The following is a 144,179-nucleotide window of genomic DNA, read 5'->3' on the forward strand; positions in this document are numbered from 1 at the left end:
ACTGTGTTCAGGTGTTTACTAGATGGTGACTGTGTTCAGGTGTTTACTAGTTTACCAGATGGTGACTGTGTTCAGGTGTTTACTAGTTTACCAGATGGTGACTGTGTTCAGGTGTTTACTAGTTTACCAGATGGTGACTGTGTTCAGGTGTTTACTAGTTTACCAGATGGTGACTGTGTTCAGATGTTTACTAGATGGTGACTGTGTTCAGGTGTTTACTAGTTCACTAGATGGTGACTGTGTTCAGGTGTTTACTAGTTTACCAGATGGTGACTGTGTTCAGATGTTTACTAGATGGTGACTGTGTTCAGGTGTTTACTAGTTTACCAGATGGTGACTGTGTTCAGGTGTTTACTAGTTTACCAGATGGTGACTGTGTTCAGGTCTAGTTTACTAGATGGTGACTGTGTTCAGGTGTTTACTAGATGGGGACTGTGTTCAGATGTTTACTAGATGGTGACTGTGTTCAGGTGTTTACTAGTTTACTAGATGGTGACTGTGTTCAGGTGTTTACTAGATGGTGACTGTGTTCAGGTGTTTACTAGATGGGGACTGTGTTCAGATGTTTACTAGATGGTGACTGTGTTCAGGTGTTTACTAGTTTACCAGATGGTGACTGTGTTCAGGTGTTTACTAGTTTACCAGATGGTGACTGTGTTCAGGTGTTTACTAGTTTACCAGATGGTGACTGTGTTCAGATGTTTACTAGATGGTGACTGTGTTCAGGTGTTTACTAGTTCACTAGATGGTGACTGTGTTCAGGTGTTTACTAGTTTACCAGATGGTGACTGTGTTCAGATGTTTACTAGATGGTGACTGTGTTCAGGTGTTTACTAGTTTACCAGATGGTGACTGTGTTCAGGTGTTTACTAGTTTACCAGATGGTGACTGTGTTCAGGTGTTTACTAGTTTACTAGATGGTGACTGTGTTCAGGTGTTTACTAGATGGGGACTGTGTTCAGGTGTTTACTAGATGGTGAATGTGTTCAGGTGTTTACTAGTTTACCAGATGGTGACTGTGTTCAGGTGTTTACTAGTTTACCAGATGGTGACTGTGTTCAGGTGTTTCCTAGTTTACCAGATGGTGACTGTGTTCAGGTGTTTACTAGTTTACTAGATGGTGACTGTGTTCAGGTGTTTACTAGTTTACCAGATGGTGACTGTGTTCAGGTGTTTACTAGATGGGGACTGTGTTCAGGTGTTTACTAGATGGTGACTGTGTTCAGATGTTTACTAGATGGTGACTGTGTTCAGGTGTTTACTAGTTTACTAGATGGTGACTGTGTTCAGGTGTTTACTAGTTTACTAGATGGTGACTGTGTTCAGGTGTTTACTAGATGGGGACTGTGTTCAGGTGTTTACTAGTTTACTAGATGGTGACTGTGTTCAGGTGTTTACTAGTTTACTAGATGGTGACTGTGTTCAGGTGTTTACTAGATGGGGACTGTGTTCAGGTGTTTACTAGATGGTGAATGTGTTCAGGTGTTTACTAGTTTACTAGATGGTGACTGTGTTCAGGTGTTTACTAGATGGGGACTGTGTTCAGGTGTTTACTAGATGGTGACTGTGTTCAGGTGTTTACTAGTTTACTAGATGGTGACTGTGTTCAGGTGTTTACTAGATGGTGACTGTGTTCAGGTGTTTACTAGATGGTGACTGTGTTCAGATGTTTACTAGATGGTGACTGTGTTCAGGTGTTTACTAGTTTACTAGATGGTGACTGTGTTCAGGTGTTTACTAGATGGTGACTGTGTTCAGGTGTTTACTAGTTTACTAGATGGTGACTTTGTTCAGGTGTTTACTAGATGGTGACTGTGTTCAGGTGTTTACTAGATGGTGAATGTGTTCAGGTGTTTACTAGATGGTGACTGTGTTCAGGTGTTTACTAGATGGTGAATGTGTTCAGGTGTTTACTAGATGGTGACTGTGTTCAGGTGTTTACTAGATGGTGACTGTGTTCAGGTGTTTACTAGATGGGGACTGTGTTCAGGTGTTTACGAGATGGGGACTGTGTTCAGGTGTTTACTAGATGGTGACTGTGTTCAGGTGTTTACTAGATGGTGACTGTGTCCAGGTGTTTACTAGTTTACTAGATGGTGACTGTGTTCAGGTGTTTACTAGATGGTGACTGTGTTCAGGTGTTTACTAGTTTACTAGATGGTGACTGTGTTCAGGTGTTTACTAGATGGTGACTGTGTTCAGGTGTTTACTAGATGGTGACTGTGTCCAGGTGTTTACTAGTTTACTAGATGGTGACTGTGTTCAGTTGTTTACTAGATGGTGACTGTGTTCAGGTGTTTACTAGATGGTGACTGTGTTCAGGTGTTTACTAGTTCACTAGATGGTGACTGTGTTCAGGTGTTTACTAGTTTACTAGATGGTGACTGTGTTCAGTTGTTTACTAGATGGTGACTGTGTTCAGGTGTTTACTAGATGGTGACTGTGTTCAGGTGTTTACTAGTTTACTAGATGGTGACTGTGTTCAGGTGTTTACTAGATGGGGACTGTGTTCAAGTGTTTACTAGATGGTGACTGTGTTCAGGTGTTTACTAGTTTACTAGATGGTGACTGTGTTCAGGTGTTTACTAGATGGTGACTGTGTTCAGGTGTTTACTAGATGGTGACTGTGTTCAGGTGTTTACTAGTTTACTAGATGGTGACTGTGTGCAGGTGTTTACTAGATGGTGACTGTGTTCAGGTGTTTACTAGTTTACTAGATGGTGACTGTGTTCAGGTGTTTACTAGATGGTGACTGTGTTCAGGTGTTTACTAGATGGTGAATGTGTTCAGGTGTTTACTAGATGGTGACTGTGTTCAGGTGTTTACTAGATGGTGACTGTGTTCAGGTGTTTACTAGATGGGGACTGTGTTCAGGTGTTTACGAGATGGGGACTGTGTTCAGGTGTTTACTAGATGGTGACTGTGTTCAGGTGTTTACTAGATGGTGACTGTGTCCAGGTGTTTACTAGTTTACTAGATGGTGACTGTGTTCAGGTGTTTACTAGATGGTGACTGTGTTCAGGTGTTTACTAGTTCACTAGATGGTGACTGTGTTCAGGTGTTTACTAGATGGTGACTGTGTTCAGGTGTTTACTAGATGGTGACTGTGTTCAGGTGTTTACTAGATGGTGACTGTGTTCAGGTGTTTACTAGTTCACTAGATGGTGACTGTGTTCAGGTGTTTACTAGTTTACTAGATGGTGACTGTGTTCAGTTGTTTACTAGATGGTGACTGTGTTCAGGTGTTTACTAGATGGTGACTGTGTTCAGGTGTTTACTAGTTCACTAGATGGTGACTGTGTTCAGGTGTTTACTAGATGGTGACTGTGTTCAGGTGTTTACTAGTTTACTACATGGTGACTGTGTTCAGGTGTTTACTAGATGGTGACTGTGTCCAGATGTTTACTAGTTTACTAGATGGTGACTGTGTTCAGGTGTTTACTAGATGGTGACTGTGTACATGTGTTTACTAGTTTACTACATGGTGACTGTGTTCAGGTGTTTACTAGTTTACCAGATGGTGACTGTGTTCAGGTGTTTACTAGTTTACCAGATGGTGACTGTGTTCAGGTGTTTACTAGTTTACCAGATGGTGACTGTGTTCAGATGTTTACTAGATGGTGACTGTGTTCAGGTGTTTACTAGTTCACTAGATGGTGACTGTGTTCAGGTGTTTACTAGTTTACCAGATGGTGACTGTGTTCAGATGTTTACTAGATGGTGACTGTGTTCAGGTGTTTACTAGTTTACCAGATGGTGACTGTGTTCAGGTGTTTACTAGTTTACCAGATGGTGACTGTGTTCAGGTGTTTACTAGTTTACTAGATGGTGACTGTGTTCAGGTGTTTACTAGATGGGGACTGTGTTCAGATGTTTACTAGATGGTGACTGTGTTCAGGTGTTTACTAGTTTACTAGATGGTGACTGTGTTCAGGTGTTTACTAGATGGTGACTGTGTTCAGGTGTTTACTAGATGGGGACTGTGTTCAGATGTTTACTAGATGGTGACTGTGTTCAGGTGTTTACTAGTTTACCAGATGGTGACTGTGTTCAGGTGTTTACTAGTTTACCAGATGGTGACTGTGTTCAGGTGTTTACTAGTTTACCAGATGGTGACTGTGTTCAGATGTTTACTAGATGGTGACTGTGTTCAGGTGTTTACTAGTTCACTAGATGGTGACTGTGTTCAGGTGTTTACTAGTTTACCAGATGGTGACTGTGTTCAGATGTTTACTAGATGGTGACTGTGTTCAGGTGTTTACTAGTTTACCAGATGGTGACTGTGTTCAGGTGTTTACTAGTTTACCAGATGGTGACTGTGTTCAGGTGTTTACTAGTTTACTAGATGGTGACTGTGTTCAGGTGTTTACTAGATGGGGACTGTGTTCAGGTGTTTACTAGATGGTGAATGTGTTCAGGTGTTTACTAGTTTACCAGATGGTGACTGTGTTCAGGTGTTTACTAGTTTACCAGATGGTGACTGTGTTCAGGTGTTTCCTAGTTTACCAGATGGTGACTGTGTTCAGGTGTTTACTAGTTTACTAGATGGTGACTGTGTTCAGGTGTTTACTAGTTTACCAGATGGTGACTGTGTTCAGGTGTTTACTAGATGGGGACTGTGTTCAGGTGTTTACTAGATGGTGACTGTGTTCAGATGTTTACTAGATGGTGACTGTGTTCAGGTGTTTACTAGTTTACTAGATGGTGACTGTGTTCAGGTGTTTACTAGTTTACTAGATGGTGACTGTGTTCAGGTGTTTACTAGATGGGGACTGTGTTCAGGTGTTTACTAGTTTACTAGATGGTGACTGTGTTCAGGTGTTTACTAGTTTACTAGATGGTGACTGTGTTCAGGTGTTTACTAGATGGGGACTGTGTTCAGGTGTTTACTAGATGGTGAATGTGTTCAGGTGTTTACTAGTTTACTAGATGGTGACTGTGTTCAGGTGTTTACTAGATGGGGACTGTGTTCAGGTGTTTACTAGATGGTGACTGTGTTCAGGTGTTTACTAGTTTACTAGATGGTGACTGTGTTCAGGTGTTTACTAGATGGTGACTGTGTTCAGGTGTTTACTAGATGGTGACTGTGTTCAGATGTTTACTAGATGGTGACTGTGTTCAGGTGTTTACTAGTTTACTAGATGGTGACTGTGTTCAGGTGTTTACTAGATGGTGACTGTGTTCAGGTGTTTACTAGTTTACTAGATGGTGACTTTGTTCAGGTGTTTACTAGATGGTGACTGTGTTCAGGTGTTTACTAGATGGTGAATGTGTTCAGGTGTTTACTAGATGGTGACTGTGTTCAGGTGTTTACTAGATGGTGAATGTGTTCAGGTGTTTACTAGATGGTGACTGTGTTCAGGTGTTTACTAGATGGTGACTGTGTTCAGGTGTTTACTAGATGGGGACTGTGTTCAGGTGTTTACGAGATGGGGACTGTGTTCAGGTGTTTACTAGATGGTGACTGTGTTCAGGTGTTTACTAGATGGTGACTGTGTCCAGGTGTTTACTAGTTTACTAGATGGTGACTGTGTTCAGGTGTTTACTAGATGGTGACTGTGTTCAGGTGTTTACTAGTTTACTAGATGGTGACTGTGTTCAGGTGTTTACTAGATGGTGACTGTGTTCAGGTGTTTACTAGATGGTGACTGTGTCCAGGTGTTTACTAGTTTACTAGATGGTGACTGTGTTCAGTTGTTTACTAGATGGTGACTGTGTTCAGGTGTTTACTAGATGGTGACTGTGTTCAGGTGTTTACTAGTTCACTAGATGGTGACTGTGTTCAGGTGTTTACTAGTTTACTAGATGGTGACTGTGTTCAGTTGTTTACTAGATGGTGACTGTGTTCAGGTGTTTACTAGATGGTGACTGTGTTCAGGTGTTTACTAGTTTACTAGATGGTGACTGTGTTCAGGTGTTTACTAGATGGGGACTGTGTTCAAGTGTTTACTAGATGGTGACTGTGTTCAGGTGTTTACTAGTTTACTAGATGGTGACTGTGTTCAGGTGTTTACTAGATGGTGACTGTGTTCAGGTGTTTACTAGATGGTGACTGTGTTCAGGTGTTTACTAGTTTACTAGATGGTGACTGTGTGCAGGTGTTTACTAGATGGTGACTGTGTTCAGGTGTTTACTAGTTTACTAGATGGTGACTGTGTTCAGGTGTTTACTAGATGGTGACTGTGTTCAGGTGTTTACTAGATGGTGAATGTGTTCAGGTGTTTACTAGATGGTGACTGTGTTCAGGTGTTTACTAGATGGTGACTGTGTTCAGGTGTTTACTAGATGGGGACTGTGTTCAGGTGTTTACGAGATGGGGACTGTGTTCAGGTGTTTACTAGATGGTGACTGTGTTCAGGTGTTTACTAGATGGTGACTGTGTCCAGGTGTATACTAGTTTACTAGATGGTGACTGTGTTCAGGTGTTTACTAGATGGTGACTGTGTTCAGGTGTTTACTAGTTCACTAGATGGTGACTGTGTTCAGGTGTTTACTAGATGGTGACTGTGTTCAGGTGTTTACTAGATGGTGACTGTGTTCAGGTGTTTACTAGATGGTGACTGTGTTCAGGTGTTTACTAGTTCACTAGATGGTGACTGTGTTCAGGTGTTTACTAGTTTACTAGATGGTGACTGTGTTCAGTTGTTTACTAGATGGTGACTGTGTTCAGGTGTTTACTAGATGGTGACTGTGTTCAGGTGTTTACTAGTTCACTAGATGGTGACTGTGTTCAGGTGTTTACTAGATGGTGACTGTGTTCAGGTGTTTACTAGTTTACTACATGGTGACTGTGTTCAGGTGTTTACTAGATGGTGACTGTGTCCAGATGTTTACTAGTTTACTAGATGGTGACTGTGTTCAGGTGTTTACTAGATGGTGACTGTGTACATGTGTTTACTAGTTTACTACATGGTGACTGTGTTCAGGTGTTTACTAGATGGTGACTGTGTTCAGGTGTTTACTAGTTTACTAGATGGTGACTGTGTTCATGTGTTTACTAGTTTACTAGATGGTGACTGTGTTCAGGTGTTTACTAGTTTACTAGATGGTGACTGTGTTCAGGTGTTTACTAGATGGTGACTGTGTCCAGGTGTTTACTAGATGGTGACTGTGTTCAGGTGTTTACTAGATGGTGACTGTGTCCAGGTGTTTACTAGTTTACTAGATGGTGACTGTGTACATGCGTTTATTAGTTTACTACATGGTGACTGTGTTCAGGTGTTTACTAGATGGTGACTGTGTTCAGGTGTTTACTAGTTTACTAGATGGTGACTGTGTTCAGGTGTTTACTAGTTTACTAGATGGTGACTGTGTTCAGGTGTTTACTAGATGGTGACTGTGTTCAGATGTTTACTAGTTTACTAGATGGTGACTGTGTTCAGGTGTTTACTAGATGGTGACTGTGTTCAGGTGTTTACTAGTTTACTACATGGTGACTGTGTTCAGGTGTTTACTAGATGGTGACTGTGTTCAGATGTTTACTAGTTTACCAGATGGTGACTGTGTTCAGGTGTTTACTAGTTTACTAGATGGTGACTGTGTTCAGGTGTTTACTAGATGGTGACTGTGTTCAGGTGTTTACTAGATGGGGACTGTGTTCAGGTGTTTACGAGATGGGGACTGTGTTCAGGTGTTTACTAGATGGTGACTGTGTTCAAGTGTTTACTAGATGGTGACTGTGTCCAGGTGTTTACTAGTTTACTAGATGGTGACTGTGTTCAGGTGTTTACTAGATGGTGACTGTGTTCAGGTGTTTACTAGTTCACTAGATGGTGACTGTGTTCAGGTGTTTACTAGATGGTGACTGTGTTCAGGTGTTTACTAGATGGTGACTGTGTTCAGGTGTTTACTAGATGGTGACTGTGTCCAGGTGTTTACTAGATGGTGACTGTGTTCAGGTGTTTACTAGATGGTGACTGTGTTCAGGTGTTTACTAGATGGTGACTGTGTTCAGGTGTTTACTAGATGGTGACTGTGTTCAGGTGTTTACTAGATGGTGACTGTGTTCAGGTGTTTACTAGATGGTGACTGTGTCCAGGTGTTTACTAGTTTACTAGATGGTGACTGTGTTCAGGTGTTTACTAGATGGTGACTGTGTACATGTGTTTAATAGTTTACTACATGGTGACTGTGTTCAGGTGTTTACTAGATGGTGACTGTGTTCAGGTGTTTACTAGTTTACTAGATGGTGACTGTGTTCATGTGTTTACTAGTTTACTAGATGGTGACTGTGTTCATGTGTTTACTAGATGGTGACTGTGTACATGTGTTTACTAGATGGTGACTGTGTTCAGGTGTTTACTAGATGGGGACTGTGTCCAGGTGTTTACTAGTTTACTAGATGGTGACTGTGTACATGCGTTTATTAGTTTACTACATGGTGACTGTGTTCAGGTGTTTACTAGATGGTGACTGTGTTCAGGTGTTTACTAGTTTACTAGATGGTGACTGTGTTCAGGTGTTTAATAGATGGTGACTGTGTTCAGGTGTTTACTAGATGGTGACTGTGTTCAGGTGTTTACTAGATGGTGACTGTGTTCAGGTGTTTACTAGATGGTGACTGTGTTCAGGTGTTTACTAGATGGGGACTGTGTTCAGGTGTTTACGAGATGGGGACTGTGTTCAGGTGTTTACTAGATGGTGACTGTGTTCAGGTGTTTACTAGATGGTGACTGTGTCCAGGTGTTTACTAGTTTACTAGATGGTGACTGTGTTCAGGTGTTTACTAGATGGTGACTGTGTTCAGGTGATTACTAGTTCACTAGATGGTGACTGTGTTCAGGTGTTTACTAGATGGTGACTGTGTTCAGGTGTTTACTAGATGGTGACTGTGTTCAGGTGTTTACTAGATGGTGACTGTGTCCAGGTGTTTACTAGTTTACTAGATGGTGACTGTGTTCAGGTGTTTACTAGATGGTGACTGTGTTCAGGTGTTTACTAGATGGTGACTGTGTCCAGGTGTTTACTAGTTTACTAGATGGTGACTGTGTTCAGGTGTTTACTAGATGGTGACTGTGTTCAGGTGTTTACTAGTTCACTAGATGGTGACTGTGTTCAGGTGTTTACTAGATGGTGACTGTGTTCAGGTGTTTACTAGATGGTGACTGTGTACATGTGTTTACTAGTTTACTACATGGTGACTGTGTTCAGGTGTTTACTAGATGGTGACTGTGTCCAGATGTTTACTAGTTTACTAGATGGTGACTGTGTTCAGGTGTTTACTAGATGGTGACTGTGTTCAGGTGTTTACTAGATGGTGACTGTGTACATGTGTTTACTAGTTTACTACATGGTGACTGTGTTCAGGTGTTTACTAGATGGTGACTGTGTTCAGGTGTTTACTAGTTTACTAGATGGTGACTGTGTTCAGGTGTTTACTAGATGGTGACTGTGTTCAGGTGTTTACTAGTTTACTAGATGGTGACTGTGTTCAGGTGTTTACTAGATGGTGACTGTGTTCAGGTGTTTACTAGATGGTGACTGTGTTCAGGTGTTTACTAGATGGGGACTGTGTTCAGGTGTTTACGAGATGGGGACTGTGTTCAGGTGTTTACTAGATGGTGACTGTGTCCAGATGTTTACTAGTTTACTAGATGGTGACTGTGTTCAGGTGTTTACTAGATGGTGACTGTTTACATGTGTTTACTAGTTTACTACATGGTGACTGTGTTCAGGTGTTTACTAGATGGTGACTGTGTTCAGGTGTTTACTAGTTTACTAGATGGTGACTGTGTTCAGGTGTTTACTAGATGGTGACTGTGTTCAGGTGTTTACTAGTTTACTAGATGGTGACTGTGTTCAGGTGTTTACTAGATGGTGACTGTGTTCAGGTGTTTACTAGATGGCGACTGTGTCCAGGTGTTTACTAGTTTACTAGATGGTGACTGTGTTCAGGTGTTTACTAGATGGTGACTGTGTTCAGGTGATTACTAGTTCACTAGATGGTGACTGTGTTCAGGTGTTTACTAGATGGTGACTGTGTTCAGGTGTTTACTAGATGGTGACTGTGTTCAGGTGTTTACTAGTTTACAGATGGTGACTGTGTTCAGGTGTTTACTAGTTTACCAGATGGTCACTGTGTTCAGGTGTTTACTAGTTTACCAGATGGTGACTGTGTTCAGGTGTTTACTAGTTTACCAGATGGTGACTGTGTTCAGATGTTTACTAGATGGTGACTGTGTTCAGGTGTTTACTAGTTTACTAGATGGTGACTGTGTTCAGGTGTTTACTAGTTTACTAGATGGTGACTGTGTTCAGGTGTTTACTAGATGGGGACTGTGTTCAGGTGTTTACTAGATGGTGACTGTGTTCAGGTGTTTACTAGTTTACTAGATGGTGACTGTGTTCAGGTGTTTACTAGATGGTGACTGTGTTCAGGTGTTTACTAGATGGTGACTGTGTTCAGGTGTTTACTAGATGGGGACTGTGTTCAGGTGTTTACTAGATGGTGACTGTGTTCAGGTGCTTACTAGATGGTGACTGTGTCCAGGTGTTTACTAGTTTACTAGATGGTGACTGTGTGCAGGTGTTTACTAGTTTACTAGATGGTGACTGTGTTCAGGTGTTTACTAGATGGGGACTGTGTTCAGGTGTTTACTAGATGGTGACTGTGTTCAGGTGTTTACTAGTTTACTAGATGGTGACTGTGTTCAGGTGTTTACTAGATGGTGACTGTGTTCAGGTGTTTACTAGATGGTGACTGTGTTCAGGTGTTTACTAGATGGGGACTGTGTTCAGGTGTTTACGAGATGGTGACTGTGTTCAGGTGTTTACTAGATGGTGACTGTGTCCAGGTGTTTACTAGTTTACTTGATGGTGACTGTGTTCAGGTGTTTACTAGATGGTGACTGTGTTCAGGTGTTTACTAGTTCACTAGATGGTGACTGTGTTCAGGTGTTTACTAGATGGTGACTGTGTTCAGGTGTTTACTAGATGGTGACTGTGTTCAGGTGTTTACTAGATGGTGACTGTGTCCAGGTGTTTACTAGTTTACTAGATGGTGACTGTGTTCAGGTGTTTACTAGATGGTGACTGTGTTCAGGTGTTTACTAGATGGTGACTGTGTCCAGGTGTTTACTAGTTTACTAGATGGTGACTGTGTTCAGGTGTTTACTAGATGGTGACTGTGTACATGTGTTTAATAGTTTACTACATGGTGACTGTGTTCAGGTGTTTACTAGATGGTGACTGTGTTCAGGTGTTTACTAGTTTACTAGATGGTGACTGTGTTCATGTGTTTACTAGTTTACTAGATGGTGACTGTGTTCAGGTGTTTACTAGTTTACTAGATGGTGACTGTGTCCAGGTGTTTACTAGATGGTGACTGTGTTCAGGTGTTTACTAGATGGTGACTGTGTCCAGGTGTTTACTAGTTTACTAGATGGTGACTGTGTACATGCGTTTATTAGTTTACTACATGGTGACTGTGTTCAGGTGTTTACTAGATGGTGACTGTGTTCAGGTGTTTACTAGTTTACTAGATGGTGACTGTGTTCAGGTGTTTAATAGATGGTGACTGTGTTCAGGTGTTTACTAGATGGTGACTGTGTTCAGGTGTTTACTAGATGGGGACTGTGTTCAGGTGTTTACGAGATGGGGACTGTGTTCAGGTGTTTACTAGATGGTGACTGTGTTCAGGTGTTTACTAGATGGTGACTGTGTACAGGTGTTTACTAGTTTACTAGATGGTGACTGTGTTCAGGTGTTTACTAGATGGTGACTGTGTTCAGGTGATTACTGGTTCACTAGATGGTGACTGTGTTCAGGTGTTTACTAGATGGTGACTGTGTTCAGGTGTTTACTAGATGGTGACTGTGTTCAGGTGTTTACTAGATGGTGACTGTGTTCAGGTGTTTACTAGTTTACTAGATGGTGACTGTGTTCAGGTGTTTACTAGATGGTGACTGTGTTCAGGTGTTTACTAGATGGTGACTGTGTCCAGGTGTTTACTAGTTTACTAGATGGTGACTGTGTTCAGGTGTTTACTAGATGGTGACTGTGTTCAGGTGTTTACTAGTTCACTAGATGGTGACTGTGTTCAGGTGTTTACTAGATGGTGACTGTGTTCAGGTGTTTACTAGATGGTGACTGTGTTCAGATGTTTACTAGTTTACTAGATGGTGACTGTGTTCAGGTGTTTACTAGATGGTGACTGTGTACATGTGTTTACTAGTTTACTACATGGTGACTGTGTTCAGGTGTGTACTAGATGGTGACTGTGTCCAGATGTTTACTAGTTTACTAGATGGTGACTGTGTTCAGGTGTTTACTAGATGGTGACTGTGTACATGTGTTTACTAGTTTACTACATGGTGACTGTGTTCAGGTGTTTACTAGATGGTGACTGTGTTCAGGTGTTTACTAGTTTACTAGATGGTGACTGTGTTCAGGTGTTTACTAGATGGTGACTGTGTTCAGGTGTTTACTAGATGGGGACTGTGTTCAGGTGTTTACTAGATGGTGAATGTGTTCAGGTGTTTACTAGATGGGGACTGTGTTCAGGTGTTTACTAGATGGTGACTGTGTTCAGGTGTTTACTAGATGGGGACTGTGTTCAGGTGTTTACTAGATGGTGACTGTGTGCAGGTGTTTACTAGATGGTGACTGTGTTCAGGTGTTTACTAGATGGTGACTGTGTTCAGGTGTTTACTAGTTTACTAGATGGTGACTGTGTTCAGGTGTTTACTAGATGGGGACTGTGTTCAGGTGTTTACTAGATGGTGACTGTGTTCAGGTGTTTACTAGTTTACTAGATGGTGACTGTGTTCAGGTGTTTACTAGATGGGGACTGTGTTCAGGTGTTTACTAGATGGGGACTGTGTTCAGGTGTTTACTAGATGGTGACTGTGTTCAGGTGTTTACTAGATGGGGACTGTGTTCAGGTGTTTACTAGATGGTGACTGTGTTCAGGTGTTTACTAGATGGTGACTGTGTGCAGGTGTTTACTAGATGGGGACTGTGTTCAGGTGTTTACTAGATGGTGACTGTGTTCAGGTGTTTACTAGTTTACTAGATGGTGACTGTGTTCAGGTGTTTACTAGATGGGGACTGTGTTCAGGTGTTTACTAGATGGTGACTGTGTTCAGGTGTTTACTAGTTTACTAGATGGTGACTGTGTTCAGGTGTTTACTAGATGGTGACTGTGCTCAGGTGTTTACTAGATGGTGACTGTGTTCAGGTGTTTACTAGATGGTGACTGTGTTCAGGTGTTTACTAGATGGGGACTGTGTTCAGGTGTTTACTAGTTTACTGGATGGTGACTGTGTTCAGGTGTTTACTAGATGGTGACTGTGTTCAGGTGTTTACTAGATGGTGACTGTGTGCAGGTGTTTACTAGTTTACTAGATGGTGACTGTGTGCAGGTGTTTACTAGTTTACTAGATGGTGACTGTGTGCAGGTGTTTACTAGATGGTGACTGTGTTCAGGTGTTTACTAGATGGTGACTGTGTGCAGGTGTTTACTAGATGGTGACTGTGTTCAGGTGTTTACTAGATGGTGACTGTGTTCAGGTGTTTACTAGATGGTGACTGTGTTCAGGTGTTTACTAGTTTACTAGATGGTGACTGTGTTCAGGTGTTTACTAGATGGTGACTGTGTTCAGGTGTTTACTAGATGGTGACTGTGTTCAGGTGTTTACTAGTTTACTAGATGGTGACTGTGTCCAGGTGTTTACTAGTTTACTAGATGGTGACTGTGTGCAGGTGTTTACTAGATGGTGACTGTGTTCAGGTGTTTACTAGATGGTGACTGTGTGCAGGTGTTTACTAGATGGTGACTGTGTTCAGGTGTTTACTAGATGGTGACTGTGTGCAGGTGTTTACTAGATGGTGACTGTGTTCAGGTGTTTACTAGTTTACCAGATGGTGACTGTGTCCAGGTGTTTACTAGATGGTGACTGTGTTCAGGTGTTTACCAGATGGTGACTGTGAACTATATGTTTTTTCTCTCTTTCTCTTTGACAATAAATGTTTTGTGTTCAGAGCTCCTCAAGCTGCCCAGATCGTGTCGTCATCAGAGATGCTTTCCTCTGTAAACTGTTTGTATTCCAAGAACTAATCCACGTACAGCGCCTGGCTTTCCGCCGACAACAGCAACAGCAAACACAACACACTCTGTTTAGTGGGAGAATAAATGGGACAAGTAAATATTTACAGCCACATTAACGATTGATTCATTATCTGTGGTTTGTTACTTTGCATACATTGCCACGCCACATTAGATCTAGAGATAGAGTTAGTTACTATGGAGAGAGATGGACAGAGAGACGGAGGTATGGAAGAAGGGATGGAGGCAGGGAGGGAGGGAGAGAGGCAGAGAGAGAAAGGTAGAGAGGAAGAGCCAGGAACCGCGTAACATAGTCTTATCCTGAAGTTATTTCGAAATTAAATTGAACGAAAGTATAAATACAACATGTAACAATTTCATTGATATTGGCGAGTTACAGCTCATATGAGGAAATCAGTCAATTGAAATAAATGAATTGAAGCCATAAACTATGGATTTCACATGACTGGGAATACAGAAATACATCTGTTGGTCACAGATACCTTAAAAAAAAAAAGGGCTTCACAATGAGCCCCAGGATCTCGTCAAGGTATTTTTGCGCCATCAAATTGCCAACGATAAAATGAAAACGTTTGGTTGTCCGTAGTTTATGCCTGCCCCATACCGTAACCCCACCTCCACCACGGGGCACTCTGTTTACAACGCTGACAACAGCAAACCGCTCGCCCACACGATGCAGTACACCTGGTCTGCGGTTGTAAGGCCGGTTGGATGTACAGCCAATTTCTCTAAAACAAAGTTTCAAGTGGCTTTTCGTAGAGAAATTATCATTAAATGATCTGGCAAAAGCTCAGGTGGTCATTCCAGCAGTCAGCGAGCCAATTGCAAGCTCCCTCAAAACTTGTGACATCTGTGACAGGTGTTGTGTGACATATTTTAGGGTGGCCTTTCATTGTCCCCAGCACAAGGTGCACTTGTGTATGTTCATGCTGTTTAATCAGGTTCTTGATTTGCACACACCTGTCAGGTGGATGGATTATCTTGGCAAATGAGAAATGCTCACTAACAGGGATGTAAAAAGATTTGTGCACAGCATTTGAGAGAAATACGCTTTTTGTGCGTATAGAAAGATTCTGGGATCTTTTTTTTCAGCTCATGAAACGTGGGACCAACACTGTCACCGACACGTAGATGTCAGTTGGAAAGGTGAGACTGTCACCAACACGTACATGTCGGTTGGAAAGGTGAGACTGTCACCAACACGTACGTGTCGGTTGGAAAGGTGAGACTGTCACCGGCACGTACATGTCGATTGGAAAGGTGAGACTGTCACCAACACGTACATGTCGATTGGAAAGGTGAGACTGTCACCAACACGTACGTGTACCCATCTGTAATATGGGTACTTTTTCTTTTATCTCTCAGATACAGGACCGCCACTTCAGAACAGACTTCCTTTAGAAGTATATTGTGACAATCTGTTTCTCCCTGCATGAATATGTTATTCAATGCGTTTTCTATGGGCGTAAGGCCAAATTCAATGTTTTCTCAAATAATTGTTTAATATATTTGGTTTATACTTACAGGGAATCTAAAACTCAGAATCAAATAACTAAACAATCCAGGGTATAACCGTCTTAAAACAATTCCATATGTTAGCTTGATAGAAACCCAAACCCCGGGCCCTTAGAATGCGAAGCCTTGCTTTTGATTGACATGTTCTGTTGTCGTTGCCATGGGACGGAGCAGCTGGAAGGCGATAGGGAGAGGAGATTCCTCCCCGTGGGAAAACAAAGACAGTGAGTGATGTTTGTCTGAAACCGAGATCTGGCTTCCTAGTGTTTTGATGAGTTGACGTCCTGGCATGAGAGAGGGGGAGGTGCAGGGGAAGGGGGGTGTGGGGGGTGACAACTCTGGTGACAAGTGGTATGTTGACAAATGTGGACTTTAAAATACACTTTTGATCCTCAGTCATTTTGAGCTGTTTTGAAAAAGTACTTTTTCCATTGAGGAACAAAGAGAAGAGCATCATGTTTCTTACTATTACACTCCATCGTCAAATAATGGACAGCGGTCTTCAGAAAATATTCACAACCCCTTGACTTGGTCCACATGTTGTTGTGTTACAACCTGAATTTAAAATGGGTTCGTTTGAAGAAGAAGAACAAATGTCACTGGCACAAAATATCCCATAATGTCAAAGTGGAATTATGTTGTTCTACCTTTTTTATTTTACAAAATAATTAAAAATGAAAAGCTGAAATGTCTTGAGTCAAGTATTCAACCTCTTTGTTATGGGAAGCTTAAATGAAGTCATGAGTAAAAATGTGCTTAACAAGTCACATAATAAGTTGCATGGACTCACTCTCTGTGCAATAATAGTGTTAAACATTATTTCCTTCCTAACTCAGTTACCAGAGAGGAAGGAAAACGCTTGATGATTTCACCATGAGGCCAGTGGTGACTTTAAAACAGTTTTAGAGTTTAAATGGCTGTGATAGGAGAAAACTGAGGATTGATCAACAACATTGTAGTTACTCCACAATACTAACCTTTATGACAGTGACATGAAAGAAGCCTGTACAGAATGAAGACATGCATTCTGTTTGCAACAAGGCACTAAAGTAAAACTGCAAAAATGAGGCATATGCAATTAACTTTAACTGCACTGAAAACAAAGTGTTATATTGGTGGTGGCTGCATCATGTTATGGGTATGCTTGTAATCGTTAAGGACTGGGGAGTTTTTGTGGATAAAAAAAGAAACGGAATGGAGCTAAGCACAGGAAAAATTCTAGAGGAAAACCTGGTTCAATCTGCTTTCCACCAGACACTGGGAGATGGATTCACCTTTCAGCAGGACAATAACCTAAAACACAAGGCCACATCTAAACTGGAGTTGTTTACCAAGAAGACAGTGAATGTTCCTGAGTTACAGTTATGACTTAAATATAATTGAAAATGTATGGCAAAACCTGAAAATGGTTGTCTAGAAATGATTAACAACCAATTTGACAGAACTTGAATAATTTTGAAAATAATAATTGGCAAATGTTGCACGATACAGGTGTGTAGAGCTCTTAGAGACTTACCCAGAAAGACTCACTGCTGTAATCGCTACCAAAAGGGATTCTAACATGTATTGACTCAGGGGTTTGAACATGTTTTTTTATTTGTTTTTGTTTTACAAATGTTTACATTGTTCTTCCACTTTGACATTACAGAGTATTTTTTTGTAGATTGTTGACATAGAAATGATAATTAAATCAGAACATAGAAATTACAATTAAGTCAAGGAGTGTGAATAGACTCTGAAGTGAATAGTCTCTGAAGTGAATAGACTCTGAAGTGAATAGACTCTGAAGTGAATAGTCTCTGAAGTGAATAGTCTCTGAAGTGAATAGACTCTGAAGTGAATAGTCTCTGAAGTGAATAGTCTCTGAAGTGAATAGACTCTGAAGTGAATAGTCTCTGAAGTGAATACACTCTGAAGTGAATAGTCTCTGAAGTGAATAGTCTCTGAAGTGAATAGACTCTGAAGTGAATAATCTCTGAAGTGAATAGTCTCTGAAGTGAATAGACTCTGAAGTGAATAGTCTCTGAAGTGAATAGACTCTGAAGTGAATAGTCTCTGAAGTGAATAGACTCTGAAGTGAATAGTCTCTGAAGTGAATAGTCTCTGAAGTGAATGGACTCTGAAGTGAATAGACTCTGAAGTGAATAGTCTCTGAAGTGAATAGTCTCTGAAGTGAATAGACTCTGAAGTGAATAGTCTCTGAAGTGAATAGACTCTGAAGTGAATCGACTCTGAAGTGAATAGTCTCTGAGGTGAATAGTCTCTGAAGTGAATAGTCTCTGAAGTGAATAGTCTCTGAAGTGAATAGACTCTGAAGTGAATAGACTCTGAAGTGAATAGACTCTGAAGTGAATAGACTCTGAAGTGAATAGACTCTGAAGTGAATAGTCTCTGAAGTGAATAGTCTCTGAAGTGAATAGTCTCTGAAGTGAATAGACTCTGAAGTGAATAGTCTCTGAAGTGAATAGACTCTGAAGTGAATAGACTCTGAAGTGAATAGACTCTGAAGTGAATAGACTCTGAAGTGAATAGTCTCTGAAGTGAATAGACTCTGAAGTGAATAGACTCTGAAGTGAATAGTCTCTGAAGTGAATAGACTCTGAAGTGAATAGACTCTGAAGTGAATAGACTCTGAAGTGAATAGACTCTGAAGTGAATAGACTCTGAAGTGAATAGACTCTGAAGTGAATAGTCTCTGAAGTGAATAGACTCTGAAGTGAATAGACTCTGAAGTGAATAGACTCTGAAGTGAATAGACTCTGAAGTGAATAGTCTCTGAAGTGAATAGACTCTGAAGTGAATAGACTCTGAAGTGAATAGACTCTGAAGTGAATAGACTCTGAAGTGAATAGTCTCTGAAGTGAATAGTCTCTGAAGTGAATAGACTATGAAGTCAATAGACTCTGAGGTGAATAGTCTCTGAAGTGAATAGACTCTGAAGTGAATAGACTCTGAAGTGAATAGACTCTGAAGTGAATAGACTCTGAAGTGAATAGTCTCTGAAGTGAATAGTCTCTGAAGTGAATAGACTCTGAAGTGAATAGACTCTGAAGTGAATAGACTCTGAAGTGAATAGACTCTGAAGTGAATAGTCTCTGAAGTGAATAGTCTCTGAAGTGAATAGACTCTGAAGTGAATAGACTCTGAGGTGAATAGTCTCTGAAGTGAATAGACTCGGAAGTGAATAGACTCTGAAGTGAATAGACTCTGAAGTGAATAGTCTCTGAGGTGAATAGTCTCTGAAGTGAATAGTCTCTGAAGTGAATAGACTCTGAAGTGAATAGTCTCTGAAGTGAATATACTCTGAAGTGAATAGTCTCTGAAGTGAATAGACTCTGAAGTGAATAGACTCTGAAGTGAATAGACTCTGAAGTGAATAGACTCTGAAGGCACATGAGGTGATTGGGGCGGATGAATGGCACAACATGGGTCTCAGGATCTCGTGACGTTATCTCTGTGCATTCAAATAGACATCGATAAAATGCAATTGTGTTTGTTGTCCGTAGCTTATGCATGCCCATATCATAACCCCACCGCCACCATGCACTCTGTTCTCAAACTGCTCGCCCACACGATGCCACACACACAGTCTGCCTTCTGCCCGGTACATCATAAATTGTGATTAATCCGTGAAGAGCACATTTCACCAGCGTGCCAGTGGCCATCAAAGGTGAGCATTTGGATCCTGAGGTTGGTTACGACGCCGAACTGCAATCAGGTCAAGACCCTTTTGAGGATGACGAGCACACAGATGAGCTTCCCTGAGATGGTTTCTGACAGTTTGTGCAGAAATTCTTTGGTTGTGCAAACCCACAGTTTCATCAACAGTCCTGGTGGCTGGTCTCAGACGATCCCGCAGGTGAAGAAGCCGGATGTGGAGGTCCTGGGCTGGCGTGGTTACACCTGGTGTGAGGTTGTGAGGCCAGTTGGACATAGTGCCAAATTCTCTAAAATTACGTTGGAGGCGGCTTATGGTAGAGAAATGTACATTAAATTCTCTGGAAACCACTCTGGTGGACATTCCTGTAGTCAGCATTCCAATTTCACACTCCCTCAAAACTTGAGACATCTGTGGCGTTGTGCTTTGTGACAAAACTGTTCCCATCACAGGGTTCACATGTGTAATGATCATGCTGTTTAATCAACTTCTTGATATGCCACACCTGGCAGGTGGATGGATTATCTTGGCAAAGGAGAAATGCTCACTACCAGGGCTGTGAACACATTTGTGCGAAATAAGCTTTTAGTATGGAATGCGTATGGAACACATCGGAGATCTTTTATTTCAGCTCATGAAACATGGGACACTTTAGTAAGATGTTGCGTTTCTTTTTTTGTACAGTGTAGATTGAAGTGAACAAGTCAAGGAGTGTGAATACTCTCTGAAGACACTGGATGATTTACACTAAAAGTCTATGATCTTCTTCTAAAAATCAGTAAACAAGTCAATCAGTTTAAAGTTCTGGGATCATAAGTCAAAGAAGACACACACACACACACCCACGCCATTAGCGAGATCATTTGGCACGTTGATTCAAAGTGATTCTACCACTTAACAGTCTAAATTTATTAAGATGAAGTCAAGAATGTGCTGTTCTGGCTTCACACCTCGACCACAACTCCCTGCCACAGACACCTCGACCACAACTCCCTGCCACAGACACCTCGACCACAACTCCCTGCCACAGACACCTCTCCCTGCCACAGACACCTCGACCACAACTCCCTGCCACAGACACCTCTCCCTGCCACAGACACCTCGACCACAACTCCCTGCCACAGACACCTTGACCACAACTCCCTGCCACAGACACCTCGACCACAACTCCCTGCCACAGACACCTCGACCACAACTCCCTGCCACAGACACCTCGACCACAACTCCCTGCCACAGACACCTCTCCCTGCCACAGACACCTCGACCACAACTCCCTGCCACAGACACCTCGACCACAACTCCCTGCCACAGACACCTCTCCCTGCCACAGACACCTCGACCACAACTCCCTGCCACAGACACCTCTCCCTGCCACAGACACCTCGACCACAACTCCCTGCCACAGACACCTCTCCCTGCCACAGACACCTCGACCACAACTCCCTGCCACAGACACCTCTCCCTGCCACAGACACCTCAACCACAACTCCCTGCCACAGACACCTCAACCACAACTCCCTGCCACAGACACCTCTCCCTGCCACAGACACCTCGACCACAACTCCCTGCCACAGACACCTCTCCCTGCCACAGACACCTCTCCCTGCCACAGACACCTCTCCCTGCCACAGACACCTCAACCACAACTCGCTGGCTCATGGAATCTCTCCATGATTCATCATCAGTTGGTCCGACATAAAGGGATCCCCTCGAGCAACTCTGTGTGTGTGTGTGTGTGTGTGTGTGTGTGTGTGTGTGTGTGTGTGTGTGTGTGTGTGTGTGTGTGTGTGTGTGTGTGTGTGTGTGTGTGTGTGTGTGTGTGTGTGTGTGTGTGTGTGTGTGTGTGTGTGTGTGTGTGTGTGTGTGTGTGTGTGTGTGTGTGTGTGTGTGTGTGTGTGTGTGTGCGCGTGTGTGTCAGACAACACAGTGCTGGCAGCGATACTGTAAATAAATGATTCATTCTGAATGTTTTGCTTTGAAACAGGAACCACCTAATTCCTCATCCGCCACTGATCTGGTATTTAGGGACTCTCTAAACACTATTTTGTTACGTTTGGCTTCAGATTCTTCCTAAACGGGGGAAGAGCTAGGGATGGATACAGTATCAGGAGTATCAAAACATCAATCTAAAAGTTTTATTTAGCTTAGCTATGTGGAGATGCTATGTGGAGATGCTATGTGGAGATGCTATGTGGAAATTCTATGTGGAAATTCTATGTGGAGATGCTATGTGGAAATGCTATGTGGAAATGCTATGTGGAAATGCTATGTGGAAATGCTATGTGGAAATGCTATGTGGATATGCTATGGAGAAGCTGTGAGGTGATGCTATGTGGAGAAGCTATTTGGAGAAGCTTGTTGAGAAGCTTTGTGGAGAAACCATGTGGAGAAACTGTGTGGAGAAGCTTGTGGAGAAGCTATGTGGAGAAGCTATGTGGAGAAGCTTGTGGAGAAGCTTTGTGGAGAAGCTATGTGGAGAAACTGTTTGGAGAAGCTATGTGGAGAAGCTATGTGGAGAAGCTATGTGGAGAAGCTTGTGGAGAAGGGCTTGGACAATCATTTGGCTAATTATTTTGTCTGTTTACATTTTTCTCAAGCTTTCAACATTGTGTTTGTTTTACAAAGGGGTGTGTATGTGTGTGTGTTTGCGTGGGAAGGTGGTGCTGGGTTTTGACATGCATAGAGAGGAAACTCCTCTGTATTAACCCTGGGTCTCCTCTTGGTTTCCCTGTATATCACCCCGACAACCCGTCACCGAGACAACAACAACAGAACAGCCGTGGCTAATAGCTGTGATATGGTGGTCTGTCGGCCGGCCGGCTGGTGTTTACGTTGTGATGCCTCACCTCAGTGTGTTGGGGCTGGTGTTTGTGGAGAGTCACCTCAGTGTGTTGGGCTGGTGTTTGTGGAGAGTCACCGCAGTGTGTTGGGGCTGGTGTTTGTGGAGAGTCACCTCAGTGTGTTGGGGCTGGTGTTTGTGGAGAGTCACCTCAGTGTGTTGGGGCTGGTGTTTGTGGAGAGTCACCTCAGTGTGTTGGGGCTGGTGTTTGTGATGCCTCACCTCAGTGTGTTGGGGCTGGTGTTTGTGGAGCCTCACCTCAGTGTGTTGGGGCTGGTGTTTGTGGAGAGTCACCTCAGTGTGTTGGGGCTGGTGTTTGTGGAGTGTCACCTCAGTGTGTTGGGGCTGGTGTTTGTGGAGAGTCACCTCAGTGTGTTGGGGCTGGTGTTTGTAAAGCGTCACTAGAGCAGCAGGTTCCACTTGGGGAGCCAGGTCACTCTGTTTGTCTTTAATCCCGTGCATGCCGAAATGACGTCCCCCTGGGACATCAATGCCGGGAAAAGCTCTTTTGTCAGGGCCAGGGAGGGAGAGGAGTCTGTGGGGGGCTGCCTCACACTGAGGGGCTGGGAATTTGTGAATGGGAAGGAGTTAGAGGCAGTAGCCTAGAGAGGAGCCTCCCATGCCCCAGGGCAGATCAGGAAGGACAGTAACCTAAAGTGCACCTTCGACAACCGCTGTGAGTCTTATTATTTGACCCTGCTGGTCATTTATGAACATTTGAACATCTTGGCCATGTTCTGTTATAATCTCCACCCGGCACAGCCAGAAGAGGACTTGCCACCACTCATAGCCTTGTTCCTCTCTAGGTTTCTTCCTAGGTTTTGGCCTTTCTAGGGAGTTTTTCCTAGCCACCGTGCTTCTACACCTGCATTGCTTGCTGTTTGGGGTTTTAGGCTGGGTTTCTGTACAGAACTTTGAGACATCAGCTGATGTAAGAAGGGCTATATAAATACATTTGATTAATTGGAGCATCCCATACCCCAGGGCAGATCAGGAAGGGGTCGCAGGACCACATGGATGTCCAGTGAAATAGGTTTGCAAATGTATTAAACCTTTATCAAAACTTTTTTTTTTTACTTTTCACCCAGCCTGTCAATCAGCCAGAGTCTGTGGTAGGTTGAGGGGTCTGGGTAGGGTGGGGTAGGTTGGGGGTCCAGTGGATCCTGGGTTGTCAGACAGGGAGGGGTCTTCACAGACAGACAGTTGGAAGGCATTAGGCTGGCGTGCAGGACAGAACCGTGTCAGACGCAGCTGTCGCCCACAGTGATTGATAGAGTTTTTATAAATCCCACCCCCACCATGTTGTCTGTCGGACTGCCATCCATGATTCATATTTTGACCCTGGCTAAAGGCTCAAGCTCAAAGTACAACTTTATCTAAAAAGAAAAAGACAGAAAGAAAGAAAGAAAGAAAGAAAGAAAGAGAGAGAGAGAGAAAGAAAGAAAGAAAGAAAGAAAGACAGGAAGAAAGAGAGAAAGAAAGGGCCTCAAAAACATTTTGAGGGCTGGAGGTTTTTGTCATGGCACCTTGTGTGTTTGCAAATTGGGTTGTTCTGACTGACAAGTGTGTACATTTGAGTGTTATGTGTTGATAGATTTGGCAGGGAGATTCCTGTTTAGATGGTCTGTTGATGCATCAGGAAGGGCAGTAGCCTAGAGGAGGCAGAGGCGGTAACCCTCACATGCAAAGACACCACATCAATTAGTTTTCCATGCACGATAATAACTCATCTTCAGAAAATAGCTGAGAAAGCCAAGAGGACCTTCTTTAAACTCAAATCAACTCAAAATAGTTAAAATCCTGAGAGCTTAGCGGCCACAAAGCAACAACCCTCCAAGGCTCCAAAATAAAATTATTTTTCAGATGTCTGGTGAAAACTACTAATAAGGATTGTTGGCGTGGGGCTTTTTGTAACTATTGATTATCAGGATCATATGTTGGCTTTTATATTCACTGTCCGATTGGCATTTCATACGTTGGCAGTTCATGAAGATGGGAGATCGACGACAAGAAACAGCTGTTATGATAAAACACATCAGAGAGGGGGGCGTGTGTGTGTGTGTGTGTGTGTGTGTGTGTGTGTGTGTGTGTGTGTGTGTGTGTGTGTGTGTGTGTGTGTGTGTGTGTGTGTGTGTGTGTGTGTGTGTGTGTGTGTGTGTGTGTGTGTGTGTGTGTGTGTGTGTGTGTGTGTGTGTGTGTGTGTGTGTGTGTGTGTGTGTGTGTGTGTGGTTGGCAGGAAAAAAACACTTGGACTTCCTCTGAACATTATTAGAGGATGTTTTCAACCTGGCAATAATGGTAGTGATTTCTATTAAACCCACTGGAATGTGGTTCTGCTACCTAGATCCCTCATCTGCCCTTACGTACCAAAACAGAATGGTCTTTTGGCTCTTACTTATGTGAGACAATGACCTGCAATAAAACACCTGCCATTGTAACAAAAGATGCACAGTTACGTTATCAGAGAGAAATCGATACTAGATACTAAATCAACAATATTAGAGTATAACTTTATCGGTTTATCTACTGAGGGGAATGTTCCTTGATGGTCCCGTGGTGAGACGAATACAACGTCCCTCAGACGCAATTCAATTAACAAGCAACCGGCACACACCGTGTATCCTCTGATAACTTATAGTTTAGTGTTGACCATGGGACAAACGTGTCAATAGGGCCATTCAAAACATCTCGATCGCTCACAACAATAGATTAATTTAATGCCAAATGACTACTGCCTACATGAATGGGACTTTCTTACAAAATAGATATTTTATTTCAATAAAAATAACTTAAAACTTAAATAAATTAAGGTTATGTAAAATATGATTTGAGAAGTCTTCCACTCTTCCTTCCACTTGTGTATTTTGCAAAACCGCTGCGATATCAAAATGTATCTATTTCAACAAAATATACAAGAGACCTGTCCTGATGAAGGGGTTTTCTCTTCCTCTTCATAATTGACCAGAGGGGTTTGTTTAGCAGCACTTACAGCTGGCTGGCCCGGGGGGCCTGGGTGGAAAGCCGAGCGGACCCAAACACTGGGAACAAATCCGTCTGGGGTAACCTGAGCTGGCCTGGGCCAGTCTCTCCAGACTCCCAGCTCTAATCCCTCTACCAGCTCTGGCTCAGCTCTCTCAGTTCTAACCTCCAGCCCATACCAGCCATGACCCAAGGGATTACGATACATATCATTGTAATTTTATATCAACGATCTACACAAAATACTCTATAATATCAAAATGGAAATACATTGTAAAAACAATAATGAAAATAAAATATGGATATATCTTCATTAGATAAGTGTTTAACCCCCTGAGTCAATACATGTTAGAATCACCTTTGGCTTTTGATTACAGCTGTGATTGTTTCTGGGTAAATCTCTAAGACTAATTACAGCTGTGAGTCTTTCTGGGTAAGTCTCTAAGAGTGATTACAGCTGTGAATCTTTCTGGGTAAATCTCTAAGAGTGATTACAGCTGTGAGTCTTTCTGGGTAAGTCTCTAAGAGCTTTCCACACCTGGATTGTCCAACATTTGTCCATTTTATTATCTTCAAAAGTATTCAAGATCTGTCAAATTGGTTGTTGATCATTGCTGGACAACCATTTGTATGTCTTGCCGTAGATATTTTCAAGCAGATTTGTAACATTCACTGTCTTCTTGGTAAGCATCTCCAGGGTAGATTTAACCTTGTGTTTTAGGTTATTGTCCTGCTGAAAGGTGAATTCATCTCCCAGTGTCTGGTGGAAAGCAGACTGAACCAGGTTTTCCTCTAGGATGTTGCCTGGGCTTCATCTCCCAGTGTCTGGTGGAAAGCAGACTGAACCAGGTTTTCCTCTAGGATGTTGCCTGTGCTTCATGTCACAGTGTCTGGTGGAAAGCAGACTGAACCAGGTTTTCCTCTAGGATGTTGCCTGTCCTTCATCTCCCAGTGTCTGGTGGAAAGCAGACTGAACCAGGTTTTCCTCTAGGATGTTGCCTGTGCTTCATGTCACAGTGTCTGGTGGAAAGCAGACTGAACCAGGTTTTCCTCTAGGATGTTGCCTGTGCTTAGCTCCATTCCTTTCTATTTTATTTTATGAAAAACTCCCGGGTCCTTAACGATTACAAGCATACCCATAACATGCAGCCACCGCTATGCTTGAAAATATGGAGAGTGGTACTCAGTAATGTGTTGTATTGGATTTTCCCCAAACACAATGCTTTGTATGAACTTGGGTCCCGTGTGGCTCAGTTGGTAGAGCATGGCGCTTGCAACGCCAGGGTTGTGGGTTCATTCCCCACGGGGGGACCAGGATGAATATGTATGAACTATCCAATTTGTAAGTCGCTCTGGATAAGAGCGTCTGCTAAATGACTTAAATGTAAATGTAAATGTAACTTCTTATGGCTGGGTGGCAGTATTGAGTAGCTTGGATGAAAAGGTGACCAGAGTAAACTGCCTGCTACTCAGGTTCAGAGGCTAAGATATGCATAGCATTAGTATATTTGGATAGAAAACACTCTGAAGTTTCTAAAACTGTTTGAATGCTGTCTGTGAGTATAACAGAACTCATATGGCAGGCAAAAACCTGAGAAAAAATCCAACCAGGAAGTGGGAAATCTGAGGTTTGTAGGTTTGCCTATCCAATATACAGTGGGATATTGATCATTTTGCACTTCCTAAGGCTTCACTAGATGTCAACAGTCTTTAGAACCTTGTTTGATGCTTCTACAGTGAAGAATGAGGGAAGGAGAGCTCTTTGAGTCAGGTGTCTGGCATGAGCTGAACATGCGCACTGATGTGAGAGGGGCCTGCTTTCCATCGCATTTCTGAAGAAAAAGGAATTCTCCGGTTGAAACATTATTGAAGATGTATGTTAAAAGCATCCTAAAGATTGATTCTATACATCGTTTGACATGTTTCTACGAACTGTAATGGAATTGTTTGACTTTTCGTCTGAACTGCGCGTCATGAATGTGGATTACTGGACTGAACGTGCGAACAAAATGTAGGTATTTAGACATAAATGATGGACTATATCGAACAAAACAAACATTTATTATGGAACTGGGATTCTTGGGAGTGCATTCTGATGAAGATCATCAAAGGTAAGTGAATATTTATAATACTATTTCTGACTTCTGTTGACTCCAAAAATTGGCGGATATCTTTATGGCTTATTTGGGCTCTGAGCGCTGTACTCAGATTATAGCATGGTGTGCTTTTTCCGTAAAGTTTTTTTTATATCTGACACAGCGGTTGCATTAAGGAGAAGTTTATCTAAAGTTCCATGTATAATACTTGTATCTTTTATCAATGTTTATTATGAGTATTTCTGTAAATTGATGTGGCTCTCTGCAAAATCACGGGATGTTTTGGAGGCAAAACATTACTGAATATAACACGCCAATGTAAACTAAGATTTTTGGATATAAATATGAACTTTACCGAACAAAACATACGTGTATTGTGTAACATGAAGTCCTATGAGTGTCATCTGATGAAGATCAACAAAGGTTAGTGATGAATTCTATCTCTATTTATGATTTTTGTGACTCCTCTCTTTGGCTGGAGAAATGGCTGTGTTTTTCTGTGAGTAGGTACTGACCTACAGTGAGGGAAAAAAGTATTTGATCCCCTGCTGATTTTGTACGTTTGCCCACTGACAAAGAAATGATCAGTCTATAATTTTAATGGTAGGTTTATTTGAACAGTGAGAGACAGAATATCAACAAAAAAATCCAGAAAAACGCATGTCAAAAATGTTATGAATTGATTTGCATTTTAATGAGGGAAATAAGTATTTGACCCCTCTGCAAAACATGACTTAGTACTTGGTGGCAAAACCCTTGTTGGCAATCACAGAGGTCAGACGTTTCTTGTAGTTGGCCACCAGGTTTGCGCACATCTCAGGAGGAATTTTGTCCCACTCCTCTTTGCAGATCTTCTTCAAGTCATTAAGGTTTCGAGGCTGACGTTTGGCAACTCGAACCTTCAGCTCCCTCCACAGATTTTCTATGGGATTAAGGTCTGGAGACTGGCTAGGCCACTCCAGGACCTTAATGTGCTTCTTCTTGAGCCACTCCTTTGTTGCCTTGGCCGTGTGTTTTGGGTCATTGTCATGCTGGAATACCCATCCACGACCCATTTTCAATACCCTGGCTGAGGGAAGGAGGTTTTCACCCAAGATTTGACGGTACATGGCCCCGTCCATCGTCCCTTTGATGCGGTGAAGTTGTCCTGTCCCTTTAGCAGAAAAACACCCCCAAAGCATAATGTTTCCACCTCCATGTTTGACGGTGGGGATGGTTTCTTGGGGTCATAGGCAGCATTCCTCCTCCTCCAAACACGGCAAGTTGGGTTGATGCCAAAGAACTCCATTTTGGTCTCATCTGACCACAACACGTTCACCCAGTTGTCCTCTGAATCATTCAGATGTTCATTGGCAAACTTCAGACGGGCATGTATATGTGCTTTCTTGAGCAGGGGGACCTTGCGGGCGCTGCAGGATTTCAGTCCTTCACGGCATAGTGTGTTACCAATTGTTTTCTTGATGACTATGGTCCCAGCTGCCTTGAGATCATTGACAAGATCCTCCTGTGTAGTTCTGGGCTGATTCCTCACCGTTCTCATGATCATTGCAACTCCACAAGGTGAGATCTTGCATGGAGCCCCAGGCTGAGGGAGATTGACAGTTCTTTTGTGTTTCTTCCATTTGCGAATAATCACAGAAACTGTTGTCACCTTCTCACCAAGCTGCTTGGCGATGGTCTTGTAGCCCATTCCAGCCTTGTGTAGGTCTACAATCTTGTCCCTGACATCCTTGGAGAGCTCTTTGGTCTTGGCCATGGTGGAGAGTTTGGAATCTGATTGATTGATTGCTTCTGTGGACAGGTATCTTTTATACAGGTAAGAAACTGAGATTAGGAGCACTCCCTTTAAGAGTGTGCTCCTAATCTCCGTTCGTTACCTGTATGAAAGACACCTGGGAGCCAGAAATCTTTTTGATTGAGAAGGGGTCAAATACTTATTTCCCTCATTAAAATGCAAATCAATTTATAACATTTTTGACATGCATTTTTCTGGATATTTTTGTTGTTATTCTGTCTCTCACTGTTCAAATAAACCTACCATTAAAATTATAGACTGATAATTTCTTTGTCAGTGGGCAAACGTACAAAATCAGCAGGGGATCAAATACTTTTTTCCCTCACTGTAACATAATTGTTTGTGGTGCTTTCGCCGAAAAGCCTATTTGAAATCAGACACTGTGGTGGGATTAACAAGAAGTGTATCTTTAAAATGGTGTAAAATACTTGTATGTCTGAGGAGTTTTAATTATGAGATTTCTGTTGTTTTGAATTTGGCGCCCTGCACTTTCACTGGCTGTTGTCATATTGATCCTGTTATATCCACCCATTATCCAATCACAGCCATTACACTCTGTAACTGTTTTAAATATCCACCCTTTATCCTATCACAGCCATTACACTTTGTAAGTGATTTAAATATCCACCCTTTATCCTATCACAGCCATTACACTTTGTAAGTGATTTAAATATCCACCCTTTATCCTATCACAGCCATTACACTTTGTAACTTATTTAAATATCCACCCTTTATCCTATCACAGCCATTACACTTTGTAACTTATTTAAATATCTACCCTTTATCCTATCACAGCCATTACACTTTGTAACTGCTTTAAAGTCACCTTTGGCCTCAAGGTGAATTACCTGAGCGGTTATCTTCCTCTTCAGCAATGAACGCCTGTATCTTTGTAGTGACTGGGTGTATTGATACACCATCCAAAGTGTAATTAATAACTTCACCCAAATGGATAGTTAACGTCCGCTTTTGACCTTTTCACCCATCTACCAATAGGTGCCCTTCTTTGCAAGGCATTGGAAAACCTCCCTGGTCTCTGTGGTTGAATCTGTGTTTGAAATTCACTGCTCGACTGAGGGACCTAACAGATAATTGTCTGTGTGGGGTACAGAGATGAGGTAGTCATTCAAATTTCATGTTAAACACTTTTATTAAACACAGAGTGAGTCCATGCAGTTTATTACGTGACTTGATTTTTTTTGCTTTTTCGTGATCCAAAAATTGGTAGTTACAGTCTTGTCCCATCGCTGCAACTCCACTGCGGACGCGGGAGATGTGAACGTCGAGAGCCAAGCTAGGCATAGGCGAGACATTTCAAAACCTCATTCCTTATGATTTATTCTTTGAGTGTCTGTTTTGTCAATGTGTTTCTACACGCTATAGCAGTAAAGGCCAAATTCAATATTTAATCAAATCATTTTTAAATAAAACATTTTATACCTAAAGGGGTCCTAAATATCTACATCAAATAGTCAAATGGTCCATGGTGTGACCATCTTAAAACAATTCCAAATGTTAGACTTTTATTTTTGAAATAGAATTAAGCGGAATCATTATGGACCCACCCCCCAGCCATCCTTACATACTTTGTGGCCCCTCAGATTTACGCCCCTGCTTACACACCTAATGTTAAACACACTGTGTGGCCGGTGGAGCAAACCAGTTGAGTTTCAATGAGATTAGATAACCCTCAGGATAAGAACTGCGTGAGCCACTAGGGTTAGACAGACAGTGCAAGGGCTTGTGGGTAAGAGCAGTAGGCAGTAAACCCTACAGTAAGGCTTGGTTACAGTCCAGGAAAGATGGCCACTAGGTCATCCAGTCTAGTGTCTTCTAGGTCATACCTTTAAAGGACCTGGTGCCTTACCGTGGGATTGCTTTAACGTGGCTCGGCGTGGCTTTGACGACGGAAGGGGAGAAAGTGGCTTACTTTGTGCGTTGAACGTCTGTAATGTGAAAAATTGCAGTCAAAAAAATTCTCTGCATCCCGTCTCTCCCCTGTTGGTTTAAGTCCAGGATAGAGAGAAACAAAGTCCAGGTGTAGCTGGTCATCTGGGTAAAATAGAACTACTCGTATGCTTTGGTTTGTGTGTCTGGGTTTGTCCTGGGGTGTTAGAGCGCTTTTTAAATGAAATAATAGTTTAGTGTATCTATAAGTCATGTTTACATGATGTTTTTAGATGTGTAATATAATGTATGAACTGAACATACAGTTGTGTGTTATTATACATTGAAAAGAGAACAATAAAGCTCTAATTGGTCGTGGGGACGGCCACTCTTGCATTGTTACCGGCTTAATGCATGCTTCTTTTAACGTGGCCTTAAGAAATGTCACCTTCTGCAAAGCTGTTCCATAAATAGGTGGCCGAGGAAAAGGATGACGTGACAGGCCACCAACGATGAGAACACAACCACTATGATCTCTGTCTTTCCAAACTTTTTTTAAATACATTTTCTTTTCAACACTTTCCTTTTTAACACCTGTTTGTTTGTTGTCGTACCATCGTCAAGTTGTTAGCGTTTGAAATGCAGCCAATGAAAACCGAGCATGCACTGGAATCCCTGAGCAAACTGCACTCAAGGAAGTATGCTCATGAAAAATAACTGTGTTTTCCAACATTCATTGAAGGGCTTGAAGAAGTCGAGTCCTATAAAACAGAAGCCTTTTACCCGTCAGACCACCATCTAAAAGAACGTTCAGTGGTTCACCTGAACCCTAACAGTAAAGCCGTCCAGACGACAAGAACAGAACAACTTGATGAAACCTTAAGCTGTAAACTCAGTGGCTGTTAGCTGACGACAAGGAGGCAGTGACATAAATAATGGATTACCTTTCCATAAATAATGGTCTCCCCTCCAGACCTCCTCACTGTTAGGTCTCCCCTCCAGACCTCCCCACTGTTAGGTCTCCCCTCCAGACCTCCCCACTGTTAGGTCTCCCCTCCAGACCTCCCCACTGTTAGGTCTCCCCTCCAGACCTCCCTACTGTTAGGTCTCCCCTCCAGACCTCCCCACTGTTAGGTCTCCCCTCCAGACCTCCCCACTGTTAGGTCTCCCCTCCAGACCTCCCTACTGTTAGGTCCCCCTCCAGACCTCCCCACTGTTAGGTCTCACCTCCAGACCTCCCCACTGTTAGGTCTCCCCTCCAGACCTCCCTACTGTTAGGTCTCCCCTCTAGACCTCCCCACTGTTAGCTCTCCCCTCCAGACCTCCCCACTGTTAGGTCTCCCCTCCAGACCTCCCCACTGTTAGGTCTCCCCTCTGGACCTCCCCACTGTTAGCTCTCCCCTCCAGACCTCCCCACTGTTAGGTCTCCCCTCCAGACCTCCCCACTGTTAGGTCTCCCCTCCAGACCTCCCCACTGTTAGCTCTCCCCTCCAGACCTCCCCACTGTTAGGTCTCCCCTCCAGACCTCCCCACTGTTAGGTCTCCCCTCCAGACCTCCCCACTGTTAGGTGTCCCCTCCAGACCTCCACACTGTTAGCTCTCCCCTCCAGACCTCCCTACTGTTAGGTCTCCCCTCCAGACCTCCCCACTGTTAGGTTTCCCCTCCAGACCTCCCCACTGTTAGGTCTCCCCTCCAGACCTCCCCACTGTTAGGTCTCCCCTCCAGATCTCCCTACTGTTAGGTCTCCCCTCCAGACCTCCCCACTGTTAGGCCTCCCCTCTAGACCTCCACACTGTTAGGCCTCCCCTTCAGACCTCCCCACTGTTAGCTCTCCCCTCCAGACCTCCTCACTGTTAGCTCTCCCTTCCAGACCTCCCTACTGTTAGGTCTCCCCTCCAGACCTCCCTACTGTTAGGTCTCCCCTCCAGACCTCCCTACTGTTAGGTCTCCCCTCCAGACCTCCCCACTGTTAGGTCTCCCCTCCAGACCTCCCCACTGTTTAGTGCAAAACATTGATGCAACATCCAACGATCAACTCTTGTATAGGTGTAGGATCATAATTTGACCCGATTCTTCGCAGCAGGAGTGTTTGATTATTATTTTTCAAAGTGATAATTACCCACGGGGAAATGAGTTTTGCTAGACTACCATAGGATATAGTTTAGGTGAGAGATCTAGTGAAAGAGAACTGCAGGTTTTCAGTGTATTGATGTGAATCATGAGTACGTTTGAATTTCCTGCATTCCTATGAGCCTGGAAAGCTGGAGTGGGGGGGGGTTACGTGGAGGACAACCACGTTGGCCCGTTGCCTGAACACTAAGAAGCCGCAGCAGAACCATCAGACCTGGCTGTCTTTAATCGACTCTTCTTCAGCCGCCAGCCGCCAGCCGGCTGAGCTGAGGCTACTAAATGATGTGTGGTACACTTTATTTGGATAGTCCATCAGATAATATACAGATTATTATCTACAGACTATCTACAGACTATATACAGATTATTATCTACAGACTATCTACAGACTATATACAGATTATTATCTACAGACTATCTACAGACTATCCACAGATTATCTACAGATTAGCTACAGACTATATACGGACTATCCACAGACTATCCACAGACTATCCACAGACTATATACAGATTATCTACAGATTAGCTATAGACTATATACAGACTATCCACAGATTATCTACAGATTAGCTACAGACTATATACAGACTATCCACAGATTGTCTACAGACTGTCTACAGACTATCCACAGACTATCTACAGACTATATACAGATTATCTACAGACTATCCACAGACTATATACAGATTAATATCTACAGACTATCTACAGACTATTTTCAGATTATCTACAGACTATATACAGATTATTATCTACAGATTATCTACAGATTATCTACAGACTATCCACAGACTATATACAGATTATCTACAGATTATCTACAGATTGTCTACAGACTATCTGTAAACTTTTCAACTACCCATCTACTAACCCTAACCCCTAGCTCTAACCCTATCCTTAACCCTTATCCTAACCCTAAATTGAACCCTAACACTTATTCTTAATATAACCATAAACATATACAGTGGGGAGAACAAGTATTTGATACACTGACAATTTTGCAGGTTTTCCTACTTACAAAGCATGTAGAGGTCTGTAATTTTTATCATAGGTACACTTCAACTGTGAGAGACGGAATCTAAAACAAAAATCCAGAAAATCACATTGTATGATTTTTAAGTAATTAATTTGCATTTTATTGCATGACATAAGTATTTGATACATCAGAAAAGCAGAACTGAATATTTGGTACAGAAACCTTAGTTTGCAATTACAGAGATCATACGTTTCCTGTAGTTCTTGACCAGGTTTGCACACACTGCAGCAGGGATTTTGGCCCACTCCTCCATACAGACCTTCTCCAGATCCTTCAGGTTTCGGGGCTGTCGCTGGGCAATACGGACTTTCGGCTCCCTCCAAAGATTTTCTATTGGGTTCAGGTCTGGAGACTGGCTAGGCCACTCCAGGACCTTGAGATGCTTCTTACGGAGCCACTCCTTAGTTGCCCTGGCTGTGTGTTTCGGGTCGTTGTCATGCTGGAAGACCCAGCCACGACCCATCTTCAATGCTCTTACTGAGGGAAGGAGGTTGTTGGTCAAGATCTCGCGATACATGGCCCCATCCATCCTCCCCTCAATACGGTGCAGTCGTCCTGTACCCTTTGCAGAAAAGCATCCCCAAAGAATGATGTTTCCACCTCCATGCTTCACGGTTGGGATGGTGTTCTTGGGGTTGTACTCATCCTTCTATTCCTCCAAACACGGCGAGTGGAGTTTAGAGCAAAAAGCTCTATTTTTGTCTCATCAGACCACATGACCTTCTCCCATTCCTCCTCTGGATCATCCAGATGGTCATTGGCAAACTTCAGACGGGCCTGGACATGCGCTGGCTTGAGCAGGGGGACCTTGCGTGCGCTGCAGGATTTTAATCCATGACGGCGTAGTGTGTTACTAATGGTTTTCTTTGAGACTGTGGTCCCAGCTCTCTTCAGGTCATTGACCAGGTCCTGCCGTGTAGTTCTGGGCTGATCCCTCACATTCCTCATGATCATTGATGCCCCACGAGGTGAGATCTTGCATGGAGCCCCAGACCGAGGGTGATTGACCGTCATCTTGAACTTCTTCCATTTTCTAATAATTGCGCCAACAGTTGTTGCCTTCTCACCAAGCTGCTTGGCTATTGTCCTGTAGCCCATCCCAGCCTTGTACAGGTCTACAATTTATCCCTGATGTCCTTACACAGCTCTCTGGTCTTGGCCATTGTGGAGTGGTTGGAGTCTGTTTGATTGAGTGTGTGGACAGGTGTCTTTTATACAGGTAACGAGTTCAAACAGTTGCAGTTAATACAGGTAATGAGTGGAGAACAGGAGGGCTTCTTAAAGAAAAACTAACAGGTCTGTGAGAGCCGGAATTCTTACTGGTTGGTAGGTGATCAAATACTTATGTCATGCAATAAAATGCAAATTAATTACTTAAAAATCATACAATGTGATTTTCTGGATTTTTGTTTTAGATTCCGTCTCTCACAGTTGAAGTGTACCTATGATAAAAATGACAGACCTCTACATGCTTTGTAAGTAGGAAAACCTGCAAAATCGGCAGTGTATCAAATACTTGTTCTCCCCACTGTAGTTAGCAAGCAGTTTCTTATCAACAGCTAGTTTGTTGATAGTATGACCACCTGTAGAGCATCAACAGCCAGTGTGTTGATAGTGATGAGGAGGACCAAGCGGGTGTCAGAGAGTATCATCATGCCTGATGATTCCTGGTTGTCCCCGTCCCCAGTCCACCCGGTCGTGCTGCTGTTTTGCCTATGCAACCCTGACCTGTTCACCAGACGTGCTACTTTGTCCCGGACCTGCTGTTTTCAACCCTCTCTCTCTCTCTCTCTCTCTCTCTCTCTCTCTCTCTCTCTCTCTCTACCGCACCTGCTGTCTTGACCTCTGAATGCTCTGCTATGAAAAGCCAACTGAGGTGCTGCAACTTCTGAGGTACTGACCTGTTACACCCTCCACAACCACTGTGATTATTATTTGAACCTGCTGATGTAAGAAGGCCTATATAAATACATTTGATTTGATTTGATCATTATTTACCCTTTTTCAACAGGGAAGTCATATTAGAGACTAATGTCTCTTTTTGCAAATGAGCCTATTAAATACACAGTATACACATTAAATACACAATATACACATTAAATACAAAATATACACAATATACACATTAAATACACAATATACACATTAACATACATTAAATACACATTAAGATACACAACACAGTCAATTAAAACCAACAGCTGTCTGAATTGCCCTACACAATACAAAAACATACACATCAATATGCAAGTATATAGATAAACATAATATACACAATATACACGTTAAATACACAAGAAAATACACAATATACACATTAAATACACATTAAGATACAAAACACAGTCAATTAAAACCAACAGCTGTCTGAATTGCCCTAGGGACTTCAAAGTATCCAATCGAAAAAACTTATTTTAGAGATTATTCCAAACATAGGACGCAAGGAAGTCAAAGGCTGATTTACTTAACTCTTTAGACACCGAAGGAGTCTCCAGAGTTAACCAACCCTGTGAACGGGTTTGATAACTTGTAATTTTATATCTTAATAGCATAGTTAGGTAAGTTGGAAGCTTGTGGAGTAGGGCTTTGTAAAAAAAAGAGCGTAATAATTAATCTACGTGACTTCAAGGAGAAGGTGTCAGAAGGTGTCAGAAGGTTCTGGGGGGTATCAAAGGAAATGATGAGCATGTCAGATGGTATTGAAGGGCGTTGGAGGGTGTCGAGAGGGTATAGGAGGCTATCCGAGGGTATAGGAGGCTATCCGAGGGTATAGGAGGCTATCCGAGGGTATAGGAGGCTATCCGAGGGTATTGGATGGTGTCAGAGGGTATAGGAGGCTATCCGAGGGTATTGGAGGCTATCCGAGGGTATAGGAGGCTATCCGAGGGTATAGGAGGCTATCCGAGGGTATAGGAGGCTATCCGAGGGTATAGGAGGCTATCCGAGGGTATAGGAGGCTATCCGGGGGTATAGGAGGCTATCCGAGGGTATAGGAGGCTATCCGAGGGTATAGGAGGCTATCCGAGGGTATAGGAGGCTATCCGAGGGTATTGGATGGTGTCAGAGGGTATAGGACGCTATCCGAGGGTATAGGAGGCTATCCGAGGGTATAGGAGGCTATCCGAGGGTATTGGATGGTGTCAGAGGGTATAGGAGGCTATCCGAGGGTATTGGAGGCTATCCGAGGGTATAGGAGGCTATCCGAGGGTATAGGAGGCTATCCGAGGGTATAGGAGGCTATCCGAGGGTATAGGAGGCTATCCGAGGGTATAGGAGGCTATCCGAGGGTATTGGAGGCTATCCGGGGGTATAGGAGGCTATCCGGGGGTATAGGAGGCTATCCGAGGGTATAGGAGGCTATCCGAGGGTATAGGAGGCTATCCGAGGGTATTGGATGGTGTCAGAGGGTATTGGAGGGTATGAGAGAGTGTCAGGGGTGGTCAGAGGGTTTCACAGGGTGTCAAAGGGTGTCAGAGTGTGTCGGAGGGTTTCAGAGAGTGTCAGAGAGTGTCAGAGAGTGTCAGAGAGTGTCAGAAGGTGTCAGAGGGTGTCAGAGAGTGTCAGAAGGTGTCAGAGGGTGTCAGAGAGTGTCGTAGGGGGTCACAGAGTTGAGCTAATTGTTTAGTGAGGCCCCTGTCTCACGGTTTAATGAGCTGAGCAAGGCAGGCCGAGCAGAGGAGAGCAGAGACCTGTGTGTGTGTGTGTGTGTGTGTGTGCGTCAAGGACGGTATAAGGTACTCTAATGGCAGTAGGATATCTACCAAGTTGAAACTTGGAAAATCAGTGTGTCACAGAGAGAAAGAGTCGAAGTGCTCTGAGGCCAAGGAGGTGTATTACAGAGTGTGTCTGCTCAAACCTCTTAACTGAGAGTGTCACAGGGAGAGCCTGTGTGGCATCTCAGCCAAACGAGTGCTCTAAGTGCTCTCTCTCTCTGTGTGTGTGTGTGTGTGTGTGTGTGTGTGTGTGTGTGTGTGTGTGTGTGTGTGTGTGTGTGTGTGTGTGTGTGTGTGTGTGTGTGTGTGTGTGTGTGTGTGTGTGTGTGTGTGTGTGTGTGTGTGTGTGTGTGTGTGTGTGTGTGTGTGTGTGTGTGTGTGTGTGTGTGTGTGTGTGTGTGTGTGTGTGTGTGTGTGTGTGTGTGTGTGTGTGTGTGTGTGTGTGTGTGTGTGTGTGTGTGTGTGTGTGTGTGTGTGTGTGTGTGTGTGTGTGTGTGTGTGTGTGTGTGTGTGTGTGTGTGTGTGTGTGTGTGTGTGTGTGTGTGTGTGTGTGTGTGTGTGTGTGTGTGTGTGTGTGTGTGTGTGTGTGTGTGTGTGTGTGTGTGTGTGTGTGTGTGTGTGTGTGTGTGTGTGTGTGTGTGTGTGTGTGTGTGTGTGTGTGTGTGTGTGTGTGTGTGTGTGTGTGTGTGTGTGTGTGTGTGTGTGTGTGTGTGTGTGTGTGTGTGTGTGTGTGTGTGTGTGTGTGTGTGTGTGTGTGTGTGTGTGTGTGTGTGTGTGTGTGTGTGTGTGTGTGTGTGTGTGTGTGTGTGTGTGTGTGTGTGTGTGTGTGTGTGTGTGTGTGTGTGTGTGTGTGTGTGTGTGTGTGTGTGTGTGTGTGTGTGTGTGTGTGTGTGTGTGTGTGTGTGTGTGTGTGTGTGTGTGTGTGTGTGTGTGTGTGTGTGTGTGTGTGTGTGTGTGTGTGTGTGTGTGTGTGTGTGTGTGTGTGTGTGTGTGTGTGTGTGTGTGTGTGTGTGTGTGTGTGTGTGTGTGTGTGTGTGTGTGTGTGTGTGTGTGTGTGTGTGTGTGTGTGTGTGTGTGTGTGTGTGTGTGTTGTGAATCTGGGCTGGATCCCGACACTGAGATGCACAGATAACAGGCATGCGATGATGATTATGATGAATGTTGATTACATCATTGGAACTTACGAATGTGCTTAACAGATGGCCTCCAGCGAGTTCTTAAAATGGGACTCATTCTACCAGGTCAGCAGTAGAGCCAGATGGGAGAAGACTAGCGTTGCCAAAATCAGATATGTTCCTGTGGCAGATCACTATCCTGCAGAAACAGATTCAGATCATTATCCTACAGTAACAGATTCAGATCATTATCCTACAGTAACAGATTCAGATCATTATCCTACAGAAACAGATTCAGATCATTATCCTACAGAAACAGATTCAGATCATTATCCTACAGAAACAGATTCAGATCACTATCCTACAGAAACAGATTCAGATCACTATCCTACGGAAACAGAATCACATCACTATCCTACGGAAACAGATTCAGATCATTATCCTACAGAGACAGAATCATATCATTATTCTACAGTAACAGATTCAGATCATTATCCTGCAGAAACAGATTCACATCACTATCCTACAGAAACAGATTCAGATCATTATCCTACAGAAACAGGTTCAGATCATTATCCTACAGAAATAAGATTCAGATCATTATCCTACAGTAACAGATTCAGATCATTATCCTACGGTAACAGATTCAGATCATTATCCTACAGAAACAGATTCACATCACTATCCTACAGTAACAGATTCAGATCATTATCCTACAGAAATAAGATTCACATCACTATCCTACAGTAACAGATTCAGATCATTATCCTACAGAGACAGAATCAGATCATTATTCTACGGAAACAGAATCAGATCATTATCCTACAGAAACAGATTCAGATCACTATCCTACAGAAACAGATTCAGATCATTATGCTACAGAGACAGAATCAGATCATTATTCTACGGAAACAGATTCAGATCATTATCCTAAAGAAACAGATTCAATAACCTGAGCTGTCAACTCTCAATGTCTGTAAGAAGGTGCGTCGCTGTCAGGTCTGGCACTTTTAACAGCCTCTGGGTTCAGAGGATCTGAGAAAAACGTCCAGAGTAAAGTCAATAACAGTAAAGGATAATAATCTCTTCCTGCTTTAGCAGTAAGGTCTGCTCCCTACTCCATATGGGCTCTAGTCTATAGTAGTGAACTATATAGGGAATAGGACTCTGATCTATAGTAGTGTACTATATAGGGAATAGGATGACATTTGGGACGAGTCCATGATGTAAAAGTCGTGGAAGGAAACTTGAGAAGATTCTTCCTTTCAGCCATCGGAGACAAATCACATTAAATACACATTACACAAAGAATCAGCAGCTTCAGTCTGCCTCTAATACTAACTAACACACACACACACACACACACACACACACACACACACACACACACACACACACACACACACACACACACACACACACACACACACACACACACACACACACACACACACACACACACAAACACGCATTTACACACACACACACACACACACACAAACACGCATTTACACACATTTACATTTACATTTAAGTCATTTAGCAGACGCTCTTATCCAGAGCGACTTACAAATTGGTGCATTCACCTTATGATATCCAGTGGAACAACCACTTTACAATAGTGCATCTAACTCTTTTAAGGGGGGGGGGGGGGTTAGAAGGATTACTTTCTCCTATCCTAGGTATTCCTTAAAGAGGTGGGGTTTCAGGTGTCTCCGGAAGGTGGTGATTGACTCCGCTGACCTGGCGTCGTGAGGGAGTTTGTTCCACCATTGGGGTGCCAGAGCAGCGAACAGTTTTGACTGGGCTGAGCGGGAACTGTACTTCCTCAGAGGTAGGGAGGCGAGCAGGCCAGAGGTGGATGAACGCAGTGCCCTTGTTTGGGTGTAGGGCCTGATCAGAGCCTGAAGGTACGGAGGTGACGTTCCCCTCACAGCTCCGTAGGCAAGCACCATGGTCTTGTAGCGGATGCGAGCTTCAACTGGAAGCCAGTGGAGAGAGCGGAGGAGCGGGGTGACGTGAGAGAACTTGGGAAGGTTGAACACCAGACGGGTTGCGGCGTTCTGGATGAGTTGTAGGGGTTTAATGGCACAGGCAGGGAGCCCAGCCAACAGCGAGTTGCAGTAATCCAGACGGGAGATGACAAGTGACTGGATTAGGACCTGCGCCGCTTCCTGTGTGAGGCAGGGTCGTACTCTGCGAATGTTGTAGAGCATGAACCTACAGGAACGGGTCACCGCCTTGATGTTAGTTGAGAACGACAGGGTGTTGTCCAGGATCACGCCAAGGTTCTTAGCACTCTGGGAGGAGGACACAATGGAGTTGTCAACCGTGATGGCGAGATCATGGAACGGGCAGTCCTTCCCCGGGAGGAAGAGCAGCTCCGTCTTGCCGAGGTTCAGCTTGAGGTGGTGATCCGTCATCCACACTGATATGTCTGCCAGACATGCAGAGATGCGATTCGCCACCTGGTTATCAGAAGGGGGAAAGGAGGAGATTAATTGTGTGTCGTCTGCATAGCAATGATAGGAGAGACCATGTGAGGATATGACAGAGCCAAGTGACTTGGTGTATAGCGAGAATAGGAGAGGGCCTAGAACAGAGCCCTGGGGGACACCAGTGGTGAGAGCACGTGGTGCGGAGGCAGATTCTCGCCACGCCACCTGGTAGGAGCGACCTGTCAGGTAGGACGCAATCCAAGCGTGGGCCGCGCCGGAGATGCCCAACTCGGAGAGGGTGGAGAGGAGGATCTGATGGTTCACAGTATCAAAGGCAGCCGATAGGTCTAGAAGGATGAGAGCAGAGGAGAGAGAGTTAGCTTTAGCAGTGCGGAGCGCCTCCGTGACACAGAGAAGAGCAGTCTCAGTTGAATGACTAGTCTTGAAACCTGACTGATTTGGATCAAGAAGGTCATTCTGAGAGAGATAGCAGGAGAGCTGGCCAGGGACGGCACGTTCAAGAGTTTTGGAGAGAAAAGAAAGAAGGGATACTGGTCTGTAGTTGTTGACATCGGAGGGATCTACAGACCACACACACACACACACACACACACACACACACACACACACACACACACACACACACACACACACACACACACACACACACACACACACACACACACACACACACACACACACACACACACACACACACACACACACACACACACACACACATTTACACACACACACACTCACACAAACACGCATTTACACACACACACACACACACACACACACACACACGCATTTACACGCACACACACGCATTTACACGCACACACACACACACACACACACACACACACACGCAATTACACAAACACACAAACACACACACACACACACACAATTACACAAACACACACACACACGCATTTACACACACACACACACACACACGCATTTACACACACACACGCATTTAGACACACACACACACACACACATATTTACACACACGGTCATGTGCGTGCACTAGCGTCCTCCTACCTTCAGGTTTAACATTAAACCTATTCCAGAACAGCAATGAATTACCTCATTGATAAAAGGTTCCTCTCTCTACTTGCACTTATTCCTGCACATTACTGTTCAGTGGAATATTTTATCTGTGGAAGAACGATTAGAAAGAAGTCCCCTACTTGCTGTTGAGTCAGTGAAACGAAAGTAACCTGTGACCAACTACGGAGGAACGAGCCACAGGACTCTCTCTCTCTCTCTCTCTCTCTCTCTCTCTCTCTCTCTCTCTCTCTCTCTCTCTCTCTCTCTCTCTCTCTCTCTCTCTCTCTCTCTCTCTCTCTCTCTCTCTCTCTCTCTCTCTCTCTCTCTCTCTCTCTCTCTCTCTCTCTCTCTCTCTCTACCTCTCTCTACCTCTCTCTACCTCTCTCTACCTCTCTCTACCTCTCTACCTCTCTCTACCTCTCTACCTCTCTACCTCTCTACCTCTCTACCTCTCTACCTCTCTCTCTCTCTCACCCACCAAGCCCCAGGTGTAAAGTGGCCCACACCAAGCCCCAGGTGTAAAGTGGCCCACACCAAGCCCCGGGTGTAAAGTGGCCCACACCAAGCCCCGGGTGTAAAGTGGCCCACACATAGATCCATTGATACCTTAGAATTTTCTAGAAAGATAGCAGATAATTTCTGTACATCAAAACAAAGTGACACTGACCACCTCACGTTGCTTGGGCGGGTGGCCTACTGAAGATACTGTAAATAAGGCACGGCTTAGAACACATTGAGTGACGCAATGATGATTATAATATTGTGTATTTTGAAGAGCTTATGCCCCATTTTTCTAGAAAGCTGAAGCCCCAAGCTATCACCTGCAAAAGGATATCACCACCGGCTAAAGGATATCATCACCTGCTAAAGGATATCACCACCTGCTAAAGGATATCACTACCAGCTAAAGGATATCACCACCTGCTAAAGGATATCATCATCTGGTAAAGGATATCATCACCTGCTAAAGGATATCACCACCTGCTAAAGGATATCACCACCTGGTAAAGGATATCATCACCTGGTAAAGGATATCACCACCAGCTAAAGGATATCGCCACCTGGTAAAGGACATCATCACCTGCAAAAGGATATCACCACCTGGTAAAGGATATCGCCACCTGGTAAAGGATATCATCACCTGGTAAAGGATATCACCACCAGCTAAAGGATATCGCCACCTGGTAAAGGATATCGTCACCTGGTAAAGGATATCATCACCTGATAAAGGATATCACCACCAGCTTAAGGATATCACCACCTGCTAAAGGATATCACCACCGGCTAAAGGATATCACCACCTGGTAAAGGATACCACCACCTGCTAAATGATATCACCACCTGCTAAAGGATATCACCGCCTGGTAAAGGATATCATCACCTGCTAAAGGATATCACCACCTAGTAAAGGATATCATTACCTGCTAAAGGATATCACCACCTGCTAAAGGATATCACCACCCGGTAAAGGATATCACCACCAGCTAAATGATATCACCACCTGGTAAATGATATCACCACCTGGTAAAGGACATCACCGCCTGGTAAAGGATATCATCACCTGCTAAAGGATATCACCACCTAGTAAAGGATATCATTACCTGCTAAAGGATATCACCACCTGCTAAAGGATATCACCACCTGGTAAAGGATATCACCACCAGCTAAATGATATCACCACCTGGTAAATGATATCACCACCTGGTAAAGGACATCATAACCTGGTAAATGATATCACCACCTGCTAAAGGATATCGCCACCTGGTAAAGGATATCATCACCTGGTAAAGGATATCACCACCAGCTAAAGGATATCGCCACCTGGTAAAGGATATCGTCACCTGGTAAAGGATATCATCACCTGATAAAGGATATCACCACCAGCTTAAGGATATCACCACCTGCTAAAGGATATCACCACCGGCTAAAGGATATCACCACCTGGTAAAGGATACCACCACCTGCTAAATGATATCACCACCAGCTAAAGGATATCACCACCTGCTAAAGGATATCACCACCTGGTAAAGGATATCACCACCTGCTAAAGGATATCACCGCCTGGTAAAGGATATCATCACCTGCTAAAGGATATCACCACCTAGTAAAGGATATCATTACCTGCTAAAGGATATCACCACCTGCTAAAGGATATCACCACCTGGTAAAGGATATCACCACCAGCTAAATGATATCACCACCTGGTAAATGATATCACCACCTGGTAAAGGACATCATAACCTGGTAAATTATATCACCACCTGCTAAAGGATATCACCACCTGGTAAAGGATATCGCCACCTGGTAAAGGATATCATCACCTGGTAAAGGATATCACCACCAGCTAAAGGATATCGCCACCTGGTAAAGGATATCGTCACCTGGTAAAGGATATCATCACCTGATAAAGGATATCACCACCAGCTTAAGGATATCACCACCTGCTAAAGGATATCACCACCGGCTAAAGTATATCACCACCTGGTAAAGGATACCACCACCTGCTAAATGATATCACCACCAGCTAAAGGATATCACCACCTGCTAAAGGATATCACCACCTGGTAAAGGATATCACCACCTGCTAAAGGATATCACCGCCTGGTAAAGGATATCATCACCTGCTAAAGGATATCACCACCTAGTAAAGGATATCATTACCTGCTAAAGGATATCACCACCTGCTAAAGGATATCACCACCCGGTAAAGGATATCATCACCTGGTAAAGGATATCACCACCAGCTAAAGGATATCATCACCTGGTAAAGGATATCATCACCTGCTAAAGGATATCACCACCTGCTAAAGGATATCACCACCAGCTAAAGGATATCACCACCTGGTAAATGATATCACCACCTGCTAAAGGACATCATCACCTGGTAAAGGATATCACCACCTGGTAAATGATATCACCACCAGCTAAAGGATATCATCACCTGCTAAAGGATATCACCACCTGCTAAAGGATATCACCACCAGCTAAAGGATATCACCACCTGCTAAAGGATATCACCACCTGGTAAAGGATATCACCACCTGCTAAAGGATATCACCACCTGCTAAAGGATATCACCACCTGCTAAAGGATATCACCACCTGCTAAAGGATACCATCACCTGCTAAAGGATATCACCACTTGGTAAAGGATATCACCACCTGCTAAAGGATATCACCACCTGGTAAATGATATCACCACCTGGTAAAGGATATCATCACCTGCTAAAGGATATCATCACCTGCTAAAGGATATCACCACCAGCTAAATGATATCACCACCTGGTAAAGGACATCACCACCAGCTAAAGGATATCACCACCTGCTAAAGGATATCACCACCTGCTAAAGGATACCATCACCTGCTAAAGGATATCACCACCTGGTAAAGGATATCACCACCTGCTAAAGGATATCATCACCTGCTAAAGGATATCACCACCAGCTAAATGATATCACCACCTGGTAAAGGACATCACCACCAGCTAAAGGATATCACCACCTGGTAAGACATAGTATTAGCAGCACAGTCACCGATGTTGCCAGATTATGCCTAAGCCAGGAGATGAGGAGAAGAGAAGAGAAGAGGAGAGGAGAGGAGAGGAGAGGAGAGGAGAGGAGAGGAGAGGAGAGGAGAGGAGAGGAGAGGAGAGGAGAGGAGAGGAGAGGAGATTATGGGAGTGGAGAGGAGAGGACATGAGAGGAGAGGACAGGAGAGGACATGAGAGGAGAGGAGAGGAGAGGAGAGGAGAGGAGAGGAGAGGAGAGGAGAGGAGAGGAGAGGAGAGGAGAGGAGAGGAGATTATGGGAGAGGAGAGGAGAGGACATGAGAGGAGAGGACAGGAGAGGACATGAGAGGAGAGGAGAGGAGAGGAGAGGAGAGGAGAGGAGAGGAGAGGAGAGGAGAGGAGAGGAGAGGAGAGGAGAGGAGAGGAGAGGAGAGGACGTGATGGGAGAGGAGAGGAGAGGACGTGATGGGAGAGGAGAGGACATGATGGGGGAGGAGATGAAAGGAGAGGAGGGTAGGGCCCCAACAGACTGGGTACAGGTGGCGAGAGGGAAAGGGAGAGAACAGAGAAAGAGGAGAAGGAGAGAAGAGAAGCGGGAGAAAGCTAAGGGACAAAATAGGATACAGAGATCCAACGAGAGACGGACAGAGGTCTGGATGGGTCTTGGGATTCAGATCATTATCCTGCAGAAACAGATTCAGATCATTATCCTACGGAAACAGATTCAGATCATTATCCTACGGAAACAGATTCAGATCATTATTCTACGGAAACAGAATAAATCATTATCCTACAGAAACAGATTCAGATCATTATCCTACAGTAACAGATTCAGATCATTATCCTGCAGAAACAGATTCACATCACTATCCTACAGAAACAGATTCAGATCATTATCCTACAGAAACAGGTTCAGATCATTATCCTACAGAAATAAGATTCAGATCATTATCCTACAGTAACAGATTCAGATCATTATCCTACGGTAACAGATTCAGATCATTATCCTACAGAAACAGATTCACATCACTATCCTACAGTAACAGATTCAGATCATTATCCTACAGAAATAAGATTCACATCACTATCCTACAGTAACAGATTCAGATCATTATCCTACAGAGACAGAATCAGATCATTATTCTACGGAAACAGAATCAGATCATTATCCTACAGAAACAGATTCAGATCACTATCCTACAGAAACAGATTCAGATCATTATGCTACAGAGACAGAATCAGATCATTATTCTACGGAAACAGATTCAGATCATTATCCTAAAGAAACAGATTCAATAACCTGAGCTGTCAACTCTCAATGTCTGTAAGAAGGTGCGTCGCTGTCAGGTCTGGCACTTTTAACAGCCTCTGGGTTCAGAGGATCTGAGAAAAACGTCCAGAGTAAAGTCAATAACAGTAAAGGATAATAATCTCTTCCTGCTTTAGCAGTAAGGTCTGCTCCCTACTCCATATGGGCTCTAGTCTATAGTAGTGAACTATATAGGGAATAGGACTCTGATCTATAGTAGTGTACTATATAGGGAATAGGATGACATTTGGGACGAGTCCATGATGTAAAAGTCGTGGAAGGAAACTTGAGAAGATTCTTCCTTTCAGCCATCGGAGACAAATCACATTAAATACACATTACACAAAGAATCAGCAGCTTCAGTCTGCCTCTAATACTAACTAACACACACACACACACACACACACACACACACACACACACACACACACACACACACACACACACACACACACACACACACACACACATACACACACACACACACACACAAACACGCATTTACACACACACACACACACACACACACAAACACGCATTTACACACATTTACATTTACATTTAAGTCATTTAGCAGACGCTCTTATCCAGAGCGACTTACAAATTGGTGCATTCACCTTATGATATCCAGTGGAACAACCACTTTACAATAGTGCATCTAACTCTTTTAAGGGGGGGGGGGGGGGGTTAGAAGGATTACTTTATCCTATCCTAGGTATTCCTTAAAGAGGTGGGGTTTCAGGTGTCTCCGGAAGGTGGTGATTGACTCCGCTGACCTGGCGTCGTGAGGGAGTTTGTTCCACCATTGGGGTGCCAGAGCAGCGAACAGTTTTGACTGGGCTGAGCGGGAACTGTACTTCCTCAGAGGTAGGGAGGCGAGCAGGCCAGAGGTGGATGAACGCAGTGCCCTTGTTTGGGTGTAGGGCCTGATCAGAGCCTGAAGGTACGGAGGTGACGTTCCCCTCACAGCTCCGTAGGCAAGCACCATGGTCTTGTAGCGGATGCGAGCTTCAACTGGAAGCCAGTGGAGAGAGCGGAGGAGCGGGGTGACGTGAGAGAACTTGGGAAGGTTGAACACCAGACGGGTTGCGGCGTTCTGGATGAGTTGTAGGGGTTTAATGGCACAGGCAGGGAGCCCAGCCAACAGCGAGTTGCAGTAATCCAGACGGGAGATGACAAGTGACTGGATTAGGACCTGCGCCGCTTCCTGTGTGAGGCAGGGTCGTACTCTGCGAATGTTGTAGAGCATGAACCTACAGGAACGGGTCACCGCCTTGATGTTAGTTGAGAACGACAGGGTGTTGTCCAGGATCACGCCAAGGTTCTTAGCACTCTGGGAGGAGGACACAATGGAGTTGTCAACCGTGATGGCGAGATCATGGAACGGGCAGTCCTTCCCCGGGAGGAAGAGCAGCTCCGTCTTGCCGAGGTTCAGCTTGAGGTGGTGATCCGTCATCCACACTGATATGTCTGCCAGACATGCAGAGATGCGATTCGCCACCTGGTTATCAGAAGGGGGAAAGGAGGAGATTAATTGTGTGTCGTCTGCATAGCAATGATAGGAGAGACCATGTGAGGATATGACAGAGCCAAGTGACTTGGTGTATAGCGAGAATAGGAGAGGGCCTAGAACAGAGCCCTGGGGGACACCAGTGGTGAGAGCACGTGGTGCGGAGGCAGATTCTCGCCACGCCACCTGGTAGGAGCGACCTGTCAGGTAGGACGCAATCCAAGCGTGGGCCGCGCCGGAGATGCCCAACTCGGAGAGGGTGGAGAGGAGGATCTGATGGTTCACAGTATCAAAGGCAGCCGATAGGTCTAGAAGGATGAGAGCAGAGGAGAGAGAGTTAGCTTTAGCAGTGCGGAGCGCCTCCGTGACACAGAGAAGAGCAGTCTCAGTTGAATGACTAGTCTTGAAACCTGACTGATTTGGATCAAGAAGGTCATTCTGAGAGAGATAGCAGGAGAGCTGGCCAGGGACGGCACGTTCAAGAGTTTTGGAGAGAAAAGAAAGAAGGGATACTGGTCTGTAGTTGTTGACATCGGAGGGATCTACAGACCACATACACACACACACACACACACACACACACACACACACACACACACACACACACGCATACACACACACACACACACACACACACACACACACACACACACACACACACACACACACACACACACACACACACACACACACATTTACACACACACACACTCACACAAACACGCATTTACACACACACACACACACACACACACACACACACACACGCATTTACACGCACACACACGCATTTACACGCACACACACACACACACACACACACACACACACGCAATTACACAAACACACAAACACACACACACACACACACAATTACACAAACACACACACACACGCATTTACACACACACACACACACACACGCATTTACACACACACACGCATTTAGACACACACACACACACACACATATTTACACACACGGTCATGTGCGTGCACTAGCGTCCTCCTACCTTCAGGTTTAACATTAAAACTATTCCAGAACAGCAATGAATTACCTCATTGATAAAAGGTTCCTCTCTCTACTTGCACTTATTCCTGCACATTACTGTTCAGTGGAATATTTTATCTGTGGAAGAACGATTAGAAAGAAGTCCCCTACTTGCTGTTGAGTCAGTGAAACGAAAGTAACCTGTGACCAACTACGGAGGAACGAGCCACAGGACTCTCTCTCTCTCTCTCTCTCTCTCTCTCTCTCTCTCTCTCTCTCTCTCTCTCTCTCTCTCTCTCTCTCTCTCTCTCTCTCTCTCTCTCTCTCTCTCTCTCTCTCTCTCTCTCTACCTCTCTCTACCTCTCTCTACCTCTCTCTACCTCTCTACCTCTCTCTACCTCTCTACCTCTCTACCTCTCTACCTCTCTCTCTCTCTCACCCACCAAGCCCCAGGTGTAAAGTGGCCCACACCAAGCCCCAGGTGTAAAGTGGCCCACACCAAGCCCCGGGTGTAAAGTGGCCCACACCAAGCCCCGGGTGTAAAGTGGCCCACACATAGATCCATTGATACCTTAGAATTTTCTAGAAAGATAGCAGATAATTTCTGTACATCAAAACAAAGTGACACTGACCACCTCACGTTGCTTGGGCGGGTGGCCTACTGAAGATACTGTAAATAAGGCACGGCTTAGAACACATTGAGTGACGCAATGATGATTATAATATTGTGTATTTTGAAGAGCTTATGCCCCATTTTTCTAGAAAGCTGAAGCCCCAAGCTATCACCTGCAAAAGGATATCACCACCGGCTAAAGGATATCATCACCTGCTAAAGGATATCACCACCTGCTAAAGGATATCACTACCAGCTAAAGGATATCACCACCTGCTAAAGGATATCATCATCTGGTAAAGGATATCATCACCTGCTAAAGGATATCACCACCTGCTAAAGGATATCACCACCTGGTAAAGGATATCATCACCTGGTAAAGGATATCACCACCAGCTAAAGGATATCGCCACCTGGTAAAGGACATCATCACCTGCAAAAGGATATCACCACCTGGTAAAGGATATCGCCACCTGGTAAAGGATATCATCACCTGGTAAAGGATATCACCACCAGCTAAAGGATATCGCCACCTGGTAAAGGATATCGTCACCTGGTAAAGGATATCATCACCTGATAAAGGATATCACCACCAGCTTAAGGATATCACCACCTGCTAAAGGATATCACCACCGGCTAAAGGATATCACCACCTGGTAAAGGATACCACCACCTGCTAAATGATATCACCACCTGCTAAAGGATATCACCGCCTGGTAAAGGATATCATCACCTGCTAAAGGATATCACCACCTAGTAAAGGATATCATTACCTGCTAAAGGATATCACCACCTGCTAAAGGATATCACCACCCGGTAAAGGATATCACCACCAGCTAAATGATATCACCACCTGGTAAATGATATCACCACCTGGTAAAGGACATCACCGCCTGGTAAAGGATATCATCACCTGCTAAAGGATATCACCACCTAGTAAAGGATATCATTACCTGCTAAAGGATATCACCACCTGCTAAAGGATATCACCACCTGGTAAAGGATATCACCACCAGCTAAATGATATCACCACCTGGTAAATGATATCACCACCTGGTAAAGGACATCATAACCTGGTAAATGATATCACCACCTGCTAAAGGATATCGCCACCTGGTAAAGGATATCATCACCTGGTAAAGGATATCACCACCAGCTAAAGGATATCGCCACCTGGTAAAGGATATCGTCACCTGGTAAAGGATATCATCACCTGATAAAGGATATCACCACCAGCTTAAGGATATCACCACCTGCTAAAGGATATCACCACCGGCTAAAGGATATCACCACCTGGTAAAGGATACCACCACCTGCTAAATGATATCACCACCAGCTAAAGGATATCACCACCTGCTAAAGGATATTACCACCTGGTAAAGGATATCACCACCTGCTAAAGGATATCACCGCCTGGTAAAGGATATCATCACCTGCTAAAGGATATCACCACCTAGTAAAGGATATCATTACCTGCTAAAGGATATCACCACCTGCTAAAGGATATCACCACCTGGTAAAGGATATCACCACCAGCTAAATGATATCACCACCTGGTAAATGATATCACCACCTGGTAAAGGACATCATAACCTGGTAAATGATATCACCACCTGCTAAAGGATATCACCACCTGGTAAAGGATATCGCCACCTGGTAAAGGATATCATCACCTGGTAAAGGATATCACCACCAGCTAAAGGATATCGCCACCTGGTAAAGGATATCGTCACCTGGTAAAGGATATCATCACCTGATAAAGGATATCACCACCAGCTTAAGGATATCACCACCTGCTAAAGGATATCACCACCGGCTAAAGTATATCACCACCTGGTAAAGGATACCACCACCTGCTAAATGATATCACCACCAGCTAAAGGATATCACCACCTGCTAAAGGATATCACCACCTGGTAAAGGATATCACCACCTGCTAAAGGATATCACCGCCTGGTAAAGGATATCATCACCTGCTAAAGGATATCACCACCTAGTAAAGGATATCACCACCTGCTAAAGGATATCACCACCTGCTAAAGGATATCACCACCCGGTAAAGGATATCATCACCTGGTAAAGGATATCACCACCAGCTAAAGGATATCATCACCTGGTAAAGGATATCATCACCTGCTAAAGGATATCACCACCTGCTAAAGGATATCACCACCAGCTAAAGGATATCACCACCTGGTAAATGATATCACCACCTGCTAAAGGACATCATCACCTGGTAAAGGATATCACCACCTGGTAAATGATATCACCACCAGCTAAAGGATATCATCACCTGCTAAAGGATATCACCACCTGCTAAAGGATATCACCACCAGCTAAAGGATATCACCACCTGCTAAAGGATATCACCACCTGCTAAAGGATATCACCACCTGCTAAAGGATATCACCACCTGCTAAAGGATATCACCACCTGCTAAAGGATATCACCACCTGCTAAAGGATACCATCACCTGCTAAAGGATATCACCACTTGGTAAAGGATATCACCACCTGCTAAAGGATATCACCACCTGGTAAATGATATCACCACCTGGTAAAGGATATCATCACCTGCTAAAGGATATCATCACCTGCTAAAGGATATCACCACCAGCTAAATGATATCACCACCTGGTAAAGGACATCACCACCAGCTAAAGGATATCACCACCTGCTAAAGGATATCACCACCTGCTAAAGGATACCATCACCTGCTAAAGGATATCACCACCTGGTAAAGGATATCACCACCTGCTAAAGGATATCATCACCTGCTAAAGGATATCACCACCAGCTAAATGATATCACCACCTGGTAAAGGACATCACCACCAGCTAAAGGATATCACCACCTGGTAAGACATAGTATTAGCAGCACAGTCACCGATGTTGCCAGATTATGCCTAAGCCAGGAGATGAGGAGAAGAGAAGAGAAGAGGAGAGGAGAGGGGAGGAGAGGAGAGGAGAGGAGAGGAGAGGAGAGGAGAGGAGAGGAGAGGAGAGGAGAGGAGAGGAGAGGAGAGGAGAGGAGAGGAGATTATGGGAGTGGAGAGGAGAGGACATGAGAGGAGAGGACAGGAGAGGACATGAGAGGAGAGGAGAGGAGAGGAGAGGAGAGGAGAGGAGAGGAGAGGAGAGGAGAGGAGATTATGGGAGAGGAGAGGAGAGGACATGAGAGGAGAGGACAGGAGAGGACATGAGAGGAGAGGAGAGGAGAGGAGAGGAGAGGAGAGGAGAGGAGAGGAGAGGACGTGAGAGGAGAGGAGAGGACGTGATGGGAGAGGAGAGGACATGATGGGGGAGGAGATGAAAGGAGAGGAGGGTAGGGCCCCAACAGACTGGGTACAGGTGGCGAGAGGGAAAGGGAGAGAACAGAGAAAGAGGAGAAGGAGAGAAGAGAAGCGGGAGAAAGCTAAGGGACAAAATAGGATACAGAGATCCAACGAGAGACGGACAGAGGTCTGGATGGGTCTTCAGGTGGGTCTCACAGCTCTCTGTTTCTTTTTCTTTTTCCCTCTGTCTCTTTGCCTCACTGCCTCACTGTCTCTCTGTGCGTCGTCCAATATCAATAACCCCTGGAGTCGAGCCAGAGCCAAGGCCGAAGTCCAGCTCCAAGCCGAACCTGGTCCGGCCAACAAATGAAGACTTCAGAGCCACCCTCCTTCCCCGTCCCTCCCTCTGCGCAAACCTCAGACCTCAAACCATCGCCTCTGCCTGTAGACCTGAAATGTAATGCTCAGCTTCAGATGGGAGAAGAGAGTGAGAGGAATGAGAGGGGAACGAGGAGTTCCCCAAGCCCCATGTGGTGCGGCAGTTCAAAGAGTTGTTTGCTCGGTACACTCCACTCTCCTCAACTCCTCAAAGCTAGCCGACAGAGCGCTGGGCAGATCAGAGGCCGGTCTCCACAGTGCCATAAATTGCTAGCAGACGGCACAGGGACACCAGTGCTCAGCGATAGTTCTCCTGCGAAAAGCTTGGAACAATGCTATAGCACTTAAGGCTTCAGGACTTTGTTAATGGACTTTCCATATATGTAAAGGCAGATAGAGGAGAGGGAGGGCGAGAGAGAGAGGGAGAGAGAGAGAGAGAGGGCGAGAGACAGAGAGAGAGACCGAGAGAGACAGAGAGAGAGAGACAGAGAGAGAGGGAGAGAGATGCAGAGAGAGAGAAAGAGATGGAGAAAGAGCTTAGGACAGAAAGAGAGGCAGAGGGAGAGAGACAGAGACAGAAAGAGAGACAGAGGGAGGGAGAGAGAGAAAGAGATGGAGAAAGAGCTTAGGACAGAAAGAGAGGCAGAGGGACAGAAAGAGAGAGAGGGAGAGAGAGGCAGAGCGAGAGAAAGAGAGAGAAAGGGATGGAGAAAGAGCTTAGGACAGAAAGAGAGAGAGGGAGTTTCAGCCCCCCTCGGGTTCTCTGGCAGGCTATTCCAGAGGCTGGGGGCATAGTAACTAAAGGCTGGGGGCATAGTAACTAAAGGCTGGGGGCATAGTAACTAAAGGATTTCTCTCCATGCCTCTTGGTCCCCCTCAGGTTCTCTGGCAGGCTATTCCAGAGGCTGGGGGCATAGTAACTAAAGGCTGGGGGCATAGTAACTAATGGCTGGGGGCATAGTAACTAAAGGCTGGGGGCATAGTAACTAAAGGATTTCTCTCCATGCCTCTTGGTCCCCCTCAGGTTCTCTGGCAGGCTACTCCAGAGGCTGGGGGCATAGTAACTAAAGGCTCTCTCCATGCCTCTTGGTCCTGGGCTTTGGGATAGTTAAAAGGCCAGTGCCAGAGGACCTGAGGGACCTACTGGGTACATAACTTAAAGCACGTCTGACATGTATTGGGGTGCACAATCGTGGAATGATTTAAAAACCAATAGAAGAATCTTTAAATTAATTCTAAAACTGACAGGCAGCCAGTACAGAGACCTTAAAACCGGTGTAATGTGTTCTCTCCGTCTGGTCTTGGTCAGTACCCAGGCTGCAGCATTCTGTAGGGTTTGCAGTTGACCAATGGCTTTCTTGGGTAGACCAGACAGGAGAGCATTACAGTGGTCAAGCCTGCTTGTTATATAAGCATGGATGAGTCTCTCTGTATCATCCTGAGATATAAACGACTGCACCTTGGCAATGTTCCTCACGTAGTAAAAAGCTATTTTGGTCACATTCCTAATGTGTGATTCGAAATTTAGTTCAGAATGTGAAATGACACCTAGGTTTTTTACCTGGTGTTTTATCTTTATTATCCGTGAATTAAAATGTGCAGGCAGATTCTGTCTCTGTGCTTTGGCTCCAACAACAAGTATCTCGGTCTTGTCTTGATTTAACCCGAGAAAGTTGTGAGCCATCCAAGTATTTAAATCACTAATGAGGTCTAATAATTTATCCGTGGAGCTAAAATCCTCTGGTGACACAGAAATGTACAGTTATGCATCATCTGTGTAGGTGTCACGTTCTGACCCTAGTTCTTTTGTTATTTCTTTGTTTTAGTGTGGTCAAGGCGTGAGTTGGGTGGGTTATCTATGTTCGTTTGTCTATGTTTTTTTGTTTTTTTTGGCCTGGTATGATTCTCAATCAGAGGCAGGTGTCGTTAGTTGTCTCTGATTAAGAATCATACTTAGGTAGCCTTTTTCCACCTGGGTTTCGTGGGTGGTTATTTCCTGTTTAGTGTTTTTGTGTTTCACCTCTCAGGACTGTTCGTTTGTCGGTTTATTGGTTTTGTTTCAGTTTTCAGTTTTATTGTTAAAACATTATGGACACTTATCCCGCTGCATCTTGGTCCTCTTCTTCTCCTCCAGACGACGAACGTTACAGTAGGAGCGAAAATCAATGCGGTGCTTTCTGATAATGATGTCAAGGGGTATAATAAATATAAACCAAATGTCACGATCGTTTTTTTGAATAAATGGACCGAGGCGCAGCGTGCGTAGAGTTCCACATGTTTAACCAATGAAAATCAAAAAAAAAGAATAAAGAATAAATTAACGTGAAGTTCAAGCAGTGCTCACAGGCAACTACACAGAAATAAGATCCCACACACAACAGGTGGAAAAAAGGCTGCCTAAATATGATCCCCAATCAGAGACAACGATAGACAGCTGCCTCTGATTTGGAACCATACCAGGACCAACATAGAAATACAAAAAACTAGAGTACCCACCCTAGTCACACCCTGACCTAACCAAAATAGAGAATAAAAAGTCTCTCTAAGGTCAGGGCGTGACACCAAACAGAAACGGAACCAAAATCGAACGTTGTGGAACGCCACATATGATATGTATTTTCTCTGAGTTATGTTCATCAATAGTGACAAAAATCTCTCAAATGGTTAAATAGTTCCTAAACCAATTTAGAACTGGACCAGAGAGGCCAACCCATCTCTCCTGGATCGGAGAGGCCAACCCACCTCTCCTGGACCGGAGAGGCCAACCCATCTCTCCTGGACCAGAGAGGCCAACCCACCTCTCCTGGACCGGAGAGGCCAACCCATCTCTCCTGGATCGGAGAGGCCAACCCAACTCTCCTGGACCGGTGAGGCCAACCCACCTCTCCTGGACCAGAGAGGCCAACCCACCTCTCCTGGATCGGAGAGGCCAACCCATCTCTCCTGGATCGGAGAGGCCAACCCACCTCTCCTGGACCAGAGAGGCCAACCCACCTCTCCTGGACCAGAGAGGCCAACCCACCTCTCCTGGACCAGAGAGGCCAACCCACCTCTCCTGGACCGGAGAGGCCAACCCATCTCTCCTGGACCAGAGAGGCCAACCCACCTCTCCTGGACCAGAGAGGCCAACCCATCTCTCCTGGATCGGAGAGGCCAACCCAACTCTCCTGGACCGGTGAGGCCAACCCACCTCTCCTGGACCGGTGAGGCCAACCCACCTCTCCTGGAACAGAGAGGCCAACCCACCTCTCCTGGACCAGAGAGGCCAACCCACCTCTCCTGGACCAGAGAGGCCAACCCACCACTCCTGGACCAGAGAGGCCAACCCACCTCTCCTGGACCAGAGAGGCCAACCCACCTCCTGGACCAGAGAGGCCAACCCACCTCCTGGATCGGAGAGGCCAACCCACCTCTCCTGGACCTGAGAGGCCAACCCACCTCTCCTGGACCAGAGAGGCCAACCCATCTCTCCTGGACCAGAGAGGCCAACCCACCTCTCCTGGACCAGAGAGGCCAACCCACCTCTCCTGGACCAGAGAGGCCAACCCACCTCTCCTGGACCAGAGAGGCCAACCCACCTCTCCTGGACCAGAGAGGCCAACCCATCTCTCCTGGACCAGAGAGGCCAACCCATCTCTCCTGGACCAGAGAGGCCAACCCACCTCTCCTGGACCGGAGAGGCCAACCCATCTCTCCTGGACCGGAGAGGCCAACCCATCTCTCCTGGATCGGAGAGGCCAACCCACCTCTCCTGGACCAGAGAGGCCAACCCACCTGTCCTGGACCAGAGAGGCCAACCCATCTCTCCTGGACCGGAGAGGCCAACCCACCTCTCCTGGACCAGAGAGGCCAACCCACCTCTCCTGGACCAGAGAGGCCAACCCACCTCTCCTGGACCAGAGAGGCCAACCCACCTCTCCTGGACCAGAGAGGCCAACCCACCTCTCCTGTCTGTCCAGAAGGACATCCTAGTCAACAGTGTCAAATGCAGCACTTAAATCCAAGAGTACAAGGACAGAGAGCTGTTTGGCATCTGTGTTGGCTCTAAGATCATTTACCACTTTAACTAAGACTATGTCTGTGCTGTGGTGGGCACAAAAACTAGAATATATATATTTTTAAATACTGTTGGCACAAAATAATTTCGCTGTTTGAACACCAAATTCTCCAAGACTTTTGCTTAAGAATGGAAGGTTGGAGATTGGTCGAAAATTGATAAGAGCTTATGAATCTATAACTATTTTTCTGAAGGGGTTTCACCATAGCAGTTTGTAGTGCAGTTGGGAAAGTGCCTGTGAACAGGAAGTGATTAACAACAGCTTTCCCTTCTTCAGATATGCAATTAAAAAGTGTTTTGAAGAAGGTGGTGGGGATAGGATCTAGACGTCAGGTACAAGGCTTAAGTTATGATATCACTTTCCTGACACTGTCTGTGTCAACCAGGGTAAATAAATCCATAGTTCCTTTGCGTGGTAGGATTGGGCACCTATCATCAAACTTCTCAGCAGGTCTTACTTGACTGATACCCAGCATAAAGTCGATTATCATTTCTTACCCTGAAGAAAGCACAGTGATGCCGAAACTTTGGTGTTTTACCCAATAAATTACTGAGAGTGACTCTCTTTATTTATTTTCTATAGGCTATCTTATCTCTGAAATATGCCACAAACTCATCACATATAGATGTCGAGTAAATTTTGCGGGGGGTAGGATTAATCAGGCCATCAACGGTCGAGAAGAGCACTATCTAATTATTCTGATTAACAGTAATCAAGTTAGTAAAATGAGCCCGTCTGGCATTTCTAATGGCCTTGTTATATACGCCAAGTTCCTCTCTCAAAATATCACAACGGACCTGTCACTTTGACTTTCTCCACTTCCGCTCTGCCTTTCTGCAATTTCTCTTTAATTGGTCCAGTAGAAAGCCCCTTGGTAATAACCAGGCCCAGTAGAAAGCCCCTTGGTAATAACCAGGTCCAGTAGAAAGCCCCTTGGTAATAACCAGGTCCAGTAGAAAGCCCCTTGGTAATAACCAGGCCCAGTAGAAAGCCCCTTGGTAATAACCAGGTCCAGTAGAAAGCCCCTTGGTAATAACCAGGTCCAGTAGAAAGCCCCTTGGTAATAACCAGGTCCAGTAAAAAGCCCCTTGGTAATAACCAGGTCCAGTAGAAAGCCCCTTGGTAATAACCAAGTCCAGTAGAAAGCCCCTTGGTAATAACCAGGTCCAGTAGAAAGCCCCTTGGTAATAACCAGGTCCAGTAGAAAGCCCCTTGGTAATAACCAGGTCCAGGAGAAAGCCCCTTGGTAATAACCAGGTCCAGTAGAAAGCCCCTTGGTAATAACCAGGTCCAGTAAAAAGCCCCTTGGTAATAACCAGGTCCAGTAGAAAGCCCCTTGGTAATAACCAGGTCCAGTAGAAAGCCCCTTGGTAATAACCAGGTCCAGTAGAAAGCCCCTTGGTAATAACCAGGTCCAGTAAAAAGTCCCTTGGTAATAACCAGGTCCAGTAGAAAGCCCCTTGGTAATAACCAAGTCCAGTAGAAAGCCCCTTGGTAATAACCAGGTCCAGTAGAAAGCCCCTTGGTAATAACCAGGTCCAGTAGAAAGCCCCTTGGTAATAACCAGGTCCAGTAGAAAGCCCCTTGGTAATAACCAGGTCCAGTAGAAAGCCCCTTGGTAATAACCCGGTCCAGTAGAAAGCCCCTTGGTAATAACCAGGTCCAATAGAAAGCCCCTTGGTAATAACCAGGTCCAGTAGAAAGCCACTTGGTAATAACGAGGTCCAACAGAAAGCCCCTTGGTAATAACCAGGTCCAGTAGAAAGCCCCTTGATAATAACCAGGTCCAGTAGAAAGCCCCTTGATAAGAACCAGGTCTAGTAGAAAGCCCCTTGGTAATAACCGGACCCAGAGTATGGCTGTGGTTATGGGTGGGCCCAGTAGAAAGCCCCTTGGTAATAACCAGGTCCAGAGTATGGCTGTGGTTATGGGTGGGCCCAGTAGAAAGCCCCTTGGTAATAACCAGGTCCAGAGTATGGCTGTGGTAATGGGTGGGCCCAGTAGAAAGCCCCTTGGTAATAACCAGGTCCAGAGTATGGCTGTGGTTATGGGTGGGCCCAGTAGAAAGCCCCTTGATAATAACCAGGTCCAGTAGAAAGCCCCTTGGTAATAACCAGACCCAGAGTATGGCTGTGGTTATGGGTGGGCCCAGTAGAAAGCTCCTTGGTAATAACCAGGTCCAGAGTATGGCTGTGGTTATGGGTGGGCCCAGTAGAAAGCCCCTTGGTAATAACCAGACCCAGAGTATGGCTGGGGTTATGGGTGGGCCCAGTAGAAAGCCCCTTGGTAATAACCAGGTCCAGAGTATGGCTGTGGTTATGGGTGGGCCCAGTAGAAAGCCCCTTGATAATAACCAGGTCCAGTAGAAAGCCCCTTGGTAATAACCAGACCCAGAGTATGGCTGTGGTTATGGGTGGGCCCAGTAGAAAGCCCCTTGGTAATAACCAGGTCCAGAGTATGGCTGTGGTTATGGGTGGGCCCAGTAGAAAGCCCCTTGGTAATAACCAGACCCAGAGTATGGCTGTGGTAATGTGTGGGCCCAGTAGAAAGCCCCTTGGTAATAACCAGGTCCAGAGTATGGATGTGGTTATGGGTGGGCCCAGTACAAAGCCCCTTGGTAATAACCAGGTCCAGAGTATGGCTGTGTTTATGGGTGGGCCCAGTAGAAAGCCCCTTGGTAATAACCAGGTCCAGAGTATGGCTGTAGTTATGGGTGGGCCCAGTAGCATGTTGGATAAAGTCCATAGAGCTCAAAAGATTCATAATTCAATGTCCTTGGAGTCAGTCTCTTTGACAACATGAATATTAACATCACCCAACACAATGATTTGATCATAATTCTCAAGGACAATAGACAATAGTTCCGAGAAATCAGTACAGAAAGTGGGGCAGTGCTTTGGTGGCCTATACACGGTTATGGTCAGCACTGTTGGCTGACATTTAAACAGTATAGCATGATGCTCAAAAGACTCAAAGTCTCTAAACTAAATGTCTTTACAGCTGAGAGCATTAGTAAAAAACAGAGGCTGTCCCTCCAACCCTTTCTCCCTTTTCTGATAGAGTATGAACAGCTGTAGTCTGGGGGGGGCTTCAGTAAGAGCGGCACTACAGTCTGAAGGCAGCCATGTTTTAGTGAGAAACATCCAATCAATTTTGCGCTCAGTAACGAGGTCATTCACAAGAAAGGTTTTACTAGTGATTTCTCAAACTTAAAAAAAAAAAAGCACCATATTCAACGAGTGTGGGCCACTCTGCACCTGGGGCATCTGCCTCGAGGTAACCAATGGAATAACAACCAAATTATTAACGTTACAACCACATTTTCTAACTGTCTCTAATCTATCAGAATGGTAGGAGATAACAGTTTTGTTCAAAGAACATAAATTAGGTCACTCACAATAACCACAGTACCATTTCTACAGGAATTGACATGCTTTCCAAGTCATCTCTTGGTTATTCTGACATGTAGGACTACTTAATACAAAGATGTATTTGATTGATGATGGTGATTGAATGTTCCAACAACACCGTCTGCTGTTTGCAGAGAGCGGAGCAGGGTGGCTGGCTCCTCCAGGCTCAGTCAGAGCCATATATTCAGAGAGCGGAGACATTGAGGTTCCTGCAACCCATTGAGGTCACTACAACCTTTAATGGCAGCCATGTTAGATCTCCACCTGGGGAATATTTAAACAATGCTATGTAACAATGTCCAGAATTAGAACGATATTCAAAATTCGAAGAAAGGTAGCCCAACTCTCTAATCGTGTGGCTTGTGAGTTTGTTGGCGACAGCAGATGCAGTGGTTTGTGTGTTTGTAGAAAACATGTTCCAACCACAGGCGACTGGTGGCACCTTAATTGGGGAGGAGGGGCTCACAGTAAATGGCTGGATCCGAATCAATGGAGTGGTATGAAACACATCAATCACACGTTTTCCATTCGTTTTGATAACATTCCATTTCCTCCAATCCAGACGTTATTTTGACCTGTCCTCCCTTCAACAGCCTCCTGTGGTAGCGCCAACCAATCATAACAGAATACCGATAGTCAACCTTGCAGATCTAATAAAGTCCTCCTATACCCTACACCAGGAGTACAGTCCTCCTATACCCTACACCAGGAGTACAGTCCTCCTTTACCCTACATCAGGAGTACAGTCCTCCTATACCCTACACCAGGAGTACAGTCCTCCTATACCCTACAACAGGAGTACAGTCCTCCTATACCCTACACCAGGAGTACAGTCATCCTATACCCTACACCAGGAGTACAGTCCTCCTATACCCTACACCAGGAGTACAGTCCTCCTATACCCTACACCAGGAGTACAGTCCTCCTATACCCTACAACAGGAGTACAGTCCTCCTATACCCTACACCAGGAGTACAGTCCTCCTTTACCCTACACCAGGAGTACAGTCCTCCTTTACCCTACACCAGGAGTACAGTCCTCCTATACCCTACAACAGGAGTACAGTCCTCCTATACCCTACACCAGGAGTACTGTCCTCCTTTACCCTACACCAGGAGTACAGTCCTCCTATACCCTACACCAGGAGTACAGTCCTCCTATACCCTACAACAGGAGTACAGTCCTCCTATACCCTACACCAGGAGTACAGTCCTCCTTTACCCTACAACAGGAGTACAGTCCTCCTATACCCTATACCAGGAGTACAGTCATCCTATACCCTACACCAGGAGTACAGTCCTCCTTTACCCTATACCAGGAGTACAGTCATCCTATACCCTACACCAGGAGTACAGTCCTCCTTTACCCTACACCAGGAGTACTTAAATACTATTTGAGTTACGGTCACTTACATTTCCTAGGTGGAAAACTGAATGGATTTTGTCATTCATCAGCGTCGTAATAAACCCCCACGTCGCTACCCATGTGACCCCAAACTGTTAAAAACACCCCTCATGTTGGCGTGAAGAAAAATGTGCAGTTTTTAAGCTAATTTCCTGTTTTTAAGCTAATTTCCTGTTCTACACATTATGTCATAGAGTGACATTATGACAGTCCGTATTGAGTCGGTTCTGAGTCCGGATCCGGCCCGCGGTCCACCTATTCAATATGGCTACCCTACATAGTACACTACTTATAAATTAAGCCCATGGGACTCTGGTCAAAGGCTCAGGAGGAGGAGGAGGGGCGAGGAGTAGGAGGAGGGCAAGGGGGAGGAGGGTCGAGGAATAGAAGTAGGGGCGAGTAGTGGGAGGAGGAGAGAGGAGTGGGAGGAGGAGAGAGGAGTGGGAGGAGTTGAAGGAGGGAGAGGAAAGATGAGGAGTGGGAGGAGTGGGAGGAGGGATGAGGAGTGGGAGGAGGGGGAGGTGGAGGAGGGTCGAGGAATAGAAGTAGGGGCGAGGAGTGGGAGGAGGAGAGAGGAGTGGGAGGAGGGGCGAGGAGTGGGAGGAGGAGGAGGAGGAGAGGCGAGGAGTAGAAGTAGGGGCGAGGAGTGGGAGGGAGGAGGGAAGACAGACCGCTTTGTAGAATTGAGAATAATTGGCAGGGTCAATGGCTGAGACCGTGACCCCATCACCGAGGGCAACTGAAGATAGGCGACAAGGGCGGGAAAAAGAGGAACAGCTTTATTACACATATACAGCAGTAAGTGCATTTATGAGAGAGAGAGAGAGAGAGAGAGAGAGAGAGAGAGAGAGAGAGAGAGAGAGAGAGAGAGAGAGAGAGAGAGAGAGAGAGAGAGAGAGAGAGAGAGAGAGAGAGAGAGAGAGAGAGAGAGAGAGAGAGAGAGAGAGAGAGAGAGAGAGAGAGAGAGAGAGATTCAGAGTTCATGCAGAGCTCTGTAAGATTCTCCTACATGTCCAGAGGAAAACTGCAAACAATGAATGCAGAGCAGAATTAGGCCAACATCCACTAATAGTAAAAAAGATCAATTATGTTTTGGGAGCATCTAAAATACAGTGACCCACTCTCATATCACTACCAAGCCCTGCAATACCAAGAGCTGAGCAAAGAAAATAGTCTCCTCATCCAGCTGGTCCTGGGGCTGAGTTCACAAACCTGTTCTACTAACACACTGAAGCCTCAGGACCAGAACATCCAATCAATCAGAATAAAAAAGACCTCTCTGATGAGGATAGGCTACCCGTCCTGTTGGGGGAGGACGCAGAGAGCTGTGGGTTGGCAGCGCACTACATTGCTGCCTGCCATAAGTTGAGGGACAGTGTCTGACAGACCAACCAACCTGCACATGTCCTCGACTGTATGCTTATTGTTATTGTTAAATGTATGGTTATTTTGACACTTGGTTATTGTTGTTACTGTAGTCCCCTTGAAAATATTGATGATTATTATTAATTATGTTAATATTGTAAATCTCCACAGTAAGCTTTGGCAATACGTACATTGTTACATCATAAATAAAGTGAAGTGAATTGAATTGAATTGAGTTGAAGTGAGACAGAGAGAGAGAGACAGAGAGAGAGAGAGAGAGAGAGAGAGAGAAAGACAGACAGACAGTGAGAGAGACAGAGAGAGAAAGAGAGAGACACAGAGAGAGAGAGAGAGAGAGAGAGAGAGAGAGAGAGAGAGAGAGAGTACACAGCTGATAATATAATATGTGAAGGTCTATCTTTTTTAAACCAATGTTAACTGTTCATGTCTAATTGTTTCTTCTTTTTTCACTTGTTTTGGCAATATAAGCATGTATACCTGACAGGGAACATCTGTTTCAGTTTGCGGTGCCCTCCCTGATGTTCCTCGATTCACCTTCCCTTAGAGCCCCTTCTCTTGGAGCCCCTTCCCCCTGGAGCCCCTTCTCTTGGAGCCCCTTCCCCTGGAGCCCCTTCCCCCTGGAGCCCCTTCCCCTGGAGCCCCTTCTCTTGGAGCCCCTTCCCCCTGGAGCCCCTTTCCCCTGGAGCCCCTTCTCTTGGAGCCCCTTCCCCCTGGAGCCCCTTCCCCTGGAGCCCCTTTCTCCTGGAGCCCCTTTCTCCTGGAGCCCCTTCCCCTGGAGCCCCTTCCCCCTGGAGCCCCTTCCCCCTGGAGCCCCTTCCCCTGGAGCCCCTTCCCCCTGGAGCCCCTTCCCCTGGAGCCCCTTCCCCTGGAGCCCCTTCCCCTGGAGCCCCTTCTCTTGGAGCCCCTTCCCCCTGGAGCCCCTTCCCCTGGAGCCCCTTCCCTTGGAGCCCCTTCCCTTGGAGCCCTTTCCCTTGGAGCCCTTTCCCTTGAAACCCCTTTCCCTTGGAGCCCTTTCCCTTGGAGCCCCTTCCCCTGGAGCCCCTTCCCCTGGAGCCCCTTCCCCTGGAGCCCCTTCTCTTGGAGCCCCTTCTCTTGGAGCCCCTTCCCCCTGGAGCCCCTTCCCCTGGAGCCCCTTCCCCTGGAGCCCCTTCCCCTGGAGCCCCTTCTCTTGGAGCCCCTTCCCCCTGGAGCCCCTTCCCCCTGGAGCCCCTTCTCTTGGAGCCCCTTCCCCCTTCCCCCTGGAGCCCCTCCCCCTGGAGCCCCTCCCCCTGGAGCCCCTTCCCCCTGGAGCCCCTTCTCTTGGAGCCCCTTCACCCTGGAGCCCCTTCCCCCTGGAGCCCCTTCCCCTGGAGCCCCTTCCCCCTGGAGCCCCTTCCCCTGGAGCCCCTTCTCTTGGAGCCCCTTCCCCCTGGAGCCCCTTCCCCCTGGAGCCCCTTCCCCCTGGAGCCCCTTCCCTTGGAGCCCCTTCTCTTGGAGCCCTTTCCCCTGGAGCCCCTTCTCTTGGAGCCCTTTCCCCTGGAGCCCCTTCCCCTGGAGCCCCTTCCCCTGGAGCCCCTTCTCTTGGAGCCCCTTCCCCCTGGAGCCCCTTCCCCTGGAGCCCCTTCCCCTGGAGCCCCTTCTCTTGGAGCCCCTTCTCTTGGAGCCCCTTCCCCCTGGAGCCCCTTCCCCCTGGAGCCCCTTCCCCCTGGAGCCACTTCCCCCTGGAAACCCTTCCCCCTGGAGCCCCTTCCCCCTGGAGCCCCTTCCCCCTGGAGCCCCTTCCCCCTGGAGCCCCTTCTCTTGGAGCCCCTTCTCTTGGAGCCCCTTCTCTTGGAGCCCCTTCCCCCTGGAGCCCCTTCCCCTGGAGCCCCTTTCCCCTGGAGCCCCTTTCCCCTGGAGCCCCTTTCCCCTGGAGCCCCTTTCCCCTGGAGCCCCTTTCCCCTGGAGCCCCTTCCCCTGGAGCCCCTTCCCCCTGGAGCCCCTTCCCCCTGGAGCCCCTTCCCCCTGGAGCCCCTTCCCCTGGAGCCCCTTCCCCTGGAGCCCCTTCTCTTGGAGCCCCTTCCCCTGTAGCCCCTTCTCCTGGAGCCCCTTCCCCTGGAGCCCCTTTCCCCTGGAGCCCCTTTCCCCTGGAGCCCCCTCCCCTGGAGCCCCTTCCCCTGGAGCCCCTTCCCTTGGAGCCCCTTCCCTTGGAGCCCCTTCCTCTGGAGCCCCTTCCCCCTGGAGCCCCTTCCCCCTGGAGCCCCTTCCCCTGGAGCCCCTTCCCCTGGAGCCCCTTCCCCTGGAGCCCCTTCCCTTGGAGCCCCTTCCCTTGGAGCCCCTTCTACCACCCGAGAGTGTTTCAGCTGTTATGTGACTGTTGTATACAGATAAGACAAATAACACCCTGGCACTTAACCAACTGCACACGGCTATAAACAAGCAAGAAAACAACTTACATTCAGAGGCTGCTTTTCTTGTCGCCCGGAGATATTAATTCTGCATCACTAAGACACATGATGCCCAACTTCCATCAACACGTGTCCAATGCCACCATGGGTGTTAAAGTCTTAAACCACTGTTCTTCTACCCACAAGCAAGCATACAAGGCCCTCCCTCGTCCGTACTTCCTGCTTCCTGTTTACAAGCAGAAACTCAAACAGGAAGTTCACTAGAATCAGAGATGATGCTGCAGGACTGCTTTGCTAACACTGATTGGAATATGTTTAGAGATAATAACATCGATGAGATAACCACCTCCGTCACCGGCTTCATTAGAAAATGTATCAGTGAAGTTATTAAGGCTGCTTCCCCAATCAAAAGCCCTTGGATTAACACAGAGGTTGGTGATAAACTAAAGGACAGAACTACCACATACAGAGCTATCGTAGACAACCCTGAGGCAACGGCTGAGGACAGGAACAAGAAGTCCTGCTACGACCTCAGCAGAGTCATCAAACAAGAAAAAGGACAATGTAGGAATCATGTGGAATTCAATGACACAGGCTCTGACGCCCACCGCATGTGGCAGAGGGTTACAGTCCATTACGGATTACAGAGGAAGACCCAACCGTGATCTGCCCAACGACGCCTCTCTACCAGACCAACTCATTTAATGTACGCTTTGAACAACAACAACATCGTTCTGGGTGTGAGGGGCCGTCACCGACCCAGAGGATTGGGTGATCTCGCTCTCCTAGGCCGACGTGTGAAAGGTGTTTAATCAGGTCAACACCTGACGGTGTTTAATCAGGTCAACACCTGAAGGAGTTTTATCAGGTCAACACCTGAAGGACTTTAATCAGGTCAACACCTGAAGGTGTTTAATCAGGTCAACACCTGACGGTGTTTAATCAGGTCAACACCTGAAGGAGTTTTATCAGGTCAACACCTGAAGGTGTTTAATCAGGTCAACACCTGAAGGAGTTTAATCAGGTCAACACCGGAAGGTGTTTAATCAGGTCAACACCTGAAGGTGTTTAATCAGGTCAACACCTGAAGGAGTTTAATCAGGTCAACACCTGAAGGAGTTTAATCAGGTCAACACCTGAAGGTGTTTAATCAGGTCAACACCTGAAGGAGTTTTATCAGGTCAACACCTGAAGGTGTTTAATCAGGTCAACACCTGAAGGTGTTTAATCAGGTCAACACCTGAAGGTGTTTAATCAGGTCAACACCTGAAGGTGTTTAATCAGGTCAACACCTGAAGGTGTTTAATCAGGTCAACACCTGAAGGTGTTTAATCAGGTCAACACCTGAAGGTGTTTAATCAGGTCAACACCTGAAGGTGTTTAATCAGGTCAACACCTGAAGGTGTTTAATCAGGTCAACACCTGAAGGAGTTTTATCAGGTCAACACCTGAAGGAGTTTAATCAGGTCAACACCTGAAGGAGTTTAATCAGGTCAACACCTGAAGGTGTTTAATCAGGTCAACACCTGAAGGTGTTTAATCAGGTCAACACCTGAAGGAGTTTTATCAGGTCAACACCTGAAGGAGTTTAATCAGGTCAACACCTGAAGGTGTTTAATCAGGTCAACACCTGAAGGTGTTTAATCAGGTCAACACCTGAAGGAGTTTTATCAGGTCAACACCTGAAGGAGTTTAATCAGGTCAACACCTGAATGTGTTTAATCAGGTCAACACCTGAAGGTGTTTAATCAGTCAACACCTGAAGGAGTTTTATCAGGTCAACACCTGAAGGAGTTTAATCAGGTCAACACCTGAAGGAGTTTAATCAGGTCAACACCTGAAGGAGTTTAATCAGGTCAACACCTGAAGGAGTTTAATCAGGTCAACACCTGAAGGAGTTTTATCAGGTCAACACCTGAAGGAGTTTAATCAGGTCAACACCTGAAGGAGTTTAATCAGGTCAACACCTGAAGGAGTTTAATCAGGTAAACACCTGAAGGAGTTTAATCAGGTCAACACCTGAAGGAGTTTTATCAGGTCAACACCTGAAGGAGTTTAATCAGGTCAACACCTGAAGGAGTTTAATCAGGTCAACACCTGAAGGAGTTTAATCAGGTCAACACCTGAAGGTGTTTAAACAGGTCAACACCTGAAGGAGTCCGACGGTATTTCAGGGCGTGTTCTCTGAGATTACGTAGAACAGCTGGCAGCAATATTCCTGGTGATGTTCAACCTCTCCTCTTCCCAGTCTGTAATGTTCATCCTCTCCTTGTCCCAGTCTGTAATGTTCAACCTCTCCTTGTCCCAGTCTGTAATGTTCAACCTCTCCTTGTCCTAGTCTGTAATGTCCAACCTCTCCTTGTCCTAGTCTGTAATGTCCAACCTCTCCTTGTCCCAGTCTGTAATGTCCAACCTCTCCTCGTCCCAGTCTGTAATGTTCAACCTCTCCTTGTCCCAGTCTGTAATGTTCAACCTCTCCTCGTCCCAGTCTGTAATGTTCATCCTCTCCTTGTCCCAGTCTGTAATGTTCAACCTCTCCTTGTCCCAGTCTGTAATGTCCAACCTCTCCTTGTCCCAGTCTGTAATGTTCAACCTCTCCTTGTCCCAGTCTGTAATGTTCAACCTCTCCTCGTCCCAGTCTGTAATGTTCAACCTCTCCTCGTCCCAGTCTGTAATGTTCAACCTCTCCTCGTCCCAGTCTGTAATGTTCAACCTCTCCTTGTCCCAGTCTGTAATGTTCATCCTCTCCTTGTCCCAGTCTGTAATGTTCAACCTCTCCTCGTCCCAGTCTGTAATGTTCAACCTCTCCTCGTCCCAGTCTGTAATGTCCAACCTCTCCTCGTCCCAGTCTGTAATGTTCAACCTCTCCTCGTCCCAGTCTGTAATGTTCATCCTCTCCTCGTCCCAGTCTGTAATGTTCAACCTCTCCTCGTCCCAGACTGTAATGTTCATCCTCTCCTCGTCCCAGTCTGTAATGTTCAACCTCTCCTCGTCCCAGTCTGTAATGTTCATCCTCTCCTCGTCCCAGTCTGTAATGTTCAACCTCCCCTTGTCCCAGTCTGTAATGTTCAACCTCTCCTTGTCCTAGTCCGTAATCCCCTCGTTTTAAACATGACCACCATCATTCCTGTTCCCAAGAACTCTAAGGCTTCATGCCACAATGACTACTACTACTACCTGTAGCACTCACATCTGTAACCATGAAGTGCTTTGAGAGGCTGGTTATGGCAAACATTAACCCCACCATCCCAGCCACTCTGGACTCCAATTTGTGTACCGCCCCAACAGACCCATAGATTACACAATCTCAGTTGCTCTCCACACTGCCCTCACCCACCTAGATAAGAGGAACACCTATGTAAGAATGCTGTTCATTGATTACAGCTCAGCATTCAACACCATTGGCCCCTCCAAGCTTATCACTAAGCTTAGGACGCTGGGTCTGAACACCTCCCTTTGCAACTGGATCCTGGACTTCCTGACGGGGCCGACCCCAGGTGGTGAGGGTAGGCAACATCACCTCTGCCACACTGACCCTCAACACAGAGGTCCCACAGGGGTGTGTGCTTAGTACCCCTGTTCACCCAAGACAGCGTGGCCACGCCCAACTCCAACACCATCATCAAGTTTGCTGACAACACGAGGGTGGTAGGCCTAATCACCGGTGACGATGAGTCAGGATACAGGGAGGAGGTCAGTGACCTGGCAGTGTGGTGCCAAAACAACATCCTCTCCCTCGACGTCAGTAAGTCTAAGGAGCTGATCGTAGCCTACAGGAAATGGGGGGTGGGAGCACGCCCCCATCCACATGCTGCAGTGGAGCAGGTCGAGAGCTTCAAGTTCCTTGGTCTCCAAATCACTAAAGACTATAAATAGCCCAAACACACACGTACAGTCATGAAGAAGGAGTGACAGTGCCTCTTTCCACTCAGGAGGCTGAACAAGTTTGGCATGGATCTTCTAATCCTCCAAAAAGTTCTACAGCTGTCCCACTGAGAGTGTTTTGACTGGCTGCATCACGGCTTGGTATGGCAATATCACTGCCCTGGATCACATGGCACCACAGAGGTTGGTGAGGACTGCCCAGTACATCACTGGGGACCGAGCTCCCTGCCATCCAACACATCTACGTCAGGCGGTTAGTGCCGGGAAAATCGTTAAAGACCACCCAAGCCATAGACTGTTCTCTCTGCTTCCGCACGGCAAGCGGTACCAGTGCATCAAGTCTGACACCAACATGCTCTTGAACAGCTTCGATCCCCAAAGCAACAAGACTGATAAATATCTACACACACTACTACTAAAAACCTCTTAAGCAAACTAGATTGCAAATTGTCTTGGTTTTTTACCTGGCCAGGGGACCAACACTCAGACATCATTTGATTTCATTTAAAAACATTATTTTCTTTATGAATGTAGTGGAGTAAAAGTAAAAGTTGTAAAATATAAATAGTAAAGTACAGATACCCCAAAAAACGACCTAGTAGTACTTTAAAGTATTTTTACTTAAGGACTTTACACTGATCATATTGTATCATAGCCAACATTTGCGTAATATTATACAAATGCAGGTATTTTAATTTTATTTTATTTCACCTTTATTTAACCAGGTAGGCCAGTTGAGAACAAGTTCTCATTTACAACTGCGACCTGGCCAAGATAAAGCAAAGCAGTGCGACAAAAACAACAACACAGAGTTACACATGGAATAAACAAACGTACAGTCAATAACACAATAGAAAAATCTATGAACACTGTGTGCAAATGTAGAAGAGTAGGAAGGTAAGGCAATAAATAGGCCATGGAGGCGAAATAATTATATCTTAGCAATTAAACACTGGAGTGATAAATGTGCAGATGATGATGTGCAAAAGAGCAAGAGTAGAAATAACAATGGGGGGGATGAGGTAGTTGGGTGGGCTATTTACAGATTGGCTGTGTACAGGTACAGTGATCGGTAAGGCAGCAGACAACTGGAAGGGAAGGCGGCCAAAGGAAGTGTTGGCTTTGGGGGTGACATTGAAATATACCTACTGGAGCGCGTGCTACGGGTGGGTGTTACTATGGTGACCAGTGAGCTGAGATAACGCAGGGCTTTACCTAGCAGAGACTTATAGATGCCCTGGAGCCTGTGGGTTTGGCGACAAATACCTAGCAGAGACTTATAGATGAAGGTCCCAGTTTTGAGGATTTCTATATATTTTTTTGTTATTTTCCACTTACCTCTTTCTCTCATCTGAGTTAACAATATATTTATATTTATATTTATATATAACACTTATATTTTTTACTGCCTTTAAATAAGTCAGTTCACGCAGTGTTACAAGAACCTAGTTTGGCTACAAATTATGTCGAATAACAAGTAATATATAATAATATATACAATTTCTCCATACTATGTGATAATGCCAATGTCACATATACGTACAGATGAAGTCGGAAGTTTACAGACACTGAGGTTGGAGTCATTAAAATTCGTTTTTCAACCACTCCACAAATTTCTTGTTAACAAACTATAGTTTTTTCAAGTCGGTTAGGACATCTACTGTGTGCATGACACAAGTCATGTTTCCATCAGGAGTTATTCAGTAAACCAGTCAGTATCATCTCTCCTCAGGAGTTATTCAGTAAACCAGTCAGTATCATCTCTCCTCAGGAGTTATTCAGTAAACCAGTCAGTAAACCAGGTCAGTATCATCTCTCCTCAGGAGTTATTCAGTAAACCAGTCAGTAAACCAGGTCAGTATCATCTCTCCTCAGGAGTTATTCAGTAAACCAGTCAGTAAACCAGTCAGTATCATCTCTCCTCAGGAGTTATTCAGTAAACCAGTCAGTAAACCAGGTCAGTATCATCTCTCCTCAGGAGTTATTCAGTAAACCAGTCAGTAAACCAGTCAGTATCATCTCTCCTCAGGAGTTATTCAGTAAACCAGTCAGTAAACCAGGTCAGTATCATCTCTCCTCAGGAGTTATTCAGTAAACCAGTCAGTATCATCTCTCCTCAGGAGTTATTCAGTAAACCAGTCAGTATCATCTCTCCTCAGGAGTTATTCAGTCAACCAGTCAGTATCATCTCTCCTCAGGAGTTATTCAGTAAACCAGTCAGTATCATCTCTCCTCAGGAGTTATTCAGTAAACCAGTCAGTATCATCTCTCCTCAGGAGTTATTCAGTAAACCAGTCAGTATCATCTCTCCTCAGGAGTTATTCAGTAAACCAGTCAGTATCATCTCTCCTCAGGAGTTATTCAGTAAACCAGTCAGTATCATCTCTCCTCAGGAGTTATTCAGTAAACCAGTCAGTATCATCTCTCCTCAGGAGTTATTCAGTAAACCAGTCAGTATCATCTCTCCTCAGGAGTTATTCAGTAAACCAGTCAGTATCATCTCTCCTCAGGAGTTATTCAGTAAACCAGTCAGTATAATCTCTCCTCAGGAGTTATTCAGTAAACCAGGTCAGTATCATCTCTCCTCTGGAGTTATTCAGTAAACCAGGTCAGTATCATCTCTCCTCAGGAGTTATTCAGTAAACCAGTCAGTATAATCTCTCCTCAGGAGTTATTCAGTAAACCAGTCAGTATCATCTCTCCTCAGGAGTTATTCAGTAAACCAGTCAGTATCATCTCTCCTCAGGAGTTATTCAGTAAACCAGTCAGTATCATCTCTCCTCAGGAGTTATTCAGTAAACCAGTCAGTATCATCTCTCCTCAGGAGTTATTCAGTAAACCAGTCAGTAAACCAGTCAGTATCATCTCTCCTCAGGAGTTATTCAGTAAACCAGTCAGTAAACCAGGTCAGTATCATCTCTCCTCAGGAGTTATTCAGTAAACCAGTCAGTAAACCAGTCAGTATCATCTCTCCTCAGGAGTTATTCAGTAAACCAGTCAGTAAACCAGGTCAGTATCATCTCTCCTCAGGAGTTATTCAGTAAACCAGTCAGTAAACCAGGTCAGTATCATCTCTCCTCAGGAGTTATTCAGTAAACCAGTCAGTATCATCTCTCCTCAGGAGTTATTCAGTAAACCAGTCAGTATCATCTCTCCTCAGGAGTTATTCAGTAAACCAGTCAGTATCATCTCTCCTCAGGAGTTATTCAGTAAACCAGTCAGTATCATCTCTCCTCAGGAGTTATTCAGTAAACCAGTCAGTATAATCTCTCCTCAGGAGTTATTCAGTAAACCAGTCAGTATCATCTCTCCTCAGGAGTTATTCAGTAAACCAGTCAGTATCATTTCTCCTCAGGAGTTATTCAGTAAACCAGTCAGTAAACCAGGTCAGTATCATCTCTCCTCAGGAGTTATTCAGTAAACCAGTCAGTAAACCAGTCAGTATCATCTCTCCTCAGGAGTTATTCAGTAAACCAGTCAGTATCATCTCTCCTCAGGAGTTATTCAGTAAACCAGTCAGTAAACCAGGTCAGTATCATCTCTCCTCAGGAGTTATTCAGTAAACCAGTCAGTAAACCAGGTCAGTATCATCTCTCCTCAGGAGTTATTCAGTAAACCAGTCAGTAAACCAGGTCAGTATCATCTCTCCTCAGGAGTTATTCAGTAAACCAGTCAGTATCATCTCTCCTCAGGAGTTATTCAGTAAACCAGTCAGTATCATCTCTCCTCAGGAGTTATTCAGTAAACCAGTCAGTATCATCTCTCCTCAGGAGTTATTCAGTAAACCAGTCTGTAAACCAGTCAGTATCATCTCTCCTCAGGAGTTATTCAGTAAACCAGTCAGTATCATTTCTCCTCAGGAGTTATTCAGTAAACCAGTCAGTATCATCTCTCCTCAGGAGTTATTCAGTAAACCAGTCAGTAAACCAGGTCAGTATCATCTCTCCTCAGGAGTTATTCAGTAAACCAGTCAGTAAACCAGTCAGTATCATCTCTCCTCAGGAGTTATTCAGTAAACCAGTCAGTATCATCTCTCCTCAGGAGTTATTCAGTAAACCAGTCAGTAAACCAGGTCAGTATCATCTCTCCTCAGGAGTTATTCAGTAAACCAGTCAGTAAACCAGGTCAGTATCATCTCTCCTCAGGAGTTATTCAGTAAACCAGTCAGTAAACCAGGTCAGTATCATCTCTCCTCAGGAGTTATTCAGTAAACCAGTCAGTATCATCTCTCCTCAGGAGTTATTCAGTAAACCAGTCAGTATCATCTCTCCTCAGGAGTTATTCAGTAAACCAGTCAGTATCATCTCTCCTCGGGAGTTATTCAGTAAACCAGTCAGTATCATCTCTCCTCAGGAGTTATTCAGTAAACCAGTCAGTATCATCTCTCCTCAGGAGTTATTCAGTAAACCAGTCAGTATCATCTCTCCTCAGGAGTTATTCAGTAAACCAGTCAGTAAACCAGTCAGTATCATCTCTCCTCAGGAGTTATTCAGTAAACCAGTCAGTAAACCAGTCAGTATCATCTCTCCTCGGGAGTTATTCAGTAAACCAGTCAGTATCATCTCTCCTCAGGAGTTATTCAGTAAACTAGTCAGTATCATCTCTCCTCAGGAGTTATTCAGTAAACCAGTCAGTAAACCAGTCAGTATCATCTCTCCTCAGGAGTTATTCAGTAAACCAGTCAGTATCATCTCTCCTCAGGAGTTATTCAGTAAACCAGTCAGTATCATCTCTCCTCAGGAGTTATTCAGTAAACCAGTCAGTAAACCAGTCAGTATCATCTCTCCTCAGGAGTTATTCAGTAAACCAGTCAGTATCATCTCTCCTCAGGAGTTATTCAGTAAACCAGTCAGTATCATCTCTCCTCAGGAGTTATTCAGTAAACCAGTCAGTATCATCTCTCCTCGGGAGTTATTCAGTAAACCAGTCAGTATCATCTCTCCTCAGGAGTTATTCAGTAAACCAGTCAGTAAACCAGGTCAGTATCATCTCTCCTCAGGAGTTATTCAGTAAACTAGTCAGTATCATCTCTCCTCAGGAGTTATTCAGTAAACCAGGTCAGTATCATCTCTCCTCAGGAGTTATTCAGTAAACCAGTCAGTAAACCAGTCAGTATCATCTCTCCTCAGGAGTTATTCAGTAAACCAGTCAGTATCATCTCTCCTCGGGAGTTATTCAGTAAACCAGTCAGTATCATCTCTCCTCAGGAGTTATTCAGTAAACCAGTCAGTATCATCTCTCCTCGGGAGTTATTCAGTAAACCAGTCTGTAAACCAGTCAGTATCATCTCTCCTCAGGAGTTATTCAGTAAACCAGTCAGTAAACCAGTCAGTATCATCTCTCCTCAGGAGTTATTCAGTAAACCAGTCAGTAAACCAGTCAGTATCATCTCTCCTCAGGAGTTATTCAGTAAACCAGTCAGTATCATCTCTCCTCAGGAGTTATTCAGTAAACCAGTCAGTATCATCTCTCCTCAGGAGTTATTCAGTAAACCAGTCAGTATCATCTCTCCTCAGGAGTTATTCAGTAAACCAGTCAGTATCATCTCTCCTCAGGAGTTATTCAGTAAACCAGTCAGTATCATCTCTCCTCGGGAGTTATTCAGTAAACCAGTCAGTATCATCTCTCCTCAGGAGTTAATCAGTAAACCAGTCAGTATCATCTCTCCTCAGGAGTTATTCAGTAAACCAGTCAGTATCATCTCTCCTCAGGAGTTATTCAGTAAACCAGTCAGTATCATCTCTCCTCAGGAGTTATTCAGTAAACCAGTCAGTATCATCTCTCCTCAGGAGTTATTCAGTAAACCAGTCAGTATCATCTCTCCTCAGGAGTTATTCAGTAAACCAGTCAGTATCATCTCTCCTCAGGAGTTATTCAGTAAACCAGTCAGTATCATCTCTCCTCAGGAGTTATTCAGTAAACCAGTCAGTATCATCTCTCCTCAGGAGTTATTCAGTAAACCAGTCAGTATCATCTCTCCTCAGGAGTTATTCAGTAAACCAGTCAGTATCATCTCTCCTCAGGAGTTATTCAGTAAACCAGTCAGTATCATCTCTCCTCAGGAGTTATTCAGTAACCAGTCAGTATCATCTCTCCTCAGGAGTTATTCAGTAAACCAGTCAGTATCATCTCTCCTCAGGAGTTATTCAGTAAACCAGTCAGTATCATCCCTCCTCAGGAGTTATTCAGTAAACCAGTCAGTAAACCAGTCAGTATCATCTCTCCTCAGGAGTTATTCAGTAAACCAGTCAGTATCATCTCTCCTCAGGAGTTATTCAGTAAACCAGTCAGTAAACCAGTCAGTATCATCTCTCCTCAGGAGTTATTCAGTAAACCAGTCAGTAAACCAGTCAGTATCATCTCTCCTCAGGAGTTATTATCGTTACAGTTGGATTTGAATGGAAGATGGAACCAGGCTTGTGACAGTGGTTGTTTGTTCAGGATCAGTAGGCTTCATTATTATTATTATTATTATTATTATTATTATTATTATTATACCTTTATGTCAACAAGGAACACAGACTGAGACCAAGGTCTCTTTTACAGCTGGGCCCTGCGTATACATGTTTACACATACAGTTTAGGTACAATGATAAAAAGAAACTACACAAGACAAACAAAACAATCACAGATAACACCAAAAAAATATATAAAAAAATATGTTATTATTGACTGATGCTGCTGTGGTGTTTCTTTAAAAAGAATGGTGCCACTTTTGACAATAACAGTTGAGGAAAGATTGTATTTACCTTTGCATTGCTTTTGAATGTGACCTCCATGTCCGTCTTTGCCTTTTTCTCTCGTTACACTAATCACCTTGTGTGTGTCGGGTTCAACGAGCTTCCAGAAAGCCATGAGGTGAAAAGTTGGAACACATTATAAGGAATAAGTTTAGAAATTAGATAACATTGCAACCAGTGAACCATCCCTCTAAATAACACCTACTGTGATTTAACACAGTTATGGAGGGATTGACACAAAATCATTTCAAATAGTATTTGAACCCAGGTCTGCAGCATTGACACGCTTCAACACTGCTGCTGTAAGGAATGAGCTGTTCAGTAAGCTCGCTCTCTCTCTCTCTCTCTCTCTCTCTCTCTCTCTCTCTCTCTCTCTCTCTCTCTCTCTCTCTCTCTCTCTCTCTCTCTCTCTCTCTCTCTCTCTCTCTCTCTCTCTCTCTCTCTCTCTCTCTCTCTCTCTCTCTCTCTCTCTCTCTCTCTCTCTCTCTCTCTCTCTCTCTCTCTCAAGCAAGTGAATCTGTAACGTGTACGCTTGGAGTCAGGAAGAAGGTAAGTTTAATGAAGAGATGGGTAGAATAACAAAAACAGGCGCAGCGTACTGAACGTGACCAAAAACCAATACAACCTGATGACTGAGGATACTGAGGGCTATACGAAGGGAGAGTAATTAAGGTGATGCTGAGGTCCAGGTGTGAGTAACGATCATTTCCAGGATCGGTCATTTCCAGGATCGGTTATTAATAGACCGGTGACGTCGAGCGACGAAGCGGGGGAACGGAGGTTGGCTTGACAGAAATATATCATAAACAGAAGTGAAATAAACAAGTTAAAATGAACAGTAAACTTTACACTCACATTTCAAATGTCAAATTATGGCTATATACAGTGTTGTAATGAAATGCAAATAGTTAAAGTGAAAAAAGTGAAATAAAATAAACATAAATATGGGTTTTATTTACAATGTTTGTTCTTCACTGGTGGCAACAGATCTTGCTGCTGTGATGTCTCTCTCCGTCTCTCTCTGTCTCTCTCTGTCTCTCTCTGTTTCTCTTCTCTCTCTCTCTATCTCTCTCCCTCTCTCTCTCTCTCTCTCTCTCTCTCTCTCTCTCTCTCTCTCTCTCTCTCTCTCTCTCTCTCTCTCTCTCTCTCTCTCTCTCTCTCTCTCCTCTCTCTGTCTCTCTCTCCTCTCTCCTCTCTCTGTCTCTCTTCTCTCTGTCTCCCTCCCCACTCTATCTCTCCCCTCTCTCTCTCTCTCTCTATCTCTCTCCCTCTCTTTTCTCTGTCTACCTCGTCTCTCTCTCTCTCTTCTCTCTGTCTCCCTCCCCACTCTCTCGCTCTCTGTCTCTCTGTCTCTCTCTCTCTCTGTCTCTCTCTCTGTCTCTCTCTCTGTCTCTGTCTCTCTGTGTGTGTGTAATCACGAGTTCAATAATTACCATTGATAGCTAAATCAGACTGAGATATTTCAAGCTGAGGCACAAAGGACACAAAGGATTTATTTTCCCAGTCAAACCTTGAGAAATGCTAAAACTCCTATTGTCCGGTTTCAGGTTGTATAGAAAAAACCACATTTGCAAATGCATTGCAGATCGGCGGCCCGCCCCAACAGCCAACCTTTAAAAGAAAAATAATTTGTCATTCAGATTTTTTTTGGGGGGGTGAATGACCCCCTCTTCTCTATAGAGGTTCCCAGGCAACGTTTGATCTTATGACTCAATGTAGGAGTGGAGTGGGGTGGTCAGACCTCTCGAGGGGGGGGGAGGGGGGGGGGGGTGGAAGTGCGGGGGTCAGAGTGGATGGTGAATAGGCTTTCGGAAGTCCTCAAGTCTCGCCGTGGCCTGTGGAGTCTGACCCTGCTTGACCGCTAGACAATAGGGAGGCCATAGCCTACACCTTCATCTCTCCTCCTATTGGAGATGAGAGAGAGAGATGAGAGAGAGAGAGAGAGAGAGAGAGAGAGAGAGAGAGAGAGAGAGAGAGAGAGAGAGAGAGAGAGATAGAGAGAGCACTGACCACAGCCTACACCTTCATCTCTCCTCCTACTGGAGATGAGAGAGAGATATGAGAGAGAGAGAGAGATGAGAGAGAGATATGAGAGAGAGAGAGAGATGAGAGAGAGAGAGAGATGAGAGAGAGAGAGAGAGAGAGAGAGAGAGAGAGAGAGAGAGAGAGAGAGAGAGAGAGAGAGAGAGAGAGAGAGAGATAGAGAGAGAGACAACCTGACACAACCTGATACAACCACACACAACCTGACACAACCTGACACAACCACACACAACCTGACACAACCTGACACAACCTGACACAACCACACACAACCTGACACAACCTGACACAACCTGACACAACCTGACACAACCTGACACAACCTGACACAACCACACACAAGCTGACACAACCTGACACAACCTGACACAACCACACACAACCTGACACAACCTGATACAACCTGACACAACCTGATACAACCTGAAACAACCTGACACAACCTGATACAACCACACACAACCTGACACAACCACACACAACCTGACACAACCACAGACAACCTGACACAACCTGATACAACCTGACACAACCTGATACAACCTGACACAACCTGACACAACCTGACACAACCTGACACAACCTGACACAACCTGACACAACCACACACAACCTGACACAACCTGACACAACCTGACACAACCACACACAACCTGACACAACCACACACAACCTGACACACCCACACACAACCGGACACAACCGGACACAACCACACACAACCTGACACAACCTGACACAACCTGACACAACCACACACAACCTGACACAACCTGACACAACCTGACACAACCACACACAACCTGACACAACCTGACACAACCTGACACAACCTGACACAACCTGACACAACCTGACACAACCACACACAACCTGACACAACCTGACACAACCTGACACAACCTGACACAACCTGACACAACCTGACACAACCTGATACAACCTGACACAACCTGACACAACCTGACACAACCTGACACAACCACACACAACCTGACACAACCTGACACAACCTGACACAACCTGACACAACCACACACAACCTGACACAACCACACACAACCTGACACAACCTGACACAACCTGACACAACCACACACAACCTGACACAACCTGACACAACCTGACACAACCACACACAACCTGACACAACCTGACACAACCTGACACAACCTGACACAACCTGACACAACCACACACAACCTGACACAACCTGACACAACCTGACACAACCACACACAACCTGACACAACCTGACACAACCACACACAACCTGACACACCCTGACACAACCTGACACAACCTGACACAACCACACACAACCTGACACAACCTGACACAACCTGATACAACCTGACACGACCACACACAACCTGACACGACCACACACAACCTGACACAACCACACACAACCTGACACAACCTGATACAACCTGACACAACCTGACAAGACCACACACAACCTGACACAACCACACACAACCTGACACAACCTGATACAACCTGACACAACCTGACACGACCACACACAACCTCACACAACCACACACAACCTGACACAACCACACACAACCAAACACAACCTGACACAACCTGATACATCCACACACAACCTGACACAACCTGACACAACCACACACAACCTGACACATCCACACACAACCTGACACAACCTGACACAACCTGACACAACCTGACACAACCTGACACAACCTGACACAACCACACACAACCTGACACAACCACACACAACCTGACACAACCTGACACAACCACACACAACCCGACACAACCTGACACAACCTGACACAACCTGACACAACCACACACACGCTGACACAACCTGACACAACCACACACAACCTGACACAACCTGACACAACCTGACACAACCTGACACAACCTGACACAATCACACAGAACCTGACACAACCTGACACAACCTGACACAACCTGACACAACCTGACACAACCTGACACACAACCACACACAACCACACACAACCTGACACAACCTGACACAACCTGACACAACCACACACAACCTGACACAACCTGATACAACCACACACAACCTGACACAACCTGATACAACCTGACACAACCACACACAACCTGACACAACCACACACAACCTGACACAACCTGACACAACCACACACAACATGACACAATCTGACACAACCTGACACAACCACACACAACCTGACACAACCACACACAACCTGACACAACCTGACACAACCTGACACAACCTGACACAACCACACACAACCTGACACAACCACACACAACCTGACACAACCTGACACACAACCACACACAACCACACACAACCTGACACAACCTGACACAACCTGACACAACCACACACAACCTGACACAACCTGATACAACCACACACAACCTGACACAACCTGATACAACCTGACACAACCACACACAACCTGACACAACCACACACAACCTGACACAACCTGACACAACCTGAAACAACCTGACACAACCACACACAACCTGATACAACCACACACAACCTGACACAACCTGACACATCCTGACACAACCTGACACAACCTGACACAACCACACACAACCTGACACAACCACACACAACCTGACACAACCACACACAACCTGACACAACCACACACAACCTGACACAACCACACACAACCTGACACAACCACACACAACCACACACAACCTGACACAACCTGACACAACCTGACACAACCTGACACAACCACACACAACCTGACACAACCTGACACAACCTGACACAACCTGACACAACCACACACAACCTGACACAACCTGACACAACCACACACAACCTGACACAACCACACACAACCACACACAACCTGACACAACCTGACACAACCACACACAACCTGACACAACCTGACACAACCTGACACAACCACACACAACCTGACACAACCTGACACAACCTGACACAACCTGACACACAACCACACACAACCTGACACAACCACACACAACCTGACACAACCTGACACAACCACACACAACCTGACACAACCTGACACAACCTGACACAACCTGACACAACCACACACAACCTGACACAACCTGACACAACCTGACACAACCTGACACAACCTGACACAACCTGACACAACCACACACAACCTGACACAACCTGACACAACCTGACACAACCACACACAACCACACAGAACCTGACACAACCACACACAACCTGACACAACCTGACACAACCACACACAACCACACAGAACCTGACACAACCACACACAACCTGACACAACCTGACACAACCACACAAAACCTGACACAACCTGATACAACCTGACACAACCTGACACAACCTGACACAACCTGACACAACCTGACACAACCTGACACAACCTGATACAACCTGACACAACCACACACAACCTGACACAACCACACACAACCTGACACAACCTGACACAACCTGACACAACCTGACACAACCACACAGAACCTGACACATCCACACACAACCTGACACAATCTGATACAACCACACACAACCTGACACAACCTGATACAACCTGACACAACCTGACAAAACCTGACACAACCTGACACAACCTGACACAACCACACACAACCTGACACAACCTGACACAACCACACACAACCCGACACAACCTGACACAACCTGACACAACCTGACACAACCACACACACGCTGACACAACCTGACACAACCACACACAACCTGACACAACCTGACACAACCTGACACAACCTGACACAACCTGACACAATCACACAGAACCTGACACAACCTGACACAACCTGACACAACCTGACACAACCTGACACACAACCACACACAACCACACACAACCTGACACAACCTGACACAACCTGACACAACCACACACAACCTGACACAACCTGATACAACCACACACAACCTGACACAACCTGATACAACCTGACACAACCACACACAACCTGACACAACCACACACAACCTGACACAACCTGACACAACCACACACAACATGACACAATCTGACACAACCTGACACAACCACACACAACCTGACACAACCACACACAACCTGACACAACCTGACACAACCTGACACAACCTGACACAACCACACACAACCTGACACAACCACACACAACCTGACACAACCTGACACACAACCACACACAACCACACACAACCTGACACAACCTGACACAACCTGACACAACCACACACAACCTGACACAAACCAACACACAACCTGACACAACCTGATACAACCTGACACAACCACACACAACCTGACACAACCTGACACAACCTGAAACAACCTGACACAACCACACACAACCTGATACAACCACACACAACCTGACACAACCTGACACATCCTGACACAACCTGACACAACCTGACACAACCACACACAACCTGACACAACCACACACAACCTGACACAACCACACACAACCTGACACAACCACACACAACCTGACACAACCACACACAACCTGACACAACCACACACAACCACACACAACCTGACACAACCTGACACAACCTGACACAACCTGACACAACCACACACAACCTGACACAACCTGACACAACCTGACACAACCTGACACAACCACACACAACCTGACACAACCTGACACAACCACACACAACCTGACACAACCACACACAACCACACACAACCTGACACAACCTGACACAACCACACACAACCTGACACAACCTGACACAACCTGACACAACCACACACAACCTGACACAACCTGACACAACCTGACACAACCTGACACACAACCACACACAACCTGACACAACCACACACAACCTGACACAACCTGACACAACCACACACAACCTGACACAACCTGACACAACCTGACACAACCTGACACAACCTGACACAACCACACACAACCTGACACAACCACACACAACCTGACACAACCTGACACAACCTGACACAACCTGACACAACCACACACAACCTGACACAACCTGACACAACCTGACACAACCACACACAACCACACAGAACCTGACACAACCACACACAACCTGACACAACCTGACACAACCACACACAACCACACAGAACCTGACACAACCACACACAACCTGACACAACCTGACACAACCACACAAAACCTGACACAACCTGATACAACCTGACACAACCTGACACAACCTGACACAACCTGATACAACCTGACACAACCTGACACAACCTGATACAACCTGACACAACCACACACAACCTGACACAACCACACACAACCTGACACAACCTGACACAACCTGACACAACCTGACACAACCACACAGAACCTGACACATCCACACACAACCTGACACAATCTGATACAACCACACACAACCTGATACAACCTGACACAACCTGACACAACCTGACAAAACCTGACACAACCTGACACAACCACACACAACCTGACACAACCTGACACAACCACACACAACCTGACACAACCTGATACAACCACACACAACCTGACACAACCTGACACACAGCCACACACAACCTGACACAAGCTGACACAACCTGACACACAGCCACACACAACCTGACACAACCTGATACAACCTGACACAACCTGACACAACCTGACACAACCTGACACAACCTGACACAACCTGACACAACCTGACACAACCTGACACAACCTGACACAACCACACACAACCTGACACAACCACACACAACCGGACACAACCGGACACAACCACACACAACCTGACACAACCTGATACAACCTGACACAACCTGATACAACCTGACACAACCTGACACAACCTGATACAATCTGACACAACCTGACACAACCACACACAACCTGACACAACCTGACACAACTGACACAACCTAACACAACCACACACAACCTGACACAACCACACACAACCTGACACAACCTGACACAACCTGACACAACCACACACAACCTGACACAACCTGACACAACCTGACACAACCACACACAACCTGACACAACCTGACACAACCTGACACAACCTGACACAACCTGACACAACCACACACAACCTGACACAACCTGACACAACCTGACAACCACACACAACCTGACACAACCTGACACAACCACACACAACCTGACACACCCTGACACAACCTGACACAACCTGACACAACCACACACAACCTGACACAACCTGACACAACCTGATACAACCTGACACGACCACACACAACCTGACATGACCACACACAACCTGACACAACCACACACAACCTGACACAACCTGATACAACCTGACACAACCTGACAAGACCACACACAACCTGACACAACCACACACAACCTGACACAACCTGATACAACCTGACACAACCTGACACGACCACACACAACCTCACACAACCACACACAACCTGACACAACCACACACAACCAAACACAACCTGACACAACCTGATACATCCACACACAACCTGACACAACCTGACACAACCACACACAACCTGACACATCCACACACAACCTGACACAACCTGACACAACCTGACACAACCTGACACAACCTGACACAACCACACACAACCTGACACAACCACACACAACCTGACACAACCTGACACAACCACACACAACCCGACACAACCTGACACAACCTGACACAACCTGACACAACCACACACACGCTGACACAACCTGACACAACCACACACAACCTGACACAACCTGACACAACCTGACACAACCTGACACAACCTGACACAATCACACAGAACCTGACACAACCTGACACAACCTGACACAACCTGACACAACCTGACACAACCTGACACACAACCACACACAACCACACACAACCTGACACAACCTGACACAACCTGACACAACCACACACAACCTGACACAACCTGATACAACCACACACAACCTGACACAACCTGATACAACCTGACACAACCACACACAACCTGACACAACCACACACAACCTGACACAACCTGACACAACCACACACAACATGACACAATCTGACACAACCTGACACAACCACACACAACCTGACACAACCACACACAACCTGACACAACCTGACACAACCTGACACAACCTGACACAACCACACACAACCTGACACAACCACACACAACCTGACACAACCTGACACACAACCACACACAACCACACACAACCTGACACAACCTGACACAACCTGACACAACCACACACAACCTGACACAACCTGATACAACCACACACAACCTGACACAACCTGATACAACCTGACACAACCACACACAACCTGACACAACCACACACAACCTGACACAACCTGACACAACCTGAAACAACCTGACACAACCACACACAACCTGATACAACCACACACAACCTGACACAACCTGACACATCCTGACACAACCTGACACAACCTGACACAACCACACACAACCTGACACAACCACACACAACCTGACACAACCACACACAACCTGACACAACCACACACAACCTGACACAACCACACACAACCTGACACAACCACACACAACCACACACAACCTGACACAACCTGACACAACCTGACACAACCTGACACAACCACACACAACCTGACACAACCTGACACAACCTGACACAACCTGACACAACCACACACAACCTGACACAACCTGACACAACCACACACAACCTGACACAACCACACACAACCACACACAACCACACACAACCTGACACAACCACACACAACCTGACACAACCTGACACAACCTGATACAACCACACACAACCTGACACAACCTGACACAACCTGACACAACCTGACACAACCACACACAACCTGACACAACCACACACAACCTGACACAACCTGACACAACCACACACAACCTGACACAACCTGACACAACCTGACACAACCTGACACAACCACACACAACCTGACACAACCACACACAACCTGACACAACCTGACACAACCTGACACAACCTGACACAACCACACACAACCTGACACAACCTGACACAACCTGACACAACCACACACAACCACACAGAACCTGACACAACCACACACAACCTGACACAACCTGACACAACCACACACAACCACACAACCTGACACAACCACACACAACCTGACACAACCTGACACAACCACACAAAACCTGACACAACCTGATACAACCTGACACAACCTGACACAACCTGACACAACCTGACACAACCTGATACAACCTGACACAACCTGACACAACCTGATACAATCTGACACAACCTGACACAACCACACACAACCTGACACAACCACACACAACCTGACACAACCTGACACAACCTGACACAACCTGACACAACCACACAGAACCTGACACATCCACACACAACCTGACACAATCTGATACAACCACACACAACCTGACACAACCTGATACAACCTGACACAACCTGACAAAACCTGACACAACCTGACACAACCTGACACAACCACACACAACCTGACACAACCTGACACAACCACACACAACCTGACACAACCTGATACAACCACACACAACCTGACACAACCTGACACACAGCCACACACAACCTGACACAAGCTGACACAACCTGACACACAGCCACACACAACCTGACACAAGCTGACACAACCTGACACAACCTTACACAATGAAGAGCTACCCCCCCCAGATTCCCCTACCTACTCCCCCCCCCCCCCCACAGAGCACCCCCCACAGAGCCTCCCCCCCACACACAGATCCCATACCTAGCCCCCCCCCCACAGAGCCCCCCCACAGAGCCCCCCTCCCCACAGAGCCCCCCCCCCCCCTCCATAGGGACGGATGGACCACCAGCCAGGGAGCAGAGGAGAAGAAGAGGAGGGCTGGGGATAGAGGTGGAGGGAGAAAGGCTGAGGTATGGGAGGGAAGACATACCATCAGCCCAAAATAAAAAGGCAACAAAGGAAAACAAAAGCTTCTAAGTGACTTCACATATTACTCTTGAAGGTCTTACCCCACATCTCGAGGGGGTAATCAATATGTGACGCTAGACTGGTTCTCTGCCCTCTTCTCCTCCCAATCTCCCTCCCTCTCCGACCCACCAAGAATGACAGACCAAGCAACCGAGAGAGCACCAGACAAAGTGTTTCACTCTACCCTCCTCTCCTCTCTCTTGCCCTCCTCTCCTCTCTCTTGCCCTCCTCTCTCCTCTCTTGCCCTCCTCTCCTCTCTCTTGCCCTCCTCTCCTCTCTCTTGCCCTCCTCTCCTCTCTCTTGCCCTCCTCTCCTCTCTCTTGCCCTCCTCTCCTCTCTCTTGCCCTCCTCTCAACTCTCTTGCCCTCCTCTCCTCTCTCTTGCCCTCCTCTCCCCTCTCTTGCCCTCCTCTCCTCTCTCCTCTCCTCTCTCTTGCCCTCCTCTCCTCTCTCTTGCCCTCCTCTCCTCTCTCTTGCCCTCCTCTCCCCTCTCTTGCCCTCCTCTCCCCTCTCTTGCCCTCCTCTCCTCTCTCTTGCCCTCCTCTCAACTCTCTTGCCCTCCTCTCCTCTCTCTTGCCCTCCTCTCCTCTCTCTTGCCCTCCTCTCCTCTCTCTTGCCCTCCTCTCCTCTCTCTTGCCCTCCTCTCCTCTCTCTTGCCCTCCTCTCCTCTCTCTTGCCCTCCTCTACCATCTCTTGTCCTCTTCTCCCCTCTCTTGCCCTCTTCTCCCCTCTATTGCCCTCTTCTCCTCTCTATTGCCCTCTTCTCCCCTCTCTGTCACTCCTCTCCCCTCTCTTCTCTTGCCCTCCCATCTCTTGCTGTGAAAAAAAGTAGCTACTGTATTTTCTGATGACCAAGATCAAGGTGCTACTCAATTCAATTCAATTCAATTCAAGGGGCTTTATTGGCATGGGAAACATGTGTTAACATTGCCAAAGCAAGTGAGGTAGATATTATACAAAAGTGAAATAAACAATACAAATTAACAGTAAACATTACACATACAGAAGTTTCAAAACAATAAAGACATTACAAATGTTATATTATATATATACAGTGTTGTAACAATGTACAAATGGTTAAAGCACACAAGTTAAAATAAATAAGCATAAATATGGGTTGTATTTACAATGGTGTTTGTTCTTCACTGGTTGCCCTTTTCTTGTGGCAACAGGTCACAAATCTTGCTGCTGTGATGGCACACTGTGGAATTTCTCCCAGTAGATATGGGAGTTTATCAAAATTGGATTTGTTTTCAAATTCTTTGTGGATCTGTGTAATCTGAGGGAAATATGTCTCTCTAATATGGTCATACATTGGGCAGGAGGTTAGGAAGTGCAGCTCAGTTTCCACCTCATTTTGTGGGCAGTGTGCACATAGCCTGTCTTCTCTTGAGAGCCATGTCTGCCTACTCCTCCATAGCCAACTACTTTCAGATTATGGCCCTGGTCATAATAGGACCCTGGTCATAATAGGACCCTGGTCATAATAGAGCCCTGGTCATAATAGGGCCCTGGTCATAATAGGACCCTGGTCATAATAGGGCCCTGGTCATAATAGGACCCTGGTCATAATAGGACCCTGGTCATAATAGGGCCCTGGTCATAATAGGACCCTGGTCATAATAGGGCCCTGGTCATAATAGGGCCCTGGTCATAATAGGGCCCTGGTCATAATAGGACCCTGGTCATAATAGGACCCTGGTCATAATAGGGCCCTGGTCATAATAGGACCCTGCTCAAAAAGTAGTACACTGCGAAGGGAATAGGGTGCAATATGGGACGTAGACCACAATATCAATGCTCCATTTCTGGGAGTAACCCCTGCCCTGCAGTGAGGCCCAGTTGAATAGTTCCATGAGTAACCTCTTCCCTGCAGCGAGGCCTAGCCTCCTGTCTCCTTCCTCTCCTCCTCCAACAGCATATCACAGGGGTTCACATTTACAAGTTTCCATTTAGATTCTCACAGATATGCAATGGGTGGATTGAAACTTTAAGGAATTTGGACAATAACTTATTATTCTTTCTCCTCCATGTCTCCTTCCCTTCATCCCTCTTTCTTCTTCTCTCAGTCCTCTCTCTCTCTCCCTTGTTCTCCTTTCCCCTTTCCTTCTTAAGTTATTGGATAGGTAAAAGCATTATGGTGCAACATTTGAGAGAGGAGGGAAGGGGAGGGCAAGATAGGATAGAGGAGGGGAGGGGAGGGCAAGGAGAGGAGATGAGGGCAAGAGAGAGGAGAGGAGGGCAAGAGTGAGGAGAAGAGGGCAAACGAGAGGAGAAGAAGGCAAGGGAGAGGAGAGGAGGGCAAGAGAGGGGAGATGAGGGCAAGAGTGGAGGGCAAGAGAGAGGAGAGGAAGGCAAGAGAAGGGAGTGGAGGGAAAGAGAGGGAAGGGCAAGAGAGTGGAGGGCAAGAGAGGGGAGGGCAAGAGAATGGAGGGGAGCATAGGGTAAGAGAGGGAGGGTAGGGCAAAAGAGGGGAGGGTAGGGCAAGAGGGGAGGGTAGGGCAAGAGAATGGAGGGGAGTTTAGGGTAAGAGAGGGAGGGTAGGGCAAAAGAGGGGAGGGTAGGGCAAGAGGGGGGGGTAGGGCAAGAGAATGGAGGGGAGTTTAGGGCAAAAGAGGGGAGGGGAGGGCAAGAGGGGGGAGGTTGGATTGAAGCACTTTGTCTGGTCCTCTCTCTTGTTCTTGATCCCACTAGGTGGGTCAGAGAGGAGGGAGGGAGATGAGAGGGAGGGAGATGAGAGGGAGGGGAAGAGGGCTAAAAACCAGTCTAGCGTCACATATTGATTACCCCCTCGAGATGTGGGGTAAGACCTTCAAGAGTAATATGTGAAGTCACTTAGAAGCTTTTGTTTTCCTTTGTTGCCTTTTTATTTTGGGCTGATGGTATGTCTTCCCTCCCATACCTCAGCCTTTCCCCCTCCACCTCTATCCCCAGCCCTCCTCTTCTTCTCCTCTGCTCCCTGGCTGGTGGTCCATCCGTCCCTATGGAGGGGGGGGGGGCTCTGTGGGGGGGGGGGGGCTCTGTGGGGAGGGGGGCTCTGTGGGGGGGGCTAGGTGGGGGCGGGGCTCTGTGGGGAGGGGGGGGCAGCTCTTTGTTGTGTCAGGTTGTGTCAGGTTGTGTGTGGTTGTGTCAGGTTGTGTCAGGTTGTGTGTGGTTGTGTCAGGTTGTGTCAGGCTGGGTGTGGTTGTGTCAGGTTGTGTGTGGTTGTGTCAGGTTGTGTCAGGTTGTGTGTGGTTGTGTCAGGTTGTGTGTGGTTGTGTCAGGTTGTGTCGGGTTGTGTCAGGTTGTGTGTCAGGTTGTGTGTCAGGTTGTGTGTCAGGTTGTGTCAGGTTGTGTGTGGTTGTGTGTGGTTGTGTCAGGTTGTGTGTGGTTGTGTCAGGTTGTGTGTGGTTGTGTCAGGTTGTGTGTCAGGTCGTGTGTCAGGTTGTGTGTCAGTTTGTGTGTGGTTGTGTGTCAGTTTGTGTCAGGTCGTGTCAGGTTGTGTCAGGTTGTGTGTGGTTGTGTGTCAGGTTGTGTGTGGTTGTGTCAGGTTGTGTGTGGTTGTGTGTCAGGTTGTGTCAGGTTGTGTGTGGTTGTGTGTGGTTGTGTCAGGTTGTGTGTGGTTGTGTCAGGTTGTGTCAGGTTGTGTGTCAGGTTGTGTGTGGTTGTGTGTGGTTGTGTCAGGTTGTGTCAGGTTGTGTCAGGTCGTGTCAGGTTGTGTGTCAGGTTGTGTGTGGTTGTGTCAGGTTGTGTGTGGTTGTGTCAGGTTGTGTGTGGTTGTGTCAGGTTGTGTGTGGTTGTGTCAGGTTGTGTGTGGTTGTGTCAGGTTGTGTCAGGTTGTGTGTGGTTGTGTGTCAGGTTGTGTGTGGTTGTGTCAGGTTGTGTCAGGTTGTGTCAGGTTGTGTCAGGTTGTGTGTGGTTGTGTCAGGTTGTGTGTGGTTGTGTCAGGTTGTGTGTGGTTGTGTCAGGTTGTGTGTGGTTGTGTCAGGTTGTGTCAGGTTGTGTGTGGTTGTGTCAGATTGTGTCAGGTTGTGTGTGGTTGTGTCAGGTTGTGTGTCAGGTTGTGTGTGGTTGTGTGTCAGGTTGTGTGTGGTTGTGTCAGGTTGTGTGTGGTTGTGTCAGGTTGTGTGTGGTTGTGTCAGGTTGTGTGTGGTTGTGTCAGGTTGTGTCAGGTTGTGTGTGGTTGTGTCAGATTGTGTCAGGTTGTGTGTGGTTGTGTCAGGTTGGGTGTGGTTGTGTCAGGTTGTGTCAGGTTGTGTCAGGTTGTGTCAGGTTGTGTGTAGTTGTGTCAGGTTGTGTGTCAGGTTGTGTGTCAGGTTGTGTGTGGTTGTGTGTCAGGTTGTGTCAGGTTGTGTCAGGTTGTGTCAGGTTGTGTGTAGTTGTGTCAGGTTGTGTGTCAGGTTGTGTGTCAGGTTGTGTCAGGTTGTGTCAGGTTGTGTGTGGTTGTGTGTCAGGTTGTGTGTGGTTGTGTGTCAGGTTGTGTGTGGTTGTGTGTCAGGTTGTGTGTCAGGTTGTGTGTCAGGTTGTGTCAGGTTTTGTCAGGTCGTGTGTGGTTGTGTGTCAGGTTGTGTCAGGTTGTGTGTGGTTGTGTGTGGTTGTGTCAGGTTGTGTGTGGTTGTGTCAGGTTGTGTCAGGTTGTGTGTCAGGTTGTGTGTGGTTGTGTGTCAGGTTGTGTCAGGTTGTGTCAGGTTGTGTCAGGTCGTGTCAGGTTGTGTGTCAGGTTGTGTGTGGTTGTGTGTGGTTGTGTCAGGTTGTGTCAGGTTGTGTCAGGTTGTGTCAGGTTGTGTGTGGTTGTGTCAGGTTGTGTGTGGTTGTGTCAGGTTGTGTGTGGTTGTGTCAGGTTGTGTCAGGTTGTGTGTGGTTGTGTGTCAGGTTGTGTGTGGTTGTGTCAGGTTGTGTCAGGTTGTGTCAGGTTGTGTCAGGTTGTGTGTGGTTGTGTCAGGTTGTGTGTGGTTGTGTCAGGTTGTGTGTGGTTGTGTCAGGTTGTGTGTGGTTGTGTCAGGTTGTGTCAGGTTGTGTGTGGTTGTGTCAGATTGTGTCAGGTTGTGTGTGGTTGTGTCAGGTTGTGTGTCAGGTTGTGTGTGGTTGTGTGTCAGGTTGTGTGTGGTTGTGTGTCAGGTTGTGTGTGGTTGTGTCAGGTTGTGTGTGGTTGTGTCAGGTTGTGTGTGGTTGTGTCAGGTTGTGTGTGGTTGTGTCAGGTTGTGTCAGGTTGTGTGTGGTTGTGTCAGATTGTGTCAGGTTGTGTGTGGTTGTGTCAGGTTGGGTGTGGTTGTGTCAGGTTGTGTCAGGTTGTGTCAGGTTGTGTCAGGTTGTGTGTAGTTGTGTCAGGTTGTGTGTCAGGTTGTGTGTCAGGTTGTGTGTGGTTGTGTGTCAGGTTGTGTCAGGTTGTGTCAGGTTGTGTCAGGTTGTGTGTAGTTGTGTCAGGTTGTGTGTCAGGTTGTGTGTCAGGTTGTGTCAGGTTGTGTCAGGTTGTGTGTGGTTGTGTGTCAGGTTGTGTCAGGTTGTGTGTGGTTGTGTCAGGTCGTGTGTGGTTGTGTGTCAGGTTGTGTGTCAGGTTGTGTCAGGTCGTGTCAGGTTGTGTCAGGTTGTGTCAGGTTGTGTCAGGTTGTGTCAGGTTGTGTCAGGTTGTGTGTGGTTGTGTGTGGTTGTGTCAGGTTGTGTCAGGTTGTGTCAGGTTGTGTCAGGTTGTGTGTGGTTGTGTCAGATTGTGTCAGGTTGTGTCAGGTTGTGTCAGGTTGTGTCAGGTTGTGTGTGGTTGTGTCAGGTTGTGTGTCAGGTTGTATCAGGTTGTGTGTCAGTTTGTGTGTGGTTGTGTGTCAGTTTGTGTCAGGTCGTGTCAGGTTGTGTCAGGTTGTGTGTGGTTGTGTGTCAGGTTGTGTCAGGTCGTGTCAGGTCGTGTCAGGTTGTGTCAGGTTGTGTGTGGTTGTGTGTGGTTGTGTCAGGTTGTGTGTGGTTGTGTCAGGTTGTGTGTGGTTGTGTCAGGTTGTGTCAGGTCGTGTGTGGTTGTGTCAGGTTGTGTCAGGTCGTGTCAGGTTTTGTCAGGTCGTGTGTGGTTGTGTGTCAGGTTGTGTGTCAGGTTGTGTCAGGTTGTGTGTGGTTGTGTGTCAGGTTGTGTGTCAGGTTGTGTGTGGTTGTGTCAGGTTGTGTGTGGTTGTGTGTCAGGTTGTGTGTGGTTGTGTCAGGTTGTGTGTCAGGTTGTGTGTGGTTGTGTCAGGTTGTGTGTGGTTGTGTCAGGTTGTGTCAGGTTGTGTCAGGTTGTGTCAGGTTGTGTGTGGTTGTGTCAGGTTGTGTGTGGTTGTGTGTCAGGTTGTGTGTGGTTGTGTGTCAGGTTGTGTCAGGTCGTGTCAGGTCGTGTCAGGTTGTGTCAGGTTGTGTCAGGTTGTGTGTGGTTGTGTCAGGTTGGGTGTGGTTGTGTCAGGTTGTGTCAGGTTGTGTCAGGTTGTGTCAGGTTGTGTGTGGTTGTGTCAGGTTGTGTGTGGTTGTGTCAGGTTGTGTGTGGTTGTGTCAGGTTGTGTGTGGTTGTGTCAGGTTGTGTCAGGTTGTGTGTGGTTGTGTCAGATTGTGTCAGGTTGTGTGTGGTTGTGTCAGGTTGGGTGTGGTTGTGTCAGGTTGTGTCAGGTTGTGTCAGGTTGTGTCAGGTTGTGTGTGGTTGTGTCAGGTTGTGTCAGGTTGTGTCAGGTTGTGTCAGGTTGTGTGTGGTTGTGTCAGGTTGTGTGTCAGGTTGTGTGTAGTTGTGTCAGGTTGTGTGTCAGGTTGTGTGTCAGGTTGTGTGTGGTTGTGTCAGGTTGTGTGTCAGGTTGTGTGTCAGGTTGTGTCAGGTTGTGTCAGGTTGTGTCAGGTTGTGTGTGGTTGTGTCAGATTGTGTCAGGTTGTGTCAGGTTGTGTGTGGTTGTGTCAGATTGTGTCAGGTTGTGTCAGGTTGTGTGTGGTTGTGTCAGATTGTGTCAGGTTGTGTCAGGTTGTGTGTCAGGTTGTGTGTCAGGTTGTGTCAGGTTGTGTCAGGTTGTGTCAGGTTGTGTCAGGTTGTGTGTGGTTGTGTGTCAGGTTGTGTCAGGTTGTGTCAGGTCGTGTCAGGTCGTGTCTGGTTGTGGCAGGTTGTGTCAGGTTGTGTCAGGTTGTGTCAGGTTGTGTCAGGTTGTGTGTGGTTGTGTCAGGTTGTGTCAGGTTGTGTCAGGTTGTGTGTGGTTGTGTCAGATTGTGTCAGGTTGTGTCAGGTTGTGTCAGGTTGTGTCAGGTTGTGTGTGGTTGTGTGTCAGGTTGTGTCAGGTCGTGTCAGGTCGTGTCTGGTTGTGGCAGGTTGTGTGTCAGGTTGTATCAGGTTGTGTGTCAGGTTGTATCAGGTTGTGTCAGGTCGTGTGTCAGGTTGTGTGTCAGGTTGTGTGTCAGTTTGTGTGTGGTTGTGTGTCAGTTTGTGTCAGGTCGTGTCAGGTTGTGTCAGGTTGTGTGTGGTTGTGTGTCAGGTTGTGTCAGGTCGTGTCAGGTCGTGTCAGGTTGTGTCAGGTTGTGTGTGGTTGTGTGTGGTTGTGTCAGGTTGTGTGTGGTTGTGTCAGGTTGTGTGTGGTTGTGTCAGGTTGTGTCAGGTCGTGTGTGGTTGTGTCAGGTTGTGTCAGGTCGTGTCAGGTTTTGTCAGGTCGTGTGTGGTTGTGTGTCAGGTTGTGTGTCAGGTTGTGTGTGGTTGTGTCAGGTTGTGTGTGGTTGTGTCAGGTTGTGTCAGGTTGTGTGTCAGGTTGTGTGTGGTTGTGTGTCAGGTTGTGTGTGGTTGTGTGTCAGGTTGTGTCAGGTCGTGTCAGGTCGTGTCAGGTTGTGTCAGGTTGTGTGTGGTTGTGTCAGGTTGTGTGTGGTTGTGTCAGGTTGTGTGTGGTTGTGTCAGGTTGTGTCAAGTTGTGTCAGGTTGTGTGTGGTTGTGTCAGGTTGTGTCAGGTTGTGTGTTGTTGTGTCAGGTTGTGTCAGGTTGTGTGTGGTTGTCAGGTTGTGTGTGGTTGTGTCAGGTTGTGTGTGGTTGTGTCAGGTTGTGTGTGGTTGTGTCAGGTTGTGTGTGGTTGTGTCAGGTTGTGTCAGGTTGTGTGTGGTTGTGTCAGATTGTGTCAGGTTGTGTGTGGTTGTGTCAGGTTGGGTGTGGTTGTGTCAGGTTGTGTCAGGTTGTGTCAGGTTGTGTCAGGTTGTGTCAGGTTGTGTCAGGTTGTGTGTCAGGTTGTGTCAGGTTGTGTCAGGTTGTGTCAGGTTGTGTCAGGTTGTGTCAGGCTGTGTCAGGTTGTGTCAGGTTGTGTCAGGTTGTGTCAGGTTGTGTCAGGTTGTGTCAGGTTGTGTCAGGTTGTGTCAGGTTGTGTCAGGTTGTGTCAGGTTGTGTCAGGTTGTGTCAGGTTGTGTCAGGTTGTGTCAGGTTGTGTCAGGTTGTGTCAGGTTGTGTGTGGTTGTGTCAGGTTGTGTCAGGTCGTGTCAGGTCGTGTGTGGTTGTGGCAGGTCGTGTTGGCACTGCGCCTCACCTGTCTTTTCATACAAGGCTGTCAAATGTGACCTTGGACGAGACTCATTTCAGTCTTACCAGACTATCCACCTCCCATCCAACTTCCTTCACTCCCTGCTAGACCCTATCCACCTCCCGTCCTCCTTCCTTCACTCCCTGCTAGACCCTATCCACCTCCCGTCCTCCTTCCTTCACTCCCTGCTAGACCCTATTCACCTCCCGTCCTCCTTCCTTCACTCCCTTCTAGACCCTATCCACCTCCCGTCCTCCTTCCTTCACTCCCTGCTAGACCCTATCCACCTCCCGTCCTCCTTCCTTCACTCCCTGCTAGACCCTATCCACCTCCCGTCCTCCTTCCTTCACTCCCTGCTAGACCCTATCCGTCTCCCGTCCTCCTTCCTTCACTCCCTGCTAGACCCTATCCGTCTCGTGTCCTCCTTCCTTCACTCCCTGCTAGACCCTATCCGTCTCCCGTCCTCCTTCCTTCACTCCCTGCTAGACCCTATCCACCTCCAGTCCTCCTTCCTTCACTCCCTGCTAGACCCTATCCACCTCCCGTCCTCCTTCCTTCACTCCCTGCTAGACCCTATTCACCTCCCGTCCTCCTTCCTTCACTCCATAGTAGACCCTATCCACCTCCCGTCCTCCTTCCTTCACTCCCTGCTAGACCCTATCCACCTCCCGTCCTCCTTCCTTCACTCCCTGCTAGACCCTATCCACCTCCCGTCCTCCTTCCTTCACTCCCTGCTAGACCCTATCCGTCTCCCGTCCTCCTTCCTTCACTCCCTGCTAGACCCTATCCACCTCATGTCCTCCTTCCTTCACACCCTGCTAGACCCTATCCACCTCCCGTCCTCCTTCCTTCACTCCCTGCTAGACCCTATCCACCTCCCGTCCTCCTTCCTTCACTCCCCGCTAGACCCTATCCACCTCCCGTCCAACTTCCTTCACTCCCTGCTAGACCCTATCCACCTCCCGTCCTCCTTCCTTCACTCCCTGCTAGACCCTATCCGTCTCCCGTCTAACTTCCTTCACTCCCTGCTAGACCCTGTCCACCTCCCGTCCTCCTTCCTTTACTCCCTGCTAGACCCTATCTACCTCCCGTCCAACTTCCTTCACTCCCTGCTAGACCCTATCCACCTCCCGTCCAACTTCCTTCACTCCCTGCTAGACCCTATCCACCTCCCGTCCAACTTCCTTCACTCCCTGCTAGACCCTATCCACCTCCCGTCCTCCTTCCTTCTCTCCCTGCTTGACCCTATCCACCTCCCGTCCTCCTTCCTTCACTCCCTGCTAGACCCTATCCACCTCCCGTCCTCCTTCCTTCACTCCCTGCTAGACCCTATCCACCTCCCGTCCTCCTTCCTTCACTCCCTGCTAGACCCTATCCACCTCCCGTCCTCCTTCCTTTACTCCCTGCTAGACCCTATCCACCTCCTGTCCTCCTTCCTTCACTCCCTGCTAGACCCTATCCACCTCTCGTCCTCCTTCCTTCACTCCCTGCTAGACCCTATCCACCTCCCGTCCAACTTCCTTCACTCCCTGCTAGACCCTATCCACCTCCCGTCCTCCTTCCTTCACTCCCTGCTAGACCCTATCCGTCTCCCGTCCTCCTTCCTTCACTCCCTGTTTAGACCCTATCCACCTCCCGTCCTCCTTCCTTCACTCCCTGCTAGACCCTATCCACCTCCCGTCCTCCTTCCTTCACTCCCTGCTAGACCCTATCCACCTCCCGTCCTCCTTCCTTTACTCCCTGCTAGAACTATCAACCTCCCGTCCTCCTTCCTTCACTCCCTGCTAGACCCTATCCACCTCCCGTCCTCCTTCCTTCACTCCCTGCTAGACCCTATCCGTCTCCCGTCCTCCTTCTTTCACTCCCTGCTAGACCCTATCCACCTCCCGTCCTCCTTCCTTCACTCCCTGCTAGACCCTATCCACCTCCCGTCCTCCTTCCTTCACTCCCTGCTAGACCCTATCCACCTCCCGTCCTTCTTCCTTCACTCCCTGCTAGACCCTATCCACCTCCCGTCCTCCTTCCTTCACTCCCTGCTAGACCCTATCCACCTCCCGTCCTCCTTCCTTCACTCCCTGCTAGACCCTATCCACCTCCCGTCCTCCTTCCTTCACTCCCTGCTAGACCCTATCCACCTCCCGTCCTCCTTCCTTCACTCCCCGCTAGACCCTATCCACCTCCCGTCCAACTTCCTTCACTCTCTGCTAGACCCTGTCCACCTCCCGTCCTCCTTCCTTCACTCCCTGCTAGACCCTATCCGTCTCCCGTCCAACTTCCTTCACTCCCAGCTAGACCCTATCCACCTCCCGTCCTCCTTCCTTCACTCCCTGCTAGACCCTATCCACCTCCCGTCCTCCTTCCTTCACTCCCTGCTAGACCCTATCCACCTCCCGTCCAACTTCCTTCACTCCCTGCTAGACCCTATCCACCTCCCGTCCAACTTCCTTCACTCCCTGCTAGACCCTATCCACCTCCCGTCCTCCTTCCTTCACTCCCTGCTAGACCCTATCCACCTCCCGTCCTCCTTCCTTCACTCCCTGCTAGACCCTATCCACCTCCCGTCCTCCTTCCTTCACTCCCTGCTAGACCCTATCCGTCTCCCGTCCAACTTCCTTCACTCCCTGCTAGACCCTATCCACCTCCCGTCCTCCTTCCTTCACTCCCTGCTAGACCCTATCCACCTCCCGTCCTCCTTCCTTTACTCCCTGCTAGACCCTATCCACCTCCCGTCCAACTTCCTTCACTCCCTGCTAGACCCTATCCACCTCCCGTCCAACTTCCTTCACTCCCTGCTAGACCCTATCCACCTCCCGTCCTCCTTCCTTCACTCCCTGCTAGACCCTATCCATCTCGTGTCCTCCTACCCTTATTCCCTTATTCCACTGCAGCCCTGCAGGCAGTGCCTCAGCTTGTCTCATTGGGGGGCCCTGCTCTGGTCTGCTCTGATCTGTCTAGATGGCTCAATACACAGTTGACTTTTCAAACCTTCTTGTCTGGAACCAGACCGGACTTCAGGTAAGAAGCTGGGCGAGACGTGCTCATGGCTCTGCTCTGGTCTAACGAGCTGTTCCCGGCCACTGGCAGGCAGGGCGGGAAGGAGGAAGGGAGAGAGAGAGGAGAAAGAGGGAGGGATGGAGGGAGGGAGGCACTATCCAAGTTGCCATGGCTCCCTTGTCAAAACTCAGGCTTCCTGACTCCTCCTCTTTAAAATGATTGATATCTGTCTCTCTCTTTTCTGTCTCCCTCCCCCTCTATCTATCTCTCTCTCTCTCTCTCTTTTCTGTCTCCCTCCTCTGTCTCTCTATCTCTGTCTCCCTCCCCCATCTCTCTCTCTTCTCTGTCTCCCTCCTCCATCTCTCTCTCTCCCTGTTCTACTAACACACTGAAGCCTCAGTCCCCTCATCCAGCTGGTCCTGGGGCTGAGTTCACTAACCTGTTCTACTAACACACTGAAGCCTCAGTCCCCTCATCCAGCTGGTCCTGGGGCTGAGTTCACTAACCTGTTCTACTAACACACTGAAGCCTCAGTCCCCTCATCCAGCTGGTCCTGGGGCTGAGTTCACTAACCTGTTCTACTAACACACTGAAGCCTCAGTCCCCTCATCCAGCTGGTCCTGGGGCTGAGTTCACTAACCTGTTCTACTAACACACTGAAGCCTCAGTCCCCTCATCCAGCTGGTCCTGGGGCTGAGTTCACACACCTGTTCTACTAACACACTGAAGCATCAGGACCAGAACATCCAATCAATCAGAATAGACCAAATTACAACACAATCAAAACAAAAGTACATTGCTTCTTGGGAAACACAAGCACAAACACAAAGCAACATGCAGTGCTATCTGGCCCTAAATCGACAGTTCATCGTGGCTAACTATTTGACCATGGTAACTGATCAAAACCTTAGAAAAACCTTGACAAAGTACAGGCTCAGTGAGCACAGCCTTGCCATTGAGAAAGGTAGACACATGAAAACCTGGCTCCCTGTAGAGGAAAGGCTGGCAACCACTGCACAACAGCAGAACCTGAGACGGAGCTGCATTTCCTGACAAAACTTTTAAAAATAAATAATAATTAGTGTCTTATTCAAGGTTTCAAAGATGAGAGTAGGCTACCCGTCCTGTTGGGGGAGGACGTAGAGAGCTGTGGGTTGGCAGCGCACTACATTGCTGCCTGCCATAAGATGAGGGACAGTCTCTGACAGACCAACCAACCTGGACATGTCCTCTATTTTGACACTTGGTTATTGAGAGAGAGAGAGAGAGAGACAGAGAGAGACAGAGAGAGACAGAGAGAGAGAGAGAGAGAGAGAGAGAGAGAGAGAGAGAGAGAGAGAGAGAGAGAGAGAGAGAGAGAGAGAGAGAAATTTGTAATGACATGCTCTTTTCTAAAGTGCTGAATCACTCACTTTGTACTTTCATTAGGCACAGAGTGTAGCTACATGATGAAAATTAGTTGGTATTGAACAATGATCTCATTTTCTGTTCGCTGCCAGTGGCCCCCTGGGAGGACAACATTAATTACAACTAGACAGAACAAAACAGAGAGAGAGAGATTGAATTCTCTCTCTCTCTCCCTCTCTCTCCCTCTCTCTCCCTCTCTCTCCCTCTCTCTCTCTCTCTCCCTCTCTCTCCCTCTCTCTCTCTCTCCCTCTCTCTCTCTCTCTCTCTCTCTCTCTCTCTCTCTCTCTCTCTCTCCCTCTCTCTCCCTCTCTCTCCCTCTCTCTCCCTCTCTCTCCCTCTCTCTCCCTCTCTCCCCCTCTCTCCCCCTCTCCCTCTCTCCCCCTCTCTCTCTCCCCTCTCTCTCCCCTCTCTCCCCCTATCCCCCCCCCTCTCTCTCCCCCTCTCTCTCTCTCTCTCTCCCCTATCCCCCCTCTCTCTCTCTCTCCCCCTATCCCCCCCTCTCTCTCCCTATCCCTCTCTCTCTCTCCCTTTCCCTGTCTCTCTCCCCTTCTCTCTTTCTCCCCCTCTCTCTCCCCCCCTCTCTTTCTCCCCCTCTCTTTCTCCCCCCTCTGTCTCTCTCTCTACCTTACGTCATAGTCAATCCACTGAAGGATGCAGACATCTGCTGAATCATTTTGACCAGAATGTGGCTTTGCTGTGCAGACTTGGTGTTCGTTCATCGCCTGTCCAGTGACTTTGTCTTATGGACGATAAATCCTAAACAACATCATCAGTGTTGTACAGATAGACAAACTGAGATCCATTCAAACTGAGACCCCTATTCGTCTGTTCGAGCTCCGTGGGTCAACTACACGGACAAAAAAAATGTGTTGTTGTTTTTTGTTCATGAACAGCCATTGACTCAGCCAGTGACGTATTCGTTATGTTACGCATCTCTGTGACTCTCCAGCTAGGTGCTGTGTTTATGTAGTACCCCACCACCCACCCCCCAGAGCCCCTCTTTGAGTATCACTCAATCACTTTCCTGAAAACCAAAATCACAACCACAGGTTGACTAAAAAGGACTGATCTAGCGGACAAGCCCAGGCCCACCGTGGAGGTGAAGAACAAGCTGATCCAAGAAGGAGATAGAGAGCGTCGGACACGCCAAGCGTTTTAGCCCATCGAACACCTGGTTGTGTAGTGTGAACCAGCTTAGTTGTTGAAATACTGTCTTTCCATCTTAAAGTACCATATCTCTCTTGGTCTTACTGCAGGTAGGTACAATCAACAGACACTTCACTTTCTCCTCCATGCAGCTATGAATCAGACATCTCATGCGCTTTACAATGACGTAAGTAGCACACTGTAGTTGTGTCCACTAAGGGTGCTAATTAATAACAAGTTCACTTGTCACTAGCACCAACAGGAACGAGTACATTTTTCTTTTGGTCATTCGGGTTGCTCACAATCCACCGTTGTCGTCCGTCTGTTGGGCCTGTGACTTGCCCCGACCTGGCTCCTACATCCCCTTGTCACTCAAGCCTCCCCAACCAGCCACGGAGCCACCAGCGTCAACAGACACAGTGACACACGCCATGTGCCAGACAGAACTCTAATGTTCCAGATGAATGACGGAATGATGGAACTCTCAGACACACTTCCAGAACTCTCAGACACTTTTGGAACTCTCAGACATACTTCCAGAAGTCTCAGACACTTCCAGAACTCTCAGACACTTTTGGAACTCTCAGACACACTTCCAGAACTCTGAGACACTTTTGGAACTCTCAGACACACTTCCAGAACTCTCAGACACTTTTGGAACTCTCAGACACACTTCCAGAACTCTCAGACACTTTTGGAACTCTCAGACACACTTCCAGAACTCTCAGACACACTTCCAGAACTCTGAGACACTTTTGGAACTCTCAGACACACTTCCAGAACTCTGAGACACTTTTGGAACTCTCAGACACACTTCCAGAACTCTGAGACACTTTCGGAACTCTCAGACATACTTCCAGAACTCTCAGACACTTCCAGAACTCTCAGACACACTTCCAGAACTCTCAGACTGATACCACGTGTTGACTAATCAAGTTTATAGCACCCCATATGTCTGCTTCCAGCCTTCAAAGTTCACCAAGTGCAGAAGTGACACAGGACATTGGGTTGACTACCCATGTATGAATCAACTAACACGTTTCCTTCTGGTGTTAGCCTCTGTCCCAAACTATGCCATTTTCTGATGCCAACTTCAATTTTCCTACCAAGCGTTACTAAATATCTTCTCCTTTTCAACAAACTGCCAATAAAAGTTATTGTTGGATGTTGTCCCTGCGCTGTCAACCCCCTCAGGTTGAATTGCTGCACAGAAAATCATTGAACCACAGAGTGTTCATGCAACATTTGGGATTTGGATTCCATCTACAATTTCCTCTCAACTTTGAAAAAAAAAAACACATCTTTATTAAAGTGTAATGTGCCATTTCTCTGAGGAATGTTAACTTACAGAAAATCAAGTCCTGTCAGGTTCATGATCAACTTTCACTCATTCAGAACAAAGACTGAGAGGGCATCCCAAAGGGCACATTATTGCCTATATATAGCACTACTCTATGGGCACTGTACTACATAGAAAATAGGGTGATATTTGCACCGCATCTTAATAATTAGAGGAACCTTAATAATTAAAGAAACCCAGTCCTCAGACTGAGTGAGATGTACAATGTCCCAAGAACAGATCCCATGGAAACCCCACACTATCAATTATAATCTTCATATCTCTGTGTGAGAACTAATCTACTAATATTTGAAAACATTTTAACAATTTACCTGTTTTGATCCAGACTGTCAGATAGCATGGCAGTAATTAAGCATGCTATGTATACATCAGTATCACAATAATGTAATGTACTGCACTCAATACCAGACTTGGGCTTTGGACAGATGGGCGGGGTTTGCCACATGGGTGGGGTTTGCACTTTTTCTATTGGTTCTTTTGCAGCAGGCATGCTCAATCAAGCACAGCTCAGGTATTTAAAATCATATTTTTTTACCCAGAACTACTATATGAGCTATAGAGACAGAAGGCAGTAAATTGTACTGTTGAGTATTGAGCAGTGTTTTCAAAATGTTTTCATTCAGTTACAAAAGGTACAGTACCGTCTTAGCCCCATATGCTTGGCAGTTACATTGTAGCCAAGCTGTGTCTGTATGCCCAGATGGAGAAAAAAATGATATTTATACCTCTATAAAACATCTCTGCTTGGTAAGTGCTATCAACCAAATAAGCCATTTCTACCTTCGTGGCATTGGATCAAGTAGCTGGAAGATTAAAATGCATTCCAGGTGACTACCTCATGAAGTTGGTTGAGAGAAATGCCAAGAGTGTGCAAAGCTGTCATCAAGGCAAAATGGTGGCTACTTTAAAGAATCTCAAATATAAAATATATTTAGATTTGTTTAACACTTTTTTGGTTACTACATGATTCTATATGTCTTATTTCATAATTTTGAAAACTTCACTATTATTCAACAATGTAGAAAATAGTAATAATAAAGAAACACCCTTGAATGAGTAGGTGTATCCAAACTTTTGACTGTATATATGAAAGAGAAGGTTGGAGACCCTTGCTCTAGCCCACATGACACATGTTACCGGGGCTACATTTTATGATTGTTATTGCAGTTTTGGGCTGCAATTTATATGTATAGCTGTCCAAAAAAAGCATGAATTAAGACTCATGCAATATTGTTTTTCTATGAACTTAATCTATGACCCAATTTAAATACACAACTCCAGTTTGCATTTTCAAGTTTACTTATCTTGTTCAATGACCTACCAGATAACACTGCCATAGTGGTAGGTTTGGTTTCAAACCTATCAATCAATCACTATGGGTGGGGTTTTCAGAAAAGGGGACAAGTTGTTTCTGAGTCACACGGTTGGTAGGGTTTCAGACCGGTCTATTAAATATTGTGGGTGGGATTTTCAGAGATGGGAGATTAGTAATCTAGTGACAAAATGTTTTTTCAAAATAATTTATTGTGGCAAAATCTAAGAAAATATGGAATAAACAGTGTAGAATTATAGGAAAATGGTTTTATAAAATAAATAAAAATTGCACTAAAATCTTTTGCACTCCCAATTTCAGACAAAGTCAGGCGCCCATGGGTTTGTCACGAATACAATGCTTTTAGTTTTTGAAATATCTAGTACTAGCTTATTACTTGCCACCAATTGTAAAACGGACTGCAGCTCTATGTTAAGTGTTGCAATTAATTAACTTGCTGTGGTAGCTGATGTGTATAATGTTGAGTCATCTTTATCCCATACATCTATCTATCAGTGACTATCATACATAGTCACACAGGCTTTACTCAGTGCCAGTGGCAGGTCATTAGTAAAGATTTTAAAAAGTAAGGGGCCTAGACAACTTCCCTGGGGAATGCCTGACTCTTCCTGGATTATGTTGGAGAGGCTTCCATTAAATAACACCCTCTGTGTTCTGTTAGACAGCTAACTCTTTATCCACAATACAGCAGGGGATGTAAAGCCATAACACAGTGTGTACGTTTTTCCGTATGATCAGTAATGTCAAAAGATGCACTGAAGTGTAACAAAACAGCTCCCAACAAAATGGCGCCGACAGAGATGGTCGCCTCGCTTCGAGTCCTTAGGAAACAGGGAATAACTATTGGATATAAGAGCGACGTCAAATTACCAACATTACGACCAGGAATACGACTTTCCTGAATCAGATCCTCTCTTCGGACCACCACCCAGGAAAATGGATCTAATCCCAGAAGCCGACCCAGAACAACGGCGCCGCAGAAGGGGCAGACGGAGCGGCCTCCTGGTCAGGCTCCGTAGACGTGCATATCGCCCACCACTCCCGAGTATACTACTCGCCAATGTCCAGTCTCTTGACAACAAGGTGGATGAAATTCGAGCAAAGTTTCCCTTCCAGAGAGACATCAGAGATTGTAACATTCTCTGTTTCACGGAAACATGACTCTCTCAGGATATGTTGTCAGAATCGGTTCAGCCACTGGGCTTCTCCATGCATCGCGCCGACAGAGATAAACACTTCTCTTGGAAGAGGAAAGGCGGGGTTGTATGCTTCATGATTAACGTGTATTCATAACAACATACAGGAGCTCAAGTCCTTCTGCTCACCCGACCTAGAATTCCTTACAATCAAATGCCGGCCATATTACCTCCCAAGAGAATTCTCGTCAGTTATCGTCACAGCTGTGTACATTCCCCCTCAAGCAGACACCACGATGGCCCTCAAGGAACTTCAATGGACTCTATGTAAACTGGAAACCATATATCCTAAGGCTGCATTTAATGTAGCTGGGGATTTTAACAAAGCAAATTTGAGAACAAGGCTACCTAAATTATATCAGAATATTGATTGCAGTACTCGCAGGGGTAATACACTCGATCACTGCTACTTTAACTTCCGCGAAGCATACAAAGCCCTCCCCAGCCCTCCCTTCGGCAAATCCGACCACAATGTCATCTTGCTCCTACCGTCTGACAGGCAGAAACTCAAACAGGATGTTCCAGTGACTAGCACCATTCAATGCTGGTCTGGCCAATCAGAATCCATGCAAGATTGTTTTGACCACGCGGACTGGGATATGTTCCGTTCAGTCTCAGAGAACAACATCGATCTATACGTTGACTCAGTGAGTGAGTTTATAAGGAAGTGCATTGGAGATGTTGTACCCACTGTGACTATTAAAACCTACCCTAACCAGAAACTGTGGATAGATGGCAGTATTCACGCAAAACTGAAAGCACGAACCACCGCATTTAACCATGGAAATAGGTCTGGGAAGGCAATCAAACAAGCGAAATGCCGGTACAGGGACAAAGTGGAGACGCAATTCAACGGCTCAGACACAGACGTATGTGGCAGGGTGCGAAGGAATTCACAGATAACAAAAAGAAAACCAGCCACGTCACGGACAACGAGGTCACGCTTCCAGACAAACAAAACACCTTCTTTGTCCGCTTTGAGGATAATACAGTGCCACCGTCAAGGCCCGCTAACAATGACTGCACCCCCCCTCTCCGTCTCCGATCTGAGTAAAACACTTATTAACCCTCGCAAGGCTGCTGGAACAGACGCCATCCCTAGCTGCGTCCTCAGAGCATGTGCAGACCAGCTGGCTGGTTTGTTTACATACATATTCAATCTCTCCCTATCCCAGTCTGCTGTCCCCACATGCTTCAAGATGGCCACCATTGTTTCTGTACCCAAGAAGGCAAAGGTAACTGAACTAAATGACTATCGCCCCGTAGCACCTACTTCTGTCATCATGAAGTGCTTTGAGAGACTAGGATCATATCACCTCCACCCTACCGGCCACCGTAGACCCAGTTCAGTTTGCATACCGCTCCAATAGGTCCACAGACGATGCAATCGCCATCACACTGCACACTGCCCTAAGCCATCTGGACAAGAGGAATACCTATGTAAGAATGCTGTTTATTGACTATAGCTCAACATTCAACACCATAGTACCCTCCAAGCTCATCATTAAGCTGGAGGCCCTGGGTCTTAACCGCTCCCTGTGAAATTGGGTCCTGGACTTTCTGACAGGCTGCCCCCAGGTGGTGAAGGTAGGAAACAACAACTCCACTTTTGCTGACCCTCAACACAGGGGCCCCACAAGGGTGCGTGCTCAGCCCCCTCCTGTACTCCCTGTTCACCCATGACTGCAATGTATCACCGGGGGCAAACTACCTGCCCTCCATGACACCTACACCACCCGATGTCACAGGAAGGCCAAAAACATCATCAAGGACAACAACCACTCGAGCCACTACCTGTTCACCCCGCTATCATCCAGAAGGCGAGGTCAGTACAGGTGCATCAAAGCTGGGACCGAGAGACTGAAAAACAGCTTCCATCTCAAGGCCATACTGACTGCTAAACAGCAATCACTAACTCAGAGAGGCTGCTATCTACATTAGGACCCAATCACTGTCCACTTTAATAAATGAATCACTAGTCACTTTAAACAATGCCACTATAATAATCTTTACATATCTTACATTACTCATATCACATGTATATACTGTGTTTTATACCATCTATTGCATCTTGTCTATGCCGCACAGCCATCGCTCATCCATATATTTACATGTACATATTCTCATTCACCCCTTTAGATTTGTGTGTATTGGGTAGTTGTTGGTGAATTGTTAGATTACTTGTTAGATATTACTGCAATGTTGAAACTAAAAGCACAAGCATTTCGCTACACTCACATTAACATCTGCTAACCATGTGTTTGTGACCAATAACATTTAATTTGATTTATTTGTGAAAGTGTCGTACATTTTGAATGCTCTTCCCTATAAGCATGCTGAAAGCGGCTTGTTAATTTGTTTACTGTAAAATAACATTGTATCTGGTCAAAGACTATTTTTTCCCAAAAATTTTACTAAGGGTTGGTAACAGGCTGATTTGTCAATTGTTTGAGCCGGTAAAGGATGCTTTACTATTCTTGGGTAGCGGAATGAATTCTGCTTCCCTCCAGGCCTGAGGGCACACACTTTCCTGTAGGCTACGAGGCTACGATTGGCCAATAGGAGTGGCAATATCATCTACTATCATCCTCAGTAATCTTCCATCCATGTTGTCAGACCCAAGTGGCTTGTCATTGTTGATAGACAACAGTAATTGTTTCACCTCTTCCACACTGACTTTACGGAATTCAAAATGACAACGCTTGTCTTTCATAATTTGTTCAGTTATGAATGGCTGTGTATGTTCAGAGTTTGCTGTTGGCCGGTCATCCCTAAATTTGCTAATCTTGCCAAAAATAATTAAAGTAATTGACAATATCAGTGGGTTTTGGGATGAATGAGCCATCTGATTCAATTATGGAACTGAGTTTGCTTTTTTGTCCAAAGTTGCATTCAAACGACCCAGTGGCCTCATGGGTGGAATGTTATTAAGATTCTTCATAATTTCATAATTAATCATTATAAATCCGGTGTTTCTATGTCAAACAGTTTTGTTATATTTCAATCTATTGTGATGTATATGAAGTTTAATATTACGATTCAAACTCAAAATGTAATACATTTCAGCTCTATATCTGACATGGTACAGATGTATAATTTGTTTTAAAGTCCATCACCATGTGTGTGAGGTGTATACTTAAGTTTCAAAGTAGATTTGTTTAGGTGTGACCCTTGATTTAACTGCAGCAAAAGGTTAAGGTGCTACAATACTTTATATTATAGAAATTGCCAAACACCATGACTAGTACACAGTGAGAAAGAGCCTATTCAGCCCAGGCTATTTTAATACTATATTAATACCTACTCAGCCCAGGCTATTTTAATACTATATTAATACCTACTCAGCCCAGGCTATTTTAATACTATATTAATACCTACTCAGCCCAGGCTATTTTAATACTATATTAATACCTATTCAGCCCAGGCTATTTTAATACTATATTAATACCTACTCAGCCCAGGCTATTTTAATACTATATTAATACCTACTCAGCCCAGGCTATTTTAATACTATATTAATACCTACTGAGCCCAGGCTATTTTAATACTATATTAATAACTACTCAGCCCAGGCTATTTTAATACTATATTAATACCTACTCAGCCCAGGCTATTTTAATACTATATTAATACCTACTGAGCCCAGGCTATTTTAATACTATATTAATACCTACTCAGCCCAGGCTATTTTAATACTATATTAATACCTACTCAGCCCAGGCTATTTTAATACTATATTAATACCTACTCAGCCCAGGCTATTTTAATACTATATTAATACCTACTCAGCCCAGGCTATTTTAATACTATATTAATACCTACTCAGCCCAGGCTATTTTAATACTATATTAATAACTACTCAGCCCAGGCTATTTTAATACTATATTAATACCTACTCAGCCCAGGCTATTTTAATACTATATTAATACCTACTCAGCCCAGGCTATTTTAATACTATATTAATACCTACTCAGCCCAGGCTATTTTAATACTATATTAATACCTACTCAACCCAGGCTATTTTAATACTATATTAATACCTACTCAGCCCAGGCTATTTTAATACTATATTAATACCTACTCAGCCCAGGCTATTTTAATACTATATTAATACCTACTCAGCCCAGGCTATTTTAATACTATATTAATACCTACTCAGCCCAGGCTATTTTAATACTATATTAATACCTACTCAGCCCAGGCTATTTTAATACTATATTAATACCTACTGAGCCCAGGCTATTTTAATACTATATTAATACCTACTGAGCCCAGGCTATATTAATACTATATTAATACCTACTCAGCCCAGGCTATTTTAATACTATATTAATACCTACTCAGCCCAGGCTATTTTAATACTATATTAAGACCTACTCAGCCCAGGCTATTTTTAATACTATATTTATACCTACTCAGCCCAGGCTATTTTAATACTATATTAATACCTACTGAGCCCAGGCTATTTTAATACTATATTAATACCTACTGAGCCCAGGCTATTTTAATACTATATTAATACCTACTCAGCCCAGGCTATTTTAATACTATATTAACACCTACTCAGCCCAGGCTATTTTAATACTATATTAATACCTACTCAACCCAGGCTATTTTAATACTATATTAAGACCTACTCAGCCAAGGCTATTTTAATACTATATTAAGACCTACTCAGCCCAGGCTATTTTTAATACTATATTAATACCTACTCAGCCCAGGCTATTTTAATACTATATTAATACCTACTCAGCCCAGGCTATTTTTAATACTATATTAATACCTACTCAGCCCAGGCTATTTTTAATACTATATTAATACCTACTCAGCCCAGGCTATTTTAATACTATATTAATACCTACTCAGCCCAGGCTACTTTAATACTATATTAATACCTACTCAGCCCAGGCTATTTTAATACTATATTAATAACTACTCAGCCCAGGCTATTTTAATACTATATTAATACCTACTCAGCCCAGGCTATTTTAATACTATATTAATACCTACTGAGCCCAGGCTATTTTAATACTATATTAATACCTACTCAGCCCAGGCTATTTTAATACTATATTAATACCTACTCAGCCCAGGCTATTTTAATACTATATTAATACCTACTCAGCCCAGGCTATTTTAATACTATATTAATACCTACTCAGCCCAGGCTATTTTAATACTATATTAATACCTACTGAGCCCAGGCTATTTTAATACTATATTAATACCTACTCAGCCCAGGCTATTTTAATACTATATTAATACCTACTCAGCCAGGCTATTTTAATACTATAATAATACCTACTCAGCCCAGGCTATTTTAATACTATATTAATACCTACTCAGCCCAGACTATTTTAATACTATATTAATACTATATTAATACCTACTCAGCCCAGGCTATTTTAATACTATATTAATACCTACTCAGCCCAGGCTATTTTAATACTATATTAATACCTACTCAGCCCAGGCTATTTTAATACTATATTAATACCCACTCAGCCCAGGCTATTTTAATACTATATTAATACCTACTCAGCCCAGGCTATTTTAATACTATATTAATACCTACTCAGCCCAGGCTATTTTAATACTATATTAATACCTACTCAGCCCAGGCTATTTTAATACTATATTAATACCTACTCAGACCAGGCTATTTTAATACTATATTAATACCTACTCAGCCCAGGCTATTTTAATACTATAGTAATACCTACTCAGCCCAGGCTATTTTAATACTATATTAATACCTACTCAGACCAGGCTATTTTAATACTATATTAATACCTACTCAGCCCAGGCTATTTTAATACTATATTAATACCTACTCAGCCCAGGCTATTTTAATACTATATTAATACCTACTCAGCCCAGGCTATTTTAATACTATATTAAGACCTACTCAGCCCAGGCTATTTTAATACTATATTAATACCTACTCAGCCCAGGCTATTTTAATACTATATTAAGACCTACTCAGCCAAGGCTATTTTAATACTATATTAATACCTACTGAGCCCAGGCTATTTTAATACTATATTAATACCTACTGAGCCCAGGCTATTTTAATACTATATTAATACCTATTCAGCCCAGGCTATTTTAATACTATATTAATACCTACTCAGCCCAGGCTATTTTAATACTATATTAATACCTACTCAGCCTAGGCTATTTTTAATACTATATTAATACCTACTCAGCCCAGGCTATTTTAATACTATATTAATACCTACTCAACCCAGGCTACTTTAATACTATATTAATACCTACTCAGCCCAGGCTATTTTAATACTATATTAATAACTACTCAGCCCAGGCTATTTTAATACTATATTAATACCTACTCAGCCCAGGCTATTTTAATACTATATTAATACCTACTGAGCCCAGGCTATTTTAATACTATATTAATACCTACTCAGCCCAGGCTATTTTAATACTATATTAATACCTACTCAGCCCAGGCTATTTTAATACTATATTAATACCTACTGAGCCCAGGCTATTTTAATACTATATTAATACCTACTCAGCCCAGGCTATTTTAATACTATAGTAATACCTACTCAGCCCAGGCTATTTTAATACTATATTAAGACCTACTGAGCCCAGGCTATTTTAATACTATATTAATACCTACTCAGCCCAGGCTATTTTAATACTATATTAATACCTACTGAGCCCAGGCTATTTTAATACTATATTAATACCTACTCAGCCCAGGCTATTTTAATACTATATTAATACCTACTCAGCCAGGCTATTTTAATACTATAATAATACCTACTCAGCCCAGGCTATTTTAATACTATATTAATTCCTACTCAGCCCAGGCTATTTTAATACTATATTAATACCTACTCAGCCCAGGCTATTTTAATACTATATTAATACCTACTCAGCCAGGCTATTTTAATACTATATTAATACCTACTCAGCCCAGGCTATTTTAATACTATATTAATACCTACTCAACCCAGGCTATTTTAATACTATATTAAGACCTACTCAGCCAAGGCTATTTTAATACTATATTAAGACCTACTCAGCCCAGGCTATTTTTAATACTATATTAATACCTACTCAGCCCAGGCTATTTTAATACTATATTAATACCTACTCAGCCCAGGCTATTTTTAATACTATATTAATATCTACTCAGCCCAGGCTATTTTAATACTATATTAATACCTACTCAGCCCAGGCTACTTTAATACTATATTAATACCTACTCAGCCCAGGCTATTTTAATACTATATTAATAACTACTCAGCCCAGGCTATTTTAATACTATATTAATACCTACTCAGCCCAGGCTATTTTAATACTATATTAATACCTACTGAGCCCAGGCTATTTTAATACTATATTAATACCTACTCAGCCCAGGCTATTTTAATACTATATTAATACCTACTCAGCCCAGGCTATTTTAATACTATATTAATACCTACTCAGCCCAGGCTATTTTAATACTATATTAATACCTACTCAGCCCAGGCTATTTTAATACTATATTAATACCTACTCAGCCCAGGCTATTTTAATACTATATTAATACCTACTCAGCCAGGCTATTTTAATACTATAATAATACCTACTCAGCCCAGGCTATTTTAATACTATATTAATACCTACTCAGCCCAGACTATTTTAATACTATATTAATACTATATTAATACCTAATAAGCCCAGGCTATTTTAATACTATATTAATACCTACTCAGCCCAGGCTATTTTAATACTATATTAATACCTACTCAGCCCAGGCTATTTTAATACTATATTAATACCTACTCAGCCCAGGCTATTTTAATACTATATTAATACCTACTCAGCCCAGGCTATTTTAATACTATATTAATACCTACTCAGCCCAGGCTATTTTAATACTATATTAATACCTACTCAGCCCAGGCTATTTTAATACTATATTAATACCTACTCAGACCAGGCTATTTTAATACTATATTAATACCTACTCAGCCCAGGCTATTTTAATACTATATTAAGACCTACTCAGCCTGGCTATTTTAATACTATATTAATACCTACTGAGCCCAGGCTATTTTAATACTATATTAATACCTACTCAGCCCAGGCTATTTTAATACTATAATAATACCTACTCAGCCCAGGCTATTTTAATACTATATTAATACCTACTCAGCCCAGGCTATTTTAATACTATATTAACACCTACTCAGCCCAGGCTATTTTAATACTATATTAATACCTACTCAGCCCAGGCTATTTTAATACTATATTAATACCTACTCAGCCCAGGCTATTTTAATACTATATTAATACCTACTCAGCCCAGGCTATTTTAATACTATATTAAGACCTACTCAGCCCAGGCTATTTTAATACTATATTAATACCTACTCAGCCCAGGCTATTTTAATACTATATTAAGACCTACTCAGCCAAGGCTATTTTAATACTATATTAATACCTACTCAGCCCAGGCTATTTTAATACTATATTAATACCTACTGAGCCCAGGCTATTTTAATACTATATTAATACCTATTCAGCCCAGGCTATTTTAATACTATATTAATACCTACTCAGCCCAGGCTATTTTAATACTATATTAATACCTACTCAGCCTAGGCTATTTTTAATACTATATTAATACCTACTCAGCCCAGGCTATTTTAATACTATATTAATACCTACTCAACCCAGGCTACTTTAATACTATATTAATACCTACTCAGCCCAGGCTATTTTAATACTATATTAATAACTACTCAGCCCAGGCTATTTTAATACTATATTAATACCTACTCAGCCCAGGCTATTTTAATACTATATTAATACCTACTCAGCCCAGGCTATTTTAATACTATATTAATACCTACTCAGACCAGGCTATTTTAATACTATATTAATACCTACTCAGCCCAGGCTATTTTAATACTATAGTAATACCTACTCAGCCCAGGCTATTTTAATACTATATTAAGACCTACTCAGACCAGGCTATTTTAATACTATATTAATACCTACTCAGCCCAGGCTATTTTAATACTATATTAAGACCTACTCAGCCTGGCTATTTTAATACTATATTAATACCTACTGAGCCCAGGCTATTTTAATACTATATTAATACCTACTCAGCCCAGGCTATTTTAATACTATAATAATACCTACTCAGCCCAGGCTATTTTAATACTATATTAATACCTACTCAGCCCAGGCTATTTTAATACTATATTAACACCTACTCAGCCCAGGCTATTTTAATACTATATTAATACCTACTCAGCCCAGGCTATTTTAATACTATATTAATACCTACTCAGCCCAGGCTATTTTAATACTATATTAATACCTACTCAGCCCAGGCTATTTTAATACTATATTAAGACCTACTCAGCCCAGGCTATTTTAATACTATATTAATACCTACTCAGCCCAGGCTATTTTAATACTATATTAAGACCTACTCAGCCAAGGCTATTTTAATACTATATTAATACCTACTCAGCCCAGGCTATTTTAATACTATATTAATACCTACTGAGCCCAGGCTATTTTAATACTATATTAATACCTATTCAGCCCAGGCTATTTTAATACTATATTAATACCTACTCAGCCCAGGCTATTTTAATACTATATTAATACCTACTCAGCCTAGGCTATTTTTAATACTATATTAATACCTACTCAGCCCAGGCTATTTTAATACTATATTAATACCTACTCAACCCAGGCTACTTTAATACTATATTAATACCTACTCAGCCCAGGCTATTTTAATACTATATTAATAACTACTCAGCCCAGGCTATTTTAATACTATATTAATACCTACTCAGCCCAGGCTATTTTAATACTATATTAATACCTACTGAGCCCAGGCTATTTTAATACTATATTAATACCTACTCAGCCCATGCTATTTTAATACTATATTAATACCTACTCAGCCCAGGCTATTTTAATACTATATTAATACCTACTGAGCCCAGGCTATTTTAATACTATATTAATACCTACTCAGCCCAGGCTATTTTAATACTATAGTAATACCTACTCAGCCCAGGCTATTTTAATACTATATTAAGACCTACTGAGCCCAGGCTATTTTAATACTATATTAATACCTACTCAGCCCAGGCTATTTTAATACTATATTAATACCTACTGAGCCCAGGCTATTTTAATACTATATTAATACCTACTCAGCCCAGGCTATTTTAATACTATATTAATACCTACTCAGCCAGGCTATTTTAATACTATAATAATACCTACTCAGCCCAGGCTATTTTAATACTATATTAATACCTACTCAGCCCAGGCTATTTTAATACTATATTAATACCTACTCAGCCCAGGCTATTTTAATACTATATTAATACCTACTCAGCCAGGCTATTTTAATACTATATTAATACCTACTCAGCCCAGGCTATTTTAATACTATATTAATACCTACTCAACCCAGGCTATTTTAATACTATATTAAGACCTACTCAGCCAAGGCTATTTTAATACTATATTAAGACCTACTCAGCCCAGGCTATTTTTAATACTATATTAATACCTACTCAGCCCAGGCTATTTTAATACTATATTAATACCTACTCAGCCCAGGCTATTTTTAATACTATATTAATACCTACTCAGCCCAGGCTATTTTAATACTATATTAATACCTACTCAGCCCAGGCTACTTTAATACTATATTAATACCTACTCAGCCCAGGCTATTTTAATACTATATTAATACCTACTCAGCCCAGGCTATTTTAATACTATATTAAGACCTACTCAGCCCAGGCTATTTTAATACTATATTAAGACCTACTCAGCCCAGGCTATTTTAATACTATATTAATACCTACTCAGCCCAGGCTATTTTAATACTATATTAAGACCTACTCAGCCAAGGCTATTTTAATACTATATTAATACCTACTCAGCCCAGGCTATTTTAATACTATATTAATACCTACTGAGCCCAGGCTATTTTAATACTATATTAATACCTATTCAGCCCAGGCTATTTTAATACTATATTAATACCTACTCAGCCCAGGCTATTTTAATACTATATTAATACCTACTCAGCCTAGGCTATTTTTAATACTATATTAATACCTACTCAGCCCAGGCTATTTTAATACTATATTAATACCTACTCAACCCAGGCTACTTTAATACTATATTAATACCTACTCAGCCCAGGCTATTTTAATACTATATTAATAACTACTCAGCCCAGGCTATTTTAATACTATATTAATACCTACTCAGCCCAGGCTATTTTAATACTATATTAATACCTACTGAGCCCAGGCTATTTTAATACTATATTAATACCTACTCAGCCCAGGCTATTTTAATACTATATTAATACCTACTCAGCCCAGGCTATTTTAATACTATATTAATACCTACTGAGCCCAGGCTATTTTAATACTATATTAATACCTACTCAGCCCAGGCTATTTTAATACTATAGTAATACCTACTCAGCCCAGGCTATTTTAATACTATATTAAGACCTACTGAGCCCAGGCTATTTTAATACTATATTAATACCTACTCAGCCCAGGCTATTTTAATACTATATTAATACCTACTGAGCCCAGGCTATTTTAATACTATATTAATACCTACTCAGCCCAGGCTATTTTAATACTATATTAATACCTACTCAGCCAGGCTATTTTAATACTATAATAATACCTACTCAGCCCAGGCTATTTTAATACTATATTAATACCTACTCAGCCCAGGCTATTTTAATACTATATTAATACCTACTCAGCCCAGGCTATTTTAATACTATATTAATACCTACTCAGCCAGGCTATTTTAATACTATATTAATACCTACTCAGCCCAGGCTATTTTAATACTATATTAATACCTACTCAACCCAGGCTATTTTAATACTATATTAAGACCTACTCAGCCAAGGCTATTTTAATACTATATTAAGACCTACTCAGCCCAGGCTATTTTTAATACTATATTAATACCTACTCAGCCCAGGCTATTTTAATACTATATTAATACCTACTCAGCCCAGGCTATTTTTAATACTATATTAATACCTACTCAGCCCAGGCTATTTTAATACTATATTAATACCTACTCAGCCCAGGCTACTTTAATACTATATTAATACCTACTCAGCCCAGGCTATTTTAATACTATATTAATTATTACTCAGCCCAGGCTATTTTAATACTATATTAATACCTACTCAGCCCAGGCTATTTTAATACTATATTAATACCTACTGAGCCCAGGCTATTTTAATACTATATTAATACCTACTCAGCCCAGGCTATTTTAATACTATATTAATACCTACTCAGCCCAGGCTATTTTAATACTATATTAATACCTACTCAGCCCAGGCTATTTTAATACTATATTAATACCTACTCAGCCCAGGCTATTGTAATACTATATTAATACCTACTGAGCCCAGGCTATTTTAATACTATATTAATACCTACTCAGCCCAGGCTATTTTAATACTATATTAATACCTACTCAGCCAGGCTATTTTAATACTATAATAATACCTACTCAGCCCAGGCTATTTTAATACTATATTAATACCTACTCAGCCCAGACTATTTTAATACTATATTAATACTATATTAATACCTACTCAGCCCAGGCTATTTTAATACTATATTAATACCTACTCAGCCCAGGCTATTTTAATACTATATTAATACCTACTCAGCCCAGGCTATTTTAATACTATATTAATACCTACTCAGCCCAGGCTATTTTAATACTATATTAATACCTACTCAGCCCAGGCTATTTTAATACTATATTAATACCTACTCAGCCCAGGCTATTTTAATACTATATTAATACCTACTCAGCCCAGGCTATTTTAATACTATATTAATACCTACTCAGCCCAGGCTATTTTAATACTATATTAATACCTACTCAGACCAGGCTATTTTAATACTATATTAATACCTACTCAGCCCAGGCTATTTTAATACTATAGTAATACCTACTCAGCCCAGGCTATTTTAATACTATATTAATACCTACTCAGACCAGGCTATTTTAATACTATATTAATACCTACTCAGCCCAGGCTATTTTAATACTATATTAAGACCTACTCAGCCTGGCTATTTTAATACTATATTAATACCTACTGAGCCCAGGCTATTTTAATACTATATTAATACCTACTCAGCCCAGGCTATTTTAATACTATATTAATACCTACTCAGCCCAGGCTATTTTAATACTATATTAATACCTACTCAGCCCAGGCTATTTTAATACTATATTAATACCTACTCAGCCCAGGCTATTTTAATACTATATTAATACCTACTCAGCCCAGGCTATTTTTAATACTATATTAATACCTACTCAGTCCAGGCTATTTTAATACTATATTAATACCTACTCAACCCAGGCTACTTTAATACTATATTAAGACCTACTCAGCCCAGGCTATTTTTAATACTATATTAATACCTACTCAGCCCAGGCTATTTTAATACTATATTAATACCTACTCAGCCCAGGCTATTTTTAATACTATATTAATACCTACTCAGCCCAGGCTATTTTAATACTATATTAATACCTACTCAGCCCAGGCTACTTTAATACTATATTAATACCTACTCAGCCCAGGCTATTTTAATACTATATTAATAACTACTCAGCCCAGGCTATTTTAATACTATATTAATACCTACTCAGCCCAGGCTATTTTAATACTATATTAATACCTACTGAGCCCAGGCTATTTTAATACTATATTAATACCTACTCAGCCCAGGCTATTTTAATACTATATTAATACCTACTCAGCCCAGGCTATTTTAATACTATATTAATACCTACTCAGCCCAGGCTATTTTAATACTATATTAATACCTACTCAGCCCAGGCTATTGTAATACTATATTAATACCTACTGAGCCCAGGCTATTTTAATACTATATTAATACCTACTCAGCCCAGGCTATTTTAATACTATATTAATACCTACTCAGCCAGGCTATTTTAATACTATAATAATACCTACTCAGCCCAGGCTATTTTAATACTATATTAATACCTACTCAGCCCAGACTATTTTAATACTATATTAATACTATATTAATACCTACTCAGCCCAGGCTATTTTAATACTATATTAATACCTACTCAGCCCAGGCTATTTTAATACTATATTAATACCTACTCAGCCCAGGCTATTTTAATACTATATTAATACCTACTCAGCCCAGGCTATTTTAATACTATATTAATACCTACTCAGCCCAGGCTATTTTAATACTATATTAATACCTACTCAGCCCAGGCTATTTTAATACTATATTAATACCTACTCAGCCCAGGCTATTTTAATACTATATTAATACCTACTCAGCCCAGGCTATTTTAATACTATATTAATACCTACTCAGACCAGGCTATTTTAATACTATATTAATACCTACTCAGCCCAGGCTATTTTAATACTATAGTAATACCTACTCAGCCCAGGCTATTTTAATACTTTATTAATACCTACTCAGACCAGGCTATTTTAATACTATATTAATACCTACTCAGCCCAGGCTATTTTAATACTATATTAAGACCTACTCAGCCTGGCTATTTTAATACTATATTAATACCTACTGAGCCCAGGCTATTTTAATACTATATTAATACCTACTCAGCCCAGGCTATTTTAATACTATAATAATACCTACTCAGCCCAGGCTATTTTAATACTATATTAATACCTACTCAGCCCAGGCTATTTTAATACTATATTAATACCTACTCAGCCCAGGCTATTTTAATACTATATTAATACCTACTCAGCCCAGGCTATTTTAATACTATATTAATACCTACTCAGCCCAGGCTATTTTAATACTATATTAATACCTACTCAGCCCAGGCTATTTTTAATACTATATTAATACCTACTCAGCCCAGGCTATTTTAATACTATATTAATACCTACTCAACCCAGGCTACTTTAATACTATATTAATACCTACTCAGCCCAGGCTATTTTAATACTATATTAATAACTACTCAGCCCAGGCTATTTTAATACTATATTAATACCTACTCAGCCCAGGCTATTTTAATACTATATTAATACCTACTGAGCCCAGGCTATTTTAATACTATATTAATACCTACTCAGCCCAGGCTATTTTAATACTATATTAATACCTACTGAGCCCAGGCTATTTTAATACTATATTAATACCTACTGAGCCCAGGCTATTTTAATACTATATTAATACCTACTCAGCCCAGGCTATTTTAATACTATAGTAATACCTACTCAGCCCAGGCTATTTTAATACTATATTAAGACCTACTGAGCCCAGGCTATTTTAATACTATATTAATACCTACTCAGCCCAGGTTATTTTAATACTATATTAATACCTACTGAGCCCAGGCTATTTTAATACTATATTAATACCTACTCAGCCCAGGCTATTTTAATACTATATTAATACCTACTCAGCCAGGCTATTTTAATACTATAATAATACCTACTCAGCCCAGGCTATTTTAATACTATATTAATACCTACTCAGCCCAGGCTATTTTAATACTATATTAATACCTACTCAGCCCAGGCTATTTTAATACTATATTAATACCTACTCAGCCAGGCTATTTTAATACTATATTAATACCTACTCAGCCCAGGCTATTTTAATACTATATTAATACCTACTCAGCCCAGGCTATTTTTAATACTATATTAATACCTACTCAGCCAGGCTATTTTAATACTATATTAATACCTACTCAGCCCAGGCTATTTTAATACTATATTAATACCTACTCAGCCAGGCTATTTTAATACTATATTAATACCTACTCAGCCCAGGCTATTTTAATACTATATTAATACCTACTCAGCCCAGGCTATTTTAATACTATATTAATACCTACTCAGCCCAGGCTATTTTAATACTATATTAATACCTACTCAGCCCAGGCTATTTTAATACTATATTAATACCTACTCAGCCCAGGCTATTTTTAATACTATATTAATACCTACTCAGCCCAGGCTATTTTAATACTATATTAATACCTATTCAGCCCAGGCTATTTTAATACTATATTAATACCTACTCAGCCCAGGCTATTTTAATACTATATTAATACCTACTCAGCCCAGGCTATTTTAATACTATATTAATACCTACTCAGCCCAGGCTATTTTAATACTATATTAATACCTACTCAGCCCAGGCTATTTTAATACTATATTGAAACCTACTCAGCCCAGACTATTTTTAATACTATAATAATTCTCAGACATTACAGGGCTGTGGAAAAGTATTTGGCCCCTTTCAGATTTTTTCTATTTTTTCTATTTTTGATACTGAAAGTTATCAGATCTTCAACCAAAACCTGATATTCGATAAAGGGAACCTACATTTACAAATAACAAAAAAAAATACTGTATATATTTATTTAACAAAGTTATGCAACACACAATTCCCCTGTGTGAAAAAGTAATTATCCCCTTTACACTCAATAACTGGTTGTGTCACCTTTAGCTGTAATGACTGCAACCAAACACTTCCTGTAGTTGTTGATCAGTCTCCCACATCGCTGTGGAGGAATTTCGGCCCACTCTTGCATGCAGAGCTGCTGTAACTCAGTGACATGTGTGGGTTTTCAAGCATGAACTGCTCGTTTCAAGTTCTGCCACAACATCTCAATTGGGATTAGGTCTGGACTTTGACTAGGCCATTCCAAAACTTCAAATGTGTTGCTTCTTAAGCATTTTCATGTAGACTGTGTTTTGGATCTTGCTGCATGACCCAGCTGTGCTTCAGCTTCAGCTCACAGACGGATGAGCCTGATATTCTCCTGTAGAATTCTCTGATACAGAGCAGAATTCATGGTTCCTTCTATTAAGGCAAGTAAATCAAATTACTGTGTAGGTGTGTGTTCCATCGTCTCCAGAGCAACCACCTCAGGTAAACAACAGCTTTATCCCCTCATATCACATTAGGTATTTTGGGGGTAACTTTACTGATAAGGTTGAATGTGAAAAGGATCCCTATGTCTCCAAAAGAGAGAGGGAGAGAGAGAGGGGGAGAGATGGCGAGAGAGGTTGGAAGTGAAAAGGATACCTGTCTCCAAGAGAGTGAAGGAGAAAGAGGGAGAGAGAGAGGGAGAAAGAGGGAGCGGAAGAGAGGCATGAGGAGTCGGATATCAGTGGAGTAAAAATACACATTTGGGAGCGTTTAAACATACAATCAGACAACTCTGGAGAAGAGGAGAGAGAGGCGCGAGGGAAAGAGAGAGAAGTAGATTAACATATATGAACAGAGATGGAGAGAGAGAGCACTCTGAGAATATGAACGAGGAGCAGAGTGATTGGGGATGTCCTAACTGTCTGAAGGGAGGAAATTAGTATATCTTGGCCTGGAGTCAAAAGTGATTGTAAATTACTAAATGAAAATCAAATGAAGCAGGGTGAAGCAGAGTTTACTGACTTGTTGTGTTGGGAGGGGTAGGCCAGGCTGGAGGCTTGGCATGGGCCTGGACTGTTTGTAACAAACTTCAATTTTAAAAGTATTCCCCTCTCACTCTTCCTTTCCTCCATATATCAATCTCTATCACCATACCCTTCTCTCCCTCCCTCTTTCTCCCTCCCTCTTTACCTCTCACCGTCTCTCTCCCTCCCTAACTGTGTCCCTCTCCCTCCCTCCCTACCTCTGTACCTCTCCCTCCCTCTCTCTTTGTCCCTCTCCCTCCCTCCCTACCTCTGTCCCTCTCCCTCCCTCTCTCTCTGTCCCTCTTTCTCCCCTCAATCTTTCATTCTGTCTACATGCTCAGCCCATTTTAATAACAGAAAATTACTATAACAGGGGTATCACATGCCCCGATATAATAATTAACAACACAAAACTATTGGAGGTAACTGCACTGCGTGGGGCTCGATGCAGAGCCATGTGGAACACCCAACTGAGTAAGGGGCTCGATGCAGAGCCATGTGGAACACCCAACTGAGTAAGGGGCTCGATGCAGAGCCATGTGGAACACCCAGCTGAGTAAGGGGCTCGATGCAGAGCCCTGTGGAACACCCAGCTGAGTAAGAGGCTCAATGCAGAGCCATGTGGAACACCCAGCTGAGTAAGGGGCTCAATGCAGAGCCCTGTGGAACACCCAGCTGAGTAAGGGGCTCGATGTAGAGCCATGTGGAACACCCAACTGAGTAAGGGGCTCAATGCAGAGCCATGTGGAACACCCAACTGAGTAAGGGGCTCGATGCAGAGCCATGTGGAACACCCAACTGAGTAAGGGGCTCGATGTAGAGCCATGTGGAACACCCAGCTGAGTAAGGGGCTCGATGCAGAGCCCTGTGGAACACCCAGCTGAGTAAGGGGCTCGATGCAGAGCCATGTGGAACACCCAACTGAGTAAGGGGCTCAACGCAGAGCCCTGTGGAACACCCAGCTGAGTAAGGGGCTCGATGCAGAGCCATGTTGAACACCCAACTGAGTAAGGGGCTCGATGTAGAGCCATGTGGAACACCCAACTGAGTAAGGGGCTCAAAGCAGAGCCATGTGGAACACCCAACTGAGTAAGGGGCTCAATGCAGAGCCATGTGGAACACCCAACTGAGTAAGCAGCAGTCTTTACTAGACGAGAAGTTGGACACACACACACACACACACACACACACACACACACACACACACACACACACACACACACACACACACACACACACACACACACACACACACACACACACACACACACACACACACACACACACACACACACACAAACAGCCCCTGCTATGAGAGAAGTTTGTGAGTCACCAATGGTGTGCATATCAGACCAACACAATGAGATCCCTGTGTACTTCGTCCAAGAGGCCCCCCCCCCCCAATTAAATGATTATTACATATAAATGTTTCCCCTAAACATGCTACTGTCAGGATGTATACTGTTTCACACAGCATTGTGTGAAAGGGGGGGAACAACCTTTCATCTCAACTGTAATGGATTTGGCAGGTATTGTTTCCGCAGCTTCGGTATGGAGACTGTAATTTAAAGTTCTACAGGCTACAGTTACAGAAACATTGAGATGCTTATTGAAGTCACATCGTTTTGATCATTATTAACGCAGAGACATAGACACTTTTGAAGGAAAATGCTGAAACAAAATATGGTTATTGATCCAGAAGAGGCATATTAAATATAGGAGGCTCCTCAGAGGAGGAAGAGGAGGACCATCCTACTCAGTGAATAGTGAAACATTTAAAAAGTTATCCTTTTTTTAGACAAAACTATACAAAATATATTCACGTCACCAAATAACTGATTAAAACACACTGAAGGTCTACAGTAGCCTCAACAGCACTCTGTCGGATAGCACCATGGTGTAGCCGGAGGACAGCTAACTTCTGTCCTCCTCTGGGTACATTGACTTCAATTCAAAACCTAGGAGGCTCGTGGTTCTCACTCCCTTCCATAGACTCCAACTTATCAGAGCTCTAACAGCATGAACTGACATGCTGTCCACCCAATGAAAGGATCAGAGAATTAATATAGTACTGAAAGCATAAACAACAGCTAGCTAGCAATGCCGTGTATAAAATGTGGTGAGTAGTTGACTCAAAGAGAGAGAAAGACAGTAGTTGAACAGTTTTGAACAAATTAATTCCTTAGAAATTTAGGAGAAGCAGCAGAGAGAGAGAGAGAGATATTTAGTTGTATTTTTTCACTTTCACTTACTCAGCTAGCTAATTTAGCCTACTCAAACAGTGACGAATGCTATTTATGTTAGCTAGCTGGCTAAAGCTATCCAATACTGGAACTTTTCCAAGTCAACGTAAGCTTCCGGATTTGTAAATCTTTTGTCCACCGGGGCCTGCCGGTTTACTGTACACTGTACTGCGTGACTGTGGCAGGTTCTAGTAGCTATGTTTACTATGACGTTAGCTAACACGGTGACACCGCTGTGTGTAGCGGTTAGCGGTTACGATATAAAGGTTTGGCTGGAAAGGTTTTATCCGCCTGGTCAAAGACAGCTAGCCGATTTTTTTGAGCATTGAAGTCAACAAGCGAAGGGGAAATGTGAGAGGAGGAGGGAGCGTTGATGTCAACAAGCGAAGGGGAAATGTGAGAGGAGGAGGGTGCGTTGATGTCAACAAGCGAAGGGGAAATGTGAGAGGAGGAGGGTGCGTTGAAGTCAACAAGCGAAGGGGAAATGTGAGAGGAGGAGGGTGCGTTGATGTCAACAAGCGAAGGGGAAATGTGAGAGGAGGAGGGTGCGTTGATGTCAACAAGCGAAGGGGAAATGTGAGAGGAGGAGGGTGCGTTGATGTCAACAAGCGAAGGGGAAATGTGAGAGGAGGAGGGTGCGTTGATGTCAACAAGCGAAGGGGAAATGTGAGAGGAGGAGGGTGCGTTGATGTCAACAAGCGAAGGGGAAATGTGAGAGGAGGAGGGTGCGTTGAAGTCAACAAGCGAAGGGGAAATGTGAGAGGAGGAGGGTGCGTGGAAGTCAACAAGCGAAGGGGAAATGTGAGAGGAGGAGGGTGCGTTGAAGTCAACAAGCGAAGGGGAAATGTGAGAGGAGGAGGGTGCGTTGAAGTCAACAAGCGAAGGGAAAATGTGAGAGGAGGAGGGTGCGTTGATGTCAACAAGCGAAGGGGAAATGTGAGAGGAGGAGGGTGCGTTGAAGTCAACAAGCGAAGGGGAAATGTGAGAGGAGGAGGGTGCGTTGATGTCAACAAGCGAAGGGGAAATGTGAGAGGAGGAGGGTGCGTTGATGTCAACAAGCGAAGGGGAAATGTGAGAGGAGGAGGGTGCGTTGATGTCAACAAGCGAAGGGGAAATGTGAGAGGAGGAGGGTGCGTTGAAGTCAACAAGCGAAGGGGAAATGTGAGAGGAGGAGGGTGCGTTGAAGTCAACAAGCGAAGGGGAAATGTGAGAGGAGGAGGGTGCGTTGATGTCAACAAGCGAAGGGGAAATGTGAGAGGAAGAGGGTGCGTTGATGTCAACAAGCGAAGGGGAAATGTGAGAGGAGGAGGGTGCGTTGATGTCAACAAGCGAAGGGGAAATGTGAGAGGAGGAGGGTGCGTTGAAGTCAACAAGCGAAGGGGAAATGTGAGAGGAGGAGGGTGCGTTGAAGTCAACAAGCGAAGGGGAAATGTGAGAGGAGGAGGGTGCGTTGATGTCAACAAGCGAAGGGGAAATGTGAGAGGAGGAGGGTGCGTTGATGTCAACAAGCGAAGGGGAAATGTGAGAGGAGGAGGGTGCGTTGATGTCAACAAGCGAAGGGGAAATGTGAGAGGAGGAGGGTGCGTTGATGTCAACAAGCGAAGGGGAAATGTGAGAGGAGGAGGGTGCGTTGATGTCAACAAGCGAAGGGGAAATGTGAGAGGAGGAGGGTGCGTTGATGTCAACAAGCGAAGGGGAAATGTGAGAGGAGGAGGGTGCGTTGAAGTCAACAAGCGAAGGGGAAATGTGAGAGGAGGAGGGTGCGTTGAAGTCAACAAGCGAAGGGGAAATGTGAGAGGAGGAGGGTGCGTTGATGTCAACAAGCGAAGGGGAAATGTGAGAGGAGGAGGGTGCGTTGATGTCAACAAGCGAAGAGGAAATGTGAGAGGAGGAGGGTGCGTTGATGTCAACAAGCGAAGGGGAAATGTGAGAGGAGGAGGGTGCGTTGAAGTCAACAAGCGAAGGGGAAATGTGAGAGGAGGAGAGTGCGTTGATGTCAACAAGCGAAGGGGAAATGTGAGAGGAGGAGGGTGCGTTGAAGTCAACAAGCGAAGGGGAAATGTGAGAGGAGGAGGGTGCGTTGAAGTCAACAAGCGAAGGGGAAATGTGAGAGGAGGAGGGTGCGTTGATGTCAACAAGCGAAGGGGAAATGTGAGAGGAGGGTGCGTTGATGTCAACAAGCGAAGGGGAAATGTGAGAGGAGGAGGGTGCGTTGATGTCAACAAGCGAAGGGGAAATGTGAGAGGAGGAGGGTGCGTTGAAGTCAACAAGCGAAGGGGAAATGTGAGAGGAGGAGGGTGCGTTGATGTCAACAAGCGAAGGGGAAATGTGAGAGGAGGGTGCGTTGATGTCAACAAGCGAAGGGGAAATGTGAGAGGAGGAGGGTGCGTTGAAGTCAACAAGCGAAGGGGAAATGTGAGAGGAGGAGGGTGCGTTGAAGTCAACAAGCGAAGGGGAAATGTGAGAGGAGGAGGGTGCGTTGAAGTCAACAAGCGAAGGGGAAATGTGAGAGGAGGAGGGTGCGTTGATGTCAACAAGCGAAGGGGAAATGTGAGAGGAGGAGGGTGCGTTGATGTCAACAAGCGAAGGGGAAATGTGAGAGGAGGAGGGTGCGTTGATGTCAACAAGCGAAGGGGAAATGTGAGAGGAGGAGGGTGCGTTGATGTGAGAAGGAATAATACAATGAGCGCAGGGCTGTTTGTTTGTTTGTGGCTGCTATGCAAGTGATCAGGGGTGTATTCATTCCACACATTCTGTTGAAAAAAAGTTTCTTAAATGGAAGTAAACTGAACATAACGGTGATAAACCTACCTGAATTTGTCCAATAGAAACTCTATTTTGCAACTGTTTGGACTAATGAATACACCCTACATCAGCTAGATGCAGGCAAGAGGTGATACTGTTTGGACTATGAATACACCCTACATCAGCTAGATGCAGGCAAGAGGTGATACTGTTTGGACTAATGAATAAACCCTACATCAGCTAGATGCAGGCAAGAGGTGATACTGTTTGGACTAATGAATACACCCTACATCAGCTAGATGCAGGCAAGAGGTGATACTGTTGGACTAATGAATACACCCTACATCAGCTAGATGCAGGCAAGAGGTGATACTGTTGGACTAATGAATACACCCTACATCAGCTAGATGCAGGCAAGAGTGTGTAAGGCGGTATTGAATATGTCACCGTCTGTCACTTTGATTACACCAATTTAACCCTGTAATCTGATTCAGATAGCTAGTTACTGTACAGCCCTGTAATCTGATTCAGATAGCTAGCTACTGTTCAGCCCTGTAATCTGATTCAGATAGTTAGCTACTGTTCAGCCCTGTAATCTGATTCAGACAGCTAGCTACTGTTCAGCCCTGTAATCTGATTCAGATAGCTAGCTACTGTTCAGCCCTGTAATCTGATTCAGATAGCTAGCTACTGTTCAGCCCTGTAATCTGTTTCAGATAGCTAGCTACTGTTCAGCCATGTAATCTGATTCAGATCGCCTTCATGGTCATAGTGGGGAAGAACAGTCAGGTAATGGCTGAGCTGGTAGAGGACCCCAAACCGCTGTTATGATATATTCATAGGAAACTCTGTTATGGGTATTTGTGAGTGGTTGGCTATGATCACGGTTGTATTCAGAAGGGGCGAACCGTAGAAAAACATTTCACAAACAGAAAACCCCCCAAAATAAGCCTTTCTTATTGGATACATTCAGGTAGTCTGCCTGTTTTTAGTCAGTTTTCTTCAGTTTGTTGCCTAATGAATATGGTCGAGGGCTCAGATCCAATGTCATTCAGATCTTACTTGCGGAAATGTTGGACCAGGATCCTTGGCACCACACCACCCAATGATAGTGGGTAAATTGGCGGTACCCATCGGGGGTTTTTCTCACCGATGTTGGCCGCCACGACCGTGGAAGGAACACACTGTCACAGGGACCAAGAGATTAGGCTAGTATACCGCACCGAAAACTCACCCAACATCTTTTTAATCTCTAGAACAGTAACTTGTGTTTGTTATATACAGTGGGGAGAACAAGTATTTGATACACTGCCGATTTTGCAGGTTTTCCTACTTACAAAGCATGTAGAGGTCTGTAATTTTTATCATAGGTACACTTCAACTGTGAGAGACGGAATCTAAAACAAAAATCCAGAAAATCACATTGTATGATTTTTAAATAATTAATTTGCATTTTATTGCATGACATAAGTATTTGATCACCTACCAACCAGTAAGAATTCCGGCTCTCACAGACCTGTTAGTTTTTCTTTAAGAAGCCCTCCTGTTCTCCACTCATTACCTGTATTAACTGCACCTGTTTGAACTCGTTACCTGTATAAAAGACACCTGTCCACACACAATCAAACAGATTCCAACCTCTCCACAATGGCCAAGACCAGAGAGCTGTGTAAGGACATCAGGGATAAAATTGTAGACCTGCACAAGGCTGGGATGGGCTACAGGACAATAGGCAAGCAGCTTGGTGAGAAGGAAACAACTGTTGGCGCAATTATTAGAAAATGGAAGAAGTTCAAGATGACGGTCAATCACCCTCGGTCTGGGGCTCCATGCAAGATTTCACCTCGTGGGGCATCAATGATCATGAGGAAGGTGAGGGATCAGCCCAGAACTACACGGCAGGACCTGGTCAATGACCTGAAGAGAGCTGGGACCACAGTCTCAAAGAAAACCATTAGTAACACACTACGCCGTCATGGATTAAAATCCTGCAGCGCACGCAAGGTCCCCCTGCTTAAGCCAGTGCATGTCCAGGCCTGTCTGAAGTTTGCCAATGACCATCTGGATGATCCAGAGGAGGAATGGGAGAAGGTCATGTGGTCTGATGAGACAAAAATAGAGCTTTTTGGTCTAACTCTACTCGCCGTGTTTGGAGGAAGAAGAAGTATGAGTACAACCCCAAGAACACCATCCCAACCGTGAAGCATGGAGGTGGAAACATCATTCTTTGGGGATGCTTTTCTGCAAAGGGGACAGGACGACTGCACCGTATTGAGGGGAGGATGGATGGGGCCATGTATCGCGAGATCTTGGCCAACAACCTCCTTCCCTCAGTAAGAGCATTGAAGATGGGTCGTGGCTGGGTCTTCCAGCATGACAACGACACAAAGCACACAGCCATGGCAACTAAGGAGTGGCTCCGTAAGAAGCATCTCAAGGTCCTGGAGTGGCCTAGCCAGTCTCCAGACCTGAACCCAATAGAAAATCTTTGGAGGGAGCTGAAAGTCTGTATTGCCCAGCGACAGCCCCGAAACCTGAAGGATCTGGAGAAGATCTGTAGGGAGGAGTGGGCCAAAATCCCTGCTGCAGTGTGTGCAAACCTAGTCAAGAACTACAGGAAACGTATGATCTCTGTAATTGCAAACAAAGGTTTCTGTACCAAATATTAAGTTCTGCTTTTCTGATGTATCAAATACTTATGTCATGCAATAAAATGCAAATTAATTACTTAAAAATCATACAATGTGATTTTCTGGATTTTTGTTTTAGATTCCGTCTCTCATAGTTGAAGTGTACCTATGATAAAAATTACAGACCTCTACATGCTTTGTAAGTAGGAAAACCTGCAAAATCGGCAGTGTATCAAATACTTGTTCTCCCCACTGTATATTTCTGGGGTTTTGCCGTGTTATGATGAGCTGGGTGTGTCCAGGCACGGCGCCATGCTGTGAAGCAGGCGGTGTCCCCGGTATGATGAGCTGGGTGTGTCCAGGCACGGCGCCATGCTGTGAAGCAGGCGGTGTCCCCGGTATGATGAGCTGGGTGTGTCCAGGCACGGCGCCATGCTGTGAAGCAGGCGGTGTCCCCGGTATGATGAGCTGGGTGTGTCCAGGCACGGCGCCATGCTGTGAAGCAGGCGGTGTCCCCGGTATGATGAGCTGGATGTGTCCAGGCACGGCGCCATGCTGTGAAGCAGGCGGTGTCCCCGGTATGATGAGCTGGGTGTGTCCAGGCACGGCGCCATGCTGTGAAGCAGGCGGTGTCCCCGGTATGATGAGCTGGGTGTGTCCAGGCACGGCGCCATGCTGTGAAGCAGGCGGTGTCCCCGGTATGATGAGCTGGGTGTGTCCAGGCACGGCGCCATGCTGTGAAGCAGGCGGTGTCCCCGGTATGATGAGCTGGGTGTGTCCAGGCACGGCGCCATGCTGTGAAGCAGGCGGTGTCCCCGGTATGATGAGCTGGGTGTGTCCAGGCACGGCGCCATGCTGTGAAGCAGGCGGTGTCCCCGGTATGATGAGCTGGATGTGTCCAGGCACGGCGCCATGCTGTGAAGCAGGCGGTGTCCCCGGTATGATGAGCTGGGTGTGTCCAGGCACGGCGCCATGCTGTGAAGCAGGCGGTGTCCCCGGTATGATGAGCTGGGTGTGTCCAGGCACGGCGCCATGCTGTGAAGCAGGCGGTGTCCCCGGTATGATGAGCTGGATGTGTCCAGGCACGGCGCCATGCTGTGAAGCAGGCGGTGTCCCCGGTATGATGAGCTGGGTGTGTCCAGGCACGGCGCCATGCTGTGAAGCAGGCGGTGTCCCCGGTATGATGAGCTGGATGTGTCCAGGCACGGCGCCATGCTGCGAAGCAGGCGGTGTCCCCGGTATGATGAGCTGGGTGTGTCCAGGCACGGCGCCATGCTGTGAAGCAGGCGGTGTCCCCGGTATGATGAGCTGGATGTGTCCAGGCACGGCGCCATGCTGTGATGCAGGCGGTGTCCCCGGTATGATGAGCTGGATGTGTCCAGGCACGGCGCCATGCTGTGAAGCAGGCGGTGCCCCGGTATGATGAGCTGGATGTGTCCAGGCACGGCGCCATGCTGTGAAGCAGGCGGTGTCCCCGGTATGATGAGCTGGATGTGTCCAGGCACGGCGCCATGCTGTGAAGCAGGCGGTGTCCCCGGTATGATGAGCTGGGTGTGTCCAGGCACGGCGCCATGCTGTGAAGCAGGCGGTGTCCCCGGTATGATGAGCTGGGTGTGTCCAGGCACGGCGCCATGCTGCGAAGCAGGCGGTGTCCCCGGTATGATGAGCTGGGTGTGTCCAGGCACGGTGCCATGCTGCGAAGCAGGCGGTGTCCCCGGTATGATGAGCTGGATGTGTCCAGGCACGGGCATTCACACCTGACTCCATCCAGATTAAGCTCGTTACATGCCTAGGCGCAAAAAGACAACCCAACGTCATCTGATCTTCACCAACTCAATAATGTATGTTTTACAGTACGGAAATAAACTGTCAACCATCAATCAAAAACACAACCACACGAGCCACCCATCTAGCCAGGCTTCCTTCCTGTCATTATGGGCCTGGCATTATGGGCATTATGGGCCTGGCATTATGGGCATTATGGGCCTGGCATTATGGGCATTATGGGCCTGGCATTATGGGCATTATGGGCATTATGGGCCTGGCAGACTATAGAGAAAAAAAGTCTCTACAATCAGGTAGACTGCATGGGGATTGGTCCATCTAACAAGCAGACTGCATGGGGATTGGTCCATCTAACAAGCAGACTGCATGGGGATTGGTCCATCTAACAAGCAGACTGCATGGGGATTGGTCCATCTAACAAGCAGACTGCATGTGGATTGGCTACCCCCAGCCCAACAGAGATCAAAAGGTTGGAATGGGTGATTTAACCCTCTAGCAGTGGAGGAAGGCTGGAACGGGTGATTTAACCCTCTAGCAGTGGAGGAAGGCTGGAACGGGTGATTTAACCCTCTAGCAGTGGAGGAAGGCTGGAACGGGTGATTTAACCCTCTAGCAGTGGAGGAAGGCTGGAACGGGTGATTTAACCCTCTAGCAGTGGAGGAAGGCTGGACCGGGTGATTTAACCCTCTAGCAGTGGAGGAAGGCTGGATCGGGTGATTTAACCCTCTAGCAGTGGAGGAAGGCTGGATCGGGTGATTTAACCCTCTAGCAGTGGAGGAAGGCTGGACCGGGTGATTTAACCCTCTAGCAGTGGAGGAAGGCTGGAACGGGTGATTTAAAACCTCTAACGAGTCACAAACCCGGATCCGGGATCCCCCCCATCAAAAAAGCTGACTAGCATAGCCTAGCCTAAAGCTACAGGGATATCATATAATCAAATGTTCATGAAATCACAAGTCCAAGACACCAAATGAAAGATACAGATTTTGTGAATCCAGCCATCTTTTCCGATTTTTTAAATGTTTTACAGGGAAGACAAAATATGTATTTCTATTAGCTAACCACGATAGCAAAAGACAGAACTTTTTTTTGTCCACCATTTTTTTACTCCATCAGTAGCTATCACTAATTCGACTAAATAAAGATATATATAGCCACTAACCAAGAAACAACTTCATAAGATGACAGTCTGATAACATATTTATGGTATAGCATATGTTTTTTGAGAAAAATGTGCATATTTCAGGTATAAATCACAGTTCTACATTGCAGCTGCAATCTGAAATAGCGTTGGAAGCAGCCGGAATAATTACAGAGACCGACGTCAATTACCAAAATACTCATCCTAAAACATTTCTGAAAAATACACAGCATACAGCAAATGAAAGCCCAACATCTTGTGAATCCAGCCATCATTTCTGATTTTTAAAATGTTTTACAGGGAAGACAAAATATGTATTTCTATTAGCTAACCACCATAGCAAAAGACACAACTTTTTTTTGTCCACCATTTTTTTACTCCATCAGTAGCTATCACTAATTCGACTAAATAAAGATATATATATCCACTAACCAAGAAACAACTTCATAAGATGACAGTCTGATAACATATTTATGGTATAGCATATGTTGTTTTAGAAAAATGTGCATTTTTCAGGTATAAATCACAGTTTACCATTGCAGCCACTGTCACAAAACTCACCCAAAGCGACTAGAATAACTACAGAGAGCAACGTGTATTATCTAATTACTCATCTTAAAACATTTCTGAAAAATACACAGCGTACAGCAAATGAAAGCCCAACATCTTGTGAATCCAGACAATATTTCAGATTTTCTAAGTGTTTTACAGCGAAAACACAATATATCGTTATATTAGCATACCACATGAGCTAACATCACCCCAGCATTGATTCGAGGCAAAAAGCGCGATAACGTTATCACCACCAAAATATATTAATTTTTTCACTAACCTTCTCAGAATTCTTCAGATGACAGTCCTGTAACATCATATTACACAATGCATATAGAGTTTGTTCGAAAATGTGCATATTTAGCATCACAAATCGTGGTTATGCTATGTAATCAGTCAAAACATGGCATGCATTCTGGCCGGCGCCATCTTGGAAGGGCACCTAAGTTTACGATTATTTATCGATTAGATTGACTAAAAAAATACAGGTTGGACAGCTAATGAAAGATGCATTGGTTATTAATGCAACCGCTGATTTAGATTTTAAAAATTAACCTTACTTGACATACAGTGTGCGTTACAGCCAGACTAGTGCCGCAATATTGGCCGAAAAATGCGTTTACATTTTTCCACATAAATACGGAATAAAATCATAAATAGTTCTTACTTTTGGACGAGCTTCCATCAGAATCTTGGGCAAGGTGTCCTTTTGTCCAAAAGAATCGTTGCTTTGTTGTAAAACGTCCACTTCAACTTCTGAACTAGCAGCTAACAGTAGCTACCTGGCACACACATGTCCAAATCCTCAAACGCAATACTACGAAAATTCAGAAAATAGCAATATACTGGCATAAACTGATATAAATCGGTTTCAAATAACTTCGTTATGATGTTTCTAACACCTATTTCGAATTAAATCACAGACGGATATATCTTAGCCCGATAACAAGAGCTATTCAACATGCCATTCTGATGTCCCCTCTTGCGCCTTGGCGAGCGTCCAAAAGAAAGTACATGTCACTCCATTGCCTTTTATAAACTCTGAGAAATACGTAGAGATTCCATTCCACTTCTCATTGGTTACTGACATCCAGGGGAAGGCGGGTGCAGTTCATTTCGATCCATAGGGCACACACAGAGTTTTAAACTGATCCGAGATCAGAGCCTAGTTTTCAGACCTTCGCATGTCCTGTCATGATTTTCGCTGTGGAAAGAGTTCTGGTTCACCCACAGACATAATTCAAACGGTTTTAGAAACTAGAGATTGTTTTCTATCCAATAGTAATAATAATATGCATATTGTACGAGCAAGAATTGAGTACGAGGCAGTTTAATTTGGAGACGCAAAATGTCGAAGTTGAAACAGCACCCCCTGTAGTGATTTAACCCTCTAGCAGTGGAGGAAGGCTGGATCGGGTGATTTAACCCTCTAGCAGTGGAGGAAGGCTGGATCGGGTGATTTAACCCTCTAGCAGTGGAGGAAGGCTGGATCGGGTGATTTAACCCTCTAGCAGTGGAGGAAGGCTGGATCGGGTGATTTAACCCTCTAGCAGTGGAGGAAGGCTGGACCGGGTGATTTAACCCTCTAGCAGTGGAGGAAGGCTGGAACGGGTGATTTAAAACCTCTAACGAGTCACAAACCCGGATCCGGGATCCCCCCCATCAAAAAAGCTGACTAGCATAGCCTAGCCTAAAGCTACAGGGATATCATATAATCAAATGTTCATGAAATCACAAGTCCAAGACACCAAATGAAAGATACAGATTTTGTGAATCCAGCCATCTTTTCCGATTTTTTAAATGTTTTACAGGGAAGACAAAATATGTATTTCTATTAGCTAACCACGATAGCAAAAGACAGAACTTTTTTTTGTCCACCATTTTTTTACTCCATCAGTAGCTATCACTAATTCGACTAAATAAAGATATATATAGCCACTAACCAAGAAACAACTTCATAAGATGACAGTCTGATAACATATTTATGGTATAGCATATGTTTTTTGAGAAAAATGTGCATATTTCAGGTATAAATCACAGTTCTACATTGCAGCTGCAATCTGAAATAGCGTTGGAAGCAGCCGGAATAATTACAGAGACCGACGTCAATTACCAAAATACTCATCCTAAAACATTTCTGAAAAATACACAGCATACAGCAAATGAAAGCCCAACATCTTGTGAATCCAGCCATCATTTCTGATTTTTAAAATGTTTTACAGGGAAGACAAAATATGTATTTCTATTAGCTAACCACCATAGCAAAAGACACAACTTTTTTTTGTCCACCATTTTTTTACTCCATCAGTAGCTATCACTAATTCGACTAAATAAAGATATATATATCCACTAACCAAGAAACAACTTCATAAGATGACAGTCTGATAACATATTTATGGTATAGCATATGTTGTTTTAGAAAAATGTGCATTTTTCAGGTATAAATCACAGTTTACCATTGCAGCCACTGTCACAAAACTCACCCAAAGCGACTAGAATAACTACAGAGAGCAACGTGTATTATCTAATTACTCATCTTAAAACATTTCTGAAAAATACACAGCGTACAGCAAATGAAAGCCCAACATCTTGTGAATCCAGACAATATTTCAGATTTTCTAAGTGTTTTACAGCGAAAACACAATATATCGTTATATTAGCATACCACATGAGCTAACATCACCCCAGCATTGATTCGAGGCAAAAAGCGCGATAACGTTATCACCACCAAAATATATTAATTTTTTCACTAACCTTCTCAGAATTCTTCAGATGACAGTCCTGTAACATCATATTACACAATGCATATAGAGTTTGTTCGAAAATGTGCATATTTAGCATCACAAATCGTGGTTATGCTATGTAATCAGTCAAAACATGGCATGCATTCTGGCCGGCGCCATCTTGGAAGGGCACCTAAGTTTACGATTATTTATCGATTAGATTGACTAAAAAAATACAGGTTGGACAGCTAATGAAAGATGCATTGGTTATTAATGCAACCGCTGATTTAGATTTTAAAAATTAACCTTACTTGACATACAGTGTGCGTTACAGCCAGACTAGTGCCGCAATATTGGCCGAAAAATGCGTTTACATTTTTCCACATAAATACGGAATAAAATCATAAATAGTTCTTACTTTTGGACGAGCTTCCATCAGAATCTTGGGCAAGGTGTCCTTTTGTCCAAAAGAATCGTTGCTTTGTTGTAAAACGTCCACTTCAACTTCTGAACTAGCAGCTAACAGTAGCTACCTGGCACACACATGTCCAAATCCTCAAACGCAATACTACGAAAATTCAGAAAATAGCAATATACTGGCATAAACTGATATAAATCGGTTTCAAATAACTTCGTTATGATGTTTCTAACACCTATTTCGAATTAAATCACAGACGGATATATCTTAGCCCGATAACAAGAGCTATTCAACATGCCATTCTGATGTCCCCTCTTGCGCCTTGGCGAGCGTCCAAAAGAAAGTACATGTCACTCCATTGCCTTTTATAAACTCTGAGAAATACGTAGAGATTCCATTCCACTTCTCATTGGTTACTGACATCCAGGGGAAGGCGGGTGCAGTTCATTTCGATCCATAGGGCACACACAGAGTTTTAAACTGATCCGAGATCAGAGCCTAGTTTTCAGACCTTCGCATGTCCTGTCATGATTTTCGCTGTAGAAAGAGTTCTGGTTCACCCACAGACATAATTCAAACGGTTTTAGAAACTAGAGATTGTTTTCTATCCAATAGTAATAATAATATGCATATTGTACGAGCAAGAATTGAGTACGAGGCAGTTTAATTTGGAGACGCAAAATGTCGAAGTTGAAACAGCACCCCCTGTAGTGATTTAACCCTCTAGCAGTGGAGGAAGGCTGGATCGGGTGATTTAACCCTCTAGCAGTGGAGGAAGGCTGGATCGGGTGATTTAACCCTCTAGCAGTGGAGGAAGGCTGGATCGGGTGATTTAACCCTCTAGCAGTGGAGGAAGGCTGGATCGGGTGATTTAACCCTCTAGCAGTGGAGGAAGGCTGGACCGGGTGATTTAACCCTCTAGCAGTGGAGGAAGGCTGGATCGGGTGATTTAACCCTCTAGCAGTGGAGGAAGGCTGGAACGGGTGATTTAACCCTCTAGCAGTGGAGGAAGGCTGGAACGGCCTTCGATGTATTTGATACTACTCCACTCCAGCCATTACCTGTCCTCCCCAATTCAGGTACCACCAACCTCCCGTGCCCTCTACAGTCTATTTGTTAACATAGACCCATTGAAGTATCACAGTTTATTTAATTTAAACATTGAATTTGTTCTAGCTGCTATTAGCCCATTGAAAAACAGATTCACTACATGGAACAACAGATAGTCCCCAAAACAGATCTGAAGGGAGTTTGTTGTGTCTGTCCTTTATCTGAGAGATTTAAGATATATATATATATATATTTACATGTGTTCATATTAAAACCCCTTATTTTTGGCACTAAACTATCTCCATATATACAATGCATTCAGAAAGTAATCAGACCCTTTGACTTTTTCCACATTTTGTTTTGTTACAGCCTAACAACCCTAATCAACAGTGTAATTTGACAGTAAGCATCAACTCCTAGGAGGTAAGGAAAAGAAACATGCTCATTTGAGGGAGAAGGGGGACTGATTTGATGTCGTTTGAGGGAGAAGGGGGACTGATTTGATGTCATTTGAGGGAGAAGGGGGACTGATTTGATGTCATTTGAGGGAGAAGGGGGACTGATTTGATGTCATTTGAGGGAGAAGGGGGACTGATTTGATGTCATTTGAGGGAGAAGGGGGACTGATTTGATGTCGTTTGAGGGAGAAGGGGGACTGATTTGATGTCATTTGAGGGAGAAGGGGGACTGATTTGATGTCGTTTGAGGGAGAAGGGGGACTGATTTGATGTCATTTGAGGGAGAAGGGGGACTGATTTGATGTCATTTGAGGGAGAAGGGGGACTGATTTGATGTCGCTTGAGGGAGAAGGGGGACTGATTTGATGTCGTTTGAGGGAGAAGAGGGACTGATTTGATGTCATTTGAGGGAGAAGGGGGACTGATTTGATGTCATTTGAGGGAGAAGGGGGACTGATTTGATGTCGCTTGAGGGAGAAGGGGGACTGATTTGATGTCGTTTGAGGGAGAAGGGGGACTGATTTGATGTCGCTTGAGGGAGAAGGGGGACTGATTTGATGTCATTTGAGGGAGAAGGGGGACTGATTTGATGTCGCTTGAGGGAGAAGGGGGACTGATTTGATGTCGTTTGAGGGAGAAGAGGGACTGATTTGATGTCGTTTGAGGGAGAAGGGGGACTGATTTGATGTCGTTTGAGGGAGAAGGGGGACTGATTTGATGTCGCTTGAGGGAGAAGGGGGACTGATTTGATGTCATTTGAGGGAGAAGGGGGACTGATTTGATGCCATTTGAGGGAGAAGGGGGACTGATTTGATGTCATTTGATGGAGAAGGGGGACTGATTTGATGTCGTTTGATGGAGAAGGGGGACTGATTTGATGTCGTTTGATGGAGAAGGGGGACTGATTTGATGTCATTTGAGGGAGAAGGGGGACTGATTTGATGTCATTTGAGGGAGAAGGGGGACTGATTTGATGTCATTTGAGGGAGAAGGGGGACTGATTTGATGTCATTTGAGGGAGTAGGGGGACTGATTTGATGTCATTTGAGGGAGAAGGGGGACTGATTTTATGTCATTTGATGGAGAAGAGGGACTGATTTGATGTCATTTGAGGGAGAAGGGGGACTGATTTGATGTCGTTTGATGGAGAAGGGGGACTGATTTGATGTCATTTGAGGGAGAAGGGGGACTGATTTGATGTCATTTGAGGGAGAAGGGGGACTGATTTGATGTCGTTTGAGGGAGAAGGGGGACTGATTTGATGTCATTTGAGGGAGAAGGGGGACTGATTTGATGTCATTTGAGGGAGAAGGGGGACTGATTTGATGTCATTTGAGGGAGAAGGGGGACTGATTTGATGTCATTTGAGGGAGTAGGGGGACTGATTTGATGTCATTTGAGGGAGAAGGGGGACTGATTTTATGTCATTTGATGGAGAAGAGGGACTGATTTGATGTCATTTGAGGGAGAAGGGGGACTGATTTGATGTCGTTTGATGGAGAAAGGGGACTGATTTGATGTCATTTTAGGGAGAAGGGGGACTGATTTGATGTCATTTGAGGGAGTAGGGGGACTGATTTGATGTCATTTGAGGGAGAAGGGGGACTGATTTTATGTCATTTGATGGAGAAGAGGGACTGATTTGATGTCATTTGAGGGAGAAGGGGGACTGATTTGATGTCGTTTGATGGAGAAGGGGGACTGATTTGATGTCATTTGAGGGAGAAGGGGGACTGATTTGATGTCATTTGAGGGAGAAGGGGGACTGATTTGATGTCATTTGAGGGAGTAGGGGGACTGATTTGATGTCATTTGAGGGAGAAGGGGGACTGATTTTATGTCATTTGATGGAGAAGAGGGACTGATTTGATGTCATTTGAGGGAGAAGGGGGACTGATTTGATGTCGTTTGATGGAGAAAGGGGACTGATTTGATGTCATTTTAGGGAGAAGGGGGACTGATTTGATGTCATTTGAGGTAGAAGGGGGACTGATTTGATGTCATTTGAGGGAGAAGGGGGACTGATTTGATGTCGTTTGAGGGAGAAGGGGGGCTGATTTGATGTCGTTTGAGGGAGAAGGGGGACTGATTTGATGTCATTTGATGGATTTGATGTAGTTATTGGAATTGTGAGGACATATAAGGTTGTGGTGTAAGAAAACATGCTACTGAGAGTAAAGTCGGCATCTCTGGGTTTTGGTAAGAGGTGGGGAAATGGGTTACTGTGTCCGTAATACAACTGTCTGTAAAGTGGTACCCCCTACACTCCCACAGTCCCTCTCTCACTCTCATCTATCTATCAATCTCACTCGATCTTTCCCTCTCTCTTTCCCTCTCTCACATCTATCTATCAATCTCACTCGATCTTTCCCTCTCTCTTTCCCTCTCTCACTCTCTCCCTCTCATCTATCTATCAATCTCACTCGATCTTTCCCTCTCTCTTTCCCTCTCTCTTTCCCTCTCTCTCTCTCCCTCTCATCTATCTATCAATCTCACTCGATCTTTCCCTCTCTCTTTCCCTCTCTCTCATCTATCTATCCATATATCTATCTATCAATCTCACTTGATCTTTCTCTCTCTCTCTCTTTCTCCCTCTCTCGTTACGTGCAGTGGCGGCGGTAAAATTTGGCACACAGGGTGAGCCTTTGTGTGTCAGCCTGCGGTACCCTTTCCCAGTAAGCAGACAGAGCTGGGAGGTGTTTGTGCAAAGGTAAAGGTGTGGCCGGGCGTTGAGGCTGAGGTTCAGGTGTGTTCCCCCAGGCCACCGTTTTCTCTAATCCACAACAGAAGAGTCTCAGAGTGGGCCTTGGGATCAGGTATGCACTTTGAAGACTGCTGCTTTAATAACTATCTGTTACACGTCTGGTTCTGTGTTTACCTGATGCTTGCTTTGGATGCCTGGTGGTGTGGGAAGAGGGAGGGAAGGAGGGAGAGAGTGGAGAGAGATGGAGAGAGACAGTGAGAGAGAGTAGAGAGAGAGAGAGAGAGAGAGAGAGAGAGAGAGAGAGAGAGAGAGAGAGAGAGAGAGAGAGAGAGAGAGAGAGAGAGAGAGAGAGAGAGAGAGAGAGAGAGAGAGAGAGAGAGAGAGAGAGTCATACTGTATATAGACGGTAGACACTGTAACAGGGTCATACTGTATAAGGGTTTATCCTACACAAAACAATGCTGTCTAATGTACTATACAGCCACACAGAATCATGAACATATTTCGAACTCACAAAATAATCTGGAACAAGTTCTGTGTTCTGGAATCCTGTTAAAACAGATTAAATCTGCATCTTGTCCAAGAGTGAAAGTATAATTAATTTCTTCCCAGTACGCCGTGGGCCTAACTTAATGATCCTAATCATAGAATTACATAAAGAATCAAATCAAATCAAATCAAATTTTATTTGTCACATACACATGGTTAGCAGATGTTAATGCGAGTGTAGCGAAATGCTTGTGCTTCTAGGTCCGACAATGCAGTAATAACCAACAAGTAATCTTGTTGGTTATTGGTTGGTTATTCAATGGGATCTCTGTGGATCTAGTTGTAAAGATATGTCATTTAACTTTTAAAATGTGCTAACTTTTATTGTGGCATAAACTGAAACATTCATGATGTTTTCATCTGATTGTCAAACAATTGCTTCAAAGAACGTCTGGTTCTGTGTTTACCTGATGCTTGCTTTGGATGCCTGGTGGTGCGGGAAGAGGGAGGGAAGGAGGGAGAGAGTGGAGAGAGAGAGAGAGAGACAGTGAGAGAGTGAGAGAGAGAGACAGAGAGAGAGAGAGCGAGAGAGAGAGAGAGAGAGAGAGAGAGAGAGTAGAGAGAGTGAGAGCTCCTTTACATGTGTAGCCAGGTGGTAAAAGCACATAGCCGGATTAATGTATATCCACTAGATGGCACTGTCCCTTTAAGAGACCCCTAAATAATGTGTGCAAGCGGTTGTGTGGATCGCGTATGCGCAGTGTGTAAGAGTGAGAGCGAAGCAATTACACTGGAGAGCTGATGAAATCCATCGTGGGTCCAACTGTACTTTGAATATATCATATTTCGCATCATCTGCCGTGTATAAGAGTTCATTTTTTGGGGGGTAATATTTATGCCTGTTGGTCATGTTATCCTGTGGATACTTTCAGACTGACATGAGGATGCTAGTTTCTTGCTAGCTGAATGCTCTCAGAACCACGTTGATGATAACATTATTTGAAGCGTAATTTAATTGTCAGAATTATTAATTATATTTCATGTAAAGCGTCAGGGTGTTGTAACTTCCACGTTGGTATGACCTATCTCTCTGTATGGCTGAGACGAGGGGTACCACGTGGACAGTGTTTTTGTAAGTTCATCCACTCACAACGTTTTTCCAACCTCCAAACGGTGGTGAATGAAAGTACTTGGCTGCCTATTGTAATACTATGGTGAATACCTCTGCCATGTCCCTACTTGGCTGCCTATTGTAATACTGTGGTGAATACCTCTGCCATGCTCCTACTTGGCTGCCTATTGTAATACTATGGTGAATACCTCTGCAATGCTCCTACTTGGCTGCCTATTGTAATACTATGGTGAATACCTCTGCCATGTTCCTACTTGGCTGCCTATTGTAATACTATGGTGAATACCTCTGTTATCTTTCTACTTGGCTGCCTATTGTAATACTATGGTGAATACCTCTGCCATGTTCCTACTTGGCTGCCTATTGTAATACTATGGTGAATACCTCTGCCATGCTCCTACTTGGCTGCCTATTATAATACTATGGTGAATACCTCTGCCATGATCCTACTTGGCTGCCTATTATAATACTATGGTGAATACCTCTGCCAT

At 44.7% G+C, this 144,179-nt stretch overlaps 2 protein-coding genes across 2 annotated transcripts; one reads left to right on the plus strand and one right to left on the minus strand.

Annotated features, from left to right (window-relative positions):
* Positions 1–22,545: 22,545 nt before the first annotated feature.
* LOC139575384 (uncharacterized) lies at positions 22,546–66,506 on the plus strand. The gene is made up of 2 exons (XM_071400298.1): positions 22,546–22,674; positions 64,719–66,506. The coding sequence occupies exons 1-2, from the start codon at positions 22,546–22,548 to the stop codon at positions 66,504–66,506; spliced, it is 1,917 nt and encodes a 638-aa protein (XP_071256399.1).
* A 59,601-nt stretch (positions 66,507–126,107) lies between these two features.
* Positions 126,108–129,740, minus strand: LOC139575385 (uncharacterized). Its single transcript, XM_071400299.1, has 2 exons — positions 129,669–129,740; positions 126,108–128,573 (listed from the first exon to the last, which is right to left on the minus strand). Exons 1-2 carry the CDS (start codon positions 129,738–129,740, stop codon positions 126,108–126,110), a joined length of 2,538 nt encoding a protein of 845 aa, XP_071256400.1.
* Positions 129,741–144,179: the final 14,439 nt, after the last annotated feature.

This window comes from Salvelinus alpinus, chromosome 5 (genome assembly GCF_045679555.1).
Source record: "Salvelinus alpinus chromosome 5, SLU_Salpinus.1, whole genome shotgun sequence".
Classification (NCBI taxonomy): Eukaryota; Metazoa; Chordata; class Actinopteri; order Salmoniformes; family Salmonidae; genus Salvelinus; species Salvelinus alpinus.

Coding starts and splice junctions, on each gene's coding strand:
- LOC139575385 (XM_071400299.1), bottom strand. CDS start 129,740: ATGGGTACCGCCAATTTACCCACTATCATTGGGTGGTGTGGTGCCAAG. Junction 128,574..129,668: donor CTGGTCCAACATTTCCGCAA/GTAAGATCTGAA, acceptor CTTGCATAGCAG/CCACAAACAAACAAACAGCC.
- LOC139575384 (XM_071400298.1), top strand. CDS start 22,546: ATGACGTCCCCCTGGGACATCAATGCCGGGAAAAGCTCTTTTGTCAGG. Junction 22,675..64,718: donor ATGGGAAGGAGTTAGAGGCA/GTAGCCTAGAGA, acceptor ACCTTCCCTTAG/AGCCCCTTCTCTTGGAGCCC.